The following is a 124,137-nucleotide window of genomic DNA, read 5'->3' on the forward strand; positions in this document are numbered from 1 at the left end:
TTGTAAACCTTTCACTTAAAAATTAAAAGCCTTAAAGTTGAAAAATACTTTTCTGTTTATTAACAAACAATTTTTCGGAAAAACTAAATTTACAGTTTACACAAGTTTTAAATCTTTGAAATACACAGTATTAGACTTTTGATAACATAAAATATATATATTTTTTGGTTATTGATTCTTAGTTATTACAGTAACCTTTTTCGTGTGTAATTGATAACATTGTAAATTCGCTTATTTTTTGCTTAAATTGCGTGATTTTTGCTTAATTTGGCTTTAATTGACAAATTTTGCTTAAAAAACTTTGCTAAAATAAACCTCTTTCGGGCAAGTTGTTCGAAATTTTTTTTCAGTGGTGAACCCTTCAGCTTTCTCTTCCGACCTATAGCTTTTTGAATCCCAAGGATCGTAATAACCGAGAACTGGGAAATAATTCTCTACCAAAAACCGAAGAATTCTTTTGCCAGTTGAAACAAAATTTTTAGTTTTCCGTCTTTAAACGTAATTTATTCCACTGCCTGTTCTTCGGAGGTTGTTTGGAAACAAAGCACTTTTAACCTTTTAGAGAGGCGTTAGCTATTTTGACGGCCTTCACCTTGGCTGAAATGAAAAGTTGAAAAAAAACTTAAGTGGGTCAACCTGAAGTAGTTCTACATCGCATAATCAAAATTAAACAATCTTCAGATGCATTTGCCTGGCTAGGTACATTCCGCGAATCAATATCTCCATACCCATCATTTTTAGCCCCTCGAAAACTGTAATATGGATATTCCTCCCGCTAAGATCGAGATTACTTGTGTAATGACACAAAATACAATCACGGTATCGTAATCTGCACCACACTATTCATGTAACGCTCTAGTCGTGTAAATGTTTTATCGTTTACGGGGAAATCTACATCTAAAGTTTAGTTAAAGCGACCACCAGCCATTTTCCATAGAGCTACTGACATCAGCAGAGAGTAGATTGATTAACTTCAAGTACAAGATTATAATCTGAATTTCTGCTACTCTACGCGAATCTGTTTCTGATGATCACTACACACTGACAAAAAAAAACCTTCTTACAGCCATGCAAGTAGCCACTTAAGATTTTTACAGCCGCAGTTCGGCCTTAACCAAAGCCAGATCCGACCAGCTCCATCTTCAACAAGACATCCTCTTCGTGCCTCTGAAATACACAAATGATTAATTTTAACTGAAGAGAAGAAAGCACAGCACTGTCAATGGTTACTTTAGGAAGATCTAGTAGATAATCAACTACAGGAATGGAAACGTTGCCGAGAGTAACTGTTTCGACACTAGGCTTGGATGTTTACTTTCCATGGTCGTTGCTTTACTTCGTTTTAAAAAATGATCTTTCCCATCAAATACTAATAAGCAAGATTTATAGTCACACTGCCACAAAGATTGCTTATCCCTTTATCGAAGTGAGTCAATAAAAGTTTTTAACTTCTAGACGCCACGTCAACTAGGATTAAGACAGGATTCCCTATGGGGCTTTGTTCCGCAAGGCCATAGAAAGATCCAGAGGATCTCGCCATGGAAGTCCCTACGGCCTAAAAAGGGTTATGGATACAACACATCATACACATTTTTGCAACTGTAAAATGCAAATTCAAAATATTAGTTAATTTTCTCGGATGGAGTACGCATCGAAATAATCAGCACTTTTAGATTGTCTTACTTTGAAGGTTAACATCAACTAGTGTAATCAAGATCGAAGGATTCTTTAAACAAAAATATCATGGGTTAGCCAATCTCGACGAAGAACAACTAACCTAGATTATCGAGTCTTAAGATGAACCCGTTATATAAAGAATACTTTTCACTACTCCTAAGGTGGAACTGAAAGTTTTTTTAGCCACAATAGTACCCTTCCTTACTAGAGACGATTTAATAAATATTGATTGGGTTCATACTCAGCAATAACATTGAATTGGGGTGCGCGCAGTCTCCATTCTTCCCTCAATAGGATGTCATCAACAAAGAAGTTAAGGAACATTTTTAAAATGTGACAGTGTACTCCTTTTTAAGGCTTTGATTCATCTTCTTCTTTCCCCCCAAGAATCATCACGATATTGTACAAAATGGGACAAAAAATCCGAACAGCGATTTTATTTTTAAAAGTTTGTTTTGGTATCAGTTACCATTAAAGGAGTACGTAGAGAAATACATTAACATGGAAAATATTATATTCTTGCCAATAGATGCAGTGAAAATTTATTTGATATGGGTTTAGCGTTTAGGTGATGTTAGAATAGCGGAATTCACCAAGAAATCACGTCGCATCCCCGTCACAAATTGTATTTGGTCAACATATCCATTCCTCGTACCTGCTTATAATTAAAAAATTTTGAGAATACTATTTGGTATAATTTACCAGAATTCGACAGCTATCTATATTTCAATTCTTTTTTAGGCGCCCAACGGAGTATTCCCGGCGGTCAAGCCGGTTGACTGTTCATTCCACCTGACCCAGTCCTTTTGCATGAACATCAAGGTTAGGACTGGGCTATTCGTACAGAAGGGACAGCCAGACGCACAAAGACTGTCGGGAGCTTTTTAGTCTATTCATGCTGACTGTTCAAAAAATCCACAAGAGATTCGGAAGAATTCAGAGCAATTCCACTAGGCTACTTTTGTACATATATAAATAATAACTACATAAATAGCACTGTTTGGCCCCCTTCCAATTGGTTCCTTTTTATGCAGAACGTTCGTACCAACAACAATGTAGAGGGAACGCGCAATCACCTCAAAGCTGCTGCTTGTAAGCTTAATCATCTTTGTTATCGACCTTCTTATAATTTGTATTTCAAATTATGTTGTAGGACCTGATAACATTTTTATTGAAAAGGAAAGAGGAGGCTCAAAAAATTGAATTGAACTTCTGTCACAGAAATAAACCTTGAAAAAATCAAGTCGAAATGCTGAGGGTAAACAACACGCAATTTCTGAGCATTAGGCTTCTTACAATCGGAATGGTAATCCATTTTATCCAAAATATTGCTGGTCTGCCATAACACGTGACTAGCAGACCCATCAAAAAATTCAGTCCACAATAACAAACCAATCAGGCTATGAATCAAGAAAAACTTGTAGCAGCCACCATCCTCCACTACGGTGTGCACAAGTCGACAATTCGCACGACTTTTTGCTCTGCGGACACCCATTTTCATTTTTACAATTAATCGATTTCATTTTAGTCGATACCTCATTACCAAGAAAAACTTTACCTTAATATATCTATAATTCTATCTATTAAAGGTTTTTTTAAGAAATCCCTGTAAAAAAAGAAACTAATTAAAAGGCACAAATCGGGAGTGGGCAGAAATAAAATAATTCAAATGCACAATCCCCTCTCCCATAGGATCTGATTTATTATCAGTTTGGTAATTTTATCGAGTTTTTATTTATGAAAATAAAATATCAGAGTCAATTTGGGCGCGAAAAATTTCAAATTGATCACAAAGATGTAGCATAGGAAGCGCAGGCAGTAACCTAGAATTTCACAATGGTGGAAGTTTTCATTTTTTTAGGTAGTGTTATGATCTGGGTTTTCATGTTCGAAAATGACTGGATACTAGGAGGAAGACTAAATTATGACTCAAGTGACGTAGAGTGAACGACCAGGGATCGTCGTCGTCGTGATGCAAGAGGAAAAAAGGGGATAAAAGGCAATGCAGGCCACGGTGGCGTAGGCAACGGTCCATAACGAAAGCTAAAGTGAGTACGTTAGGTGAAACTGATAGAGATTCTATACGACAGGATGTCGTGCATAACATTTGTTGTCAGAAGTGAATCAAGGGCCTCAGAACAATCAAGGGAAATCTAGACTTCCCATGTTAAACCTTGGCGCTGGGGATTTGTTTAGTATTAATGGCAAGTATGGGTTTGAAAAATAGTAATACAATAGGTTTTCTTGGCAAAAGACAGCCCTTTTATTGACCAAAAAAGATAGGCTACCGTCAAAATACAAATGCACAGAATAGGGGGGGGGGCGGGTCTATCGCAAAGATAGCAACAGTTGGAAATAACGGAACGACGTGAGAAACGGGGTAGGCTACCGTGAAAATGCAAATGTACAGAAGAGGGGGAGGGAAAATCGGATAGATAGCATTTGTTTGGATATTTAACTGAGCGGCATAAAAAATGGAAACTTACACTTATTCAGTTTCACCACCCTCTCGATGAAATTCTATTTTTGCGGGGCAAATTTCAAATTTGTCCCAAAGACTAGAAATAGCATGGGAAGCGGAGGCAGAATCTTCAAATTTCCCGATAGCAGATGTTCTGAATTTTTCAAAAAGTATTAAATGGGTCCATACTTTTCGAAAACCTCCCTCAACATATTTTCTGACATGTCTTTGGCAAGATTCCTTACGTGGATGGACTTCGCCTCTGCTGCCAATTCATTTTCTTCTTTGTGAGATTCCTTTGGATCCCTGAAATAAAAATCTAATTTCATTCAGTCTTATCTAGATTATTTTATTTTTTTTTAATTTATTGTTCTTACCGAGGGAACGTCCACTTAACCGAAATTTCTCTACCATTTCTTCGTTCTGTTTTCTAGCTAGAAGGAGAATTGAAATTACAAGTCAACTATTACATGGTTATTAAAAATAATAATGCTACCGCTGCTAAACTTCTCCTTATTTTTAGAAAATCGCTGGTTTATTTTTCGATTGAGAAGTTGAAGATGGTCGAAGAGGTACCGACGCATCTCTTTCAGTCGGTTCATCCTTTTTTCAGTGGATATGTTCTTAACAGTCTATAAAAATGAAATTGATCAAACAATTAGTCATAGTTTATAAGTATGTAAAATCACATTTGCCTACCAAATCTTGTTCGGCAGTTCAATGTGCCAATGCCAACTTATCTAGTAAGATGTGCATTTTCTTCCCTTAATGAAGTCTCAATGTCCAATGATTTGACGAATTAGCTGTTCACCATTTCGAAGAAGTGATTCAATGGTTTGGGGATTGTAATGGATTGGTGACAGAAAACAAAAATAAAAAATAAAATCAATTTTAAAGAAAAACATAAATTTAAAATAATTCCACCAGCACTGATAAACTAAAGACAGACTTACAGTGAACATGTGTAAATCCAAGTTCCACCTTCATCAATTGATACCTTTTTGAATTTGCGCAATTTGGTCTCTTAATGATTATAAATTTTTACCTTTCTGAAATCTCGACGAGTCGTCGTCGTGATGATGCAAGAGGAAAAAAGAGGATTAATGGCAGTACAGGGTACGGTGGCGGAGGCAATAGTCGAGAAGGAGAGCTGGAGCAGGTACTTGAGGCAACACTGATAGGGATTCGATACGAGAGGATGCAGCGCATAAAATTTTGTGTCAAAAGTTGGATCGAGGGCCTCAGAACGGTCAAGGGAAATCTAGACTGCCTGTGTTGAATCTTGGCGCTGGGGATTTACTTAGTATTGATGGCCAGTATGGGTTTTGAAAAGAGTAGAGACAAGAGATCATAGAACAATAGTGATTTCTATGTAAAAGTGCTGAAATTGATAGTGAATTCGTAATTCAGCTGAGGCATCTCTTGCTGCAGGGAGAGAAAGGGATGGTGGCTGCGTGTGTACCGAGATCGTTAGTCGTGATTTAACGTCAGTGGCATGATGCTGTCCTTTGTTTTAGGGTCTATGATGGAAAAGAATAAGATGATGTGATGATGAGGCATGTATGTGAAGATATGATGAAAACGGGGCGTGAAGAGGTGATGATGGATAGGAACAGGTGATGTGATAAATGAAAAAAGAAATGCGATAATGATGTTACGACGGCGAAAAGATGCGAAACGAGTGAGCTATAAGAACACGTGTGATATTCTGTAAAAGATTTTACGAAATACTGCGGTTATGGGACTGGAAAATGTTTAGGGATATGATCTGGGGTAGAGAATTTTTTTGTCGTTAGTTCGTCAGAGTCGTACTGGTTGGTAAGAGATTTTCTTAGATAGAACCAAGATGGTTCATGAAACTTGGAATTGCGGATCAGCTGACTGTTATTGATTTTCACAATCAAACTAAAATTTTTTTTGCGAAACTAAAAGACCTAGAGATGTTTTCATTTTTTTCAAAAGACGCTCTCATGGTATATCATTCATAAAATATGGGAAATTAAACATTATACGAGTCTATGGAAAAAGGTAAAAATAAAGTATATACCAGGTGAACTTAATTCTTGACATAAAAAAATCCAAACAGTACTTAAAAAATATAGAATAGTTATGAATATTCAAAATATCACAACAAATTCCCAAAATCCAGAGAATTCAAATTATATGAAGCTGGAAAAGCAATCAATGAAAAATGGTGAGACAAGAAAACTACTCAGAAAAACTCCTGAAAAACTCAAAACACTTTTGACAGGAGACGGCTATAAATCGATAGACGAGGAAGAGAGTAAAATGAGAAGAAGATACGAAGGAAAAATTTTTGAAACAAAAAAATCACTATGGAAGAGAATAGATTAAAAAATTTTACTTCTTTAACAAATTGGACTATGAATTTGATTTATCTCTACTTTAAATTAATATGATAAAAAATAAAAAATTTCACATAAACGGGATCAAAACTAAGATTTAACAAACGAATTTTTACATGAAAATAAACCCGACAATTAAACATTACAAGAAACAGAAAAAAAGAATGTTTTAAACCTTCGTAACATATGCAACCCAGTGAATCAGAAATATCTATGGAAACTTCATACCAGTATTCTTCATGGCCCAGATTTAAGTAAGAAAAGGAAAAATGTATTCAAAGCGAAAAACAAAAATATTGCGTTATTAACACATGGTGGAAAGGTGAGAGACGGAAATAAAAGAAAACTTTAAAAATCTTTGTCAGACATATTCAACCTCAAAATCAAAATAGAAAAATTATATTTGAAGATATTAAATTAAATGCCTGGATCAAGTAAAAGCTAAAATTTACAATAGAGAAAACCAAATAGGCAAATATTATTATTTTAAAAACAAATCTACAAAAATTTACAAACATATTGAGCAAATTATAGGAAAATCAAACAACTCAGTTTACAATGAAATCAGTACCGTTGCATGTATTATAAAAGGAACAAATTGTGTTGTAAAAAGAACAATTGATAATTGGGAAGATAATAGTAACAGTAATCCCAGATATTCACGAAGTCATTTACACATTTTACAAAAAACTATACACTCTCAGAACACGTAAAAAAGAGGAGGTTTTAAATAACATAATAAAAAATCTCATCAAAATGATCAATATTGAAATAAAATAAAAAATCTTCCGCAAGTAGGGCAAAAATGGCTTATTCCGGCCAATAACCATGAAGCCACTAACTTAATCATCAAGGTAGATAAAGCCCATCATTTCCAAATGGAGATTAATTATATCAAGAAAGGAAAACCGGTACCAGCAACATCGAAATTGGCATCGCTCAGTCCAACGTTAGACACACACTTAACGTTAGACACATGCAGAGTCATCCGTGTTGGCGGAAGGCTGCAACATTATTCTATTCCCGAATTTGCCAAGCATCCGGTTATCTTGGATCCCACCAGTCAACTCTCCACCATGTTGATACGGGAAGTGCGTGAGCGGCTGGAACATGCGTCAGCTGAATAACTGAATTAACGCTTCACGGCTTGCGACAGTAGTATCATGTTCTACGGCCCCGCCCATCCATCCTGTGCATTATCCGTGATTGCTTCACGTGCAAATTTCGCAACGGCAATCCGGATCGTCCCTTGATGGGTCCTCTACCTGAAAGCCGGCTTCAATCCCATCAACCGGCATTTTCTAATGTGGTTTCTAATGGGACCCTTTTCCAAAACCATCTTTCGTCGAAAGGTGAAGCGCTATGGCGTTATTTTTACGTTCCTCGACTGTCGTGCAGTGTATCTAAACGTCACCCACTCGATGGATTTCGCTTCCTTTATAATGGCATTCACCTGGTTCGTCGATCTGCAAGTCCTTCCCACCGCGATGTCAGATGTCACCGCATTAGTCAATGCCAGACCATTGACGCTTGTAAGCGTTGTTCCGTACGACCCGCAACCCCTCATTCCCAATCCAATACATGTCCATGGTATAGAGTAGCTGTCAGAAGAGTAACAGTAGGCAGACAAAGACAATAGAGAGAACCAACTTCATCCTCATATTCAGCGCCATCTAGATGTAAGGCTGTGCTTACAGGGGGAAGAAGACGACTTGGTGTGGTGAAGAGTAACTTGTATATTAACAGACGTCAAGAGGGAGTACAGCAGAGAGCGAGATAAGGGGCTTATATTCAGAGGGATCGCTGTGTCAGCACGTCTTTCGGTCAGTCCAAGCTGTCTTCACGGTCGGTCTGGGTTGTAACACCGGCTGTTCCGTGCGTGAGTGAGGGCCAGTCTGGCCTGGACGAGTGCTGACTCGGGAGTTGCTGAGCCAGCGTTGTCTGATGCCGTGACGTCATGGCGTGACGTCATAGCGTGACGTCATAGCGTGACGTCCTTGGCGGCGGCCATCTTGAAGGGGGCGGGGCTGCCGTCGGGGCATTACAGAGCCGTCTCCTTTAGAGACGACTCTCGGAGTCGACATTTAATACATTTAATTCAGTACACGACATAATGGGAAACTGGGGAATGTTGGATAGGAAGAAAAAGGGGCGATAGCAAAAAAAATAAAAAATATATATATATCGAGGACAGGTGGATGAGGGGGGGGGGGAGAAAAAAAAATTAATACTTGGTTTTAGGGAGGGGAAAAAATGGGCGCGGGGGAAACTGGGGCGGAAGACGGGTATGCTTGTTGTAAGGTGATATTGATAAACGAGCTTGGGAAAATATTCGGGAAAAACAATCCCAGTAGTGTTCCAATAATCACAAAACAAAGAGAGAAAGAGGGAGAAAAAAATATATAGATTGTAATGTTGATAGTGGCGGATAAGTGTAGGAAGAGAGGGACAAGGGTGAAATACCACGGGGCATAGTGTCATAAGAATGCGATGGTGGGGGAAATTGGGGTGGAAGGCGGATTGAAATGGATAAGGCACGTATGCTATTTGAAGTGAGAAAACAAAGTTGGTACATATGAAGGAATATAAGTTCGGAGTGAAAGGAAAATAAAATGCATTGTTGTTTTTCGACAATGCTAGAATTAGACCAAAAGCGAATATTGCAGGTCAATATAGAGTAAAGGAATTAAGGATTGAAACAAACTTAATACCTAAGATAGACCGGTACAGCCCAAGTTAGGATGTTTGGATAAGTGACCCATGTGGTCAATGCTGGGAGGCTCGGGGAGAAAACATTAGCGGATTGGTCTTTATCCTATGCAAAAATGGGAAAGAACAGTGTCCAATTTGTCGACAATCGAACACGGATTGGACTGTTAGGTGTTCTTTTGTCAATTATATCATTCGTGTAGGCTACATGTCCGGTTATACCGCACATTTCAAGGACGTAAGAAAGAAAATGCGAGGAATGAAACAGTTGGTTGGTTTCCGATACATTATAAAACTTGCAAGTGCGGGAATTTGACCGATATGGCCTATTTTGCCGCTTTGTTTCAATTTCTGATTACCAGATACGATACGGACCTTACGTCTCCTCGTCAGTTCATTGGGGATTTCCATTCTTTTCGTTGTACAATTTCTTTTTTTTTCATTGCTTATTCATTGCGAGGGACCTGACGACATTTTCATCCATTGGTTTATCCCCGTCAACCCCACCACATGCAACCACATGTGTTCCCTCCTTTCCCTTAAAGGGTTTTAACAAAATGTCGCTTTCTGTTCCCGATTCATCCACTTCGGGGTTGGGAGGAGGAGGGGATCACAACAAGAAAATTTATGGGGGTCCGATAGTGAAACAAAAAATTATTTGGAATCGGACTTGGGTATATACGGTCCTGGGAGAAAGAACAAGTTGAGAGGAAAAAAAATGCGATATCGTGGTGTAAAAAAAAAACATCTGGTGGGGAATTGGGTGTGAAAGTGGGGAGCGGTGAGAGAAAAAAAACGAGGGGATCGGAAGTCGAACTTGACTTGATAGTAATATGGGAAGGTTGGGTGGGGTAAAAGGAGGATAAACTCCATTCGAAGTCATCAAAGGGGAAAAGTGCTAAGGAGTCAAGCAAATCTGGGAAGAACCTTTACCACGACAGGAAGAAGAAAAAAAAACGAGACGCAAAAGTAAAGTCAGCTACAACTGTATCAATATAGTTGCCAAAAAATTCATGATTTTGCCGAGGACATTGACCACATTTGCGGTTGAATAGTTTGGCGACACAAAAACGGGGTTGACAAGGGGATATCAAAAGGAAGCCTTGATTCAAGATTGGTTTCGGGTTTTCGGGCCTTTTGTAGGCCTGCGGGTGTCATTTCCGCGAAGCTGGTGGCGGTCGATGACGATTTTGACATGGGGTTTTCCCATAAAGAGAATCGATTAAGGTGATGGGGGACGTCGATATTGAATTTGTTGAGATGGGATAGGAAAAAAAATGCTTTTTCTAAAAAGAACGCGAGGTTAAAACCGACTCGTTGGATAAGTAGAATTAATTTGGTAGATCATGTTGTTTTACTACGGGAAAAGTTGGAAAATTTACTCTTCCATTCGGCAATTTCTTCACCTTGTTTTGTTTTGTAATCAAGAATTCAACTTATTCCGTGCCTCAGGGCAGGATGATCATATTAGTAATACTGCATTCCCTTCCCACTTTTGTTTTCTTAAATTATTTGTCTCACCCTTCCCTGCGAGGTGAAATCTCGCCCCACAGTCAGAGCTGTATATAACGCGGGTTAGTAAATAACCCGGAAAAAATGCAGGGGGAAGAAAACCATTATTTCAGTTTCCCGATTCAACTTTGCGTTTATATGTTGAAGATCTACCAACATCGCCATCCGTTCACCACTAACGCCAATCAGTTGCGTTCGTTCATCATAGTACGTTCATCATTGAACGTCATCATTTCCACCCTCCCTTCATGGCAGCCCGTGGGATAACGTTCCCCCTTTCCCGTAGGCTGAATTTAATATTTTCCCCTTTAATAATAACGCCTTGACACACTATGTCGTGTGTCTTATGACAGCGCCCTAGCTTTGGCGGTGGGTGCCTCAGCTAATTCGCTGTCATAGCGGGCACGCGTCTGACGGTTTCGGCGATGCAACAATTTAATGCAGCATTCTTGAAACACGTTTCAAAAAAAAATTTCTTTTCTGTAAGAAAACGTCTCTTTCCCTTGCGAAAACGTTTCAAAAAGTTTATCAAACGTAATTTTTCTTTTCTTTTTTTTTTCTTCGTCCCGATGGATCATCGGGCAGTAAAAATAATTTCAAACGTAATTTCCATTTTCTTTTTCCGTCCCGATGGATCATCAGGCCTTTCCATGATGGCCGCTCCTGAGGACGCCATACACAGACAAGAGGAGGAAGAACGAGAGAAACACTACAACAATTCTAGTTAAGTTAACCGTTTTTTCTTTTCTAACTTGACATTTTACCCTCACTCCCAATTAGCAAAAGCTACCTAAGTTTGCTTGTTACTATGTCGTTATTTAAGTTGATCTTTCTTACCACTAGGCCTAGAACTTGGGTGAAAACTAAAAAGATAGTAGGATATTTTTTTTTCGGATCATTAACACCTTTTCCCTCTTTTTTTTTTATAGTGCGGCAGGGGTAAAACGAACGGATCCGATTTAATTGGAACCCCCTCCCCCCAAAAAAACAAATGGCCCCGTTGATTGGAGACATTTAATTTTTCTCTTTCCCTCTGGAAAGATGTCTTGATCCCATTGGTTTTTCGAATAAAGAGGTGAGGAAGAACAGTTCTTCTTTTTCAACTCATCGGTTTATCCGTAATCACCCTCTCTCGTTGATTGTAAAAGTTCTTATTTTTAGTCGCTAAGACACACTCTGCCGTGTGGACTATAACAGCGCCCTAGCCTCAGCGGTCGTTGCTTTAGCTAATTCGCTTTTATAGTGCACACGTCCGACGGTCCAGCGATATAACCCTATTTGTCACGTCCCCTATCCCCATTTTTCTTTGTTCATACTGGTCGCTTGGCTGGTGCAACCAGTAGACAGCCGGTGGGTTTTAGTTACAATTCGCAACTGTCAGTTGCTTTATCTTTCGCTCTAATCGTTGTATTACAATTGACTCCCTAGCCGAGTTGGGAGAGAGAGAAAAAAAAATTAAAACTGGTCGTCCGACCAACAAGGTGGCGGAAATAAAAGCTGGCATCTCAGAATTTAGAATTCTGAGACGCTGTTCTTTTAAACGGAAAAAATAATGCTGTCATCATGTTTTTTTTTCTTTGTTTTTTCATTATACTGTTTCACAGCATCTCTGTGAATTACTTTTTTTTCATCAACTGAACGTCGATTTCTCTGTTTTAATCCTTTACAGCCCTAAAGCTTGGGTTCCTTAGCCGACGGCTTTTTCTCTTTTTTCTTTTTACCTTCAAACTAATTATGTTGAATTGATTGAATGAAACAAAACCCGAGGCAAGTCGCTACTTTCTGTCTTGTTTTCCTACGCAGGACGCACACGGTAACACAGTTCTGCATTATGCAGTTTGGACAGTGCGGAAAAGCGGTTGGGATTGCAGCGGATAAAACAGTGTTACGACTGCACCTTCGCAAATAAAAGACCCCCAGTGGACAACTGCAGCTTTCAATTATCGCTAACTTTTGCCTGACAATCGAGTGGCCGAAATAAAGGCCATGTAAAATTGCTTGTAAGCTCGTAACACACTATCAGTTATACGGTAATTATACCGCCGTCAACGAATCGACGTCGTATTTCCGTGTTTTCCTGAATTTTTCTGGTCGCGTCCCTACATTTTATTTTCTTGGCGTGTGTGCGTCAGGTACCAAAAGAAAACGTAAACGCTTGTCGCGATTTTGCGAAAATTTTTTTTTCCGCGGCCAGCGTCGAAATGCGAAAAAAAAAGAAAATCGAAGCAGGTTAAAAACGATTTTTAACGGTGCGGGCGGCTAGGCTTATTTAGCGCAAAAGAAACTTTAAAGCGAATTAAAGAGAAATGAAATAGCAATGTAATGGTGTGGGGGGGAAATGAACTGGGGCTTGTAGGCCTAACGGCTATCGGAAGAAGGACAAAAATGCTTTTGTTGATTTTTTTCCGTTGATTGGAAACTTAAAAAAATGGGCTTGCATAGATAAATTTCTTTAAAGATACTGGACTAAAAACTTACAGAAACATTAGCATTTTTATTCGTTACTTTTTGCTATCAGGAATTTTCAACGTAACGGTTAGCTTACCCTTGGCTTTCAAAGCCTTCACATCAGTAGGTTTATTCAAATTCTCTGTACTGCTTGAAGCTTTCCTTAATACTAGCAAGTGTAATGATACGGCTGGCGGAAGAAAAAAAATGTGTTTACTGGGAGGGAAAAAATAATAATAAAAAAAAATGCCGGGGAGTGGGGCAGCTCGGCCGGCCTTTGTGACTGGCGTCGGCCTTCTCCAAATGCAGTTTACTATTTTTAAATTTAATGCGTATTAAATGATTTTCGGGGCTTCAAATACTTCTTGTGCGAAAACAGACTAAAAATTGTAATTTGCAATCGAGAAGAAAGAGAAAAAACATAGTTAAACCGGGGGGTTATTTCGCGTTAGGCGCTGAGCTAATGTTGGGTGGTGATCCGTTGGAATATTAAGATATAGATTTTTCAAACAAGCATACGTTTGCCCTCGCTGTTAAAGTTAATGTCGAATCCAACTAAATTAAAATCGGTCTTGTCTATTCGTCTGCCGCGATTTCTAGGGGGTCGGTGGTTATGTAAATCGATGGCGAAGTGTCGCCTGCATTGAGATAAAGGGTTAGCCCGGGTGTTTCTAATGGATTAACCGTTTCATATTCTATCGCAATTTCTTCCTCCCCCGGCCTAAAGTAAATCGCTCTAGTCGGCGGGGTTACTTAACGGTTGCTCAATTAAGCTAGCTCTATTGTTCTTATTGTCACGTCCCGTCCTGTTCGCCTTACTTTGTGAGCGCTAGATGACCTTGTGTCGCTTGGCGTCCTAGTTAAACCAGATCGTCTCTCTGTTCTCTATTCTCTTCAGAGTTCGCCTGCTTTTGTCCGGTCCGGTCGCAAGCTAGTTTGCTCTGTTCCTTTCTGTGCGTCTTGTATTCTTTGCGTGTGTGTTACTCGTGTTAGTTTAGACCCACTAGGGGCACCATCGGAGTAGTTAAGTAATTATAATAGTGTAGACCGATGGTGTGATTCACTGTCCCGTACTGTGCCAGTGTCGACGGCCAGCGTCTCAGTGATTTGCATTGTAGTGTCGCATTCAACTAGTGTACTGAATAGATTGCCCGTGACATTATTCTCGCCACCGTACTTTGGTCGTTAAACAGTATGCAATACTGAAACGCATTCATATTGTTGCCGTCTGTCAACGCTAGCAAGTCCGTGTTTACCACAAATTCCCATTTTAAGATTACTAGCGCGGATCCTTGATTTCCTGACATGATGGCCGTCATCAAAGGTGTCCGTTGCTTGTTATCTTGGGCTGTCACCCTAGCTCCCCGAGTACAAATATCAAGGACTATTGCTGTATTACTTGACGCGCACGCAAGGTGCAATGGGGTTTCCCCCGCCAAGTTTTTCGTGTTCCCATCCTATAACATAATGTATTTACAGGCTGCTGCGGTAAAAAACGCTTAAAGACATAGATAAAGAGTATTGAATGACTCTAACTTGTATATTGTCAATTATAATAAATAAACAAATCAAGTTTTTTTAAAACAAAAAGCAGAACTACAAATCGTTATAGGCCCGTTGCCTTAAACTCTATTTTGCAGTGTTTCGGGTCGACCGTATAGCTGGTCTGGAATGCCGTCAACTCGTCAATCATAGTCTGGCTTCCGTCTTTTCTTTTTTTACCATAGCGTTTGATTGTGTTACTGGCCGTTTTTTACAGGAATGGGAAGGGCGAGTTCAATGGATCCTTTTGGTGCTTCACTAAGGTACTCACGAGTGAATTTGAGATCTTCCTTGAGGGCAATAATTTTCGGATGACAATCTGCGAATTCACCCTGCTTGATTTCCTCTGCAAACAAGTTTTCGATTTCAAATACAATAGGAGGCCACAAGTAGTCGATAATGGCCAGCCTCGACCCCGGTCCACTACCGACCAATGTGAAACGAACTTTGGTGGCGCCGATAGGAAGCACACACAAGATGATAAGTATTTCTTGTTGGGTGACGGGCTCTTTGTAAACCGACATGAGAATGGGTTGGTTATGATTGGTAACCCGCGCATCTGGATTCTCGACTGACTAAGCAGCTTCGTCGTCTGCAAGTTGCTTCAGGGCCTTTGTGATGCCTGGGCTGCTAGAGTTGCTATCAACATGTAAACTTTCTTCCTCAGCTCTACGTTTCCGTACTGAATCATGAATGAAAATATATAATATATGAAAACTGAAAGATTTCAAAGGGGAACACTTACATAAGAGGCCACTGGAGCTTTTTAATTCGTTAAACACAGTGCGAAAGACCGACAAAGAGAAAATTTGAAACAATGATTCGATTTAGATTCGTAGATTAATTTGGGTTGCGTAGTGGCCTCAATGCTACCGTCTCGAAACATTTTCTCGAGAATAACGTGAGCTTTGTTACTGGAATCGCAAGCCCAACGCGGAGACATTTTAAGATGCACAGACTGAACCAAAAACGATTTTCACGCGTGAGAAAACCTATGAAGAAAGTACGTCGTCTGCTGGTCTGTTGCCAGACCAGCAGAAAAATTCCAATTTTCGTTTACATTTAAAAATTCAATTTTGCTGAAACTATACACAATTAAGTCTTAATTCATGCACAAGTATGTGTTTTAAGAGTAGACATGCCAATATTAGTAACAAGAGAAAATAATTTTGATGTTTTTTTTGTTAACTTTCCAAAAAATGTTCACATTTTCTCGACACCGAAAACTTTGGGACGCGTAAGTTTGATTAATACATGTGATTATGGAATAATTTTTGCATAACTTTATTCTCCTGCTCGACTTACGCCAGAGAGCCTAAACTTATGCCTTAAAGTTATCTGAAAACAAAAATATCGCTCTTAGAAAAGTGCCGAAACCATGCCGAAACCTCAGTTTCGGCATTTTTTAAAGAGCGTTATTTTTGTTCAGCGGACCTGTTGTTCACTATGAAATTGGGATTTGCATCGCAACGGGGAATATTGTTTGGGCCCACGGCGGATACCTATGCGGCGAATTGCCCGACTTGAGATTAGCTCGTGATGCTTTCATCGATCATCTTGAAATTGACGAAAAGGCTTTGGCTGACAAGGGCTACCGAGATAACAATTACTTTGTAAATCCTTATTGAGATCCACTGAAAAAAAAATCCTAGCTAGACACGAAACAGCAAACAAAAGAGTAAACAATTTTACAGTATGAAAGATGTATTTCGTCATGTTTTAACTTTGCATCCTTCTTTTTTTCGTGCATGTGTCAACTTGACGCAAATAATGATCGTTAATGGCGAATCTTTGTATGAAGTTCAGCCATTAGAACAATAAATGAGGCTTTTAGTTGTCGATTTACATGCTTACAAATTTAAATTTTGGTACATTATTTTAAATCAGGCAATTTTTTATTTCGTCATAAATCGCGGTTTACCGCAGCTCCCAGAATAACAGACCTCCAAAATAAGCCCATTCCCTACTAAGCCTCTCAGCCGCACGTATACTTACGCAACGCGTTAAAAGAACATATCGCGTTATTGAAAAATTCAAAAAACAAATTATATGAAACCACACCCTATTATTTACCTTAGGAAAAAATGTCATTGAATTCCACCAAGAATTCTATTAATAGGAGTGTTTTGAAAACTGGTTTTCCCTACTGATCCTCTCAGCCGTACGGATACTTTCGGTACCCACTGTATATTTTATATTTTTTAGTTTTATAAAATACAATTGTTTCGTCACACAAGTTACTTGGCTATCTTCTTTTTGTCAGAGTTCCGGCAATATTCTACTGGCTTTCTTTCCAAGATAGGTTATACCACACAACAAAATTTAGAAAAGACTTGGCAATTTTGATTACTACTTGATTAGTAAAAAGTAGTTTCTTTTCATTGAAGTATACCTATTCACAAACATAGAGTAGCTTTGTACACTTAACGCCCAGCAAAAATTTTATCTGTTTTCGTTAATTTAAATCCTGCACATCCGAGAAAATCAGAGAAAGGAACAAAAGAACCCAAAATCAATTTTATTATTTTACTATTTTAACGTCTCCTACTTCGCCAAATGGATCTCGTCCGTCATCTTAATCAGCTTTGGTCATCTAAATTTCCCATCACTCTCGCTCGTTTCGTCTCGAAAATGACCAATTTTGATTTCCCAATTTTTTTAAAAATACAATCCAGTTTTGTCTTTATTCTATGAAAATACAAACAGAAGAAAAGTGAAAGGTTTTTTCATCACCTTAATTTGAATTTTTAATGCTATTAAGTAATTGACATCAAGTTCGAGATGACGGTCGATTTTAAACTGATTTTTGATGAAATGCCATGGTAATCTGTGTGGACTCGATTGACTATGTAATCCGTTTCGCAATTGAATATTGCTGGTTCATGGTGCACTGTTTTGTCACTCGGGGTTCTGAAAAATTTAGAACACAAGTTATTGAAATCTACTGGTAGGTGGTTTACTGTTGTTTCCCGAGTGGAATTCGGCGATCGTTAGATTATTTGAATGAAACTGATTAGACAGACGATTCGATTCCTCGAAGTGGGAGAATCTTGTAAGATTTTTTAAAGGCACCGTATATAAACCGGACGTGCAAAGCAAAGGGGATGGATAGGAAGGGATGTGTAGGAGGGATGACAAGATAGAGACTCTGAAAAGAAGAGCAGCAAATAGATAGATACTTGAGGGACGGCGGGGAGCATAAGAAAAAAATTAAAAGTTAATAAACCTTCCAAATAAGTTGAAATTCAAAAGAGGATAAAAAACAATGGAAAGAAGAGAAAAGACAAAAGTTCTTTGTCTAATTTGAAAAAAAAAGAAAATTCGTTACATTAAACATTTTGGTCTCCTTTAAACAATTCGTTAAACATTGAATAAGGGGCCGTCCATAAACGACGTCACACTTTTTTTTATTACTTTCGACCCCCCCTCGTCGCTATTCGTCACAAATTTTGGACCCCCATTAAAAATATAGTAACAACAGCTGATTCCTCCCTCCTTAAACATAAAAAAGAGCTAAAATTAAGTTCATAACAACTTTTTTGTCTTGGTTTTTGTTTTTGTTGAGATGGCGTTAGTGTCGATTGTGTGAAGTCACATTTTTGAAAACCCCCTGCCCCCTCCTGTCACACTTAATCACACTAGGCCTACCCCCCTCACCCCCCCCCCCTTGGCGTGTGACGTCTTTTATGGACGGCCCCTAAAGTTAAAGGAATGAAAACGCAGCACATTCCGTTTTTGCGATTTTTTTGGCACACCACCAATACCGTGGCAATGTATTCTCCGATTGATGCCCCAAATGATACGGGAATAATTCTTGTTGTTTGTTTCCCCGGATGGAAATGTTTATTTTTTCTTCGTCACCCATAAAAAGAATCCCAGACTTCGGGTTATTTTGTAAAGCTTCAAGGATTTTTGTCTTTTGATCAAATTAGATCGAAGGATGTCGTCTTTGCGCCTGTTTCTTCTGCAACTGCCTTTCTAGCACCTGGACTTTCTCTTCTTGCTTTCTTTTCTTTTCCCTTTCTTTGAACTTTTCCGTTTCTTCCGCGATTCTTTCCCAATGTTCTTCTCTTTCCTTAACAATCTCTTGATCCCGATAAATTTGTTGGTACTGTTGAATAATGAATTTCGTATGTAGAACAATTTCATCCATTGAGAGTGTTTTAGAGAGAGATACATCGTCTGTAGAGATCGATCCAGCGGCTACAGAGACTGAAACAGAAGCTATAAAATTTTTCCAAGGCCAGAAGAGGGTGTTGCAGTATATTTAGACGTATCACTGTCAGAAGATTTCAATGAAGATGTGGCAGACTTTAATCCAAAAATAGTGAACGATAAACAGTAGAATAATTTCCAGTATTGGGTTGGATGGGGTTTGATCCGGCACCCGACAGCGTAGAAGTGGCTTTGGTAACGCCGAACGCTGCTATCAAAAGGGCGATAAGCGAAAGACGTTGAAGCGACTACGGTGGATGAATAGTTTCTGGTATTGGGTTGGATGGGGTTTATCCGGCACCGATAGACATGTTGTCTAAAAGATCTCCAAGTAGCTTCTAAAAATTAAAAAATTTTAAATTGTTGTTTTGAAATTATAAGTTATTCTACTTCTTGCCTTATAGTCATCTTTAAGAAATACAAAGTATTCATCTTCGCCAATCATTGTAGTTTCATCATGTCAATTGTAAATCTTATTTTTTCGTCCGTCAATGAATCGACGCACTCAAAATATTTCTGAGATGATTTTTCAAAGTGAGATTCATGTTCTTTGACATTATGGTTATGTAATGTTGCATTGGAATTGAACAATTTCGGATTTGAGCAAAATTCACAAAAAAATTTTGAAAATTAATTTTTTCCAGGGGTTTATTTTGAAATTGGATGATTGACCAAGAAGTCTAATGGTAGTTTAACAGTGTTATCCAATTTTTATATGCCATCTACACAAAAAATAATCAGCTGGAGTTCATAAATAAAAAATAAAACAAAAATAGTAACCTAGATGTTTAGCCATAAGGTTTTCTCTATTAGAGTATTTGCTATTTTATTCCTGCAAAAGTAAGCGTCCATAGCGGAAGCCAAAGACATTCTTTGTACAATGGCTTTCGTTTCATCGTTAATTTGCTGCAATTTAAGAGAAATGTCTAGATAAAGTTTCCGTGCTTAAAAGATAATTTTCTATAATTGCATAAAACAAACCGTGAATATCCTTATTTATTGTGATTTTGTTATCTCCTCAACTCCTCAATCTTGCCCATTCCCCGGTTTTTGAAAAACAACCAATTGGTGTATAAAACGTAACGAATCCATTTTTTATGAGATACATTTCACTCTCAGCTTTCAATTTTTTAATTGCATTGAAATGTTTATTAATCTAAAAATAAAATTTGATTATAAATATTTACTTTATAACATAGCGTGTCATAGTGTATGCTATTCAAGTGAATTTGCAAACACCCTCTCACACGGTTTCTTTGGTTTGGTTTTCTTTTCAAATTGATTTTTCTTTCGTCTGGGCTCCAAAAAAAAAACACAAAGTCTTTCGATTTTGTCTTTGTCCGTGTGCAAATTCTTTCTTCCTTCAGTCGATTCTTCATTAAATGACTCGTCTTAAAGTCTAAAACAATTGGTATAAGTATATAAATAAAAAATGTTCATGAAAGAATATTACTATCTTCGGTGGCTTTCTGTTAAGTCGCTGAATTCAATTGTCTCTTCTTCGTGAGAAATATTACTGCCAATTGCTGGGTATCCATTGGCAACTGCGCTTGAACAAGGTCTCCCGAAAATATGTTGCATAATTACAAGTTGATTGTTCTCATTACTTATAAGTGCATCATCAGTGTCCACTGCTCCCTGTAGTTGAAGTGGGATGTAAAAATAAACTTTTATGCTATAAAAAAATTTTTATACGGGAATAACAGTGGCAGCAACAGATGGATTGTCAAGGCCTAAAATTTGCCCGTAGTATTTGTAGTATAGTGGGGATTAAACCCCATTGCTTTCTAACGGTCTACCTCCTAAGAGAGGGGTGTAAATTAAGAATGTTAAAGTGCGTAATTTCCATCGAACTTCATTACCTGTTTCTGTCAAGCCAGAATTGTAGTTCCTGATAGCTGTCCTAGCTGCCGTTGTGAAGTTCTGCAATTTTTTTTAACTGCGTCAAGAGATTTTTCAGAACACTCTGGGTTTTCCTTCCTAATATTCTGCTTGTCTATTTGGCTTACTTTATTTACGTAACGTATTTACGCAACTCAATAAAACTTTTGCTCAGAATCAAAAAAATTATCCAACTGAAAAACATGGAGCAGTATATTACCTTGTTTATAATTATTTGAACAGCTAGAGTATCTAATTCCTTCTGTAACCGAGGATCCCGTTTTCCTTTCCCAGCAGTAGCAACAGAGGTTTTTCGATTATCCCGTCCGCTCTTTTTATTTTCACAGAAACTATTTGTGATACGTTGTATTGTTGTGTGAGAGCTTCAGTTTTTCAAAGTTTACATTTGACTGTAGAGTTGTCTGTTAGTTTGCTCTATTCTCTTCAGTAAGAGCCTCCCTCATTGGTTCTTATCTTCTAAAGGTTATTCAAAAACCAAAGTAATGATGAGTCAAGTTTCTTTGAGTTAAACAAAATATTCTTAACGTTTTTGTTCGGAATGAGAACTGATAGGTAGTTCAAACTTTTAGTCGCTATAAGTCAAAACTTACAGTTAACTAAACTTACTCTAGGTTAAGTTTTAGACTAATCTAAGTCAATAGTTCGGAATTCTACCCCTTAACATGTGTGATGTTCCTAATTATGCTGTCTATAAAGTCCTAATTTGGTACAAATCAACTTACTTCTGAGCTTCACCGCTTTTCTTCTTTTGCGAAATGATGAGTGTTTTACTGGATGTTATTTTTTCGGATTGTTATGGGGGTAAAGAGTTTTTTACAGACAGCAATAAAAGATTAAAAAAAAAAAAACAATCCAGTCACTTACAATTTGTATTGAAGAAATAAATCAGGTAAAAGTAAACACAATTCAAATGGGGATTCCTCACGAGGATCGAGTAGCTAGTGGAATAACAGGGTTCCCAATTGTATCGTTCCTGGGGTCGATCGTGGCATTGCGTCCGCAATATCCACAAATCCGCAACAATGTCACAAAATAAAAATTCAAAAATTACGACTGTTGGCCATGAAAGGTATCGACAACGATGTAATAAGAGAAAAAACGTTGAATTCACTTCGAATATAACGATCAGTCTAAATGAAGTTAAAGTCGACGGACTTATAAAAGTATCGATGAAGTTTTGAAACGAGGTGAAGACTGAAAAAGGGCGCAAAACAAAAATTAAAATCGTAATTGACGGCCCCATAAAAGTATTTACGAAGCCATAAGTGCGAAACGAAGATGACGGTCCAATAAAGTATCGACTAAAAAATGAAATTTTAAGTTGAAATTCCCTGTTTGGTATCAACGATTGAAAATATACACGATGGTAAAGGAAAAAATTCGAATTGACTACTCTGTATGAAGGAATCGACGATTTAACATAAGAGTATGCAAAACTGACCATGGTGGGACCATTTTCTTTGTGAGAAAACACACAAGCTGATGGGAATTGACCAACCACCATAAGTCGGACAAAATCTACTAAAGTAATTTACGTCTTTTCAAAGAGTTCAAATGAGAAGCCGAGACGAACCAGGGATTACGTGCGATGAGGATGGACGGAAAGTACAATTGCCGATTTGGTCTGCCGTAAAGACGATGAGAATGACGATGAGCCATTTAGGAGGACGCTGAACGATGGCGAAGATGATGAGCGATAACGATACCACACAAACAATTTAAAATTCATGGTGGATGCACCAAAATGTTTTCAAAACTATCAAATGAAGAAAACTAAATTTTTTAACCTTTTTTTAACCGAAGGCACGCGTTTGTTCATACCAATCCTGGGTGTGACGTTGCGCTGTCGGGCCTAATTTCATTTAACACTAACTTCTTCTGGGGCTTACTTTTTAGGAAATTCGGATGTTTGAAAAAAAAGTTGTGGATGATTGCATCAATTAATAACAACGGGTTCACGTATCTTCTAGGGACTAAATTTGATCTTCTATAATCAATACAAAAACGTTGACTCGCATATTTTTTTCTTACCAACATAACTGAAGCTGCCCAAGGGTCTTCCAGTCTAGGTGAAATGTGCACACATGTCGCAACCCTACTGCATGCAGTGATATCAGCTCATGAAGTTAAGACAAACACTAGTTTCACAGAAGAAAAATGTGCTTGGATAGACAACACTTCAAAGAAAGTAATAAAGACATTTGACAGCATCATTATGTCCTTACTTAATTAACATTGTATTTCATATGAATGTTTCAGTAGATTTGGCATATTCGGTACTCAACTAAATCAAATAACGTCACGGTCATCGTTTAAAAATCCAACAGAAGAACACATAGAAAGTGTTCGAAAGATCTTGTTGAAATGAAGAAACCTGCTGCCATAGGTGCTCTTGATCCAGACAATTATAGTGATTACATACACTGATTACATGTTCACCTAGACTGGAAGACAATTTAAGTATTATGTAGACTAATAATATTGTTAAAATAACAAAACGGTTAGATGAAATATTACTCTGCTGGACATGTGCAATGAGCAAATTGAACCATACCGTCCTTGGCCGGTCAGGCTACCCAAGGATAGTATGTTGTACTTAATGTTTGTGACGCTGTAACCTAATGTATAAATGAAATATAAAATGAGATTCACATTACACGAAGAAATAGTTTGATGAATATACCTTGGCTGTCAGCACGACTGTGTTGCTTGTCAGCTCTAACCAGCTAAAGTCCACTCTAACCAGTAAAATTAGTTATCCAGATTCTGCTCCATGGCAACAATAACTTCTTTTTGAACTTGCAGTTGATCTCCAGTATTTAGACTTTTTTCATTTTGGAAATGGTGAATTAGCTTAGGCCACGTTACTGCAGGAACCATTGGAATGACATCACGATAGTTTTTCCAAAGATTATCGTCAATCCAGTTTGGATCATCAATTTTCAACGACAACAACAGCTCTAACAACCGATTCTTTGCTATCGGTTCTAGATTTTTAGAAAATATTGAAAGTTCAGGCATTGTTAACTACACCCATTACAAAAATTGTTCACTTTCATTCGTTTTCCTACCAAAAAATTAAACAAGCCAATGCTTTTTTGTTTGAGGTTGCACCAAACTGGGAAAAAACCCATCCAAGATGGCAACCTCGAACCACTTTATAGCCCTATCCGGCCATTCCCTATCCTTTAAATGAACAAAAACTTTGTATGGTTACGATAAGGTGTTTTGTTGGGGGACTTTGGGTGGAAAGGAACGTGATAGCCATCAAAAGCGCATAATACCCCTGGGAACATCACTTTTCTGCGGAATTGTCTTGAAATAGCTGGGATTTCATTCATGTGTGGCAACTTAATGAAATCTCCTCGTTAAAAAAAATTGCAAAACTGCCCAATAACATTGATTTTCTGCCTAAAACTGTTGTATTGCAATTAAAAATTGGTTCTGGTCAATCTAAAATATCTGAAGAAGTCTGCATCAAAATATAAAAATATGTCATTAAGAAACTTGGGTGACGTTCTATCTCAACTGAAGTAATAAGGACAAACTTTCTGCATCTACGTCTTCGTCAATCGAACTATTTTCTTTCTTCGCAAGAAGAATCAAACAAATTCGCGGAATGATAGGACAGAAATAAAAACAAGACTCTTTCATCAGTAGTCATTGACTCATTGTACCTTTAATTAAATAGACATAAAAAAATATAATTTACTGTATAATTTAAAATATAATCTTACAAGTTGATAACCGTTTTATAAAAGATGACACAAAGTTTTTTTTTCAGTTCTGTTAAACTTCACAATTATTATTCGTCTGCAAAAAGAGGATGGGCGCTGAAAATTTCGCCATCGATAATTTGCATTTTACCGTCAATACTGGTTGAATTTCAAAGTTCAATTACGTAGTACAATTGTCGCAAAAAATCACTCTTTTGTTAATTTTTCAGTTGAAGTTGAACAGAAAAATGAAACCAAAAGTAGACATAAAAAAACGTTTTTAGTTTGCCTTTTGCCATCTGTACTACTGCTGGCGGCTCCATCCACTCTCTCCCTGCGTCAATTTTATTTACTGCTTCCTTTCTGGTAAATTCTCTCGGTATTTTAACCGTAACAAACATCATAAAATCGCTGGAATACTCACTGAATCAATTAATTTAACTGAGAGTCCACCAGAAGAACACTTCGGTGGGGACTCTCCTATTTCATACATCTAAATAAGTTCATCTGACACACTTAAACTTTCTGTGTGTCAGTGTTATAGTCAATCCACACAATTCTTAAAATTTTAGGCTTGTTGGAACATGGAAAGTGAAGGGAATTGTTTTATGAGATTATCTACACATCTACACGATACCATGTATAGGTGTTTCACATTTGACTTTATTTTGTTAATTTTTACAAACTTTTTATTAGGGTGTTTAATATTCTAAGAAAAGCGTATACCAAGTTTGAGCTCTTAAATTTGTTTTCCCTTTTCTTGATAAAAATCCGAAAAAAACTGCCAAAAATAGGCAAACAATTTTTTTTCTCGTGATCCGTTAATAACTCCGTAGCGAACCGAAGACATATGATAAAACATCATTTCTTCTATTTGGTCACCAAGTTTCAGTTCTCTAACCTTATTTTGCTTTGCCTATCTTGCTTTGCTTAGTTCACTTTCAATAGTCTCTCTCTCTCTACATAAAAAGGGACGGATGAAACACTAAATCCATCCCCAAAAAGGAAGAGAATTTGAATCTTTTATAAATGTGTACATCTTTTGTTTATCTCAAGGAAAGCTGAGGCACTGGAACACGACGGCGGCGGCGCAATGCTCCGATTGAAACGTTTTCATTTGCGTTTGCGCAATCCGCACGGACAGATATTGTAGTTGCGCCAATGTGGGTCGCCAAACGATTCGACGAGATATGAGGCCGTTCTGGCGCACTTTTCCTTCTTCTTCTTCTTCTCTGCGCCAAAATGGAATTTATTTTCCATGTTTGTTGTTGTTGTTGTTGTCTCCTTTTTTTCCCGTTTTGGCCAAGACGTTGCGGGTTTGGCCGCTTAAGCCAAAGGCAAAAGTTTTCCTATCGAGGATGAGGGGGGGGGGCTTCGTTGGCTCGTTGCTTCCGGAGGGCCAGTGACATTTTTACGACTGGGGATGGAGTCAAAGAAGATTCTGCAGGAGAGAATTTTGGTTTTTTTAGTGATGTTACGTTATGCGATTTCGACTACGTTTACGTTATCCGTTAAGTTAACGTGACTTTGAAATTGATACGTTAAGTTAGTACGTTAATTACCGCTTCGTTTGAAACAGTACGTTAACGCAAATTCAACGTTATTTTTTACGTTACGTTAAAAAAAATTGTGTTTCTTTGAGTAATAATATCCCTTAAGGCAAAACAAAATAAACGGGTCCGTTAACGCATGTGTTACGTTATCCGTTAAGTTAAACGTAACATCACTACAGTCCTCCTCCTACTCTTCTAAAAAAGAAATAAAAACTCTCGTGTATACGACAGTATAGTGATTGTATAATTTTTGAAACGATTTCTGTTTGACGTTGAGTGACGGTGCTGCATCCGCTGTTCGCCGCTCCTGAGAACGTCAACAATGGACCACACTTGTCCGCTGCACTTGACATGCCGCTGTCAGATGTTGATGGACATTGTGTTTCATTTCTGCAACGATGTAGCACCGTGTGGTGCCAATATTATGATTTCCAGTTTTGTGTCGACGGACTTGCTTCACCGTCATCGGAGATTACTGACCCGTGCGGGTGAGATATTTGAATACCTGACCAAGTGAAGAATGTGGAAACCGACTAAAGTTCAATTGTTTTTTTTTTCTCTATTTCCGTCTGTTACTGTTTCTCTCTCTCTTCCTTTTTTTCAACATATTTCGGCTAATTTAAGGTACCGCAACATTAATCATTGCTGCTACGTAAACTCTACTCTAATGTCTAAGAAACGCTGTGTTCTAAAAGGAAACTAATGTTTTGCTATATCTAAACATGACTTGTTTGTCACCTCCTCCGACACACGATGTTTAGAAATTTTTTTCGAAACAAAAAGGATTCCCCCCAACCAAACACATTTGTTTTCTTTTTGTTTTTAACCAAACGGCACCGAAAGAACCCCAGGGCCCAGGCTATGCTGGAAGCCATGGCCTTGTTATCCCTCCCCTTATTTGCATATTTCTCGAAATTCTTAAAAAAATTTATTTGCATAAATAAATGAATAAACTTTAAAGTTGAATACATTAATTTGCAGCTAATGCATTTATACCTAATTTGGTAAAAATCTTATCCTCTGCATCCTCTTATTCTGTTCCCTAGATTTTGCTATAGATTTATCGTATCTATATGTATCAGATGCTGTTTCTCAGCATTTATATGTATCTATAGCCAAAATGCAATCCGAATCTCTATATATTCATTTTATTAGATAAAAAAAATATTCTATACTTTCAACAGCTATTATATGTCACTTTATTTTAAACAAAAGTACATATACTTCAATTGAAAACAAAGGAACACAAATGTTTCATTTTTTTGGATGGATTCATTGAGGGGACAATTTCAAACATAGTTTCAAGAAATCCATTAACAAATTTTAATTTTGAAGGATAATTGATGTCTAGGATGTGATAGTAGATTAGCAAATAACCCACTGATTGTTCAAAAGATTTAGTTTCAGTAAGAGCTACAGCCGAATTGTCAATCTTGATGTAATATGCCCCATTTATGTCCAAGACACCAGGCAACTCCATGTCGCTAGCACGATTTGCAGCCTCCTCCGGAAGAAGAATTTCCTATAGTTATTAGAAATCGTTAGACTGGGAAACAAACATTAAAAATGTACTTAATGATGTAACTTACATTGAATGACTGGTACAGAAGATTCCATCCGTCAGCAGTTGATCCTTTTTTGTTTTGGGACGGTTGCGTATTTGCTGCTGCATGCAGTGTCAGCTTTAAGACACATTTCATGCGTCCAGGAATATCTAAATGATAAAATAGTTTATTAATTTAAACTGAATTATGACAGGATACATTGAAACACAAACCAAAGTTTTCTTCAGCTTCCTCTGCCTTCCTTAAGATATCTAAGACGGCTAAACTCTTCGTAAATTTTCAAGATCAAATGAATCGAACTCGGTTTTCAGCGCCTCACTAAAGTTATCTACAATTATTTCAAAGAAATCTTTAAATTATTCTAATACGTCAATTGTTACATTGAATGGGACGTTTTCTCTCCCTCTTAAATCTATCACCACGTTTGTTACCACTCCCTGCAAGGCCATTCTTGTTGCAATCATTTTGTCCTTCAATGGGGGCGGTTATTAAGGTCTATTGTCTATGATTTCGTTTTCCGCCTGAACATTGTCATTATCGTGCAAACCAAGGTCATCAATTTCTTCACTTTCAGACATAACAACGACCCCACCCTCTGTATTAAAGGAATGGAATTTTTCGAAGTGCCTACCGTAATTGTAAATGTAGTCGCATGTAGCTTGGCAATATGGTTCACAACAAGGAATGGGAAAGTCTAGTTCTCCATACTGCTTATGATGGCCTAAATGAATCTAAATATCCTTTATGGACTTCACTGCAACACATTTTTTACACGAAGGACAATTAAACATTTTCACTACAGTAAAATAAACAGAATTATCAACGCACAAAATCAAAACACACTGCTTTACTGCAAGAGTGATGTTTCAAACTGTTTCTTGGTGTTAGTTCATATTCCCGCCATTTTTTTATTTGCTGATTATGTACCGTTCCCTTTACATTTTTGAACAAAAATTGATATAATTGACAACGCCTTTCTTCGTTTCATTATTCACAAATATTCTCAGTCTTTGTTCTTTGAATCGAAATTATATTTAGTCATAAGCTAATTGAATCAGCATGTATCCATTTTTTGTGATAGACGATTACATGCACGATTACTCGTGTAAAATCTGGGCTCTTGTGTTTTGGGAACCCGTCCCATTTATATTCCCATTTTATGGGGACACCTTTAATTTTATTGATGTAAATAAAATTTCCGACAAACGTATGTTAACGGACCCTTCTGTAACTGGCGAGATATCAGTGAATCTCTTTTGTATCATGGAGCATGCCATCGCACGAGGGAACTTTATTGCAATAGCAAGTATAGTCGTATATATTAGTAATTCATTCCTGTTTAGGCTATTTTATAGCATGTATATTTTTTTTAGCTGTCCACCGTGAACTGGAAATTCTAGCACAAGAAGAGATCAGAAAAAGAGCGGAACGTTTTATCGGTGATCAAAAGGCATACCAATCCCGGCAAGGCAGTTGAACTGATTGTTTATGCTTTTGCTGTTTCACGTTCTATTAGATTGCTAAATAAAAATTTGGAAGTATGTTATTTGTCGTGTTTTTAGCTCCTTTTTTTGTGCATAGTCTTTGAAACGCGCACAAGATAATTTTTGAAGTTTTCTATTAGTTCAAAGACGGATTCGAACACACTGATGAAAATGACAGTACTGATTTAACTGCCTGATACTCTATCTATGAGCTATTTGTTCTTATATATCAATATTAGTTAAAATAGAAGTTTATTTTGTAATGAGAAAGTTGGGACTTAGTGAAATTTGGAAGAAACAAGCCGTTGATAATTTTCTGCTAGGATGTATACTAAAGATAAGGTTTGCAATAAACTTGATTATCAAACCAATTCACGCGATATATACTTATTTCATTTGTTGATGTTTCAAAATGTTTGTTTTTTACATCCCGCCAAAGAGATGCAAAAAGTGAACATTTTTACCTTTTCTTAACGCAATCTTTAGTTAAATCATGTGTCGTTTAATGAGGGGCGTTTATTAGGTTTAATGTCCAAAGTGGCGCGAAGGTAAAAATGAGAAAAATAAATTTACTCCATTTTTTAAACCTTGTGTTTCCGTTTTGAAAACATAGAATTTAGAATATTTTCAAAGCATGGTCATGTTTCCCCTTTTCAACACAGCGTTTCTTAGAGAGTACAATCTCTGTATTCACTGGAAGACTTTTGTTTCGATCTTGAAACAAGTTTCGTTGACGTACAAGCGCCACTGCCCATTCTATTTGAATTGTTAGTCAAATTGATGCGGGTTAGTGAAGACGACGATGAGGAAGAGTTGGTGGACGATCTTCATTGGTATGTTTTGTTCGTAGTTTAAAGGTCGTGAATGTTGTCGATCAAAATTTTAAACGAATTCCCTCCTCAACTTCAACCGCCAACATTTCTTTCCTCTTATATGTAGTCGGTAAATAAAAAATCTGCATCTTTTGGACGTGACTTTCGGAGAGGTCGGGCAGCGGGACGCCAGTGAATTTTGCGTCATTTTGTCAGTGCCCGCTGTTATTGCAACTGTTCTGCGGACTTACTTTGAAGGCTCCATTCTTCAGACATTGATTTGTCAGGAGTAAGTCATCAATTCTGCTTGATTTATATTAGCTAAGAGTTATACTTGTAGATTTCTGTTATTTATGATTTTAAAGATGTGGTCACTCGTCAGATAGCTATCAGACTTGTTGTTGTTCGCTTGGGATTTGCCCCTTCCGCTGAACAGCTACACTATTGGTGACTGTTTGAAATCTTATATGGCTCAGGAGGAGTGCGAATGGGATTGTTCTGCTTGTGATTGTAAGAAAGCAATCATGGTGAAGTCGATTGAAAAAATCCCGTGGTAAATAAGTTTCAGTTTTTCCGGGTTTTTTTTCCCGTAAGTGGCATTTAATGTGGGTTTTTTTTTGTCCTAGTGTGCTGATGATTTCCTTGAAACGTTTTTTGAATGGCATAAAAAATCAAGCGCTAATTGTTTTTCCAAATGTTTGGTAGCCGTTCAAGATGTCAGGCGGCACCTCCAGCAACTTTTCTCTTCAGTCGCATGTGACTCACCTTGGTGACACTGTCGATTCCGGTAATTTGTTATAAAATGTCATTTATTACTGGAAATTAAAAAAAAAATTGTTTTAGAATAAACTGTTACCAATAGGCTATTGGTAAAAGTTTGTGACCTGTTATTAGTGATTTCGCGTTAACCTTTTGTAATTTTTTTTTCTGGGTTTTCTTAGGGTGGGGAATTTTCCAGGTCATTACGTTTGCCAAAGCAAAGGTAGCGATGGAGTGATACGGCTATTTGACGACGACCGAGTTAACCAGTAACCGTGGGGCGAAGTGCGAACACTCGGAAGCCGCTTATATAATTTTTTATGTTCGAATTTAAATTATCGTCCTTTTTTAAAAAATGCATGTTTCTTGTGGTTTATTCAATTCAGAGATGTAAGATGTAATCTAGATTGTATCAAACGAAGCTTTCTGGTTATTGCGGAAGCCCTCCGTTTTCATCCATCTGATGGTTGTTTGTCGTCGATTGCTTTCTCTTCACGTAAAAAGCCACCAGTTGCCATTGAATTGCTGCATCGGATTTTCCGTTTTACTTCCAGTCCTTGTCGTCACATTTCTGTAAAATTGTATATGCTCCTACGGAATGATTATTATGCCTTCCTCCGCCTCCTTCGTGTAATAAAACAACATTCAAGACAACGCCTAGAGACAATTGTTTGGGGTACATCTCAAAAGAAGCACAACATGCGAGCTTTTCATCGTGTATCTTTGATTGCCCATTGCAGCAGCAGCAGGCCGGCTCTTTGATATTTATTCGCCCGTCACCCCTGTAAGCATCACTAAGAGTAGGATCGCTGTTAGAGTCGTCCTAGTCCGGTATTGTTTTTTTTTGCATAGAAATATTTTCGTCCCTTTTTCTATTCATTATTCCGCAGGATATAAACTTGGGTTTAGGGTAACAGAATAGTCGGATAGAGTTACGGGCTCTCCCGCGTATTTTCGACCGAGAACTCGGAGATTTTTTTCTTTACTGCTCCAGTGCTCCTATTTTCGATGTATTAAGCAAGTAGCACGTGACCAGTTGGGGTATTGGAGTCTCTCTCGAGTAGTCGAATGTATGTCGAGAAAGCGACCAAATTAATGATATTCTTTTGGAGAGAAGATGTTTGATGGATTGACCGCGGCATCAAAAAATAATATACGGAATCATCATCGCTCATGATATAGCCAACACCGCTCATCCAGGCAGCATAATAAGGCAGAACCATGGTCTATGAGGAGGTGGTACCGTCACCATGTTGGAATTGGCCGTAAGTCCTCGTCACAGCTATTTTTAAGGGGGTGTTTAAAAGTGAGATCCCCCGGGTGGGTCGAAGAGGGAGAGGGGGAGGATGGAAAGTGCGGACGTCCAGAGTACAGCATACATATCGTCCTAAGGAATTGCACCTTGTTTTCTTCAGTACGGCCGCAGCAGCGCTTTTGGATGGTCAGCCTCGTTATTTCTCTAGTATTACATTTTTTTTTCGTGATTCGTGCTGCCTCGTGCAGAAATTGATTGAGTGTTTTACGGAATAGTTTATTAGTGTATTTCTCCCTGAAAGTAATTTAGTGCAGCATTTGTTGCATAGTTTGCCAGAAAAACTTGTGTAACACTTTTCTAATCAAAAGTCTGAAATCGAAATAATTTTTATTTTTGTGATTGGAGAGTATGGTTTTGTCTGATTCATTGACGCTGTTTACGGTAGGCATTTGTAGTTGTTTGATGGCTGTTGCACTGGCCGACAATGTGCCATTTGGATGGCTTGTGTGGCACTCCCTGCAGTATTCCACTCCAATTCCTTTGAGGTGAATAATTTTTTGCTCTTATGTATGTTGTGTGTGACAATTTTTTTATGTTCTATAATTGTTTGCATGTTTAATGTGCCAATTTTTGCGTGTGTGTGCGTAACTGGCACGCTGACTAATGGGTTGTTTTTTGGTTGTATCTTTAATGACATGTTATAGGCCGGTCGAGGGTGTTACAACGTTCACGGTTGGACGCAGTTATTTGTGCGACGTGACTGTTCCGCCTGAGATTGCGGTACGGTCCGTTTACAAGCGGATCGCAGAGACAAAGCACTGCAAGCTGACAAGGCTTGAGAATGGGAAAATTGGGCTGACGGGTTACACGATGGCGGGCACGTTTGTCAATGGCGTGAAAGTCATTTCACGGTAAATCATTTCATGGGGCGAGCTTGTCGATATCTCTTTCCCATCCGTCTGCCTGCGCTATACGAATTTAATTTCCCCTCTTTCTAAACACCTAACAGTAAAAAAAAAAACAGAACCCTTTAGTTTTCGACCAAGAATTTAAAATTATTCTACCTTTATAAATGTTTTTTTTTTCCTTTCCGGATATGTTTTTGGACAGTATGCTTCCCCACCCCCCGTCGCTAAAATTTCTTACCTCGTTTATATCCTCGAAATCATTTAAAATAATATATACTCCCTGCCACTGCCGGCATGCATGCTGCTGAACCCTTTTTCTTTTTTTTGTCTGGTTATGTAATCCACTATGTTTCCCGCCCCCGGTCCCTTTTTCCTGCATTTCTGTGTTGGCCCTTCCCCAAATTTCAAAAGAAATTCTTGGCCGTGGTTCCGTGAATATCCTCGATGCAATACTTGATGGATTCCTTCCTTGGAGAGTGCGTGCCATTTAAAAGTTTCTCGTTTCTTTTCAATAGAATTCTAAAATCGGCTCAGCATCTTATCCTTTTTAATAATGAATGACACAACTCTTTTTTTTATAATCTCACTGAACAACGTCTCGACACTCGTAGTTTTAGAAATAATTTGAAACAATTCTTACGCGTTATATTAGTGTAAATCTAAGTGGGACTTAATGGCTCCATTGATATATTTCCAATTTAAAAAAAAACTTATTAACTAATAAATTTCATCAGCTAGACCATTCTTCTTGCCAGGAAGTTGGAGAATCCGACAGTCGTGCCAACGAACTCAAAAACTGGTTCGTTTTTCAAAATTGATCTGAGGACAACCCAGAGAAATGTGAAGTGGCACTGCAACTGCACCACCAGGTTCGCTAAGTAAGGAGGCCTATCGCCCTCCGGAGGTACAGTATGGTCCAAAAAAATCCAAACAACCTAAAAGCCACCTATCAGTCATGCGGGAACTATGTTAGGCTTTTTGGTCCTAATTTTTTTTTTTTTTTTTTTTTGGGGGGGGGGGGGCTAGGAACAAAGCAAAGGTGGGAAGAAAGAAAACGGAGTAATAGGCTCATTTAGCCACTGGTCATGTCTTCCTCCCCCCCCCCCAAAAAAAAAAAAAAATTATGAATGAAACCAGACAGGCTGTCTGGAATTTCCTTTGTGGGTAAAAACGAATAACCGCATTGCAATAGCCTTAGGCTCACTGTCAATCTTTCGACGAGTGACGAAAAAAGAAAAAAACTGTCCAAATCCTTCAACATAAAGCGGGAAAAATTCAAAGGTATCAATGTGTTGCTTTGAATCACTTTTCTTACAAGTCAATTTTTAAAGAATGTCGTGACATAAAAAAAATAATTTCATCGGTGATTATTAATCATTTCATTTCCTATCATTTAATTAATTAAAAAGGAACGAAAAACGACGATTTGATAGGTTTTCGTTGTTTCAGGACGCCAAGATTTGAACTCGGGACATCAGGGACAGTAGAAAACCACCGTTACCACTCGACCACAATATCTATTGACATATTGCCACATATTCATTATTTAAAAAATATATTCCTGTTAGTGTTTCACACGCTTTGTTAATCGTTTCTTTATAAATATAATTACTCTTACTTGGTCTAGTGGTAACGGTGATTTTCTACTCTCTTTGAAGTCGCGAGTTCAAATCTCGGAGTCCGTTGAGCGAAAATGACAGTAACCCTCAAAATAGCGTGTAGAAGAAGTTTTATAAATTTCAAAATTATTTGTGCCCCACAAAAAACTAACTCGTTCTACAAGGCAGAGCTTGGTCATGGCCACATAGCTCGTAACAACTGAAAAACACAATAAGAGGGACGATTTTTCGACAACTTTAACCAGGGAGGACAAAGGAATGGGAAATTGGAGAACGCATAGGAGAATAACGTCAGAAAATTGGAATACATTGGAATGCCCGCGGGCACATTATTTTTTTTTGTCTCCGTCCAGAAGGTAGCAAATAGGAGAAGATGATTCAAGAAAACAACAGTCCAGTTTGCTTCCTTGGTCTCACTAGCGGCGTGTGACGACCAACTCTCCTGGAGGGCTAGGTGGAAGTGGGTGATCCGTCTCCTCGATTAGCACCTTTTTCCTGGAGAGTGGGAGAGTTGGGCTGAGGAACGGGCGATCCATTCCCTTCGCCAGCACCTTCTTCCTGATGAGAACTTGGTTTAAGCTGTTCATCTCCTAGGCCAGCGCCTTCTGCCAGGGAAGTAGTTGGCTGGAGCGGCCCAACCCTACACCATCGTCTTCTACCAGAGGAGAACTTAACTTAAGCGGTTCATTCTATACGACAGCGCCTTTTGCCAGAGAAGCACTTGGTTGGAGGGGTTCATCCCAGACGACAGTGATGTCTTTCCAGGACCACTAGGAGAAATTATAATTTATTCTTGAAATAGATAACTTTACTAGGATTGACGAATAACTCATGGAGTAGTACGTCAGAACATGGGACGGAAAATAAACCACCAATGGATCTTATCTGAACAATACAAAATTCTTAAGTGGACAAAAAAAGAGAAATCCAGTGAACAAAAAAAGAGACGAGAACGAGATGGTTGGCACTTGCCCGTGTCATTAGATAGACGGCAGAATGTCGACGTCCATGGGCTTGATTTTTATTTGTCTACGTCCAGGAGGTAGCATAGGATAGGACGGCAAGCAAGAAAATAAGAGCTCAAGTTTGCATTCTTGGTGAAACTAGCGGCTAGTGCCAACCAATTCTCCCATGGCTAGTCGGAAGACAGGGTAATCCGTCTCGTTCACCAGCGCCTTCTTCCTGGAAAATGGGAGAGCTGGGCCGAAGCGGTACATTCCCTTACCCGGCGCCTTCTGCCAGAGGAGCGGTTGGTTGGATCGGTTCCTTAGATTCATCTGCGATGTCTTCTCGGGCCACCTAGAAGAAACAGCAATTAAAGAACATTAATCAAATAAAATAAAATTTCACATAAATAAGATTTACTACTACTACTCTTTGATTATATCTTCTGCTTCTTCTATGAACACCAACGCGAGTCACCCTCAAATAGGTTCCATAGAAAGGCCTTTCTTCCAATTATTCGATGACCTTGTCGTCATTTTCATCGTAAAAAACAACGCACGGTGGCCTGTCTACCATTGTTTATCAATTTTACATTCGAGATCTCTCCATTGACCTCAAAAGCCTCAATCAATATTTCTCTAGACAAACATGTCAATTCCTTGTGCCCGATAACGCTTATAAAGAACCTATAAAGAGTGAGAATGTTGTAAAAAAAGTAATAAAAATAATAATAAGTTTACAGTTGGCATGGTAACGAAACGGATGTGAGATAATCTTTAAAACATCAGAAGATGTGGGCTTTGTCAAGTTATGGCCACAGTTAAGATGATGCCAACTGATATCCAAGTAATAGTAACACTACATGATTCTTCAATGGGAAATATAAGGTGTGAAACTATAATTATTAATAAAGAAAAATCATTCTACAGAAGTATTCAAAATATAACAGAAAGAGTCAAATCTATTAGACTAAGTCTCATAAACTACACAGAAAACATGCTCAACTTCACAGCCAGACAAAGGGCCTCGGAGCTAGTTACTTTAAACATTGAAAGACACGAATTTTCTTGACATGAAAACTAATCTGACAGGTTTCGAACAGAGAAATTTCATTCGGAATTTTTTACCAATTGTAGTTAGACTAACGCATTATTTCCTTATCAAAAAGTTTTAAGACTTAATTCCTTATGAGGAGTGGCTTCTTGGACCATATCTTCTGGCTTCTGGTTCAGACGGGATCCAAGAAACCATAATGAGTACCCACAAACTAAAACGCATGTAAACCACAAATAAACCTATCAGCTAGTACGATTCCTTTTAGCAGCTGTTGTTACAAACGAGGAATCAAGTGAATCATATTCATATATTGGTGTGAGAATCCTTCTACGAGCACAGTAACACGAACTCCTTAATTCCATCAAAAGACCGAGGGCACAAATACAAAATAAGATCCAATCTTAGTTCAGTCGCCTTCCAAAGAATAATATCTTTTACAGCCCTAGGGGCATCATCTTCCCCTACAGCTCTTTGCCTCCTAGCGAACTCGCTGATGTTATCAAATGGGTGGTAGAAAAACACATTCAAGAGATTCTTATGTGATCCAATACATTTATACACAATCGAAAACACTATATCATGCTCATTCTGAATTGCCAAGGAAAGGAGAGAATTTGATCCAATGGTAAATCTACACAGTGATTTGTTCACCAAATCTTGTAATCTTGACATCTCAACACATTGGGCTACTAGTTTGAAATGTCTATGTTTTATCGAAATCCAAGTTGCTGAATACCTCTTTAATCAGTGAGAGGCAATTTCATTGAATACATGTTTACATCGAAAAACTGGTAAATTACCAGTGGTTATTAATCAAAACTAAATTATGATTAACTTATTACTACAGATCACTTACATCTACGATGCCACAATTAAATGGAGTGAAGTCACTATATGACACATGCATTAGTGTGGGTGTAAACAGCATGCAGCTGTGTGTTGTAGGAAACCAACCAGCGATTATCCAGTCAAACCAATCAACAGTCATTTTGGTCAGTTGCGTAAGTTGGAAACTATTGAACCTACTGTTCTATCCAAAAGTATTGCTATTTTTTTTGTAATAGCTGACTGCTTGAAATCATTAGTGCTCTTCGAACCAAAGGATACTTGAAACGATTCATTGGTTTATTGGCTGTCCCACACTTGGAGACCTTGGATCTCAATTGTTGATGATGAAAAATCAATATTTGACCATTCCATGAGATGTGTAGTAAGAAATAGAATTTTTTTTTCTTTCAAAATCAGAAACTGACACTTGATATATCTAGCTTTCTGGCCATTTTCATGTGACTACGAATTCTTCTCTTCCTTCATTACTGAGCTCGTGAAATTGCAAATACTTGACATCTCATATTCTGAAGCAGAAGACATTGGCATGGAAGTAATTGGCACCTATTGCACATATTGGAGGTACAATAGTTGGTTAAATATCAAATTTCTTGAAGATAATTATTGTTTTTATTTGTAGAAAACTGAATATTACATATGTTGGAGTTAAAGGTTTGTGTGTCGGTTCTGGGCTTCATCTAAGTCGTGAAGGTTTTGGAGTTGGACTGTCCAATTTTCTTCTAGCGTTAAGTGAAATGGTTACGTCCATTACTCATGTAGGAGTGCAAATAATGTTAGATAACGTTCGTAGTCTAAGAGTCTGTGATTTGGCAACAGTACAAAACATTACGAAAATTTACAAAAAAAAATCTGGAATCACAATTGAGACTTGCCCAAAAATTCTCCGATACATATTAAAATCTCTCGTCACATACCCTACGTTCCTTAAGATCTCGTGTTTGTTGTGTATCTGTGCCCCCCAGCTGAAAAAGAACTGCAGTATTTTGCCGAAAACTGCAGTATTTTGCAAAAAAATGTAGTTATTCTACATTTACTTTAGTTTTCCATTACTATATTTATTTTACTGTAGTTTATCCTTGTAAAACTGTAGTTTTACCAAGTCTGTTTTTCCAAAATTAAAACAACTGCAGTTTTTTTTATTAAACTGTAGTATAAATTTTAAAAACTGCAGTTCAGCAAAATGTATTTTAGTTTTTTATTACTTTGTTTAGTTTACTGTAGTATAAATTTTAAAAACTGCAGTTCAGAAAAATTTACTCCAGTTTTTATTACAAAGTATCTGTAACACTGCAGTTTAAACAGTTGTTTGATTTATAAAAATAGTTAAACGAATATGAAATTGTACGTGAACAATACATTTAATAGGAATTGTTCACATACACATATGACTTGGCAGTTATAAAATTGACAGTGAAAAAAAATTATTAAATATTATACAGCAGGAACACATTTAATCCCTTTCAAATCTACAATTATTTGGGACAAATGACTAACTCTTTAAAAATAACCCGTTCCCGAAATGATTCTGGGACAATAATCCTAATAAAATTAACGAGATTAATGTTTCTTGACTTGACAAGTTTAGTTTTTCTCTATATGCAGCAGCGGTACAGAATTATTTAAAGTCTATTTAATAGTTTATAGTATACCACTTTAGGCCTATTTAGTCAAGTAGATCAATTTTCATTTGCACTTAGCCATACATCACATTTTCCAACTTGAAATATTTTTATGTATCTCCCCTTGCTTATAATTTTACCAATTTCTTAAAACGTAAGTAGTCTAACCTATAATGTTAAGTCTAAGTACTATAATTGTATTTGTGAGTGTTTTCGACAAACACGCCCGCTACCTTCTTACTCCGATTGGCGGAGATATAGGACCGGTCGAAATAGGCCCCGACGAAATAGGCCCGGCAAATAGGACCGGACGAAATAGGACCCTACGAAATAGGCCCACTTTTGTAATATTTTTAAAGCGGTCCTATTTCTCCGTCAAAGTGGGCCTATTTCTCCCAATTATTTCTAAGTTCCATAAGGTACTCTGAAGTATTTAAAAAATAAATTCGACCTACTCTACATGAGCGAGAAGGCGGAATAATCTACGAGAGATCCGCCACCGCTTATATTCATTGCCGTAGCTCAAACCACGATGATTGATTTCACACATTGCCGTTTCGTTTTTCACATGTTAGGCAGCTGATTCCCGTCTTTATTTTTTGATGAACGTATTCCCCTTTATCTTAACTGTAAAATTCATTTTTTACAAACGTCGTTTTCACTTATTAACTATCGCTAATTTAAAAAAATGAACAAATTTCCGTGTTTTCTTCGCCATTTATTTGTTCCGTAGCTCGATCCCCCCTTCAGCGGCTCAGCCTTGAACGCGTCTCTCCCCTTTCAGCGGCTCAGCCTTGAACGCGTCTCCCCCCTCTACCTATGCCAGTACTCAGGTGAAGTAGGAAATGAACATGTTTGATGAAATAAATCTTACGGATTGATTTCAAACATATCCATAACAATTTCATGTTTTTTTTTTAAGCAACAAACGCATATCACTTTTAAGTTTCTTGTTTTATGGGGCTGACGCGAGGTGCTGCTCAAGCCGGCCAGAAGGGTGGTCGAGCGGGGGAGGCTGCACGCACTCATGGGAGAGGGGTGAGTGAAGGGGGGTTTACCTGGGCCATACCATACACGCCCATGTTTTCCCTTCTCCGTATCTGTTAAAGGATGTACTAGTGGTTAGCAACTCGGTCTATGAATTTCAAGCGCCGGTGTTCGAAACTCGGCCATGTCGATAAAGATTTTTATTTACAAAATATTTTAGAAAATTAATAGCTCAACAGCATAAAGCGGTGTGGAACTATCCTGGCGAAATTGATGGTTTTTTCTTTTTTTAATTGATTTAATATACAGCACGAAAAGGAAATTTCTATTATAGTTGAATACCAAATGTGGTTTTGAAGATTTCCATCTATCGGTGATAGTAGCGTCACTAGCGTGATTCAATAGCGTCATGAAGATGGCGTCATCTGCTCATCGTCAACTTCAGCGTTTAATTTACAAATAAGAAATAGAAATCTTATAAAAAAATTAAAATAGCTTCAAGATGTGTACATTTTATTTTTAATCATTTTAAAATTTGAATTGCAATTTTCGTTACATTTGATCTGTAAGAATTCGATTCTGAATCATTCTCATTTCAAATCGATTCACACACATAGCAGACGCTAACACATCAAGCGTCATCAATAGCGTGGTCTATGGACTATGGTGCAATGCTATCACTGGAGTAAGGCGTTTATCTTCTATTCGGGTATGTTAGAGAACTCTTATCATGTTATTTTCAATCTTTAGTTTCTAATATTGTAATTATCAACTTGTGTGGATAGGTAGCGTCATGATTGGCCTACCCTGATGGCGTCATGATCGCTGCTGATTGCCTTTCAAATAGGTTTTCAGCGTTCTGCTTACACCTTTGGCATAGTCACATATTTCACAATCCAACATCAATTGGTACCAACAGCAGCCCTTCTCTCCATCATCCAGAAGGGTCTGAGATCAGTGTTGGAGATGTGTGTGACAATTTTAATATGATGAAATTTATCTACCACCAAATTTTTACTCTTATGTTTTTGTTTTTCAGGATGGTTCGGAACAACCCATGGAAAGCTTATCACTCATTGATGCTGTGATGCCTGATGTTGTTGCAAGTCGTCAACAGCAAACACAGAACAAACAGAAACCACAAGTGGTAAAGACAGAACCACCAAATTCCAATGGAGATGAACCCATGCATTCCAATCGTAAGATAGTCACTACTTTTTTTTGATCCCCTGAACTGCTTACTTATTTTCCATTCAACTATTTAATGAAGACTGGGAAGAGGAAACAGGAGTAGAGATACCTCTCAGCAAATCAACTGTACTTTGTGGCCATGAATCTGAAGTTTTCATCTGCGCCTGAACCCATCAACTGATTTATTGGCTTCTGGCTCTGGTGATAGTACTGCCAGAATTTGGAACATGAATGACAACTCGTCTTCACCAACTCAACTTGTTATTATGCATTGCATTCAGAAGGGTGGAATTGAAGTTCCGAGCAACAAAGATGTCACCTCACTTGACTGGTGTGTATGTTTTTTCTTATACCTTAAGCGCCAAATAGTTCGCTGTGTAATAACAGAGTTCTTTTTTTATTTAGTGTGATGGAACTCTTCTTGCAACTGGCTCTTACGATGATTACGCTCGCATTTGGACAATTGATGGAAGATTAGCTAGCACTTTAGGACAGCATAAAGGTCTTATTTCGCACTAAAATGGAATAAAAAGGACAACTATATCCTCAGTGCTGGATTCGACAAAGTAGAACTAAGTTTTTACTTTTTTAAACGAAACTGTTGATATTAATGTATTTCTTTCATTAGACGACCATCATTTGTCACGCTATAACGGGCCAGTGGACGCAGCAGTTTGCTTTTCATAATAAAACACAGGAAGACTGGTAATTAATTTGAATATTTAAAAAATGGAAAGGCAACTCATCAGTTTTTATATACGGTAATTTTTATTAGATTTATTCTCAATGGCTGGGATGGAGCCCAAGCGCTGGAGATGACCCAAATTTATCACGGTCTAATAACATCGCAGGAGATTCAAAGGATAGAAAAAATCGAATACCTTGGCGGGAAAAAATTATTAGATTAACTATTTCATCATTACTGCATTTGCGTGGAATGGAAAGACAGCCGCGATTTAAAATCTAACTTCTTAAACATAAGTTTAAATTGTAAAAAGAAAAAAACAACCGTTCTATTGTAAATTTATTCAAATAAATAGATTAAATGTTGAACTCCACTAACTAACTTACAAACCACTAACCACAACTACGTTTATAGTGCTACGTTTTAATACTCCGTATGTAATGTAATGACCTGAATAGCATTCGTTATAAAGCGCTAGCCGAAATCAGATTCATGTTTGGGTTATTTGTTCCAAGACCGGTAGGACTCCATTTCATGGTGTAGATTTCCTTGTCGTGTGCTTGCGAATCATGAACACAGGTGGCTTGTTTCATGGACCACATCTAGGAAAAGGATCGGACACATTTGATTTGATAGTATTTTGACAAGAATGAACTTGCACTTTACCTTGAGCGTCATATCGTCAGAACAGGAAGCCAAAAGATTACCCTAAGGATCCCACTTAATGGCGTTTACTTCATTCTAGAGAAAAAAAATAATATTTCTCTTTTAATCATTCACAAATTCGCAAGAGAAATCAGATTATTGTTACCGTATGTCCTTGGAAGGATTTGGTTGGCTTGTTACTGCCCAGCTTACAAACATAAATACACTGGTCAGTGGAGCATGATGCAAAACTGACATTCGACTGCCAATCTACGTCGAGTGCTGGGCCGGAATGGAAAGCAAACTGCTGCGTGCACTGACTCGTTGAAGCGTCCCAAATGATGGTCGTCTAATGAAACAAATACATTAATATCAACAGTTTTCATTTTAAAAAATGAAAACTTAGGTCTACTTCAATGTTGAATCCAGCACTGAGGATATAGTTGCCATTTTTGTTCCATTTTAGTGCGAAAGAAGGTCCTTTATGATGTCCCAAAGTGCTGTTGACGACTTGCAACAACATCAGGCATCACATAATCAATGAGTGATAAGCTTTCCATGGGTTGTTCCGAACCATCCTGAAAAACAAAAACATAAGAGTAAAAATTTGGTGGTAGATAAATTTCATCATATTAAAATTGTCACACACATCTCCAACACTGATCTCAGACCCTTCTGGATGATTGAGAGAAGGGCTGCTGTTGGTACCAATTGATGTTGGATTGTGAAATATGTGACTCTATGCCAAAGGTGTAAGCAGAATGCTGAAAACCTATTTGAAAGGCAATCAGCAGCGATCATGACGCCATCAGGGTAGGCCAATCATTACGCTACCTATTCACACAAGTTGATAATAACAATAGTATTAACTAAAGATTGAAAATAACATGATAGAATTCTCTAACATACCCGAATTGAAGGTAAACGCCTTACTCCAGCGATAGCATCCACAGACCACGCTATTGATGACGCTTGATGTGTTAGCGTCTGCTATGTGTGTGAATCGATTTGAAATGAAAATGATTCAGAATCGAATTCTTACAGATCAAATGTAACGAAAATTGCAATTCAAATTTTAAAATGATTAAAAATAAAATGTACACATCTTGAAGCTATTTTAATTTTTTTATAAGGTTTCTATTTCTTATTTGTAAATTAAACGCTGAAGTTGACGATGAGCAGATGACGCCATCTTCATGACGCTATTGAACCACGCTAGTGACGCTACTATCACCGATAGATGGAAATCTTCAAAACCGCATTTGGTATTCAACTATAATAGAAATTTCCTTTTCGTGCTGTATATTAAATCAATTAATGTATATATCATCAATTAAAAAAACAAAAAACGATCAATTTCGCCAGGATAGTTCCACACCGCTTTATGCTGTTGAGCTATTAATTTTTCTAAAATATTTTGTAAATAAAATTCTTTATCGACATGCCCGAGATTCGAACACCGGCGTTTGAAATTCATAGACCGAGTTGCTATCCACTAGACTACCCGTTGACATACACAGAGAAGGAAAACATGGGCGTGTATGGTATGGCCCAGGTAAACCCCCCCTTCACTCACCCCTCTCCCATGAGTGCGTGCAGCCTCCCCAGCTCGACCACCCTTCTGGCCGGCTTGAGCAGCACCTCGCGTCAGCCCCATAAAACAATAAACTTAAAAGTGATATGCGTTTGTTGCTTTAAAAAACATGAAATTGTTATGGATATGTTTGAAATCAATCCGTAAGATTTATTTCATCAAACATGTTCATTTCCTACTTCACCTGAGTACTGGCATAGGTAGAGGGGGGAGACGCGTTCAAGGCTGAGCCGCTGAAGGGGAGAGACGCGTTCAAGGCTGAGCCGCTGAAGGGGGGATCGAGCTACGGAACAAATAAATGGCGAAGAAAACACGGAAATTTGTTCATTTTTTTAAATAAGCGATAGTTAATAAGTGAAAACGACGTTTGTAAAAAATGAATTTTACAGTTAAGATAAAGGGGAATACGTTCATCAAAAAATAAAGACGGGAATCAGCTACCTAACATGTGAAAAACGAAACGGCAATGTGTGAATTCACTCATCGTGGTTTGAGCTACGGCAATGAATATAAGCGGTGGCAGATCCGTCGTTGAATATTCCGCCTTCTTGCTCGTGTAGAGTAGGTCGAATTATTTTTTGAAAATATTTAGAGTACCTCATGGAACTTAGAAATAATTGGGAGAAATAGGCCCACTTTGACGGAGAAATAGGACCGCTTTAAAAATATTACAAAAGTGGGCCTATTTCGTAGGGTCCTATTTCGTCCGGTCCTATTTGCCGGGCCTATTTCGTCGGGGCCTATTTCGACCGGTCCTATTTCTCCGGCTTCCTCTTACTCCTGTTATCTAAACTAACAAAGACTATAAATCTTCCAAGTCCATAGGTTATAGAAAACAAAAATCATAATCTACTTCATAGATGTCTACCAAAATAACAAGTTAATTGGTCTAGTGGTTAGCGAGATGAGGTACCAATTTCAGAATGGAAGGTTCAATCCTGGCCCACGTCGAATCTTTTTTTGTCGAAGTTTTTTAACAATGATAGTAATAAAACTGCATTTTTTATTGAAGAAAAACTACAGTTATTTGAACTAAAAAAACTATAGTTTTGCGGCCAAATTACTCTAGTAATGGAAACTATAGTTAAACTACAGTTAAACTGAAGTTCTTTTTTAGCTGGGCCAATGCGATCAAGGTGGAAATTTATGTTGTCACAGGACTTACAGATAGTGACTTACTAAGTGTCCTATTTCTTGAAACTCTATAACTTCACAATAATGGGAAAGTTTGACCTAAGTGTCGTTTGATGGCGGTATCATTTCAATTTTAAAAGCCTTTGGAAAGTCATCATTTGAGACACTTTACGTAGCCGATATATTTCCGTGATGTCGAACATTCAAGTGGTCTTTAAGCTTTGCCCAAACCTTTAAATAATGACCTCTTTGAGAATTCTTATCATTTCACTGCAAAATTCGATAGAGGATGGGTAGAGACTGCTGAGCCTCAAATATTGATGCATCTGGAGAAGTTTACACTTTCAGGTGACTTTATTCCAAGAGAACATTTGATTTCGTTGTTTTCTTCGCCTTAATTAGATAAAATATACATTAAAGGATGTACTACGCTCAACGACAACATACTACAAATTGTTGCTAGAATTCACAAATTCAATAGTCTTAAACAGTTAAACTTTTGCAACACAGTGTGACCGAGAAAGGAACAGATGTATTCATGAACGCTAATAACTCTCTCTTAAGGAGATATCGATTTATTGGTGTGTTGTGGAAAGTAATTTTAAATGTTGGGAGAAACAAGCTAAAGAGAAAAATTGGCAGTTATCCATTTACTTTTGAGAAAAGGTTTAGATATTTCCCTATTTTTCCCATACTTTATTTTAGTCATGACCTTTGCTGAATTGTGTCACTTTGTCTTTTATTTTTGTCATGAAAAATATATGCCGAAAGGACAATGCTTTCTTTCCGTTTTACAACTAATCTGCTATGTAGTCCGAATAACCAGTAATAAAATCAGAACCTAGATTTATACCGATTATTTGTTTTACTAAAATTTGCAGGAAACCACAGCTTTAGCCTGAATTATTTATCTGGTTGACTATGCGATAATGTTACTTTTTATTTGCATTCGACATCATGTAAAGTATATAAAAATTACCAGTTTTCTCCCAGGTTCATACCCAAGCTCTAGTTTTCCTGATCTAAATGTAAAAAGTATGAAAAAAAGTTTAAACCCAATAAATAATTCATAAGTTGATTGATATTTTTTATTCCAGGCGTCAGTTTTGTCGTGATCATAGAAATAGAACACCTGACATTATCTACACTTGTCTTCCATAAAAAGTGGGAAAATAGCAAATTGTGCTATTTTGTTTTTGTTTGTTTCAAATTGTGCTGCGTGTGTTTCATCAAAATTTAACTTATAAGAAAATTTTTGGTTTGTCACTTTAAAAGGAAGACACACTGAAAATTTCTTCATAATCGTCATTGATGAAAAAATTGTTTTTTGTTGAATTTTTTGAAATTTTGTTGAAAACAAAGACCAGGGGAAAGTTGGTTATCATTTTTAGTTGGAGTAAATTTAATCCAAATTTGTTTTAGTGGAGATGTTAGCAGACCAAGTTCCTCTAGTTGTGCGGCAGCCATTAAATGCATTGTGATTTTTAATATTCAAAAAAATTTGTTGCCGGGAATCACAAGATATTCCTCAGATGGAAATGTAAACAGTTTTGTCTTTACACTGAATGCCGCACCTGCATAAATCAGCAACTTCTTCTTTAAAGGCAAAGAGGAACTAGTTCAAGTCGCCCGGTTTACCTGGTCCATGATAAATGCCGCCAAAATACGTTATACCATCTTAGAGAAAAATAATTAACGTGGATATTTTTTGATACAATTTACATAGAGGTAGTAATATCGATTAAAAATGCTAATTACTACCAAGAATTCTAAAAAAATCGGCCGGAATTCTGATGTGATACTCTTTCTCATTGGAATTCCATCCACGTTGAGTTAAAGCTTCAACTCAAGAGGGATTTGCATTCCTTGCGACTCTAACACTGTAGAGGGCGGCCTCTACACCAAAATGTTAGTATTTTCCTGGTTGAACATCAATAAACAGGAGTTTTCCTCGCTTGGAATGTAGTAGGGTACTCCCACAGAGTGGTAGATCAGTTAATTCAGATTTTCTGTTCAGCAATTTCAGTAAACTTGAAACCTGTGTTAGAGGAATGCGGGAGTCAATTGCCAAATTACGTAAACTGGCTCAAACAATTTCCTGTGAATCTGTCTTTGCTGTTGATCAGCATCTATTACAGTGTTGTTGTTCTCCCAGTATCCGGCACCGTCATTCTTGATTATTATCGTCGGAAATTTTTCCTCTAACAGGATAATTTCTACATGGAATGAAATGGTCCGTTTGGCACTTGCTGCTGCAAGAAACGGGTCGGTAGTTGATATATACTGCACCAATCATCGCAACATGTATTACGTTATTCAACGAGCTATTTTCAAGTATTCAAAGAAATATTCCAAAGTCGAAAAAAACTCCAAGTTCAGCCCGCTCAAGCACCGAACTAAACCGACTCATCTGATTTCAATACCTGTACCACGATCACATCACTTGCTGGCAGTGATTCGTAGAATTCCGTATTTTCCTCTATTGGGTCCACTCAAAACCAAAACGATGAAAACTGCGTACATTCAGATGCACCTTTTTCACTTGTCTACATTAGGTTGGCATCAGTTTTTGTGCGGCAAAGGGGAAAGCGACTGCTACTGACCAAAACATCGACAGCCAACTTCTGTTGCAAGAATTCAAGAAAGAGAACAAAGACGATCCTGCAGGATTCTTTCCAAATGCAATATCTGATGGTAACATACAATTAGTCATTAACATACGCAACAATACTGCGCATCTCGGTCTCAACGCAATTGACCAAACGTCGATGAATGACCTACCATCATTCGTACTTTTGAACCGAAGCGTCAATCAACCTGGTGTAAGAGCAGAAATACAAACAATTATCAACCAAATGATGGCCGGCAATTTTGATGGCCTGGTGAAGTTTACCTTCACTTTTACAACTGCGTTTAGTTTGGAAAAGGCCTTTGGTCTGTCGCAGATTGTATACGGAGTGATACTTGAGTTCCTAGCCGAGCCGATCCGGTACTGAAACTTAATCTGGCCAATATTACCATCGATGTCTTTGCGAACATGATAAATTAAACAGCGTTTTCAATGTCAAGAGATCGCTCATCGTGTTATGATCCAGAATTCTTGTAGAGGCTGGATTCAGGAAAAGTAATTTAAACGAAATGTTGACGTAAGATAACGTCGAGTGGACGACGGAGGGTGGTCAATGAGTGAAAAGAAAAAGGGCAGTGCGGGGCACGACGGCAACAGGAACGGTCGAGGGAAGAGAGCTGAGAGACCTGGTATATGGGCTGTACTGGGCCGAGCGTAACAATCGTTTCAAGTTAACCGCTCAGAACATCTCAAAGAAGACTTGGAAAAAAGGAAGATATGATTTACATATAATATCAGTATTAGTCTGTCTATATGAATTATCTCATAGCCCTATACTGCTTTACATAATCTTAGTATTTCTCAGAATGTTTTTCCTTTCCACAAAAGCTGTTAGAAACCTTCTTATTGGAGAATCTTATGGGAAATGGAGACGACAAATGATTCAACTGGTCTTTCGCGTTTAACTCCCAAACATGGAAACTTTGATTATCTCAGTGCTGAGCACAGCTGAATTGACGAATCATATCATCAGTCAGACAAATTAACTACGACTTCATGCTTATTGCTCAATTCAATCAAGATTTTATTGAAGTATTAAATCTAATTTTCTAATAAATTTGTAATTTTCATTAAGTTTCCTAAAGTTCTATTGAATTTTTTATTATACAATTGTTGTGTAATAATACTGCAATTACTCCGTAATACTTTGTGTGTAATTTATTTTCTATTCTTATATATCCACTTTTTTTCAAATTACAGCTTCCCTTACCTAACCAAACGTCCACCCCCATGTCGGACACATCATCATACGCATCAACTTCCTTGCCATCACGTACCGACACCCCAACCACAATGGACGAACACCCCTAATTCAACCCAAGCGAGAACAAAACGATTGATTTACGCAGCGCATCGCAGAATACAATAGAAATCAGCAGCACTGTTGATGTAAGTTCGAGTAATGAAGAAGGACAAGAAGACGCCAAAATCGTAAAAGAGGAGTCAACAAAAAAAATTAAAACTGTATCGGAAATTCAAATTAATAATAAATAAATATTTAAAAAGATGCGTTACTTCCAAAGTTAATTTTATAATTTTGCCTATTCCGGGTTATTATAGATTATTATTCCATTCAACCATTATAATTTGTTAATAGACGGCTATGCAAAGGAGGGAGCGAGCTTGGAGGGGTCCCAGAGAAAGTGCGAAAAAATTCATCAGAAAAGGTTTTTTCCAAGTTAACCTTAAGTTGTATTTCAAATCGATATTTATTACAAATGGGCCTTATGATTGCATTCAACCTTTCCATAAAAACAAATGTTTAAAAAGTTTTGAAATATAAAAGTTACAAACTATTAACATGGTTCTTCACCGGCTGAATAGTATATGAAGGGTGCCTGTTCTGGATGTAATCAAACTTCTAGTAAATCCGACAAGGTTGCCAGATCTAGGAAATACAGATTTGGGATGATGCGACAACTATGCACGAGGGGAAATGAGGGGAGAAAACCGCTAAAGGATTCGGTTCGATCCTTTTATAATGACAAATCATCTGTAAACATGTCTGTTCTAGAAATAAAAAGGAGTCGTCTGTTACATAGCAATGTGCTGCTGCATGTGTTAATATATGAAACCATGGTTTGCAACTCAACAATTGAGTATATTCTTTATCACATAAGAAAATAGCACATTTTATTGGGTATTATCACATCATATGGAATAAATAAAGAATCCCACCTCTTTTCAGATGCTTCAGGTTGTGAACCTAGAAAAGAAAGGAATGGGACAGTTTTATTAGAATTTGGTGTGATTAAGAATCATGTTACTCATTAGCTACATGGTTTGAAAATTTCCCGTCAACTCTCCGGGTGAGTTTTTTAGATAGCCAAACATGGACGACAGATTAAAGTTGTAAATAAATATCCACTATGTTGGAAGCTGGTAGGTGAAGTCCGTTACCGTCATCACGAACTTGGCTGCTGAAGTCTGGCAAAATGGTAAAATTTAGCCATTTCTTTGATTCCGTGAATTTTAGTCTAATCCAGTTTTTGTTTGTGATTTTTAGTTTTAGTTTTTTTTTAATATGAGATACAATGAGGCCTTACTTGTGGTTCAACGTACGTATATTTTATCATTTAACGTTTATTTTTTTTATTATTTTATTTTTTTTATTTATTGTATTTCATTTGCGTTTATTATCATTATTGTTTCACCCAAGCGCGGCTTTTTCTCTGTTACCAGTTGTAAGGAGCGTCTTATGGAGAATATTTACAGGACAAATAACTTCTGAAGTGAACCCTGTATTAGAACTTCAAGGGCTGAGAAGAGGGAGTACAAGTGAGAAAGAGGACCCATACGTGACAATTTATATACTAGCGTTCATTAGGGAAGGTGGAGTGGTCCCGCAAAACTGCTGTAACTTCCGGGCTGGATTCACTTAGAAGGCTGGTCAGAAACGCGCCATACGTCACTGACAAGTTAATGTTGCGCGACTGCACTTCTGATTTTGTGCTTGAAAACACCAGTCAAGTCTTCTGGTAACAATGATGACAAACAGAAGCTGACGTGTTATACGGAATCGACCACGTTCCAGGCTAATTCGCTTCTTCATCTGTTGCGCCCAAAAACACTATTTTAAAAATAAATCGTCAACATTTTCCTGTATATATACTTAACATACAGCTAATCATGAAAAAATTCACGAGATAATTATCTTGTACTCCTAAGGTCGATCGCACATTGCTGTAGAACTGACCCAAGCTAAATTTTAAGCTAGCTAGACTTGTTGGTATAACTGGACCGAATTTTTCTCAATAAAGCTCAATAAGGCTGGGTCAGTAGGCAAATGAGCCAACTCTTTCAGCAAAATTTTATCATGTTTGGCTGAGACACTGTGAAATACTTCGTTGACTGAACAGTAATCCCATGAACGATGAAAATGACGCGGCAATTTTTCCAGAACATCCTTCATCTACCTATATTTGGAATTCCCGCAAATTTTGGAATTATTTTATGCACCTTATGCTCGTTAGTAATCTGTATTGTGGTTAGTCACCTGGGAGCCACACTGAGATTTAAAAAAAAATATCTTTAAGATTTACTGTCACTGGCAAATCTATTAGAATAATTCTCATCGAAGGTGGAGCGCAAGAATAAAATCTGCAAACCAGGTGGCCACTTCTGTCAACCCGAAGAGGCCTGGTAAAGTCGAAGTACTGGATACAGTTCATTATCCTACGTTGTAAATGTCAAAAGAAACCAGAGAACATTTGGAGGTCCTCCTCTAACCTGGATAGGTCCCCGTCCACCTAAAAGTTACATAGTAAGTTAACCCAATCATTTATTATTTTATTTTTATTATTATCATTATTATTAACGAAACATGAAGGTGAGAGTGACGAACGTCCGAAGTTAGCTATTGAAAGCAGTTCTTCTTTTAATTTTTTTGGCATTTTCTTATGAAATGTCCAAACTCCAGCACAATTTTGATGAGTACGAATCAAATGCTATAAATCTGACTTTCACGTGTGCGATTTTCGGGAGAGAGGTGCAAGACACCGGAGAAATAAGTGTTCTTACTCTTTTGCCTTGGGGGTTAAATTAGGTTTTTTAATAATTGATGTTTTTGATTAACTACAACTCTACAATTGATTGTTATTGTTATTGATATCAAAATGTGTCTGCTAGCATTTTGAATTTTTTTATAACAATAACAATAGGTTTCAATTGTAGAGTTGTAGTCGAGTAAAAGTTGCAGCAGCCCCCTAAAAATGTCACCCTGGCGGGTGTGTTGTAAAAGCAACTTGAATTCTGGGGAATTTGGAAAAACCTAAAAAAGGGTAGTTTTTTTTGTAATGTGAATAACTTTTCTACTGTGCTATATTGTTACGCTCAAATCAGCATATGGCCCAATTAACACTTGAAGTGAGGTCACTATAAGCGAAATCAATCACTCTGCCGACTCCCTTTTACACAAGAGCCGGTACAGAATGATAAACTGTCACTGTTGGTGCCTACGTAACTTTATTACACCAACAGCGTCCACTAACTACACCAGAAAAGAGTACAGCACAACAGAGAAGCAATACAAGATGCTAGGTTCACACTACGGACGTAACTGACCGTCACCAAGAGGGGGAGCAAGCCAGCAAGGTTAAAAAGGAAGAAGGCCAAGAAACAAGGTTAAACAAGGTGACAAACTACATTAGGCCACTTAGGGTTAAGCAATTACACCATTAACCCAACGATCAATAGAGGGCTGGAACGATCGTTACAATATTCATAAGATAAAATTAATACAAAGTAAACTAAGTTATATTGGCTACAAAACTAGACTATTTGGGGATTTTTAGGTTATTTAGTTTTTATGTAGCATCAATTTTAACAAGACGCGTAGCGCCATAAGCACCGTGTTAAACACGGCGAAAAAATTTCAACGCGGAAACCAATTTCAGTAACTTTAAAATTAAAAAAAAATAGTAAATCTACACAAAAAACATTTAAATTAAAAACAACACATACAGTTTGATTATATGTAATAAAAACAAAAAAATATTTAAAATTAGACCCCCATTTCTTATTTTCTAATTTTTAATTGAAAATTTATATGTGATCCTCACGTACGATTTTTGAATTTTTTTACACACTTACTTAAAAAGTAAGTAGAAATAGTGCTCATTAATAAAACTTCTAATTACTAATTGTTTGAGGTACAACAGCTAAAATGACTATACTACGGTCTTGAACCTGCTGTTGGTCTTGAAGAGGCTGCCCATGTTCAAGTTTCTGCTGATGTTGAAGATGCCCCTCGTGATTAGATTGCTGATGTTCTTGAACTTACTGGTGGTGAATCAGCGACTCACGTTGAAATTTTCGTTGACGACGAATCTAAACCCGCTGCTGTTGAAGCAGCCATTGTTAAAGCAGTCACCGTTGTTGAAAACACCCCAGTTTGGCGTGTGAATTTAATGCAGTTCATGGTAAAAAAAAGTTCAACGTCAAAAAGTCAAACGTCTCGACAAAACATTGCCGCGGTCATATTCCCGAATTAATTTTTTTATGATAAATCTTAAGTGAAATCAAATCATCTGCTAATCATTAGACCACCATTGACATATCCATTCCAACCATTGGCTTATGTCATCATGTCATTAAAGTGTTTGATGCTGTTGAGCATTTAATTTTTCAAAATTTCGATTTTTCTGAAAATTCATTGTTGACTTGACGGGGATTTGATCCTCAGTACTCACATGAATGGCAGCCTGGGTTGCTGACCATTATATCACCGTTGACATGGTAGCCGAGTGGGAAAAATGGGAACGTATGGGGGGGCCTAGGTAAACCCCCCTTTCACTGACCCCTCTCCCATGGGTACGCGCCACTCCCCCCCCCGCTCGACCCCTTTTCTGGCCGGCTTGGGCTGCGCGTCAACCCCGTAAAACTCGAAACTTTGAACGCGTTTTACGGGCACTCCCGCTCATTTGCACACCCTAAAACCTATGTTAAAAATGATCAGCGTAACGAGATCTACAACCCTGTACCCTTCGTTTTTCGATATTAGAAAACCTGTCTTGCTAGGGAAGAGCCAAACGCTTATAACTTTAAAAAAAATACCACTCACCCGAATTTTTTATATGTTTTTGAAGACATACTAAGCTATACAATGTGTAATTTTCACGGAAAAAAAAGTGTCAACACCTTTTCTAAGAATTTTCAAAAAAGAGATTTTGACGAGATTTTGATTGTGACACTTTTTGCATTTTATGGAATTTTTTTAATTTTGTCTACTTAAGTTAGGATAACCATCGTTTGTATTTTATAATCGAATAAAAAATGAAAAAAACTTGTGAAGTCATTCCTAGCGCGTAGTTCAAAGTAGGGTGGTTTTAGCGTTCGGAAAGATCGATGGTGCTGCCACCTGGGTCGTCCGATTTCGACGCGATTTTTTTCTAAAATTAAGTTATAATTCCCTTAACACATTCTGATCAATATTTTCCCCTTAATTTTAGTTTAAATTACAAAAAAGTGTAATTAAAATGAATACAGTATCAGCAGGGTACGAAAAATATTAATCAATGCCACGCCCACCCATCCCCTTATTTTTCAAAACCCTTCGACAAAAAGTCTTATTTTGACTTATATTTAAGATTTATCATAAACAAATTAATTCGGGAATACCGAATATGACCTCGGCTTCGGAAAGGTTTTTTAGTTTTGGTGTGGTTTTGGCTTGGAATGTCCCATGGTTTTGTTATTTTTTTATATTTTTTTAAATTGATATTGCCTGTTTTATTATGGCATTGTAGAAGAGGGGATTATGGGTTAAATAAAAAAACTAAAATGCAATACAGTACCTATCAACGAAATTGGGACAGTGCACCAATTTTGGCCGCTTTTAACACGGTGTCTTATGGCGCATTTTTTTCATGTTCCAAGTTTTGTTTGGAACCCCCCCTCCAAAAATCTAAAAAAAAGATTACACTATTACAGCAACTAGGTTGCTAATTAAAAAATAAAAACTAAAGACGCGTAGCGCCATAAGACGCCGTTTTTTTTCTCAATTTGGGACTTATTTCTTGTAAGAATTAGCCTGTAACAGATTTAAAACGGCAATCGGTCGTATTTGAACGAATTAAATTTTATAGTAGACGCGCAGATAATATTCAAACTCGACTGTTTCTTAAACTAGCATATTGGGGTCAGTCTGTTTTAGAAAATCAATGGCAAGACTTGCTGACTTCACTTCTAACCTCGACATGACATTCAAGTGCGACGTGCGCAGTTTTGACGAAATGTTTACAACGCTGGCGAGTGGCGACGGAAGATAAAAGTCATATCAAACCACAGTATCAAAGACTCGTGAGTATCATTTTCGAACATGTATTTATGTTTGGATTTTCCCAGCATTTTAAAATATTTAATAGGAATAGAATAAAATAAAACTGCCACTTTAAATTGGCCATCTCTAACCGACTGAGGAAAAGAGTGGAGAATGCTGTGGGCCGTTTGTTTCAAATAGGCCGGCGAATTGTGCGAAAATATCAAACTGCTATCGAAAATACAGCGCAGGGCGGTTGGTGAGTGTCGGAGTAAAGAACGTTCTGTAAAAAATTGATTTTAATTTAAAATGTGTAAGCGCTCGAGATTAATCTAAAGTTACTGTATGTAATATTTAATACATTTTATATTTGTATATTTTCTTGGTTTGGTTTGTATACTCGGAGTATGTTCTGTTTATAAAACCTTGGCGGGAATATTGGATGTCATTTCTGATTTATCAAAGTCTACACGACGCTGGACTTCGAAATCGGGAACCCGACACACTTGCTTACGCAATGTCGTAAATCTGGAAAAACCCATTAGAATGAATCTGCCTAATTTTGCTGTATGAATACGCAGTTATTCGTGAATTCCCGCTCAGTTTGAAACGTACGTCAAAGTTCCATACAACGAAATTTAACCTGTTCCCCAGCGTCATCTATAAATTAATTCTTTTCAAGTTTCTTTTTCATTCTTGGATGGAAATGGCTACGAAATCGATTGTAAGGTACATTTTCACCATTTTATTTGTTTCGATCATTTGCTGCAACTGCCAATCAAACAAAAACCCCAAAACAAACAACCCCGGCGGTTCTTCTTCTTGGGCGAAACTGCAAATCTCAGCGGACACGTTAAGTTCCATGAATTACGGCAACTTTCTCATTGAAATTTACGAACACGCCAATAATCACAAGCAAACGACAACTGCCAGTCAGAAAAAATATTTCTACTCCCCCATTGCGCTGCTGGACCACAAAAGTGCCGTTAGTTCTTACAACAACGTTACGAAACAGCCAGAGATGAGATTTCGCATTGAAATGTGGAACGACAAAGTCCAGAATGAAGTTGTCAAACATTTGAATGAAATGCAAATGGATGGCCATGAAATCAAATCCAATAAAGTGAGAGTTATTCCCTTGGAGAAGGTCATTCTTGCCACCAAAAGAGCCACAGTTGATTATTCGCTATCGCCAGAGTGGACCAATTATGACAAGAGCAAAACTCTGAGACTTGCTCTGTCGTGTAACGACCAGAAAATCTGCGACGAATTGGCCAGTCAAATGCGATCGAATCCAGAACAATTTGACCATTTGAAACTCCTGTACAGTTTGTCATCGCAGACGTCACAAACCAAACAGACGACCATCAGCATCGACAGCGTCACTTCCGGTCAATTGGTCTCGACTCTTTTACAGAAATTTGGTGACAAAAAAGAAATTTTTTTGACAGCCAATGACGAGAAGAAAATGTTGACGGAAACGGCCACCAACATCCGAATGGACACATTTGACGACTACGAGGTCGGGTCGCCTGATACGGAATCTCAAATTTCAAAAATTTTAAAAGGTTTGCTGGTCACGTCCAAGGCGACCATAACTAAACAAAGTGACAAAATGTGGGACTCTGTTTTCTGGAATGACGATAATTACCGGCCGGATATAACGACGAAAACTTTGAATGAAATCGTAAACAAACTGGACAGGGAAACGCAAAAGAAATTGGCGGACATGTTCCAAAAAGCGCAGAAACAGTCTGAAATAACAGAAAAATTAACTTCGAGTAATGAAGACGAGGAGAAAAGACGTGAGGAACAAGTTCGTCGTGAAAATCAATCGAAAGATGCAAATGAAAATGAAAGGAGAAGATCACAAGCAACGGACCAAGGGCAATCCAGCCGCAATAAATCCCGGGATGACAAATCGAATACAAACAAAGTGGACACGGAAGTCGGTGGCAGTGGTTTGGTCTTTAGTTTTAACGCTAAACTCGGAGTAGAAAATAGCAACACGCATAATGCCGAAAGAGAAAACGAGAAGAGTGAAAACGCCAAGAAAAGTTCGGATGAACACGACAGAAAGTCAGAGAATAAAGAAAAAATCCAACACAATTTCGACTCAAACAGTTGGGCTGACGTGGACAGAATCAGTTCAACAATTTCAGGGAAAATGGCAAAAGATTCCGATCGTTCCCGGCGGGTAGAAATTTCAAAAGAAGAAATCGCAAAATTATTAAAAGAAAGTAAAGACCACGTCCAATGGGACGGAGAGAAATTCGTGCCGAAACCGATGCAACTCAGCAGAATCAATTTGGGCAAATTTCGTGATTCTCAATCGTTTCAAGATCGCAACGTTCGTGTCCGTTACACGACCGCCGAACTGTCGGCGCCGATTAAATTTTTAGAACACACAGAATTGACCGTCACTGACGAATGGAATAATTTAAAGGGCGAACTCAAAGGTTTGAAAAAAGAATGACTAAATATTCGATTAAATTATTAACAAATAATTATAATTGAATTTCAGCCATCACTGAGCTGTTGAGAGCAACTGTGAATAATTTGGTTATAACGAGAACGGAACTGAAAAATGCGAAGAACGATTTAACTAAAACGCGAATTGATTTCACTAATAAATTAGAAGGTATTTTTAATTATTCGAATTATTTAATATCTGACGAAAACTGCATTTAAATTTTGTGTACAGGGACTAAAAAGGAGTTGGAGAAAACGAAGGCCAATGTTAATAGTTTATCTACCCAATTAAATGGTATTATGTAATCGGTTTTGGCCTACTGAAAAAAATTTTATAAGAAATTTTTTGCAAGTCAATTACAATTCAAAATAATTTTAATTATTGTATTTATGAATCATTATTAATTAAATTTATTAATTAAATTATTATTATATTAAATTTTGCTCTTTTTCCCCCCCTTTTCACCCTTTTTCGTGCTGCCTATACCCCCTCTTTTGCCCTTAGGGCCGAAAGGTGAAAGACGAAAAGGGTGAAAAGGGGGGAAATTTATCCCATTTTAAGGACCGCCCACCAAAAATGGCGTGGGGTCCGTTTTAAAATGGGGGGAGCTAATCTCAACTTTTAAGTGAGATTACGGAGGGAAATTATTATTTTAAAAATATTAAAAAAATACCATGAGAATCAGCGTGAAAAACTGATTCTAATGATTTTTTTTTTAAACGAATCCCTTATTCATGCACCAACCCTATTGAATTCCATTTTCAATAGCCCGAACGAGAGATTTAGTCGACATTGGTAAAATGCCAACATCGTGTGCGGATCTGGAGCGGACGGGACATAAACTGAGCGGATTCTTTTCTGTCAAAGGATCGAAGAAGATGGAAATTGTTTACTGTGATTTTTATCCTAATAAAAATGGTACGGCAAGTTTTCGTTTTACTGCCTTTTTTTTATTGTCTAATTCTTTGATTTGTAGATTTACAAAAATGGATCGGATACGCCGACGTCAAATCGGCGCCCGTCCATTTCTACGTCACGAGAAATTCTACATTTTTCGCACAAGGAACTCCGGTCCCGTTCGATTTGGCGCGGGTGAACGAGGAAAATGCCATGGATTTGACAACGGGAATTTTCACGGCACCGCGACCGGGAATTTATTTTTTCTCTTTCACGGGAGTGGCGTATCTTAAATCTTCTTCATTGTTGGCTGCGTTTCGTTCTTATCTTTATTTGAACGGGAATTCAATCGGGTCGAGTAATGTTGACCATAATAACGGCCCCGTTGATCAATGGAGTCCGATGACCCTCCAGTCGACGCTGAACTTGAAAAAAGGCGATCGACTCTGGCTGCAGATTTGGTATTCTGATGTTTCATCCTCGTATTTGTTTGACGACATTGACCACCACACCCATTTCACGGGTTTCCTGTTGGAGGAGGAAATTGCCGCGTCCCTTTGAGGTTCAACTTCATCGGCGACACGAAACATTTTCGTCCCCTTCATCGGCGATCACGAACCGAAAATGCGCACGTCGACACGAATTTTTTGGGGGAAATTCAAGGGGGAAGGGAAGATAATTCATTCGTGTTCCAATTCATTAAGGAGCGGCCATTTCTTTGCGAAAATTGAACTGTGGATGTAATTACTTTTAACTTAATACACAAACCAAGTTTCAAAATTCTATCTGCAAAACTCTAGACGTTATAATTAAAAACCCAATTTCAATTGCCAGATTGACAATAAACGGGAGACCATAAAATGGGAGAAAATTCATTCGCCTCTAATTCGTTTATAGTTTGGAATTTAAAAAAAAAATCTTTTACAGATGATTTAACATTTTAGTTTTGCGCTCGTCCAGAAAAATTCGCTTTTCTAACTCTAAAAATAAAGGCACGGGACGTGAAAAACCAATTTTGATTGCCAAATATAAATTTTTTGTTTATTTTTTATTTTAAAATTTCTCTCGGAATTAACACGAACACGATGCAACTACACATCTCGGTAATATTTAAGGAAGTTTTTATTATTTCAATTTGATTTAAATAAATTTTAATTATTTACTTCTCACGGTCGCAGGATGAGAAAATAAGGGAAGGGGAGAAAATTCGTTCGACTCTTATTCATTAAGGAGTGGGAATATCTTTACGAAAAATTAACTGCTGTATATGCGACTAGACATTTTCAATGCACACGCCAATTTTCTATTTTCTATCTGTAAAAATGTGGACGCGGCAAGTAAAAAAACAATTTTGATTGCCAGATCTACGTACAATATGTAAGTACTAGAAATGGAAGAATATTCATTTGTCTCTAATTCATTTACATTTACGGTTTGGAATTTTTCGAAAACAACTTCAAAATTAAATATAGCTAAACCGCACGTATAGCTGAACACAAATTCGCTTGTTTATCATAAAAATTATTTATAAAAATAAAGGGCGGGGGACGTGAATCCTCAAAAAATTTAAAAATTTCTCAATTTTTTTTCTTGTCGCAGCTCGAAATTAAATAAAATCATCACGAGAACGAAACTCTTTTAGTGTCGTTCTGAGATTATCAGTGGCAATTACTGCTTTAATTTCAATACAAATAATGTTTCTCAATTTAGGTCTTTTCTTGTAGGAATTAGCCCGTATTAATTGAATTCCTTCTAATTAATTCTATGTCCGTCGCTGATATGACTCAAATGTGGAACGAGTCGACTGAATGGCTACGTGCGTCATACAAACATTATAACCTTAATGAATCAATTTTGATAACAGGTTAAATCCCTTGCTTCACCTTGAATACGTAAGCTCCATATTGCAGTAAGATAATTTGGCCTTCAAATACTGTTTTACAGCCTGTCTACCAAGAATTGACGGAGATGTAAGACCACTGCTTATTACCCAATAGACCGAAAGTCAGCTTGTTTGCGTTGGTCTATTTTGCAGGGGTAAGTTGAACAAACAAACTATGGTGGAGACAAATCTTTCGGTCCACATTTTATGATTTATTTCCGGGATTAACGCGTTTGATTAAAACCCATGTCACATTGGGAAAATCCACAGTTGTAAATAAATTTAATTCCTGTTTTTTCACAACAGAATAAAAAAACAAATAAATTGCGTCGCACAATATAAAGATAGTGGTGGCCTATTTAACCATGTCCATTCGGAGACGACCTGGCATACTCTAGAAGCACCGGTTGACATTGTGATTCCAATTAATTCTTATTGCAAGTAATTTCTTCATTTCTAGTCCTACAATGGCGCTTGACAACAGACTAGTCAATTTACTAGTCGTTGTCGTTCTAGTTTTCCTGGTCGTCCCATCGCAACAGCAAGGTAAAAATCAGATCATTTTTGCTGTTTAAATTTAAATTAATTTCTTTGATTCCATTGTTATATAGGATCATGCGGGCAAACGAGTTCAATGACGTCTAGGGTCGTGGGAGGGAGCGTGACGCAGGCCAACCAATTTCCCTGGATGGCCTACCTCCAAATTAAATTCTGGAGTGGAGATACAGCCACTTGCGGTGGCACTCTTATTAATCAAGATTGGATCCTGACGGCAGCCCACTGCCTTTATGGAGGTGTTGAGGTTCGAGTAACTTTGGGCGCCCATGACACCACCAGCAACAGCTTTTCATCCGTTTCGTTCAACTTGCTTCCGCAATCGTTCAAAAGTCATCCGAATTTTATTTATGGCAAAGTCGAGGACGATATTGCCCTTATCCAGCTTCCATACACCATCTCTCTCTCCTTAGTAGCTCCCTTAAAAATTATTGGCTATAAAACTGGTTTAATTAACAAAAATTACTAATTTAAATTGCAGATAAAGTTCAACCAGCATGTCTTCCTTTTGCTAGTGATTCTGATCAAGTGAACGATCCTGTCATCGTCACCGGATGGGGCAATTTCTCCAGTGTTGGTAAAATTCAGACTATTATTTATCTATTCGCTGTGTTTTTAATTTATTTAAATAATAACTTAATTTTTCTTATAAAGTGGACAGCGGGTTGAGCTCTGTTTTACGCCAAATAAATACGAATGTCATTTCTTCTTCCGGAACCAACGGCGTGTGCCAACAGACGGCTGCTGAAGGTTCATTCTCCGGCGATAAAGTCATTTGCAGTGACGGTTCTCAATTTCGCCGCTACTGCTACGTATAATTTTATTCGATCGAATGATAACAAATTTACATTTACATTTTTTTAAATTTTTCGTTGCTTTAATAGGGTGATGACGGAGGTCCCATGAACTTCTTCAACAAGGAATGGAATAGGTGGTTCGTTATCGGTGTTGCCGGAAGAGGCGACGCTTCCGTCAACTGTCAGAATAATAGGCCCAACGTGTTCAGTCGTGTCAGGGGCTATCTAGATTGGATCGGAGGCATTACCGGTTTAAAGCCCATCACGACGACAACAACAACGACTACAACGACGACTACAACAACTACCACGACGAAGCCTCCGACGACAACAGTTTCGTCTTATTTTGATTGCATGGGCAAACCAGATGGCAACTACGCCAACCCGGCATCCAGCTGTTCCATTACCTTTTACATGTGCTCCAACGAATATGCCTATCTCTTTGTAAGTTAACTAGACTCATTATTTTGAAGGCCACTTAAATTTAAATGGATTAAATTTTTTTTAATCGTTCATTTAGGAATGCGCTCAAGCGGGAACATATTACCGAGCTGAAATCGGTAGATGCGACTGGCCCGAAAATGTCGCTGGTTGCAACAGCATTTAATAACGGATGTTTTGATGTTGGGAATCCAATTACATTTCCAATCTACTATGACAACACTCTTCATTATAACTAAAATTTGAATAATTGATCTACTTCGTTTAAGAGAATAAACAAACTGGTAATCAGGAATTTTGGAAATCAACATCGTTTTTCCTTTGTTGCGTCTACATTTTTACAGATGGAAACGTGAAAATTCGTTTGTGCATAATAAATGTTTAGTTAAATGTACAGTTTAATTTTCGTCGAGAAATTCCCACTCCTTAATGAATAAGAGTCGAACGAATTTTCTACCCTACCCTCTTATTTTTTTTCTCTCCTCCCATCCTGCGACCGTGAGAAGGAAATCGCTTAAAATTCAATAAAATCAAATTTAAAAAGTGACAAATTTTCTAATGATAGAAAGAAAATGTGTACACGCATCTTTTTCGTGTCGATTTCAAGCGAAATTTTAAAATAAAAAAATCAAATCAATTTTTATACCTGGCAATCAAAATTAGTTTTTCACGTGCCCTGCCCTTGATTTTAGAGATAGACAGTGATTTTTTCTGGACGAGTGTACAACTGAAATGTTAATTCATCAGTAACAAAATTATTTGCAAATTCCGATCCGTAAATGAATTAGGGGCAAATGAATTTCCTCCCATTTCAAGACCTCCCGTTTATTTTCAATCTGGCAATCAAAATTGGTTTTCTGCTTATAATATCTAGAGTTTTGCAGATAGAATTTTGAAACTTGGTTTGTGTATTCAGTAAGTGTAATTACATCCACAGTTCAATTTTGGTAAAGAAATTCCAATCCCTTAATGAATAAGAGTCGAATGCATTTTCTTCCCCTTCCCCTTAAAATTCCCCTCACCAAAATTTCGTTTCGTCGATGATTTTGCGGATTTTGGATGTTGAACCCGAAACCTCAAAGGGACGCGACAATTTCCTCCTCCAACATGAAACCCGTGAAATGGGTGAAGTGACGACTGTCGTCATCCAAATACGAGGATGAACCATTATAAGAAATCTGCAGCCAAAGTTGATCGCCTGTTTTCAACTTCAGCGTCGACTGTTGGGTCAACGGACTAAATTGATCAACGGGGGGGTTTCTCTCTTGAACATGACTCTGCCCAATTGATTTCCCGTTCAAATAAAGATCAGAATAAAACCAAGAAGATGATGAAGATTCAAGACGCGCCAGTCCCGCGAAAGAGAAAAAATAAATTCCCGGTCTCGGTGCCGTGAATATCCCCGATGTCAAATTCATGGCGTTTCCCTCGTTCACTCACGCCAACTCGAACGGAATCGGAGTTGATGTTTTGTTGAAAAAAATCTGTCTCTGGACGTAGAAATAGACGGGCGCAGATTTGACGTCGGCGAATCCGATCCATTTTTGAAAACCTTTTCAATTAATAATAGAATTAAAAATTAGATAATTCCAACTGAATAATTGGTGAGAATCTGAAACATTTACCCGCATCGCTAGGAAGTTTAGTGAAGTCGCAGTAAACGGATTCCATTTTCGCCAATCCCATGACGGAATAAATTCCGCTCCAAATGTGGCCAATCATTTTGAGATCCCCGCATGAAGACGGCAGTCCCGGGATGGCAACAGCCGATTGATTGTTGCTAATTGGAACAGAGTCGGTTGCTGCTGCTGCTGTGCGTTCATTTTTCTCTCGTAAAAAGGAAGTTAAAAGCGAATCTTGTTGTTCAACTTTGGCCTCCAGTACAGTCACTTTGGCCCGCAGTTCAATCGCTGTCGATTCCAAGACTTGTTTCATTTGAATCTATTGGCATTAAATGGAATAACATTATAATTAGACATAAAAAATAACAAATTGAATCGAACTGTCGACAACAGAAGCATCGCATTAAAAGAAATTTTGAAAAAATTCTCACATAATTTTCCTTCAGTTGTAGGAATTCTTCCTCCAAGGAAAAGGCAGCGCCAGTCGAACTCGTCGTCCAGCAGATGAAAACCAACAGCAAAACAACTTGGGTGAGTGAAACTACAGAAAAATGCGCCATTCTTTACTCTTTAGTTATTCGGAATTGTTAATAATGAGACTGTGTTTTCCAACTGGACGTGCGTTTCAATTAATACAGTTTGACTGGTCAGTGGACCTGTTGTTGTTGCGTCCAACTTAGTTAAATAATAAAATGAGAGAGTGTTTGTGTCTGTAAATAAGAAAATAAGTTTTCGATAAGAATTTTTAAATGTCAGTTTAATGTCATGATGTTATTTGTTTGGCGTGGCTATGTACAATCTTCCCTTTATTGAAGCGGGGGTTACCCTGCGGACTGGTCAAACAGGGAAAAAAACAGAAAAAGAAAACAAACAAATAGATATCAATTATTGACTCGAATGAACTGCAATTAGTTTAGGGTTTGTTAAAAGAAAAATGATAGCTATTCGTTTTAATAAAAATTTCGGGTAATTGCAGCTTGATTACAAATTGTATTATCGAAACACAACTGCAATCCGATCAGCAGCTGATAGATACCCGTTAACAGTAGAGCTAGAAGTAAAAAATAAATGAGATTGATTGAATAAGGCCAAAAGTTAATTTGTGCTGGAAAGAGTATTGCGCAAACTATAATATCAAAATGATTCAAGGTCGTCATCACAGGGAACTGAACCACTTTACTGGCTGGTGGCCTCGTACAAGTCGACTGCGGAATTTCTAAAAGTCCTAGCATAAATACAACAAAATAATTTAGTTTTTCACTAAAAGTAATTTTATTTTTAAAAGTAAAACCTGAAAATTGAGTTCAGGTCCGCGACGTTTCGTCACCTCCACAACTTCTTTGGCGATATTTTCCTGCGACGTGCCTCGAATGTCGATGAATTTCATTTCAGCGCAGCTTTATAGAGAAAAGAGGTATACTATCTTAGAATAAATCCCATCGAGTTCTAAATGCGATTCACTACGTGGTACCTGTAGTGAGTAGAAATAGCTTTGCGGAAGCCTTGAGTCCGATTAGGACCCGAACCGTGGATCAAAATGGGGTGAAAGAAAACCGTATCCCCTAAATCCAGACAAGCAACTCTATTTACTGGCACTATGGTGACAAAAATACCATTCACCAACCTTTTTTCATCGATAATTCGACAATCGGGTGGTCGTCGTAACCCCGTACGCCGCGGTACATCTTGTTTACTCCGTTCTATTTCAGACATGCGATTAGCATAATATGCAAATATTTATCTGTTCATTCAACTCACCTCCCATTGAGGATAGTCGTGCTGAAGCAATTCTCCTGTATGGGATCCAGGAAGGACAATCAAACATCCGTTCTCGGGTGTGATGTCTTCCATAGCCGTCCAAGAACAAACGATTCTATTAGCCGGGCGGAAAGGGAAATAATGAAGATCCTGTAGGCAAAAGGGAAGAGAAAAAAAAAAAGGATAATTTAACTGCACTCAGAAATAATTCCAGTTTAATTGCGTTTATACCGTGTAAGGGATGAAGGGAAGTAAGGCTTCCAGAATCAGGTGGTTTATTGATAAGCTGCCAGAAAATCATATGGCTCAAAAGTCTGAAAGGACTAAGAGTGATGGATTTTGAGGATTTAAATTTACTATTGTATGGATAGCCATAATGTTGGGCCCAGTAAAACATTCAACATAATCCAGGATCTAGAGGAAGAAAAATAATCTCACACTGATGATAATAAGAATAAAAAATTTAGATATTTACAGTTGGATGTCTGCAGTATTCAAACAGAACATCGTCATACACAAATCCTGGACTTTATAGAAGAGATTTTCTACGACAGCACCCTTCTTTATCAAGGAAATGTCCATCATGATAAGTGAACCCCATGGTACATTTTTATCGCACAAGTCCACAAATCTTTGCCTATAAAAGTGACATTAAATCAAATAATAGCAACAGACGATACAATCAAAAGAGAAAACTAACTTGCAGTTATCCAGAAATTTTGCATCAACTAATTCCTTGACAACAAGAAAACCTTAACGGATTTCAAAATTAATAAAAGATATTATGATAACAAGATCATTTCTTAGTCACTATTTTTTTCATAGAATTCTCTTTGTTCAAGGGTCAGCTTTGAATTATCAAGGGTGTAGTTGAAAATTGGTTTCTTAATTACAACTAAATAGTAATGATTACAATGCATTGCAGCAGCTATATATTTTGTTTACCATTGGTTCCATTGTGGATGAGCAGGCCTACGGTTTAGTAAGCTACAATAACGAGTAAAGTAATCCACTGTATTACTATATAAAACTGGATCTAAAACTAAAACTTGTAAACTAATAAGTTCTGAATTCTCGCACGAACGCAAAATTATGTTCGAGGCTTTTGAAAATGTAAACAAACAGACTGACAGATAAAGGGCGACACGGCGACACCTGTTGAGATTTTCTTTTAATCTAATCGGTTTAGACTTTTCAAAAAAAAATTTTATGTAGAATAAAACGTTTGCGATGACTGAAGAATTAAGAATGATCAAATTAATACTGCTACCAATGCGCCGAGTCTCCTTTGAGAGGTTCCCGAAGGGCAGATATTTTCATTCATTGTGGATTTGAAGTAAAATGTCATTTGTAAATATTGTTGTATGGTTGTATTAGTAATTCCGATCTTTTGCTGTGCGCGCGAGTTTCCCGATAGAGGTCGCATAATTTCATCGGGAGTTGGTGTATTGGGTTTTAAAACCTGAAATGTTTAATTGCTGCGGTTCGGAGGAAACCGCTATCACGCTTGATCAGTAAGCCCCGCTCGGCAAGACTTGCGATTCGCCAAAAAAGGCAGCTTTAGTGCAGCCAAACAATCGAAATTGTATTTCCTATAAATTAATGACACAATTTCGGGTGGTTATTTAATTTTAAATAAGCAAATAATTTGAATGAAAGGCTAAGAATTTCAAGGATTCAAAGTCGGTGGAATGAAAAGTGAGCGAAGCTGAGTCTTGACGGGCTTCAAAGCTTCGACGTCTTCGTCCCAGTCAGTGTCGCTGGGAATCGCTGGGAATGGCCAAGATGTCGTCGATGTCGTCTTGGTGATTGGCCAACGACGGGCTAATATCTGTCAGAGTCAGCAGCGTCTCGTACAACTTGGTGGCCGTGATTTTACGAACGCAAGGGAACCGATTCACTAGCAGATTTAACAGGTGAATGATTGATTTATCGAACGTCACTTGATCACCTCTGAGTAGGTGACAGTACAAATCCACCGACGATATCAACAACTGTAAAAAAAGATGATAATCAACAGTCTAAATTAGATTTCTAAATATTTAAATTCGTAATTTAATTTAAATGAATACCTTTAACGGTTTACCGCCATTGGTCATCTCAGTACGAATCAAGGTCAACAGCGACCGTGACATGGATTCGAGGTGTTGCTTAATAAATGCAAATTTATACCAAACTCTCCGTGAGACTGCCGATGCTGGAAACAAGTCCGGTGATGACGGCTTTGCGGTAAGTGTCGAGTCGCATTACCTTCATCCACAATTCGAAACATTCCTTCTCGGTCAAAATGTCCAGCGGAGGCGGTTGAAGGATGGAACGCAATTCTTCCAACTGCTCAATGTGAGGAATGGTGGGATCACTAAAGCAAACATCAATTCGTTATAGGTATCAAAGTTAAGAATTAAGTTGTTTTCTGTAAGTACCAGTAGATGAGAGAAGAAAAGACGTTGGTGGCCAACAACCGGGTACGACGGATTTTTTCCGTCGATTGTTTAGCCACCGCATGCAATACGGAGCGGATCAGGTCAGCTTCAACCCTAGTAGAACAGGATAACTTTTAGGTATCTTTAAGATATCTTGCTGTCTTATTACTGTCTCGTGAAATAAAGATATCTTATAGAAATCTAAAAGAAATATGTTAAAAGATAACTAAAATGAGAAAGAGTGTAGCTATATATAAGACATCTCATAAAAGATATCTTGTAATGGTTGAAATATTTCAATTTTTCTTTATGCTAAATCTTCAACGGGCGAAGACCAATTTTATGTGTAAGCGAAAGAAACGCAAGTGAGCAGGAAATGTAATTGAATTTCTTCACATGTATTTATGTATATTAGAAAAATATACAGTGCGATTGTATTAGAAAATTATTCTGAATTATTTGGAGATCATCTACATACAAAGTCACCCTTCTGGAAACATGCTAAGTGAATTTGTGTTTTAAAGCAGTAATAATAAAAAAATACGTGAATAATAGTTTTGTTATCAATTGCCTATTATCTGAATGCACATCGTGTAATGAATTAGAAGTTGAAAAGGCTCACGTTTGAAACAAAATAATCGCACTTCGCACATAATTCGTGTACAGCAAAGTAACAATAAAGAAAAACAATAAGTCTAATTGAGAGGGGGATATTACATGATGTTATTCGTCGAGCTCGTTGATTTCCAACTCAACGGAGAAGACGGCTTCCCAAGGATATCGTACAGCTTCAATCTATGTTCAAAACATTAGGAAAAACAAAAGGATTAATAATAAGACGGGACAAAACAAAGGAGAGAATATCACCAGTTGATCAACCGCCTCTCTGGTAGCCAAAGAAACAGTCCATTTCTCTTCCATACCCGATGCTTCAGCGAGAAAATAACACCGGATTTGTTCCGGTTTGCTCACAAAGCTTTCCTGGAAAAAAAGATGAAAACAACCAAATGAAATGCAGGTGAAATAGAAAAGAAATTGGCCGTCATTTTACCAAAGAGACGAGATGAACAAGTTGCTGAAGGCTGAGAAGTGATACCCCCCACGTTCGAAACTGAACTTGATGGCTCATCAGCCAACGAGGATCACCACGTACTAATGCCATACGATCACTTGTGACCATCAAGGCTGTGTTGCTATAACTGGCCGTTTGCTGGTGATTTTGTTGCTGCTTACTATTGCCCCATTCGACCCGGCAGTTTACACAAAAGAGGAAGACGCGAGAATTGCTATCCGGCATGAATCGGGTACTCGTCCTCGTAGATCCTACAACACGGTCCGTTTCACCATCATCCGCAGATCCCGTCGAAACACTGTCAGACTGATCTCCTCTGACGAGTCCATCCAATGCCAGTCATTGATCCGCCATGAGATCCGTCCGTAAGGGTGGAACAGTCAATCCGGATTTCTCAATAATATCTAATAAAACCAAAGAATATTAGCCAAATGAAAAAAAAAGACAATAAAAACGATTTACCAGTGAGAAAGTGAGTCACATTCTTGGTTCGTCTTTGATCACGAAGCAAAATGAGGTGAGACCAACTCGTTCCGAACTTGAGCGAACTACACCTTGGTTACCGATGACGATCAACATGTTAACTAGTTGATTAAGCGGGTAACTTGTTTCCAAATTGAGCCACTTTTCTGGCTGCTCACTGTGAACACAAAATGTTAATAAAAGAAAGTGACAAACCCAACAGGAAAAATTTCTTACCTGCTGGGTGATCCTGTAATCCGAAGAAAGTAAACTTTATGACTGGTTACAACCAAAAGGGCAGGAAATGGAGTGAGTTCCTCATCCGCTGGGATTGCATTCATCGTGACCAACTCAACCTTGAATTCAAAATGTTATTAGTTTAAAGGACCTTGAACGAACAATTTGTATTCTCTTCTTCACCTTGATGAGGCCATGAAATTCTTCCGTTTGGTGGCCCAACAAGAACATTTCGCAGTAAAGTCTCAACCGATGATCCACCTAATGAATTAAAACGATGACTTGGATGGAGTCACTCGTAAAATAAAACTTTCGCTTTGGCATTGGTGGACAAAGAAAACTAAAACTACTCTTTGAAGAAGCACAAAATAAGAAATACCGGTAAAAAAACAAACTTACTAATTGATTCCAAAATTATTCCAAGCACGTTTTTCGATCGTTTTCCGTTGACAAAGTAAAACAAAGGCGATAATTTTCGAAATAATCAGTAACAGTTAAATGGCGTCTGTATCTTCGTTGATGACAGAGTGTGGATAACTAATCGATATTTATCCAGTGTTGCATTATTTATTCTTTATGCGTTTATGTGTATAACTCGTACGTTTCTTTAAATTTTGCTTTAAAAATATTACTGTATACCATGTTTATTTTTAAAGATTTTTATACAATAACGAAATTACAGTTTAAAAATTAATTAATTTACCATTTTGAAACAACGGCAACTCAAAGCATGAATTTTGAAACTGCCACCATTTTGGAAGCGTCATGGTGGATTTGGCTGCTCGTTAGTCGTTAGCTGTGAGCATTTTCAGATTTTGGTAACATAGAAATGTCACATTGTATAATAGAAGTACCGTAAGAACCTCCGTTAAAAGGATGCTGGGTTTTTGTTGTTGCCAAGAATTGGATTTACGAAGATGTCTTGTATACACCAGACAATTCTTATTCTCATGCATATAAACTTAGCTTGCTCGTAGATGGAAAGTACCCAGACATTATTGCTTGTGAACGCTTTCATTCTTTCAAAGTGATCCACGAATTTGGTAATCATTCTTTCAGTTATTGTTTTTTTGTTTTGTTTATTGATCAAATTTGTTTTTATTAGACTCATATGAACAAGCCAGAGTGAATTTGCCACGAGCTGAGAAAGGCTTACCAATTTTTACCAGTGAAACTGAAGTTGGAAGAGGTTATCGACAAAGGATTGTAAAAAGTAGGAAGCTGCCTGGGGAACTTTCTACGACTGAGCAGGATGAAAGTGAAAAAGAAGAGGCCAGTCTACCTCCAACAAAAAAGTTAACGCTGAAGAAGAAAAGTACACCTGCTGTGACAAGAAAATCTTCATCTGAAACTACTAAGCTTCCTCTCCCACCTCCTACGCTAAGAAGCAAAAGTAAAAATGGTAAGACTGCTGATGTAGTGTGCATGGATGTCAATGTATTTATCAAGTAATTATGTATTTGGTCAACCATATAGTGACGTCAAACAGCAGTCAACAAATTTCTTAATCCACTACGAAGAAACCATCAGTTACAAATGCCATTGCTGGGCCATCCGGACTATCAGGTAAAAAGAATGCTTTAACAAATACTGCTTGTTGTATCCACACTCTGTTTATAATTGGTGTCCACTGTCCATTAACATAAGTCCCCCATTTTTATTTTCATTAGGAAGCAAAAGAAAGCAATGTGATGCAGTCAACAATGTGAAGAGCTGTTCAACTATTCAGCTGTTCCCGACAAGTAATTCAAGTCAAGAAAAGCTGAATGATGATTCACCTAACTTGAATGATCCGCAGTTCATGTCCACTCCTTACACTCCCCGGCCGACGCCATCACCAAGTCCACATGATGGTCCGTTGTGTATCAGTCGACATTCGGGAACTTCAATGAAGAATGGTAAAAATGTTGTTTTTTTACGTTTATACTTTAAAATCCTTTGTAATTAACTCATACTATTGATGTTCTTTCAGTGGAAAAGGGTGGTGCAGTTGCTAAGGTCGTCCTGATGACTTTAGCCCAAATGAATGAAAAGCTATCTGTTCTCGAAAAGTCCATGCTGGCGAAACGCGAAACCTGTAGCTGAAGTTTCAGAAGACGAAGGCGACGATCTGTCCTTTCTTCCCGTTAAAAGCCTTGCTGATTTCGAGAAATTCGAGAAACATCTGAAACAAAACAAGGACGTTTTACTTAAATTGGTCTGTTTTATTTTATCTATATCATGAACCAATGCCATCATTTACATCTTGTTTCAAACAGGTATCCATGATTACCCGACTAGGAAGAAGAAACATTAAACACTCACAAGGCGATTATGTAAGAAGGGCGTGGGCCAGAAGGATTTACAATTATTTCCATCCAGAAATGAAGAAGAAAAAGTCAGCAAGCAAAGAACCTGCCAACCTGGATTCAATCAAGAAAATGTTAATTTGAGTTTTACGTTTTTTTAACAATATGTACTGTGGTCTTTTGAGAATACGTCAACATTCATGTGCGAGTGCGAGTATTTAATACAGATTTGTTTTTCAATGAAATTTTACTTATTATTTTTGCGAATATTACGGTTAGCGGGTTGTATATTAAAAGAAAATTACTTTGATGAATTGTCTCATACATGTTTTAAAAGATATCTTTATGATAGCCTTAAAGATATCTACCATACATGACATTTAACTACTGGAAAGTCATCTATAAGATAGTTGTATAATAGATGTTTTCCTGTCTGAAAGATATCTTAAAGCTATCGTGTTCTACTAGGGAAGTAGTTCTGGTTGCGAGGTGTTGGTCAATACCTAAACAACCTGTAGAAATATTCAAATATTTTCTTTCGATTTATTTTATTTTAAATAAAAGAATTCTAAACGGAACCTGAATAGAAGACATTGCCGATTCATGGACGATAGCTCCAATATCTCCACGGTTATCCACCGTGTAATCTTCAAGGCCATCGATCAATGTGCGGAATATTACGGCCAGTGTCACTTGATCAACCCCACCTGTGAAATAATAAATACAATTGAGACTAATCTCAAAATAAATGAAAATGAGTCTGTCTGTCATTTTACCTGGGCTGGATGGGGCGATCCCAACGGTTGTGCAGACCAGCGAAAGAGCTGTCAGAGCATTTTTTCGAGATTCGGCACATTGGAGAGTCTTGTCGGTGATGAGAGCGCAGGTGCACAACTGTTGGATGACTTTCGGCAAGGAAACGGTGAGGAGGAAGTGGGAGGAAGTGAGGCATTGAGCCCAGGGCTAGTGCGTTTCCTACTCACGCCTGTTGGTTGTTGCTCGTCACCTCGGGTAGGAAATGGTTCAACAAGGCAGTGAGTTTCTCCACTGGCTGATGCCGGAAGTATTCGCCAATCAAAGCGGTGACGGCGCTGATGGCCGATTGCTGGACATTTGAATCGGCTGAAGCGAGACACTCTCGTAACGCCTTCAACCAACGGTCGACTACAGCGTCCGGCAACGGGAAACCCCCCGAACTAAGATCTTGGATGAAATGGCAAACGGCTATGCGCATTTGATCGCCGCCGAAACTCCGCCAGAAACGCTCCTCCAGGATGTCGATACAAGTTTGGGTAATAAATTCCATCGTGGCATCACCTAAAGGATCGTGAAAACATTGTAGAAATAATTATAGTAGAAGTAATAAATGACCAGCGGTAACTGACCAAGTTCATCTGGCAGACGACGTTGATGGTCTTTTGCCACTTGACAAAGAGCGATGATGACTTTGCCACTGGCCAAAATGCTTCCGTGCCGTAAATAGAGTTCAGGATTTGTACAGCGAGGAAGGATCTGAGTAGAAAGAATCAGTTTCATACTCTCCGGATCGAGGAACGTCATTTGATGCAAGGCCTGAACAAAAATTCTGATTAACAACTGAAGTTAAATGAGCAAAGTTCAATTGCACCACCATGCCATACCTGAGATGTTAGCTGTCGAATAACCGTGTCCCAATGGATGACTTTACGATCCACTAAATGCTGGATGAGATGCGGCCGGCACTCTTCGTATTGCGCCACGAAAAGACTGGAGAGAAAAGGGAATTGTTATCAGAATGAAATGAATTTGAAACAGAATGAAACTCACCTGAGTTGGAAATAGGCATTTTTACAATTTCTAAATCGAATTAAGTCATTCGTGAAACAACATTTTATATTAGAAACACATTGTATTTTTTGTATTTACTTGTAAATTATACAATATCAGTAACAGGCAATGTTGCGAAAGGGGTCATTCCGCTGAAATCGAATTAATTTTGGCGCTCGACATCACCAATTTTTTAAATTTTTTTACAGTGTGTTCATTGTGTTTGTATAAAATTTTCTGTAAAGAGAAAAATTTTTCCTGTTTACCGAATGGGAGATAAAAAATCCCAAAGTTTTGGTTTTTTTAATTTAAAAAATTGATTGTTTTCGTTAAAATTCAATTTGTTCCGATACCGTTTTTGCTACAGATTTAAAAAACAGAGTAAAGATAGAGAATTTTTTTTCTTTTTAATCATCTATTTGGAATTCAAATTAAATTAAAAGAAAGTAAGGATATTGGGGTTTAAACATTAAAAAAAAGGCCTTAGCGAAGATATGCTAACTTCGATTTGAAAATTTTTTTACTCATCAATAGCTCTAATGTGTGCGCATCTCGAGTAAAATTTTCAAGTTTTACCCATGCTTTGTTAATTAGTTATGCATTTTTAAATATTTATTTATTTGCCATATCTTTTGCACAGAGAACACTAGCGCCACTCAACAAGCACGGTGGCATCCTTAGGGACACCCTGCCATGACAGTGAAGGGGTCTGTGCAATTGAAACGGAGAATTGAAAAATATTTAAACATACATAACTAATTAACAAAGCGTGAGTAAAACTTGAAAATTTTACACGAGATGCGCACACATTAGAGCTATTGATGAGTAAAAAAGATTTCAAATCGAAGTTAACATATCTTCACTAAAGCCTTTAAAAAAATGTTTAAACCTCAATATCCTTACTTTCTTATAATTTAATTTGAATTCCAAATAGATGATAAAAAAGAGAAAAAATTCTCTATCTTTACTCTGTTTTTTAAATCTATAGCAAAAACGGTATCGGAAAAAATTGAATTTTAACGAAAAAAATCAATTTTTTAAATGAAAAAAACCAAAACTTTAGGATTTTTTATCTCCCACTCTGTAAACGGGAAACATTTTTTTCCTTTAGAGAAAATTTAAAAAAACACAATGAACACACTGTAAAAAAATAAAAAAAATCGGTGATGTCGAGCGCCAAAATTAATTCGATTTCAGCGGAATGACCCAAAGACGCGATTTAAAAAATGGCTGAATTTTCAAAAATGAATAAAAAAATCTCAGAAACTATTATCTCGATATTCGATAATTTTGGTCCCTACAATTTGGGGATGAATTGATGCTTTGTTTCATTCAGTTTCCTCTTTCATCTACTGCACTACATTTATTCTACTACATAAGAACGCTAAAAAATTAAAACCCGCAATTAATGGCTCTTTAAAAGTATCGAAGAATCAATAAGTGCGAAACGAAAATGAAAAAAATCGCAATCTACGGTCCTATATAAAGTATCGATCAAAAAATGAAATTTCAAGTTGAAATTAACTGTTTGGTATCGACGATTGAAAATACACACGACGGTAACGGAAAAATTCCAATCGACTGCTCTGTATGTGGGCGTTGACGATTGAAAATAAATCAGTATGCAAAATTGATGGGTGTTTTCCAACCATCACAGGTTGGACCATTTGTCAGGTGACAAAATACAAAAGCTGATGGGAATTGAACAGCTACTATAGGTCAAAAACGTGTTCGTTACGTCTTTTCAAAGTATTCCAATGAGGAGCTGTGACGATTCAGGGATGATTTGCCACGAGGATGGGCGGAAAGTCAAAATGCGGATCTGTTCTGCCGTAAGGATAAAGATGATGATTCTGACGGATGATCGACGGTCCTATATAGAGTACCGATCATTAAGTAGCATCATTTTTCATGATGGTTGAGTATGCTGTCTTAGCTCACCTAAGGGGTTTCATTGTGTGGGAAGATTGTGATGTAATATTTGAACCTGGTAGAGTTCTTTTAAAATGTGTTGTTAATTAAGAATCTGTCTGACTAACACGTCAGAGTTATCGGCACAGTAGAAGCATTTTGCGTAGCATTCTTTTGATCAATTTGCACTGCTCCAAAATCCAACCCTCTAATCAAATACAATAAACCAAGATTTTTAACCTACAATCAGCATAATATCCCACACAAATGATCACCTGGGAAAAGGTACTTCCTCTTTACCAGGGGGACCTTCAGTTTTCAAATCAACGGAAACATGTTAATGAGAAACAACCTGTGCAGCATTTGTAAATTTGGGATCAATTTGCACTGGTCTCCGCTTAGTCAATTACAGACAAAACATAGATTACTCACCTGAATTGGATTAACCAAACAACCCAAATATTTACCTGCGCACAAAACTGTTGGAAATTATATGCAAACAGAGAACATAAATCTTACTGAACCCATCTTGAGCTTTCCCAATTATGTTGTATTATAATGACCTCTAGATGGCGCTGAATATGAGGATGAATTATGTTCTCTCTATTGTCTTTGTCTGCCTACTGTTACTCTTCTGACAGCTACTCTGTACCATGGACATGTATTGTATATCGTCGTATAGTCATACACCAGAGGATAAATACAAATTATGCAACAATAATGTTCTTTACTAATCTGCTAATTTCAACAAAAACCCCCACCAAGGCCCAATTCTGCTCTTTTTTCTGGAATAAAGTCAGTCAAATTCTCTATTAACAATGAAAAAAAGACAGGTATTAACAAGATTATAATTAAAAGGCCAAATAATTGGTTAATAATTACTTTTCTGGTAAGACCATATTACTTAATTCTTCGGGATTGTGTCTGAGTTTCATCACTGCATCTATGTTTTCCAGAATTCCACTTTCACCATCTTTTCATATACTGCCTGACCCAGTTTACTTGTTGTCCTAGCAAACTCACTTATTTCGAACTTATCGTTCATTTCTGTGCTATATTTTTCCATAAAAATATGGTTTGAGTTTTGTTACCATCTGCTTGCTGTTGCGGCTGTTGCTTTTTCTTCTTTTTGGCAGTCATGTCATTCTCTTCAAAATACTGAGAACGTGTTTTATGGTGCTGCTTCAGCCCTCGAGCCTCCATCTCTTCAACTGCCTTCTCTATGTCTACCGTTGTAGATTTCTCTCTGGCTCTTGATGAAGCTGCCTGTCTTTTTGAAGATGGCTGATATGGTTGTGGCCAGCCACACATCCAGCGAGTACATTTTATTGTTACAAACTGTTCTCCACAATGTGTGTCTGTATCTCTCTTCTATTAACTCACCTGTTAAAAACTTAAAATTCAGTGTATTGATAACGGAAAGACACAGTTTGTCCCTTTTTCTTCAGTTTGAACACTAGACACTGCTCTTACTGGATTTTAAGCATAACATTAAAATATGGGGACCACTATATCCACCAAGTTCATTTCTGGAAGATGTCTCAAACCTCATTATAAATGGTTGCTCAAATCGCCAATGGTTGCACAGCCCATATTTTTCTGAAAAACATATGAAAAATAAAACTTGGAAGGTTTCTTTGCTAGGTGCCCCTTGTAAGCATTGATGTTTAAGGCTAGTCCATTTTAAGAGACAGATGGTGGCCAATTACCTGGTTTACCGAAACCTAGAAGTTGCAGATCAAACTTATAGAGATATTATAAAAAATTGTGATAACATAAGATAAAGATCAGCTAACCATCGTCTCTCCAAAATTTGTCCAAATAAGGTTGCTCTACCACCTGTTTCTTCATATACATAAACTAAAGTCTCTCTGAAATCGTCTTTGAAGCCTCATAGAAGTTACTTGACTAAAAAACTTTCCGAAGAAGGGCGTCACTATGTTGTTGGGTCCAACATGGCAAACTTGTAGGGTCCCTACAAGTTCGTCATTCGACGTGCAAAAAAGTCACAACTCATTGCAGTCTACGCAAAGCATTTGATTCTGTAGCTCAACATCCCTTTCCAGGTTCTCCCAAAGTTGGCGTCCATTGTATTGCAGCATGTTTAGCTGACAAATGTTTCTTTCGATGTCTGGTCGCTGCCTTGGATGATTCTGCCAATCAACCCATCAACATAGTTTACTTCCTTGACTCCGGATTCGAGTACCAACTCCAGGATAGGTGCCCATTGTAAGCATTGATACTTTATTGTACATTTTTTAAAAGGGGGATCATCCATAAACCCTTGTCAAAACAAACACACTACCACCCAGAATCGCTTCAACGATATAATCTGGGTGCTTCACAATATAATCCAAGACTTTAGCAGCCATCTTTTCTGCTGCTTTGAGGGCAAAAATTTCAAATACATCTTCAATGCCTGCTACCATCACGTTTGAAATCCTTCAAAACAGGGAAATTAGGTTAATTTAAACGGGACTTTCAAATAATGAAGGATAACTTACTTACTCAATTTTTTGTTGTCTTTGCTTCTCTTACGATACTGCCTTTCTTTCCTCCTTGTGCAGATTTCTTGTGTTCTTTTGAAAAGTATTAGATTTCTATTAGTTATCAAATATTTATGTAGATTATTGTTACCTATCAGATATTTGTGTGTGAAGGTCCCCACCATGAATTTATTAACAGACTTGTTGATGCTGTACTTTTGTTCTGCAACATTTCCTATGTTCACAAGTTTGTGAGATAAAGTTTCCTTTATTTTAGTCTTTATGTCAGCAATCAAGATTTTATTAACTTGTATTGGGGATTTGTTTGGGTATAGCTAGATATTGTATAGAAAAATACTAATTAGTTCCTGTTTAATAGAATTTTATAACTTAACATTTTTACTTCTCTCCCTTAAATTTTTTTTCTTCATCCAAACCATCAACAGCCTGATTTTGTTAGAAGTATAATTGTTTAACACACACAACAATAACTCGAGTAACTCCACAGACTAGGCTAAAACTTACATGAAATAAAACTTGAGACACAATAACTTTTTTAGAATTAGTGCAAAGAAACCAAAGATATTTTAGTTATTTGTACTCTAAAGGTAAGACACAATCATTTATTTTTTAAAATTTGTCAATCAAATCATTTTTCACTGCTCTGGAAATTCTTTGACGTAGTACTGGTGCATCAACCTTGCGCTGCGTCCGGTAGTCTACGTCATTGCTGAAGCAAATGATTTCTTCCTCGACATTGCTTTTTCGGCAAATTTTCAGTCGCCAAGGGTTTCTTCTTCCTTTTATTTTGTGGCTTATCAGCAATCATGGCTGAAGTTTGAGCCTCAACATTTTGGTCCCCCAATTTCTAAGACTAATTAGTTAGGAAGAAATTTGATAAAAACACATAACTACTATGAATATACATAATGTAAAACAATAATTAGCAGAATCGCACAAACCATTGCCTTCTTCCAAGCAGCCTCCAAATGCTTCTGTTTTATCAGTGGTTTATTTTAATGTACCTCTTCGATCTTTTTCAATTCAAGTTCACTGATGAAATTCGCGCTCCTGCAATCGTTTGTTTGGTAGTTGGATTCTCGGCCCAGTCTGAGAAACCTTAGGGATTGGTAGAATATCGCCAGGGTGAAAGTGACGCGGTCTTGATTCATCACTGGCTGTGTGCTTTAAAGAATGTGCTGGTGTTCAAAGGGTTGCCCTATGGAGTTGAGCAAGTTAATGCCATATTCGAATACCGCTCGACCAAATACGCCATTGAGACAGCAGTAGTAGGAGAGGGGGTGGGGGTCCAAGAAGTGGAAGATGATGGCTGTTGCTGTTGAAAGAGCTCGCGTGAAGTAGAGGTAGTTTATGCCTCAGTAAAAAACCACTCGAACGCTTGTGGGAAAGCAGTAGTAGGAGAGGGAGTTTGTGTCCCGGAATTGGAAGGATGATGGCTGTTTCTGTTGCAATAAGTCAAGAGGAGTATAGGTAGTTGATGCCACTGTCAAAGACCGCTCGAACGCTTGTGGGAAAGCAGTAATAGGGCAAGGAGATTGAATCGCCAGAAGAGGAAGATGACGGCTGATGTCCAATAAGCGGACTGAAAATGATAGATGCGATTGGAGAGGATCTGCGCGTAGTGTATATTAGAGAATAACGAGTGGCTATTGGATAGAGTAATTGTACCGTCAAGCGAGAAAATCCAGGAATATTATGTTCCTAGATGTTGCTGTTGTGGTTAAAGCAGTTCTGATTTGATGTAGAGTAGAAGCGGATGCTAAAAAAATGTAAATTAATGAATAAATGAATGCTGTAATAAATGAAGGAATGAAAGAAGGACAAAGAGCTCACCAGGTAAGTTAGTAGCCTTTGATAAGGCAAATGTTTTCTCAGGGATTGCCTTACGATCTAATGGAAAGATTCCTGTGGCTGCAAATGCTTAAATGATGTTCGGTTAAATGCTTTCTTTATTGGCTCCTCTGATATTAGTGGAATATGATAGATTGTAATACGAAGCCCTGGATGAATTCACAATCAAAAGTCATGTGCGTATTATAGGAAAAGTTTGAACCGACCATAAACACACCTATCCAAAGGCTGAGATGAATGAGAGGTGTGTGGAGGTAACGTCATAAGGATTATGCCTTGTTCTATAGCGTAAATCACAATCGAATAGCCAATGTGTGATCCATGATTGTCCAAAAATACGAGAACTTTATTTTAGGTAAGCAAACTATCTGCTTCCTAAAGTGCTTTAAAAAGATGAGAAACGACTCTTCGCCCATCCAACCCGAAGGATTTTCTAACGCAAGCCAGCCAAAGGGAACTTTGTCTTAAATTTTGGAGAAACGTTTACCAGGGGGTAACGAAAACACCTGGATAGAATTTACCGGAGGTACTGATAAAGGACACATTGCTTCCTCATTCACCACTTTTGCGACCATAACCCTACACAAAATTAATCGAATTGTGTACAGTTTAATGGCATTCATAAGATTGAAATAGCAAAATACCCAGTGTTTCCTGCTTGAGAGACACCTTTATTTGAATCCAGGACTGTAGGGTCACATTTTTTCATCAACCTCGAAAATTTCATCAGCTGTGAAGTTGTGCTTTTCATAAAGTTCTTGGAGTTTGCCATAGATCTTGTCCATAACTACATGTTCAACGCTGCTGCTATAGCTTGGCTAGTATTTTCAAGTTTTTCATGGATAATCGAGGATTACGTTTCATAAAAATGCCAAACCAAACCCGACCACATAATTCTTCTTCTACACATTTGTAGGCATTTTTAGGCCATTATATTGGCAGTAGGAATAGACAAAGCTTTTTCAACATCTTTGGAGAGAGGCCAAAACCTTTTTCTTGAGTGGCAATTAAAAAGTCAGCAAGTTCTTCTTCCAGCTGCGGTGAACACTTTTTTACCATGGCTTTTTAAGTGGATCGTTAGGTTATGGTAGTGAATCGCACTTGCTGTAGTAATCTTTAAGCATTGTTTTGGGAGTACCAGTTTAAGTGGCAACCTTTCTGAATGACGTTGTAGAAAGATTTTAAATAATGAATTGCATTCTTCAGTGTTTCTTCTGTTGGAGGTGGATTGATTTTATTACTCTTATTCGCTGTATTACCGTATTCGCTTGGCACAAAAAACACATTACAAATTACAAAAGGCAGAAGTGTGGGGCTTAGCGTTTGGGGTACATTCGGAACAACAAATGAAGGAAGAAACTGGATTCACAGAACACCAGGAAACTACTATAACATGGGAAACCGGAATTTCAGAACAAATTCTTGTAAAATATTACAACAACATTGACTTTAATCATGGACCCAAATGTGTTGAAAGTCTGATGTAAATAGTTCTTGGTACCCTGTTATTGAAAATGAAGCTACAGTAAATGGAGTAGTTCAAACAATGGATGAAGTGGTAGGTAAATTTGATATCGCTGGAGGTATAAAGGAAAATGAGAAGGATTTTATCGGAGAAATCCATATTCCTGGGACAGGACGTTGTGTGGATATCACATTCGACCCAGTTTTTTCGTATAACCCACACGCATATGGAGACGAAACAGTAACTTATCATCCTGATCCTGGTCATATTTACTATAACAAATATTGAGAAAATAATGATAGGTGTCAAAATGCACAACGTAATGATAGTAGAGAATTAGACTTAAATTATTGTGAGTATTGAGAATCAAGGTTGAGAAAATGGAAGATAATCCCACAGCTATTCAAAAATGGTTGAAATATAAAAAGAGCAACAAAAAATTGCAGATGTAATTATGGAATTAATGGTATTACGTAATGATACTGGAGAATACGACGTTTACGTTTCATCCAATTTCCCAGAAGAAAAACTTAAACCACATATGCAAAATATAAAAGACATTTTGTTTTCTAGAACATATAATATTACATGACGATTGTCTTCGTTAATGTACTTTCCCATATATATTGACTATCATGATGCGTGTTACCGTTCGTTAAGTACCACACTTTGTTAACGAAATAAATGGTAATGTCAATCCCAATTTTGTCGAATGTATCATTTACAATGTACAAATTAATCATAGCATTAAATGAAATTTTGATGAAAACCACACGGGTGAATGTCCAAAGTGAAGGAAGTTACAGGAAGTGGTCAATCACGATTACATATTTTAGTGCACATTCTAAATATACAACTGGAAGTTAGCAACATACAAAGCCATTTGATTAAGAAATAACATGGGAAACGGGATAAATTCAAGTTTATCATCTTGGAATATCGGGATGGAGACAATGCACTTTCACAGGTTCAATACAGTGAACTGTATGTAATTGATGAATGCTAGTAGCTGTAAAAGGAAATGGATGTTTAAATGTTGATAATGATTATTAACATAAAACCTAGGTTTCTTAGATATGATGAAGAAATAAATTTTCCTAGCGAAGGAAAATCAATTCATTTTGAAAAGAATTGGCCCAAGGACAAATATGATTGGGGCTATATGTACTAGGTGAATCATTACAACAGCTTGATGGTCAAGTATGCACAAATACCGTTGTGTGACCTTGGGCAGACAATGCAAGATTTCAAGTGATTGAAATAGAAATAACTAATGACTGAAGGTTATTGAATCGTCTTTTTCTAATTAGATGAATTGAAAGTCAGAATATTGAACTGGATGCACAGTTTTGGTAGCAATAGTAAATATCGTTTCACCTGGAATAAATTATAATCTAACCATTTCAGAAGCTTGTAAACCGTTCACTTAAAAATTAAAAGCCTTATAGTTGAAAAATACTTTTCTGTTTATTAACAAATAATTTTTCAGAAAAACTAAATTTACAGCAGTTTACACAAGTTTTAAAGCTTTGAAATACACAGTATTAGACTTTTGACAACATAAAAAATAAATATTTTTTTGGTTATTGATTCTTAGTTATTACAGTAACCTTTTTCGTGTGTAATTGATAACATTGTAAATTCGCATATTTTTTGCTTAATTTGCGTGATTTTTGCTTAATTTGGCTTTAATTGGCAAATTTTGTTAAAAAAAATATTTGCTAAAATAAACCTCTTTCGGGCAAGATGTTCGAAAATTTTTTTTTAGTGTTGAACCCTTCAGCTTTCTCTTCTGACCTATAGCTTTTGAATCCCAAGGATCGTAATAACCGAGAACTGGGAAATAATTCTCTACCACAAACAGAAGAATTCTTTTGCCAGTTGAAACAAAATTTTTTAGTTTTCCGTCTTTAAATGTAATTTATTCCACTGTCTGTTCTTCGGAGGTTGTTTGGAAACAAAGCACTTTTCACCTTTTAGAGAGGCGTTAGCTATTTTGACGACCTTCATTATCTTGGCTGAAATGAAAAGGTGCTTGAAAAAAAAAACTGAAGTGGGTCAACCTGAAGTAGTTCTACATTGCATATTCAAAATTAAACAATCTTCAGATTCATTTGCCTGGTTAGGTACATTCCGCGAATCAACATCTCCATACCCATCTTTTTTAGCCCCTCGAAAACTGTTATATGGATATTCCTCCCGTTAAGGTCGAGATAACTTGTGTAATGACACAAAATACAATTACGGTATCGTAATCTGCACCACACTATTCATGTAACGCTCTAGTCGTGTAAATATTTTATCGTTTACTGGGAAATCTACAGCTAAAGTTTAGTTAACGCGACCACCAACCATTTTCCATAGAGCTATACTGACATCAGCAGAGAGGAGATTGATTAACTTCAAGTTCAAGATAAAAATCTGATTTTCTGCTACTCTACGCGAATCTGTTTCTGAAATTACACTGACAAAAAAAAAACTTCTTACAGCCATGCAAGTGGTCACTTAAGATTTTTACAGACGCAGTTCGCCCTTAACCAAAGCCGGCTCCTACCAGCTTCGTCTTCAGCAAGACATCCTCCTCGCGCCTCTGAAATAAACAAATGATTAATTTTAACTGAAGAGAAGAAAGCACAGCAGTGCCAATGGTTACTTTAGGAAGATCTAGTAGATAATCAACTACAGGAATGGAAACGTTGCCGAGAGTAATTGTTTCGACACGAGGCTTGGATGTTTACTTTCCACGGCCGTTGCTTGTACTCCATTTAAAAAAATGGTCTTCCCCATCAAATACTAATAAACAAGATTTATAGTCACACTGCCACAAAGATTGCTTCTGGATACAACACATAATACACATTTTTGCAACTGTAAAATGCAAATTCAAAATATTAGTTAGTTTTCTCGGATGGAGTACGCATCGAAATAATCAATTTTAGATTGTCTTACTTTGAAGGCTAACATCAACTAGTGTAATCAAGATCGAAGGATTCTTTAAAGAAAAATATCATGGGTTAGCCAATCTTGATGAAGAACAACTAACCGAGATTATTGAGTCTTAAGATGAACCCGTTACATAAAGGATACTTTTCACTAATCCTAAGGTGGCACTGAAAGTTTTTTTAGCCACAATATTACCCTTCCTTACTAGAGACGATTTAATAAATATTGATTGGGTTCATACTCAGCAATAACATTGAATTTGGTTGCGGGCAGTCTCCATCCTTCCCTCAATAGGGAGTCATCAACGAAGAAGTTAAGGAACATTTTTAAAATGTGACAGTGTACTCTTTTTTAAGGCTTTGATTCATCTTCTTCTTTCCCCCCAAGAATCATCACGATATTGTACAAAATGGGACCAAAAATCTGAACAGCGATTTTATTTTTTAAGTTTGTTTTTTGTATCAACCACCATTAAAGCAGTACGTAGAGAAATACATTAACATGGAAAATATTATATTATTGCCAATAGATGCAGTAAAAATGTATTTGATATGGGTTTAGGTGATGTTAGAATAGCGGAATTCACCAAGAAATCACGTCGCATCCCCATCACAAATTGTATTTGGTCAACATATCCATTCCTCGTACCTGCTTATCTTTAAAAATTTTGGAGAAAACTATTTGGTATAATTCACCAGAATTTGACAGCTATCTATATTTCAATTATTTTTTAGGCGCCCAACGGAGTATTCTTGGTGGTCAAGCCGGTTGACTGTTCATTCCACCTGACAGTCCTTTTGCATGAATATCAAGGTAAAAGAACTTGGCCTTCATAGAGAAGAGACAGCCAGACGCACAAAGACTGTGGAGAGCTTCTTAGTCTATTCATGCTGACTGCTCAAAAAATCCACGAGAGATTCGGAAGAATTCAGAGCAATTCTACTGGGCTACTTCTGTACATATATAAATAATAACTACATAAATAGCACTGTTTGGCCCCCTTCCCATTGGGTACTTTTTATGCAGAACATTCGTGCCAACAACAATGTAGAGGGAACGCGTAATCACCTCAAAGCTGCTGCTTGTAAGCTTAGTCATCTTTGTTATCGACCTTTTTATAATTTGTATTTTAAATTATGTTGTAGGACCTGATAACATTTTTATTGAAAAGGAAAGAGGAGGCTCAAAAAATCGAATTGAACTTCTGTCCAGAAACAAACCTTGAAAAAATCAAGTCAAAATGCTGAGTGTAAACAACACGCAATTTATGAGCATTGGACTTCTTACAATCGGAATGGTAATCCATTTTATCGAAAATATTGCTGGTCTTCCATAACACGTGACTAGCAGACCAATATAAAAATTAAGTCCACAATAACAAACCAATCAGGCTATGAATCAAGAAAAACTTGTAGCAGCCATCAACCTCCACTACGGTGTGCACAAGTCGACAAGCCGAACGACTTTTTGCTCTGCGGACACCCATTTTCAATTTTACAATTAATCGATTTCATTTTAGTCGATACCTCATTACCAAGAAAAACTTTACCTTAATCTATCTATAAATCTATCTATTAGAGGTTTTTTTTAGAAATTCCCTGTAAAATAAGAAACTTAATAAAATGCAAAAACTGGGAGTGGGCAGAAATAAAATCATTCAAATGCACAATCCCCCCTCCCAAAGTATCTGATTTATTATCAGTTTGGCAATTTTATTGAGTTTGAATTTATGAAAATAAATTGTCAGAGTAAATTTGGGCGTAAAAAAATTTCAAATTGATCACAAAGATCTAGCATAGGAAGCTTAGGCAGCAACCTAGAATTTCACAATGGCGAAGTTTTCATTTTTTAGGTTGTGTTATGATCTGGGTTTTCGTGTTCGAAAAATGACTGGATACTAGGAAAAAGACTAAATTATGACTCAAGCGACGTAGAGTGAACGACCATGGATCGTCTTCCTCGTGATGCAAGAGGAAAAAAGCGAATAAAAGGCAATGCAGGCCACGGTGGCGTAGGCAACGGTCGATAAGGAAAGCTAAAGTGAGTACGTTAGGTGAAACTGATAGAGATTCTATACGACAGGATGTCGTGCATAACATTTGGTGTCAGAAGTGAAATCAAGGGCCTAAGAACAATCAAGGGAAATCTAGACTTCCCGTGTTAAACCTTGGCGCTGGGGATTCGTTTAGTATTGATGACAAGTATGGGTTTGAAAAAGGGTAATACAATAGATTTTCTTGGCAATATACAGCCCTTTTATTGACCAAAAAAGATAGGCTACCGTGAAAATACAAATGAAGAGAATAGGGGGAGGGGGTCTATCGTAAAGATAGCAACAGTTTGGAAATAACTGAACGAAATGAGAAACGGGGTAGGCTACCGTTAAAATGCAAATGTACAGAAGAGGGGGAGGGAAGATCGGAGAGATAGCATTTGTTTGGAATTATTGGAATTTGTTTACACTTATTCAGTTTCACCACCCTCTCGATGAAATTCTATTTTTGCGGGGAGAATTTCAAATTTGTCCCAAATACTGGAATTAGCATGGGAAGCGGAGGCAGAACCTTCTAATTTCCCGATAACAGATGTTCTGAATTTTTCAAGTAGGTAGTAAATGGGTCCATACTTTTCAAAAACCTCCTTCAACATATTGTCTGTCATGTCTTTAGCAAGATTTCTTACGTAAATGGACTTCGCCTCTGCTGCCAATTCATTTTTTTCTTTGTGAAATTCCTTTGCATCCCTGAAATAAAAATAAAATTTCATTCAGTTTTATATAGATTATTTGATTTTTTTTTTATTTATTGTTCTTACCGAGGGAACGTCCACTTAACCGAAATCTCTCTACCGCCATTTCAAAAGTCAACTATGACATGGTTATTAAAAAAAATAATGCTACCGCTGCTAAACTTCTCTTTATCTTCAGAAAATCGCTGATTTATTTTTCGATTGAGAAGTTGAAGATTGTAAAAGAGGTACCGACACATCTCTTTCAGTCGGTTCATGCTTTTTTCAGCGGATATGTTCTGATCAGTCTATAAAAATGAAATTGATCAAACAATTAGTCATAGTTTATAAGTATGAAAAAACACATTTGCTTACCAAATCTTGTTCGGCAGTTCCCTGTGCCCATGCCAACTTATCTAGTAAGATGTGCATTTCCTTCCCTTAATGAAGTCTCAGTGCCCAATGATTTGACGAATTAGATGTTCACCATTTCGAAGAAGTGATCCAATGGTTTGGGGATTGTAATGGATTGGTGACAGAAAACAAAAATAAAAAATAAAATCAATTTTAAAGAAAAACATCAATTTAAAATAATTCCACCAGCACTGTTAAAGTAAAGAGAGACTTACAGTGAAAATGTGTAAATACAAGTTCCATCTTCATCAATTGATAACTTTTTGTATTTGCGCAATTTGCTCTCAAAATGATTAAAAATTTTAACCTTTCTGAAATCTCGACGAGTAGTCGTCGTGATGATGCAAGAGGAAAAAAGGGGATGAATGGCAGTACAGGGTACAGTGGCGGATGCAATAGTCGAGAAGGAGAGCTGGAGCGGGTACTTGAGGCAAAACTGATAGGGATTCGATACGAGAGGATGCAGCGTATAAAATTTGGTGTCAGAAGTTGGATCAAGGGCCTCAGAACGGTCAAAAGAAATCTAGACTGCCCGTGTTGAACCTTGGCGCTGGGGATTCACTTAGTATTGATGGCCAGTATGGGTTTTGAAAAGAGTAGAGACAAAAGGTCATAGAACAATAGTGATTTCTATGTAAAAGTGCTGAAATTGATAGTGAATTCGCAATTCAGCTGAGGCATCTCTTGCTGCAGGGAGAGAGCGGGATGGTGGCTGCGTGCGTACCGAGATCGTTAGTCGTGATTCAACGTCAGTGGCATGATGCTGTCCTTTGTTTTAGGGTCTATGATGGAAAATAATAAGATGATGTGATGATGAGGCATGTATGTGAAGATATGATGAAAACGGGGCGTGAAGAGGTAATGATGGATAGGAACAGGTGATGTGATAAATGAAAAAAAAACAAATGTGATAATGATGTTACGAAGGCGAAAAGATGCGAAACGAGGGAGCTATAAGAACAAGTACGATATTCTGTAAAAGATTCTACGAATTACTACGGTTATGGGACTGGAAAACATTTGGGGATATGATCTAGGGTAGATTTTTTTTTCGTTAGTTCGTCAGAGTCGCACTGGTTGGTAAGAGATTTTCTTAGATAGAACCATAGATGGTTCATGAAACTTGGAATTGCGGATCAGCTGACTGTTATTGATTTTCACAATCAAACTAAATTGTTGTTTCGAAACTAAAAACCTATAGATGTTTTCATTTTTTTTCAAAAAACGCTCTCATGGAATACCATTCATAAAATATGGGAAATTAAACATTATCCGAATCTATGGAAAAAGGTAGAAATATAGTATGCACCAGGTGAACTTAATTCTTGACATAAAAAAATCCAAACAGTACTTGAAAAATATAGAGTAGTTATAAATATTCAAAATATCACAACAAATTCCCAAAATCCAGGGAATTCAAATTATATGGAGCTGGAAAAGCAATCAATGAAAAATGGTGAGACAAGAAAAATACTCAGAAAAACTTCTGACAAACTCAAAACACTTTTGACAGGGGACAGCTATAAATCGAAAGACGAGGAAGAAGCAGAGGAAAATGAGAAGAAGAAGGGAAGGGAAAATTTTTGAAAAAAAAAAAATCACTATGAATTTGATTTATCTTTACTATAAATTAATATGATAAAAAATATAACATTAAACATAAACGGGATCAAAACTAAGATTTAAGAAACGAATTTTTACATGAAAATAAATCCGACAATTAAACATTACAAGAAACAGAAAAAAACAATTTATTAAACCTTCGTAACATATGCAACCCAGTGAATCAAAAATATCTATGGAAACTTCATACCAGTATTCTTCATAACCCAGATTTAAGTAAGAAAAGGAAAAATGTATTCAAAGGGAAAAACAAAAATATTGCGTTATAAACATATGGTGGAAAGGTGAGAGACGGAAATAGGCAAATATTATTATTTTAACAACAAATCTACAAAAATTTACAAACATATTGAGGAATGAAAGCAAATTAGAGGAAAATAAAACAAGTCAGTTTGCAATGAAATCAGTACCGTTGCATGTATTATAAAAGGAACAAATTGTGTTGTAAAAAGAACAATTGATAATTGGGAAGATAATAGTAACAGTAATCCCAGATATTCACGAAGTCATTTACACATTTTACAAAAAACTATACACTCTCAGAACACATGACCGGTGAAAAAAGAGGAGGTTTTAAATAACATCATTAAAAATCTCATCAAAATGATCAATATTGAAATAAAATAAAAAATCTTCCGCAAGTAGGGCAAAAATGGCTTATTCCGGCCAATATCCATGAAGCCACTAACTTAATCATCAAGGTAGATAAAGCCCATCATTTCCCAAAGGAGATTAATTATATCAAGAAAGGAAAACCGGTACCAGCAACATCGAAATTGGCATCGCTCAGTCCAACGTTAGACACACACTTAACGTTAGACACATGCAGAGTCATGCATGTTGGTGGAAGGCTGCAACATTATTCTATTCCCGAATTTGCCAAGCATCCTTTTATCTTGGATCCAACCAGTCAACTCTCCACCATGTTGATACGGGAAGTGCGTGAGCGGCTGGAACATGCGTCAGCTGAATAACTGAATTAACGCTTTACGGCTTGCGACAGCAGTATCATGTTCTACGGCCCCGCCCACGCATCCTGCGCATTATCCGTGATTGCTTCACGTGCAAATTTCGCAACGGCAATCCGGATCGTCCCTTGATGGGTCCTTTTTCTGAAAGCCGGCTTCAATCCCATCAACCGGCATTTTCTAATGTGGTTTCTAATGGGACCTTTTTCCAAAACCATCTTCGTCGAAAGGTGAAGCGCTATGGCGTTATTTTTACTTTCCTCGACTGTCGTGCAGTGTATCTAAAGGTCACCCACTCGATGGATTTCGCTTCCTTTATAATGGCATTCACCTGGTTCGTCGATCTACAAGTCCTTCCCACCGCGATGTCAGATGTCACCGCATTAGTCAATGCCACACCATTGACGATTGTAAGCGTTGTTCCGTACGACTCGCAACCCCTCATTCCCAATCCAATACATGTCCATGGTATAGAGTAGCTGTCAGAAGAGTAACGGTAGGCAGACAAAGACAATAGAGAGAACCAACTTCATCCTCATTTTCAGCGCCATCTAGATGTAAGGCTGTTCTTACAGGGGGAAGAAGACGAAGCGGTGTGGTGAAGAGTAACTTGTATATTAACAGACGTCAAGAGGGAGTACAGCAGAGAGCAAGATAAGGGGAAGAAGCGGTGGCTTATATTCAGCGGGATCGCTTGTCAGCACGTCTTCCGGTCAGTCCGGGCTGTCTTCACGGTCGGTCTGGGTTGTAACGCCGGCTGGTCCGAGCGTGAGTGAGGGCCAGTCCGGCCTGGACGAGTGCTTACTCGGGAGTTGCTGAGCCAGCGTTGTCTGATGCCGTGACGTCCTTTTCGTGACGGCATAGCGTGACGTCATAGCGTGACGTCATAGCGTGACGTCCTTGGCGGCGGGCATCTTGAAGGGGGCGGGGCTGCCGCCGGGGAATTACAGAGCCGTCTCCTTTAGAGACGACTCTCGGAGTCGACATTTAATACATTTAATGCAGTACACAACATAATTGGAAACTGGGAAATGTTGGATAGGAAGAAAAAGGGGCGATAGCAAAAACAAATATATATATCGAGGACAGGTGGATGAGGGGGGGGGGAGAAAAAACAAACAAATTAATACTTGGTTTTAGGGAGGGGAAAAAATTGGGCGCGGGGGAAACTGGGGCAGAAAACGGGTATGCTTGTTGTAAGGTGATATTGATAAACGAGCTTGGGAACATATTCGGGAAAAACAATCCCAGTAGTGTTCCAACAAGCACAAAACAAAGAGAGAAAGAGGGAGAAAAAAAATATAGATTGTAATGTTGATAGTGGCGGGTAAGTGTAGGAAGAGAGGGACAAGGGTGAAATACCACGGGTTAAAGTGTCATAAATATGCGATACTGGGGGAAATCGGGGTGGAAGGAGGATTGAAATGGATAAGGCACGTATGCTATTTGAAGTGAGAAAACAAAGTTGGTACATATGAAGGAATATAAGTTCGGAGTGAAAGGAAAATAAAATGCATTGTTGTTTTTCGACAATACTAGAATTAAACGAAAAGCGAATATTGCAGGTCAATATAGAGTAAAATAATTAAGGATTGAAACAAACTTAATACCTAAGATAGACCGGTGCAGCCCAAGTTAGGATGTTTGGATAAGTGACCAATCTGGTCAATGCTGGGAGGCTCGGGGAGAAAACATTAGCGGATTGGTCTTTATCTTATGCAAAAATGGGAAAGAACAGTGTCTAATTTGTCGACAATCGAACACGGATTGGACTGTTAGGTATTCTTTTGTTAATGATATCATTCGTGTACATGTCCGGTTATACCGCACATTTCTAGGACGTAAGAAAAAAAATGCGAGGAATGAAACAGTTGGTTGGTTTCCGATACGTTGTAAAACTTGCAAGTGCGGGAATTTGACCGATATGGCCTATTTTGCCGCTTTGTTTCAATTTCTGATTACCAGATACGATACGGACCTTACGTGTCCATCTCCTCGTCAGTTCATTGGGGATTTCCATTCTTTTCGTTGTACAATTTCTGATTTTTTTTCATTGCTTATTCTTTGCGAGGGACCTGACGACATTTTCATACATTGGTTTATCCCCGTCAACCCCACCACATGCAACCACATGTGTTCCCTCCTTTCCCTTAAAGGGTTTTAACAAAATGTAGCTTTCTGTTCCCGATTCATCCACTTCGGGGTTGGGAGGAGGAGGGGATCACAACAAAAATTATAGCCGATAGTGAAAAAAAAAATTATTTGGAATCGAAATTGGGTATAAACGGTCCTGGGAGAAAGAACAAGTTGAGAGGAAAAAAAATGCGATATCGTGGTGTAAAAAAAACATCTGGAGGGGAGTTGGGTGTGAAAGTGGGGAGCGGTGAGAGAAAAAAACGAGGGGATCGGAAGTCGAACTAGACTTGATAGTAATATGGGAAGGTTGGGTGGGGTAAAAGGAGGATAAACTCCATTCGAAGTCATCAAAGGGGAAAAGTGCTAAGGAGTCAAGCAAATCTGGGAAAAACCTTTACCACGACGTGAAGAAGAAAAAAAAAACGAGACGCAAAAGTAAAGTCAGCTACAACTGTATCAATATAGTTGCCAAAAAGTTCATGATTTTGCCGAGGACATTGACCACATTTGCGGTTGAATAGTTCGGCGACACAAAAAAAGGGGTTGACAAGGGAGTCTCAAAAAGAAGCCTTGATTCAAGATTGGTTTTGGGTTTTCGGGCCTTTTGTAGGCCTGCGGGTGTCATTTCCGCGAAGCTGGTGGCGGTCAATGACGATTTTGACATGGGGTTTTCCGATACAGAGAATCGCTTAAGGCGATGGGGGACGTCGATATTGAATTTGTTGAGATGGGACAGGAAAAAAAATGCTTTTTCTAAACAGAACTCGAGGTTAAAACCGACTCGCTGGATAAGTAGAATTAATTTGGTAGATCATGTTGTTTTACTACGGGAAAAGTTGGAAAATTTACTCTTCCATTCGGTAATTTCTTCACCTTGTTTTGTTTTGTAATCAAGAATTCAACTTATTCCATGCCTCAGGGCAGGATGAACATATTAGTAATACTGCATTCCCTTCCCACTTTTGTTTTCTTAAATTATTTGTCTCTCCCTTCCCTGCGAGGTGAAATCTCGCCCCACAGTCAGAGCTGTATATTACGCGGGTTAGTAAATAACCCGGAAAAAATGCAGGGGGAAGAAAATTTCTTCCCGGGTGAGTAGAATGAATGAAATAAAATGGTTCCCTGAAATAATGGTTTTCTTCAAGAAAACCATTAAAGAAAATTAAGAAGACCATTAAGAAAACCACCGTCTCTTTCCGTTGCGATAACGTTTCAAAAAGTTAATCAAACGTAATTTTTCTTTTCTTTTTTTTCTTCGTCCCGTTGGATAATCGGGCAGTAAAAATAATTTCAAACGTAATTTCCCCTTTCTTTTCCGTCCCGATGGATCATCAGGCCTTCCCATGATGACCGCTCCTGAGGACGCCATACACAGACAAGAGGAGGAAGAACGAGAGAAACACTACAACAATTCTAGTTTAGTTAACCGTTTTTTCTTTTCTAACTTGACATTTTACCCTCACTCCCAATTAGCAAAAGCTACCTAAGTTTGCTTGTTACTATGTCGTTATTTAAGTTGATCTTTCTTACCACTAGGCCTAGAACTTGGGCGAAAACGAGCATACGTTTGCCCTCGCTGTTAAAATTAATGTCGAATCCAACTAAATTAAAATCGGTCTTGTCTATTCGTCTGCCGCGATTTATAGGGGGTCGGTGGTTATGTAAATCGGTGGCGAAGTGTCGCCTGCATTGAGATAAAGGGTTAGCCCGGGTGTTTCTAATGGATCCACCGTTTCATATTCTATCGCAATTTCTTCCTCCCCCGGCCTAAACTAAATCGTTCTAGTCGGCGGGGTTACTTGACGGTTTCTCAATAAAGCTAGCTCTATTGTTCTTATTCTTGCCGCCGTACTTTGGTCGTTAAACAGTATGCAATACTGCAACGCATTCATATTGTTGTCGTCTGTCAACGCTAGCAAGTCCGTGTTTACCACAAATTCCCATTTTAAGATTACTAGCACGGACCCTTGATTTCCTGACATGATGGCCGTCATCAAAGGTGTCCGTTGCTTGTTATCTTGGGCTGTCACTCTAGCTCCCCGAGTACAAATATCAAGGACTATTGTTGTATTACTTGACGCGCACGCAAGGTGCAATGGGGTTTCCTCCGCCAAGTTTTCCGTGTTCCCACCCTATAACATAATGTAGTTACAGGGTGCTGCGGTAAAAAACGCTTAAAGACATAGATAAAGAATATTGAAGGACTCTAACTTGTATATTGTCAATTATAATAAATAAACGAATCGAGTTTTTTGAAAACAAACAGCAGAACTACAAATCATTATAGGCCCGTTGCCTTAAACTCTATTTTGCAGTGTTTCGGGTCGACCGTATAGCTGGTCTGGAATGCCGTCAACTCGACAATCATAGTCTGGCTTCCGTCTTTTCTTTTTTTACCATAGCGTTTGATTGTGTTACTGGCCGTTTGAACAGGAATGGGAAGGGCGAGTTCAATGGATCCTTTTGGTGCTTCACTGAGGTACTCACGAGTGAATTTGAGATCTTCCTTGAGGGCAATAATTTTCGGATGAAAATCTGCGAATTCACCCTGCTTGATTTCCTCTGCAAACAAGTTTTCGATTTCAAATACAATAGGAGGCCACAAGTAGTCGATAATGGCCAGCCTCGACCCCAGTCCACTACCGACCAATGTGAAACGAACTTCGGTGGCGCCGATAGGAAGCACAAACAAGATGATAAACATTTCTTGTTGGGTGAGGGGCTCTTTTTAAACCGACATGAGAATGGGTTGGTTATGATGGGTAACCTGCGCATCTGGATTCTCGACTGAATAAGCAGCTTTGTCGTCTGCAAGTTGCTTCAGGGCCTTTGTGATGCCTGGGCTGCTAGAGTTGCTATCATCATGTAAACTTTCTTCCTCAGCTCTACGTTTCCGTACTGAATCATAAATGAAAATATATAATATATGAAAAATGAAAGATTTAAAAGGGGAACACTTACATAAGAGGCCACTGGAGCTTTTTAATTCGTTAAACACAGTGCGAAAGACCGACAAAGAGAAAATTTGCAACAATGAATTAGATTCGTAGATTAATTTGGGTTGCGTAGTGGCCTCAATGCTACCGTCTCGAAACATTTTCTCGAGAATAACGTGAGCTTTGTTTCTGGAATCGCGAGCCCAACGCGGAGACATTTTAAGATGCACAGACTGAACCAAAAACGAGTTTCACGGGTGAGAAAACCTATGAAGAAAGTACGTCGTCTGCTGGTCTGTTGCGAGACTTGAAAAATTCAAATTTTTGTTTACATTTAAAAAATCAATTTTGCTAAAACCATACACAAATCTTAATTCATGCATAAGTATGTGTTTTAAGAGTAGACACGCCAATATTAGTAACAAGAGAAAATAATTTTGATGTTTTTTTTGTTAACTTCCGAATAAAATTTAACATTTTCTCGACACCGATAACTTTTGGACGCGTAAGTTTGATTAATACATGTGATTATGGCATAAGTTTTGCATAACTTTATTCTCCTGCCCGACTTACGCCAGAGATCCTAAACTTATGCCTTAAAATTATCTGAAAACAAAAATATCGCTTTTAGAAAAGTTCCGAAACCATGCCGAAACCTCAGTTTCGGCATTTTTTAAAGAGCGTTATTTTTGTTCAGCGGACCTGGCGTTCGCTATGAAATTGGAATTGGCATCGCAACGGGGAATATTGTTTGGGCAAACGGCGGATACCCATGCGGCGAATTGCCCGACTTGAGATTAGCTCGTGATGCTTTCATCGATCATCTTGAAATTGACGAAAAGGCTTTGGCTGACAAGGGCTACCGAGATAACAATTACTTTGTAAATCCTAATGGAGATCCACTGAAAAAAAATCCTAGCTAGACCAGAAACAACAAACAAAAGAGTAAACAATTTTACAGTATGAAAGATGTATTTCGTCATGTTTTAACTTTGCATCCTTCTTTTTTTCGTGCATGTGTCAACTTGACGCAAATAATGATCGTTAATGGCGAACCTTTGTATGATGTTGAGACATTAGAACAATAAATGAGGCTTTTAGAAGTCGATTTACATGCTTACAAATTTAAATTTTGGAACATATTATTTTAAATGAGGCAATTTTTTTATTTCGTCATCAATCGCGTTTTACCGCAGCTCCCAGAATAACAGGCCTCCAAAGTAAGCCCATTCCCTACTAAGCCTCTCGGCCGCACGTATACTTACGCAACGCGATAAAAAGAACATATCGCGTTATTGAAAAATTCAAAAAACAAATTATATGAAACCACAACCCTTTATTTATTTTAGGAAAAAATTTCATTGAATTCCACCAAGAATTCTATTAATGGGAGCGTTTTGAAAAACTGGTTTTCCCTACTGATCCTCTCAGCCGTACGGATACTTTCGGTTCCCACTGTATATTTTATATTTTTTAGTTTTATAAAATACAATTGTTTCGTCACACAAGTTACTTGGCTATCTTCTTTTTGTCAGAGTTCCGGCAATATTCTACTGGCTTTCTTTCCAAGATAGGATATACCACACAAAAAAAATTAGAAAAGACTTGGCAATTGTGATTACTACTTGATTAGTAAAAAGTAGTTTCTTTTCATTAAAGTATACCTATTCACCAACATAGAGTAGCTTTGTACACTTAACGCTCAGCAAAAATCTTATCTGTTTCCGTTAATTTAAATCCTGCACATCCGAGAAAATCAGAGAAAGGAACTAAAGAACCCAAAATCAATTTTATTATTTTACTATTTTAACGTCTCCTACTTCACCAAATAGATCTCGTCCGTCATCTTAATCGGCTTTGGTCATCTAAATTTCCCATCACTCTCGCTCGTTTCGTCTCGAAAATGACCAATTTTGATTTCCTTTTTTTTAAAATTCAACCCAGTTTTGTCTTTATCCTATGAAAATACAAAACAGAAGAAAAGTGAAAGGTTTTTTCATCACCTTAATTTGAATTTTTAATGCTATTAAGTAATTGACATCAAGTTCGAGATGACGGTCGATTTTAAACTGATTTTTGATAAAAGGCCATGGTAATCTGTGTGGACTCGATCGACTATGTAATCCGTTTCGCAATTGAATATTGCTGGTTCATGGTGCACTGTTTTGTCACTCGGGGTTCTGAAAAATTTAGAACACAATTTATTGAAATCTACTGGTAGGTGGTTTACTGTTGTTTCCCGAGTTGAATTCGGTGATCGTTAGATTATTTGAATGAAACTGATTAGACAGCGATTCGATTCCTCGAAGTGGGAGACTCTTGTAGGATTTTTTAAAGGCACCGTATATAAACCGGACGTGCAAAGCAAAGGGGATGGATAGGAAGGGATGTGTTGGAGGGATGGCAAGATAGAGACTCTGAAAAGAAGAGCAGCAAATAGAATAATAGATATAGACTTGAGGGACTGCGGAGAGGATAAGAAAAAAATTAAAAGCTAATAAACCTTCCAAATAAGTTGAAATTCAAAAAGGATAAAAAACAATTGAAACAAGAGAAAAGACAAAAGTTCTTTCTCTAATTTGAAAAAAAAAAGAAAATTTGTTACATTACACATTTTGGTCTCCTTTAAACAATTCGCTAAACATTGAATAAGGGGCCGTCCATAAACGACGTCACACTTTTTTTTACTACTTTCGACCCCCCTCGTCGCTATTTGTCACAAATTTCTGACCCCCCTTAAAAATATATTATTAACAGCTGATTCCTCCCCCCTTAAAAATTAAAACAAAAAGAGCTAAAATTAAGTTTAAAACGACTTTTTTGTCTTGGTTTTTGTTTTTGGCGATGGGGTGGCGTGGATGGCGTGGATGGCGTTAGTGTCCATTGTGTGACGTCACATTTTTGAAAACCCCCTGCCCCCCCCCCCCCTTCGTCCCACTTCTTCACAATAGGCTTACCCCCCTTCCCTCCCCTCTCCTTGGCGTGTGACGTCTTTTATGGACGACCCCTAAAGTTAAAGGAATAAAAACGAGGCACTTTCCGTTAGTGCGATTTTTTTTTGCACACCACCAATATCGTGGCAATGTATTCTCCCATTGATGCCCCAAATGATACGTGAATAACTCTTGTTGTTTGTTCCTCGGATGGAAATGTTGATTTTTTCTTCGTCACCCATAAAAAGAATCCCAGACTACGGGTTATTTTGTAAAGCTTCAAGGATTTTTGTCTTTTGATCAAATTTAATCGGAGGATGTCGTCTTTGCGCCTGTTTCTTCTGCAACTGCATTTCTATCACCTGGACTTTCTCTTCTTGTTTCTTTTCTTTTCCCTTTCTTCGAACTTTTCCGTTTCTTACGCGATTCTTTCCCAATGCTCTTTTCTTTCTTTAAAAATCTGTTGATCCCGAAAAAGTTGTTGGTACTGCTGAATGATGAATTTCTTATGTAAAACAATTTCATCCATTGAGAGTGTTTTAGAGAGAGATTCATCGTCTGTAGAGATCGATCCAGCGGCTACAGAGACTGAAACAGATGCTATAGAATTTTTTCCAAAGCCAGAAGAGGGTGTTGCAGTATATTTAGACGTTTCACTGTCAGAAGATTTCAATGTAGATGTGGCAGACTTTAATCCAAAAATAGATGAACGATAAACAGTGGAGTAATTTCCAGTATTGGGTTGGATGGGGTTTGATCGGGCACCCCACAGCGAAGAAGTGGCTTTGGTAACACCGGAGCTGCTATCAAAAGGGCGTTAAGCGAAAGACGTTGAAGCGACTACGGTGGATGAATAATTTTTGGTATTTGGTTGGATCGGATTTATCCTGCACCGTTAGACATGTTGTCTAAAAGATCTCCAAGTAGCTTCTAAAAATAACAAAATTTTGAATTGTTGTTTTGAAATTATAAGTTATTCTACTTCTTGCCTTATAGTCATCTTTCTTCGCCAATCATTGTAGTTTCATCATGTCAATTGCAAATCTTATTTTTTCGTCCGTCAATGAATTGACGTTCTCAAAACATTTCTGAATTGATTTTGCAAAGTGAGATTCATGTTCTTTGACATTATGGTTATGTAATGTTGCATTGGAATTGAACAATTTCAGATTTGAGCAAAATTCACAAAATTTTTTTGAAAATTGATTAGTTTTTCCAGGGGTAGATTTCGTAATTGGATGATTGATCAAGAAGTATAATGGTAGTTTAACAGTGTTATCCAATTTGTATATGCCATCTAAACAAAAAATAATCAGCTAGAGTTCATAAATGAAAAATAAATCCAAAATAGTAACCTAGATGTTAAGCCATAAGGTTCTTTTTGTCTATTAGAGTATTTATTATTGCTATTTTATTCCTGTGAAAGTAAGCGTCCATAGCGGAAGCCAAAGACATTCTTTGTATAATGGATTTCGTTTCATCGTTAATTTGCTGCAATTAAAGAGAAATGTCTAGATAAAGTTTCCGGGCTTAAAAGATAATTTTCTATAATTGCATAAAACAAACCACGAATATCCTTATTTATTGTAATTTGGTTATCTCCTCAACTCCTCAATCTTGCCCATTCTCCAGGTTTTGTAAAACAACCAATTGGTATATAAAACGTAACGAATCCATTTTTATGACATACATTTTACTCTCAGCTTTAAATTTTTTAATTGCATTGAATGTTTATTAATCTAAAAATAAAATTTGATTAGAAATATGTAATATATAACATAGCGTGTCATAGTCAATTATTTTATTGCATATTCATATGAAATTAAATGTAGGATAGATAAATTAAAACTAAAGGATAGCAAAGTAAAAAATCTTCTCTAATCTCTAGGCAAGGTTCAAATGATTTTGTCACATGTTTTCTAGTTTAAAAAATTTATAGATACACAAATGCGGTGTCTCTACATAACACACAACATATATGTATCCGTTAAGGATAGGTGAGTCGGAGCGGGAGAAGGGAAGAATCGAAATGAAGAAGAAGAAAAAGGAAGCGTTTTATTCAGACAATTTATTTTTTATTTTTGAAGGCGGGGCTTATTGCAACAAAGGCTAAACTATCCTTCGGACCTACCCGAAATCAGTCGCATACATGAAAGAGATGGTAAAATCGAAGATTCCAACTAGGAGTTTGATTTGGTCCGCGATTTCTTAAGAAACGCTTCTTACATTGCGGCCAAAATATAATTAATTCCAAATTCCTGCATTGAAACGAATCCCATCCGTGTTTCTTTAGTAGCAGACTGCGGCGCCTGGCTGTCATGAACCATGTTGTGTCGCATGTTGTTGTCTCTGTTGACGTCAATTTGTCCGTCAACGTTCTGGACCGAGTAGGCCCGCTCGTTGTACGGATTGTAGTGTTGCTGCCGCAGATGCGGAGTGGTGTTGAACTCGGTTGAACTGTACATCGGCATTGGTAGTCTCTTGGCAGAGATGGGTGAGTACTCGACTACACCTAATGTATAAACTGAAAAACGAAAAAAAAAATCATGACACAATCAAGTGAAACCTTTACAAAGGAGAAATGCAATAGAAAAAATTTTCCTTACGGGGTTTCGTGATGACTTCTGCTAGAGTTTTCGGTTTGAACACAAGTTTCCGTTGACGACAGTTGGGGCAGTAAACACGTCGCGAAGGGAGGCAAAGGTGATCCACTAACCAAAGGGGCCAAAGAATGAACGCTTGACGAGAATGGCACGAACACTATGACGCTAGCTCTCTGATGAACTGCAACATCAAAATAAAATATATTATGTTAAGTAAAACATGTAACATTAACTACATATATCACATGATATGACAAATATATTGTTACTGTATAACGTAAAATAAGTGTAATACCATCCGGTGGTTGAAGGTCCATTGTAGCTGATGTTGCAGACTCGATTTGATTGATCGTTTGAGTAGCCGTTGTGTTAAGATTTGAATCTGGAGGATGTGATGCCATCGTTGGGATTGTGAACCTTGTTGAGCTGCCGTTATTACTTGTCGGCGTCGTCGTGACGGTAGGCAAAGGCGTTACGATCCAAATACACGATATACACGATCCAAATAATGATGAGGCCGTAAAAGGAACTGGGGTTGCTGCTGTTTGGGGCCCAATCAGTAATGGAACATCCTTCGTCATTATGTTTTCCATGGGTACACCTGTTTTGATAAAGTTATGGATGACAAAGTCATTAAAAATGGATGAATATAACATTCTAGCTAGGTCCTAAGCACACTAGAACCACAGTAAAGCAATTCATACCTAATGCTATTTCATTTTGTCGAGGCAATTTGATTTTAGTTTAACCAGGTTTTCCTGGTTTTGGTTTTCTCCTAATTGGAGCTTTTTGGGATTTGCTAGCTTTACCGAGGTAGAAAACACATATCGGGTAAACATATAGGTAAACACATAACACGTCCTCGCCTGCATTGCTGGCAGAGGAAACCACGTTAGCTAAGCTACCATGAATGAAGATGACGACGGAATTTTTAAAAAAATTTTGTATTTACTTAAGTGAACTAAACTTACAGTCGGCCAAGGTTTAAAGCGCAATTAACAAATTTCAATTAAAAATGTATTATTGTGGGTTGTTTTTAGTGGCGTATGATTTCAATTTGGGATGTCAAGTCGAAGGTCACTACTTTACGTACATAATTTAATAGTGGGTCTTTTGTTTTGGTGCTGTGCTGAACATTTAATTTAGAGGGGATGTTATGTTTGGGTAATTATTACGGCTTTGCGAAATATTTCTTGAGGTGGATATGTTATGTCAGGGACGAAATTTCGACCTCCCCCAGATATGATATGTCGGGATGCCGTGCATCTCACCGCAATTCTATATTTAATATTTTCAGGGACGTTCCCCGATAAATAAAAGCGTCATAATACTCACCAATAAGATCAAGGATACCTTTCCCGACAACCCCGAAAGGAAAATGTCGTGGCTTTTGGAAACCATTTACAACTGCGAGTTTTTGAGCTTCGTCGTTAGAAAAGCCACTTGTTGTCTTGAGGCGTTTTGCGCATTCCTTATTTGCTTGATATATCTTGGAGCCAGATTGTTTCTTCGTGTTTGGTCCAACACCTTCATTGTGATCCTCATAGACTTCTTCCAGCGGATCTTTTTTCTCCTTAGCCGTTTTGAATACCGATTTGGTGGTTCTGTAGAACAGTTTTTTTTTTTGTGGTCTTTTTGCGTTTCCGTGGGCATGTTGGGGGTTTATTACATTTTTCGTCATCTTCGTAAACGACTGTTTTTGAAATTTTTTAGCCAATCTTTCTTCTCCTTTAGAATTTACGTTAAATTGCTTTGTTATTTGGCTTCAACGGACAACCTAATCAAATATTAATTAAAAAACACCCACAAGAGATAAGTCTGGTGCCCATCGGCAAATTTCATGTCATGTTACAGATATTTTTGGCCTTTAAATTCTTTTTATTGGACATTTCAAAGTATTCATAATCAATTATAAACGTTTCTCTTATTTTCCATCTATCAATTTTGAGAGTGGGTAGGGAAAGAATACTAATTGTTTTTAAAAAAATCGTGACTCACGGGTGCCATAGAAGAAACGCAGATCTTTTTTAAGACCGTTTGCGTTTCTCTAGCATTTCCCAATGAGTCACAATTTGAACCTAAAGTAGGCCCATTTACATTTGGACCCTTCTACTGTCCACACACTTTTACCTCGGACAAAAATCTACCCTTCTCATTATTTTAAAATTCAACAAAAAATTTGGGTTGTCCAGGCACTCGAGAGAACCTACGAAAAAACTTTCATTCAAATCGAATGAAAATTTGACCACTTTTTCGCCTTGCGAAAACAGCGGTTTCCCATAAGGTTCTCTCGGGTGTCCGGACACTTTGCTGCCTACTGTAGCTTACTATTTCCTCTTCACTTGTTCTTGCATTCACTGTTCATTAATAAACCGTGGCCGTCTGGCAGAGGAAACGACTGCTTTTTACATTGAGAGAAAATTTCAACCTGAATCATAACAATAGTCTGTCCATCCAATCCAAAAATGGAAAGACATTGGGAGAGTGAAAAAAGGTGGACCGAACCATTTCTTCCCCACTCTATTCTTTCCTTCATTGACTTTCCTTCATTTCGTACCCTTTTCTTATGGACAATGTCAATGCTTTCTTGTTTGAGGCTGCACCAACCTGGGATTAATAACTATCCAAGATGGAAATTTCGAACCACCTCTCACGCAAACAACAAGTGGAAAAGGATGGGGAAAAGTACTGAAAAAGAGGGAGGTGAGGTGACTTATAAATTATTCACACGTGCACTTGTTCTGCTCCATCATCCCAGTGATCTAAAATGATCCAACTCTATTTATTAAAGAGAAAATTCTGTTGAACATGGAATATTTTCTACTGGCGGACAGGAGTTACGTGGTCTTGCTTGACTGATTTCGCCGGTGAGTGTCAAATTAATTAAGTTCCCTTCTTTTGCTTGAGTTTGAGGAAGTAGTTCCGGCTTAGTCAGATTTATCGGAAAATTTATTGTTATTAATTATGTAGAACAGGAAGAGCAAACGTTATCAGGTCTTCTGATGTGCGTGTCTGAGGGACAACTCTTGCAGTGGTTTTTGTACCGTCTCGCGATCTAATGCGAATCGTCGCTGAATCACGAAAAAATGTTTTTCTTTGTTGGATTCAGTCCATTGGCTACTCTTTAGACACATTGGTATTTGTAGTGATCATATATAGGGGGCGCCAGTGATGCAGAAAAGTCGTTTCATTCTAACGATTGGATGTACTTTTCATGCTTTGGATTGACCTGTTGGTGGCCTGTTGATTTGATCGAGATTCTATAAGCAGTTATCCTCTGTTACGCCAGTCCTGCTGTTGGGTTGAATGGGAGCTTAACTTGACCGCGCATCTTTATTTCGAAGAATTTTAGTTCCTCTTCCCTCGATTTGTTTTCTGAAACAGCGATAACAGTGCCCAAAGGACGCAGCAATTTGTTTGTACTCGTGGGGTTCACGAACCTGTCGTTGACGTTATCTATATCCCGCTTAGCTGGCTGATTGACGCGCCATCGTTTTTTTGAATCTGACCAGCGCGTGTGCGTCTGGCGCATATTGTTGTCTTATTCAATTACATATATGCTAGAATCTAGTGAATGGTCGTCCATATCGTCTTCTCGTCGAGTAAGAAGCTTATAAATAGTGACTCCGACCAAATGAAGTTGGAAGGGTCACCCACTAGCACAAGATGTATAGCACCATATTGTTTTGAGTTGCATTTAAGCTTCTCAAATCGTCTTTTAAGAAAGTCGAACAAATCCGGTTGGATCATGTTGAATTCGTCCAGTATAAACAAGCCAATTTCAGGCTAAGCTATGATTTGTTCGCTGCTGCCTGGTTCGGAATCGACCAATCTCGCAGACATTTCAAGCGCCGAATGAAGAGTGCACCCTCCAATCAATACGGTTGCCTTGCCTGACAACACACATACCACTACAGAGGCCGTAGAAAGCCACTTGCGATTAAAATCCACAAATGCTTGAATGACTCCTGATTTTCCAGATTCACTAAGAAAAAGCATGAGCTGGGGTGTTGGCATTATTTTATTCACCAGAACTTGGATATTTGAAGTTCGAAGGGCCATGCGGGTCGATGGATTGCCAGTGCTACTACTTTTGGCTAATGCAACGTGTTGCAATAGAGCGGCACTAATTAATATAAACGCCAAGTGTTACTTTTCGTTCAAACCCCAATGTTCAGAATGCTGTGTGGTCAACGGTTGTCCAAGATATTTAATCCGTTATAGGAAACGAAACTAATCCATAGGTATCTACAAATCGGTTAATTGTGAATTAATATCAAATGCTGACCTGATTTGTACTACAACTTCACTTTCAATAACTTACCTACGACGTCTCATTTTGGGATGCTTAGCATTGATTCAGAATCAATCAGGTTAAAATCCGGTAATCCAAAGTTCTGTGAAGAAGTCACAATTTGTATGCAATCGATGGAAAAAGTACAAAATTTACTGAAAAAGATATACCATACAATCGTTTTCATGTCTATAAATCGTCCTGAATCGTTTGTAGACGTTGTTCGACGATTTTCCTTTCCCATTCCCCTTAAAACTCACATCAAGGCTATAACAACGATAAGCTGACGACTAGCTTTTCCCAAAGAATATTGAAATACGCGGTGTACTCAGTACAGGTTGCAGCGCAGTTTCCGTGATTATTAGCTATTTTATTATTTATTTCCAACAATATTTAAACCATGAGTGGAGTCAAAAGCTCGTTGACAGACATGGAACAACAAACATCTGGGGACATCCGGGGTGGAATTCCGAACCAGAGGATTTAGACTAAACTTAGACTAACATAAGGCGTTTTTCGGACTAAACTTTCCGCAAAGCCCAATTCTGAACGCAAAATCATAAATTTAGTTTTGAAGTTGGACTTAAAATGTAAGCAAAGTCTTGTACATAAGTAAGATAAAGTTCTGACTAATAAAAGAACCTTTTTAGGTAATTTTTTAGTCTGTTTCCAGAATTGAGTAACATGACACTAGAATGATACTAAACAGTGGTAATATTTATCAGTTTGTTTACAAAATGGAGACTGACATCGACGAAATTGATTTTTTTTTAGATTTGGGAAATATAACAAACTCGAGTGTTATGTTATTCTCCGATAGTGACAGTGATGTAAAAAGGGAACAAAGCCGAGTTTGAAGAAGATGTCTCCTTATATTTTACAGTACTAGGAAAGATGTGTTTTCATATTTTTGTGAAGAGAAATTGATAACAACCTTTCGTTTCGATCGACCTTCTATCGAATATATTACAGGTATTATTACTTTATTCAATATTCAATTACACTGAAAATACAGTAAAATATTCTTGGTAAACATCTCTGGTATAGAGTTTGATTGCTCATCTTTTACCGAAAATAAGGAAAACTAAAGCAAAGAGGAACCTTTGTCCTCTTGACATGGTTCTCATAGCTTTGCAATTATATGCTACTAGAACTTTGAAGCCAGTTGTCAGTAATGTTCTTTGTAACAGTCAGTCTTCGGTTTCACGATCAATAAATGCAGTATATCTTGCTTTGTCTTTGATATCCAGCAAACACATTTATTTTCCTGACAACTTGACTAAGATTAATTAAACAGCAATTTCATATATAATTTATTAGCCCACTGAACGCATTGGTTTTATAGGTGAAGAACGATTTTTCGGATATTTCTCGCATACCCGGTATAATAGGTTGTGTTGAAGGAACGCATGTTAGACTCCAACGGCCTGTGTTGATTGAGAAAGCATACGAAAATCGCAAGAAAAACCATTCAATTAACGTGCAGGTAAATTTTTCTGTACTGCAATAGATGCCAATAGGGTATTTCTGACAATAACAGATTTCTAAACATCTGTGCCACTAAACCCGGGTCCTGTCACGACTCTTCAATTTTAAAAGAAAGTTCAATTGGTAGAAAATTTGAGGCTGGCCATTTTTGTTCAGGATTTCTTCTATGTGACAGTTGCTATGCCAACACGCCTTATTTATTTGTACCTTACACGGACCCAGTAGAAAACTACAAGGTTTTATTGGAACATGATTTTATATAAGAAATGTTTTCCCTGAAAGCCAAGTTTTTGTTGCAGATTCGATTCAACTTCACCCACAAAACAACACGTTGCGCAATTGAAAGAAGCGTTGGAATATTAAAGAAGAGATTTAACGTATTACACTCTGAGGTAAGGATGACCCCCCACTAGAGTTTTTTGGTATACTTTGTATACTGCTTTATCTTTTATTAACCAAAAGAAATGGTTTTCCCATTTAGTATAACAGTAGCTTGCTGTGTACTTCATAATCTTGCTCTTAGTTTGAAAATGCCACTGTATGACGATTGGGGAATTGATGACGACGTGGACATTGAGGTTGAAGAAGACCTAGCAGCGGAATAACTTAGACCAACTGGGACAACGAGCCAAATAAACACTCAGACTAGTGGAATTTTTCACAAAACTGAAACGTTTTCTTCCACATTGTAAAGTACATCCAAAAGATTTTGTGGAATTAAATTTTTTGATAGGGTTTCGTCTAACATTTCTCTTACTGTCATTACAAAAGTTATGACACGAAGACGGGCCTCTTTCAGTCTGATTTTGGCCGGTGAGACCGCTGAATTACACACAGAAAATTTAGCTTTTTTCATTGTTTGTCTCAGTGTCAACGAATCTCTCTTCTTTTTTAAAATTAAGGATTGCCGAGGTTGCCGAGGGTGGTATAAATTCGACAAAAGAATCAGTCGAGTTAGATCTTGTAACACTTTTAGGTATTTCGACAGAAGTAGAAGAACTCGGGACTGGCGTGGAATGAGATCGTTTCGCAGCAACAGAAATTTTCTTGATATAGGATTTTAACTTATTGATAACTTGACTAGTTTTAGCTTACGAAAAGTCTTCAGTACCCCAGCCATCTCCAATAGCTAACTGCCCACGTACAGCCGTCGTTTGAAGAGGTGTTCCTTCAATCGATTCTTCACTATATATGACTCGTCTTAAAGTCTAAAACAATTGGTATAAGTATATCAATAAAAAATGTTCATGAAAGAATATTACTCTCTTCGGTGGCTTTTTGTTAAGTCGTTGAATTAAATTGTCTAAGTTGTCTAAGTTGATTGTTCTCATTACTTATAAGTGCATCATCAGTGCCCACTGCTCCCTGTAGTTGAAGTTGGATGTAAAAATTAGCTTTAATACAATAAAGAAAAAAATTTACGGGAATAACAGTAGCAGCAACAGATGGATTGTCAAGGCCTAAAATTTGCTTGTAGTATTTGTAGTATAGTGGGGATTAAACCCCATTGCTTTCTAACGGTCTTCCTCCTAAGAGGGGGGAGTAAATTAAGAATGTTAAAGTGCGTAATTTCCATCGAACTTCATTACCTGTTTCTCTCAAGCCAGAATTGTAGTTCCTGATAGCTGTCCTAGCTGCCGTTGTGAAGTTCTGCAATTTTTTTTAACTGCGTCAAGAGATTTTTCAGAACACTCTGGGTGTCCCTTCCAAATATTCTGCTTGTCTATTTGGCTTACATTATTAACGTAACTACATAACGTATTTATGCAACTCAATAAATCTTTTGCTCAGAATCAAAAAAATTATCCAACTGAAAAACATGGAGCAGTATATTACCTTGTTTATAATTATTTGAACAGAGTCTCTAATTCCTTCTGTAACCGAGGATCCCGTTTTCCTTTCCTAGCAGCAGCAACAGAGGTTTTTCGCTTATCCCGTCCGCTCATTTTATTTTCACAGAAACTATTTGTGATACGTTGTATTGCTGTGTGAGACCAGTTTTTCAAAGTTTACATTTTACTATAGAGTTGTCTTCAGTAAGAGCCTCCCGCATTGGTTCTTATCTTCTAAAGGTTAGTTAAAAACCAAAGTAATGATGAGTCAAGTTTCTTTGAGTTAAAAAAAATATTCTTAACTTTTTTGTTCGGAATCGAACTGATAAGTAGTTCAAACTTTTAGTCGCTTAAAGTCAAAACTTTACAGTTAACTAAACTAACTCTAGGTTAATTTTTAGACTAATTTAAGTCAATAGTTCGGAATTCTACCCCTTAACATGTGTGATGTTCCTAATTATGCTGTCTATAAAGCCCTAATTTGGTACAAATCAACTTACTTCTGAGCTTCACCGCTTTCCTTCTTTCGCGAAATGATGAGTGTTTTACTGAATGTTTTTTTTTATTATTATGGGGGTTAAGAGTTTTTTGCAGACAGCAATAAAAGATTCACTCAAGAAAAAACAATCCAGTAACTTACCATTTGTATTGAAGAAATAAATCAGGTAAAAGTAAACACAATTCAAATGGGGATTCCTCGCGAGGAGTAGCTAGTGGAATAACAGGGCTCTCTCTTGTACCTTTCGTGACGGTCGATCCTGGCATTGCGTGATGCCAATCCGCAACAATGTCGCAAAATAAAAATTCAAAAATTAAGACTGTTGGCCATGAAAGGTATCGACAACGATGTAAGAGAAAAAACACAGTGGAATTCACTTCGAATATAACGATCGGTCTAAATGAAGTTAAAGTCGACGGACTTATAAAAGTATCGATGAATTTCGAAACGAACGCATAGAAAATTCCAATCGACTGTCCTGTGTTGGGTATCGTGAAGGTAAAGATAGGTGAAAACTGAAAAAGGGCGCAAAAAAAAATTTAAATCGTAATTGACGACCCCATAAAAGTATTGGCGAAGCAATAAGTGCGAAACGAAGAAGACGGTCCAATAAAGTATCGACTAAAAAATGAAATTTTAAGTTGAAATTCCCTGTTTGGTATCTACGATTGAAAATATGCACGACGGTAAAGGGAAAAATTCAAATTGACTGCTTTATATGAAGGAATCGACGATTTAACATAACAGTATGCAAAACTGACCATGGTGGGATCATTTTCTTTGTGAGAAAATACAAAGGCTGATGGGAATTGACCAACCACCATAAGTCGGACAAAATCTACTAAAGTAATTTACGTCTTTTCAAAGAGTTCAAATGAGAAGCCGGGACGAACCAGGGATTACGTGCCATGAGGATGGATGGAAAGTCCAATTGCCGATTTGGTCTGCCGTAAGGATGACGATGAGCCATTTAGGAGGACGCTGAACGATGGCGAAGATGATGAGCGATAACGATACCACGCAAACAATTTCAAATTCATGGTGGATGCACCACAATGTTTTCAAAACTATCAAATGAAGAAAAGTAAATTTTTTAACCTAAATGGTCGAAGGCACGCTGTTTGTTCATACCAATCCTGGGTGTGACGTTGCGCTGTCTGGCCGAATTTGATTAAACAATAACTTCTTCTGGGGCTTACTTTTAAGGAAATTCGCCTTTTTAAAAAAAAAAGTTGTGGATGATTGCATCAATTAATAACAACGGGTTCACGTTTCTTCTAGGGACTAAATTTGATCTCTAAAATGAATACAAAAACGATGACTCACATATTTTTTTTTCTTACCAACAGAACTGAAGCTGCCCAAGGGTCTTCCAGTCTAGGTGAAATGTGCACACATGTCGCAACCCTACTGCATGCAGTGATATCAGCTCATGAAGTTCAGACAAACACTACAGAAGAAAAATGTGCTTGGATAGACAACACTTCAAAGCAAGTAATAAAGACATTTGACAGCATCATTATGTCCTTACTTAATAAACATTAAATTTCATATGAATGTTTCAGTAGAGTTGGCATATTCGGTACTCATCTAAATCCAATAACGTCATGGTCATCGTTTAAAAATCCAACAGAAGAACACTTAGAAAGTGTTCGAAAGATCTTGTTGAAATGAAGAAACCTGCTGCCATAGGTGCTCTCGATCCAGACAATTATAGTGATTACATACAATGATTACATGTTCACCTAGACTGGAAGACAATTTAAGTATTATGTAGACTAATAATATTGTTAAAATAACAAAACGGTTAGATGGAATATTACTCTGCTGGACATGTGCAATGAGAAAATTGAACCATACCGTCCTTGGCACAGGCTACCCAAGATAGTATGTTGTACTTAATGTTTGTGACGCTGTAACCTAATGTATAAATGAAATATAAAATGTAATTCACATTACACGAAGAAATAGTTTGATGAATATACCTTGGCTTTCAGCACGACTGTGTTGCTTGCCAGCTCTAACCCACTAAAGTTCCTAAACCATTGGTTATCCAGATTCTGCTCCATGGCAACACGATCTCTTCTTTTGAACTTGCAGTGGATCTCCAGTATTTCGACTTTTTTCATTTTCGAAATAGTCAATTAGCTTAGGCCACGTTACTGCAGGAACCATTGGAATGACATAACGATATTTTTCCAAAGATCAACGACGATATTTTTTCAACGACGACAACAGCTCTATCAACCGATTCTTTGCTATCGGTTCAAGATTTTTAGAAAATATTGAAAGTTCAGGCATTTTAAACTACACTCATTACAAAAATTGTTCACTTTAATTTTTTTTCCACCAAAAATATTAAGCAAGCCAATGCTTTTATGTTTGAGGTTGCACCAAACTGGGAAAACCCATCCAAGATGGCAACCTCGAACCACTTTATAGCCCTATCCGGCCATTCCCTATCCTTCAAATGAACAAAAACTTTGTATGATTACGATAAGGTTTTTTGTTGGGGGACTTTGGGTGGAAAGGAACGTGATAGCCATCTAAAGCGCATAATACCCCTGGGAACATCACTTTTCTGCGGAATTGTCTTGAAATAGCTGGGATTTCATTCCTGTGTGGCAACTTAATGAAATCTCCTTATATTAAAAAAATAAAATTGCAAAACTGCCCAATAACATTGATTTTCTGCCTAAAACTGTTGTATTGCAATTGAAAATTTGTTCTGGTCAATCTAAAATATCTAAAGAAGTCTGGATCAAAATATAAAAATATGACATTAAGAAACTTGGGTGACGTTCTATCTCAACTGAAGTAATAAAGGACAAACTGTCTGCATCTACGTCTTCGTCAATCGAACTTTTTTCTTCTTCGCACGAAGAATCAAACAAATTCGCAGAATGATCGGACAGAAATAAAAACAAGACTCTTTCATCAGTAGTCATTGACTCATTGTACCTTTTATTAAATAGACATAAAAAGAAATAATTTACTGTATAATTTAAAATATAATCTTACAAGTTGATAACCGTTTTATAAAAGATGACACAAAGTTTTGTTTTCAGTTCTGTAAAACTTCACAATTATTATTCGTCTGCAAAAAGAGGATGGGCGCTGAAAATTTCGCCATCGATAATTTGCATTTTACCGTCAATACTGGTTGAATTTCAAAGTTCAATTACGTAGTACAATTGTCGCAAAAAATCACTCTTTTGTTAATTTTTCAGTTGAAGTTGAACAGAAAAATGAAACCAAAAGAAGACATAAAAAAACGTTTTTAGTTTCCTTTGGCCATCTGTACTACTTCTGGCGGCTCCATCCACTCTCTCCCTGCGTCAATTTTATTAACTGCTTCCTTTCTGTTAAATTCTCTCGGTATTTTAACCGTAACAAACATCATCAAATCACCTGGAATACTCACTGAATCAATTAATTTAACTTAGAGTCCACCAGGAGAACACTTCGGTGGGGACTCTCCTATTTCATACATCTCAATAAGTTCATCTGACACACTTAAACTTTCTGTGTGTCAGTGTTATAGTCAATCAACACAATTCTTAACATTTGAGGCTTGTTGGAACATGGAATGTGAAGGCCATTGTTGTGTAAGATTATCTACACATCTACACGATACCATGTACCTTAGGTGTTTCATATTTGACTTTATTTTTTAAATTTTTACAAACTTTTGTATTAGGGTGTTTAATATTCTAAGAAAAGCGTATACCAAGTTTGAGCTCTTAAATTTGTTTTCTCTTTTCTTGATAAAAATCCGAAAAACTGCCAAAAAATCAAAAATAGGCAAACCATTTTTTTCTCGTGATCTGTTAATAACTCCGTAGCGAACTGAAGACATATGATAAAACATCATTTCTTTTATTTGGTCACCAAGTTTCAGTTCTCTAACCTTATTTTGCTTTGCCTATCTTGCTTTGCCTATTAGTTCCCTTTCAATAGTCTCTCTCTCTCTCTACCTAAAAAGGGCCGGATGAAACACTAAATCCATCCCCAAAAAGGAGGAGAATTTGAATCTGTTATAAATGTGTACATCTTTTGTTTATCTCAAGGAAAGCTGAGGCACTGGAACACGACGGCGGCGGCGAAATGCTCCGATGGAAACGTTTTCATTTGCGTTGGCGCAATCCGCACGGACAGATATTGTAGTTGCCCCAATGTGAGTCGCCAAACAATTCGACGAGACATGAGGCCGTTCTGACGCCCTTTTCCTTCTTCTTCTTCTTCTCTGCGCCAAAATGGAATTTATTTTCCACGTTTGTTGTTGTGGTTTTTGTCTCCTTTTTTTCCATTTTGGCCGAGACGTTGCGAGTTTGGCCGCTTAAGCCAAAGGCGAAAGTTTTCCTATCGAGGATGAGGGGGGAGCTTCGTTGGCTTGTTGCTTCCGGACGCCTGGTGACATTTTTACGACTGGGGATGGAGTCAAAGAAGATTCTGCAGGAGAGAATTTTGGTTTTTATTAGTGATGTTACGTTATAGGATTTCGACTACGTTTACGTTATCCGTTAAGTTAACGTGGCTCTGAAATTGATAAGTTAAGTTAGTACGATAATTACTGCGTCGTTTTAAACAGTACGTTAACGCATTTTTTACGTTATCCGTTAAGTTAAACGTAACATCACTACAGTCCTCCTCCTACTCCTCTAAACAAGAAAAAAAAACTCTCGTGTATACGACAGTATAGTGATTGTATAATTTTTGAAACGATTTCTGTTTGACGTTTAGTGACGGTGCTGCATCCGCTGTTCGCCGCTCCTGAAAACGTCAACAATGGACCACACTTGTCCGTTGCACTCGACGTGCCGCTTTCAGATGGCGATGGACATTGTGTTACCTGCATTTCTGCCAAGATGTAGCACCGTGTGGTGCCAATATTATGATTTCCAGTTTTGTGTCGACGGACTTGCTTCAACGGCATCGGAGATTACTGACACGTGCGGGTGAGTTATTTGAATACCTGACCAAGTGAAGAATGTGGAAACCGACTAAAGTTCAATTGTTTTTTTTCTCTCTATTTCCGTCTGTTACTGTTTCTCTCTCTCTTCCTTTTTTTGAACATATTTCGGATAATTTAAGGTACCGCAACATTAATAATTGCTGCTACGTGAACTCTACTCTACGATCTCTGTATTCACTGGAAGACTTTTGTTTCGATCTTGAAACAAGTCTCGTTGACGTACAAGCGCCACTGCCCATTCTATTTGACTTGTTCGTCAAATTGATGCGGGTTAGTGAAGACGACGATGAGGAAGAGTTGGTGGACGACCTTCATTGGTACGTGTTGTTTGTAGTTTAAAGGTCGTGAATGTTGTCGATCAAAATTTTAAACGAATTCCCTCCTCAACTTCACCACCAACATTTCTTTCCTCTTATTTGTAGTCGGTTCATAGAAAATCTGCATCTTTTGGACGTGACTTTCGGAGAGGGCGGGCAGTAGGACGCCAGTGAATTTTTCGCCAAACTTTTAAATCATTTTTCAGAAACGGTGCCCGCAGATATTGCAACTGTTCTGCGCACTTACTTTGAAGGCTCCATACTTCATACATTGATTTGTCAGGAGTAAGTCATCAATTCTGCTTTATTTATATTAGCTAAGAGTTATACTAGTAGATTTCTGCTATTTTTGCTTTTATAGATGTGGTCACTCGTCAGATAGCTATCAGACTTGGGCTCTTCCCTACCAAGACAAGTTTTTTGCTATCGAAAAACGATTAATACAGGGTTGTAGATCTTTTTATGCTGATCATTTTTCATACATGGTTTAGGGTGTGCAAATGAGCGGGAGTGCCCGTAAAACGTGTTCAAAGTTTCGAGTTTTACGGGGCTGACGCGCAGCCCACGCCGGCCAGAATGGGGGTCGAGCGGGGGGGTGGCGCGTACCCATGGGAGAGGGGTGAGTGAAGGGGGGTATACCTGGGCCATACTATACGAACCCATGTTTCCCCATCTGCTCCTATGTCACCGGTGGGCGAATGGTCAGCATCCCGGGCTGATATGTCGAAGGACCGAGGTTCGAATCTTGGCCCAATCGAAAAGAGAAATTAAAAAACAATTGAATTTTTAAAATGGCAAACAAAAAAAATGGCAAACAAAAATTTTAAAATGGGAATAGCATCAGTCTTATCGAAATCGCTCATTTGCACACCCTAAACCATATATGAAAAATGATCAGCATAAAAAGATCTACAACCCTGTATTAATCGTTTTTCGATAGCAAAAAACTTGTCTTGGTAGGAAAGAGCCCAGACTTGTTGTTGTTCGCTTGGGATTTGCCCCTTCCGCTGAACAGCTACACTATTGGTGACTGTTTGAAAGCTTATATGGCTCAGGAGGAGTGCGAATGGGATTGTTCCGCTTTTGAATGTAAGAAAGCAATCATGGTGAAGTCGATTGAAAAAATCCCGCGGTAAAATAAGTTTCGGTTTTTTCCGGTTTTTTTCCCCGTAAGTGGCATTTAATGTGGTTTTTTTTTTGGTCCTAGTGTGCTGATGATTTCCCTGAAACGTTTTTTGAATGGCATAAAAAATCAAACGCTAATTGTTTTTCCAAATGTTTGGCAACCGTTCAAGATGTCAGGCGGCACCTCCTGCAACTTTTCTCTTCAGTCGCATGTGACTCACCTTAGTGAAACTGTCGATTCCGGTAATTTGTTATAAAATGTCATTCATTACTGGAAATTAAAAAAATTTGGTTTTAGAATAAACTTTTACCAATAGGCCATTGGTAAAAGTTTGTGACCTGTTATAAGTGATTTCGCGTTAACCTTTTGTGATTTGTTTTTTTCTGGGTTTTCTTGGGGTGGGGAATTTTCCAGGTCATTACGTTTGCCAAAGCAAAGTTAGCGATGGAGAGATACGGCTATTCGACGACTACCGAGTTAACCAGCAACCAAGGGGCGAACACTCTGCAGCCGCTTATATCATTTTTTATGTTCGAATTTAAATTATCGTCCTTTTTTTCAAATTCCTTTTTCTTGTGGTTTATTCAATTTAAAGATGTAAGATGTAATCTAGATTGTATCAAACGAAGCCTTCTGGTTATTGCGGAAGCCCTCCGTTTTCATCCATCTGATGGTTGATTGTCGTCGATTGCTTTCCCTTCATGTTAAAATCCACCAGTTGCCATTGAATTGCTGGATCGGATTTTCCGTTTTACTTCCAGTCCTTGTCGTCACATTTCTGTAAAATTGTATAGGCTCCTCCGGAATGATTATTATGCCTTCCTCCGCCTCTTTCGTATCATAAAACAACATTCAATACAACGCCTAGAGACAATTGTTTTGGGTACATCTCAAAAGAGGCACAACATGCGAGCTTTTCATCGTGTATCTTGTATTGCCCATTGCAGCAGCAGCAGGCCGGCTCTTTGATATTTATTCTCCCGTCATCCTTGTAAGCATCACTAAGAGTAGGATCGCTGTAAGAGTCGTCCTAGTCCGGTATTGTTTTTTTGCATGGAAATGTTTTCGTCCCTTTATCTATTCATTATTCCACAAGATATAAACTTGGGTTTAGGGTAACAGAAAAGTCGGATAGAGTTACGGGCTCTCCCGCGTATTTTCGACCGAGAAATCGGAGATTTTCTTTCTTTACTGCTCGAGTGCTCCTATTTTCGATGTATTAAGCAAGTAGCACGTTACCAGTTGGGGTATGGGAGTCTCTCTCGAGTAGTCGAACGTATGTCGAGAAAGCGACCAAATTAATGATATTCTTTAGGAGAGAAGATGTTTGATGGATTAACCGCGGCATCAAAAAATAATATACGGAATCATCATCGCTCATGATATAGCCAACGCCGCTCATCCAGGCAGCATAATAAGGCAGCACAATGGTCTATGAGGAGGTGGTACCGTCACCATGTTGGAATTGGCCGTAAGGCCTCGTCACAGCTTTTTGAGGGGGTGTTTCAAAGTGAGATCCCCCGGGTGGGTTGAAGAGGGAGAAGGGTAGAGGGGGAGGAGGGAAAGTGCGGACGTCCAGAGTACAGCATACATATCGTCCTAAGGAATTGCACCTTGTTTTCTTCAGTCCGGCGTTTTTGGATGGTCAGCCTCGTTGTTTCTCTAGTATTCAATTTTTGTTCGTGATTCGTGCTGCCTCGTGCAGAAATTGATTAAGTGTTTTACGGAATCGTTTATCCGGAGACATCGATTGTAACTGGTTGTGAGTAGTGTATTTCTCCGTGAAAGTAATTAAGTGCAGCATTTGTTGCATAGTTTGCCAGAAAAAGTTGCGTAACACTTTTCTAATCAACAGTCTGAAATCGAAATAATTTTTATTTTTGTGATTGGAGAGTGTGGTTTTTTCTGATTTATCGACGCCGTTTACGGTAGGCATTTTTAGTTGTTTAATGGCTGTTGCACTGGCCGACGATGTGCCATTTGGATGGCTGGTGTGGCACTCCCCGCAGTATTCCACTCCAATTCCTTTGAGGTGAATTATTTTTTGCTCTTATGTATTTTGTGTGTGACAATTTTTTGATGTTGTAGAATTGTTTGCATGTTTAATGTGCCAATTTTTGCGTGTGTGTGTGCGTAACTGGCACGCTGACTAACGTGTTGTTTTTTGGTTGTATCTTTAATAACATGTTATAGGCCGGTCGAAGGTGTTACAACGTTCACGGTTGGACGCAGTTATTTGTGCGACGTGACTGTTCCGCCTGAGATTGCGGTACGGTCCGTTTACAAGCGGATCGCAGAGACAAAGCACTGCAAGCTGACAAGGCTTGAGAATGGGAAAATTGGGCTGACGGGTTACACGATGGCTGGCACGTTTGTCAATGGCGTGAAAGTCAAGTTTCTATACACGGCAATTCTTAAAGACGGCGATGTGGTATCGTTTATATCTGTCGAGAGAGGGCCATCGTCTACCTTTCACACTGGCGTCTCTACCATTTCTTCAAACAATGTCGGTGATGTTGTTAATTGGTAAGACTGGTTTTTTTTCGATTGTCTTTTCTATATTTGTTTATATGTTTGCCAATTTTTGCCTAGCTTTCAATTTCACGATTTTTTTTATGTATGTGTGTGCGTATTTTTTTTTTTGTTATTTATTTTAAGTGTTGACGATGGAGAGCGACTGGTTGGTGTTTGGCAGTCGCAAAGCAAGCCACGTCACAAAGACCTGTTGAAGCAAATTTCAGTAACGAAAAGTTTGAAACGTCAGCGCCATCTACCTTACAAAATAATAGGCTTGTTTCAGTGGTTGGCAGCAGACATTTACGACAGAAAACCCCGCCACTCATACTTGAAACTTCTTAGTCAACAATGGGTGTGATCGCTTCCACTACTTTAAACTTTCTCTTCATCATTTATTAGTGATTTTCAGTATAATACAACATGCCTTCGGTAAGTTTCATTGTCATAACAACATTATTATAACAAGTGTTTTAAAGACGTGGTACATCATTTGATGAAGAAAGGTGAAGGGTGAATATACATGTTATGTCATATCTCATATGATTTGTTGATCTAAACAATTTAAAAACAAAACAAATTCACTATTATTGGGGGATAATTCAAGAATAGTTTCAAGCCAGTTTGATGTAACTCGGGTTGTTTATCGAACTTTTCTCTAACGAAATTACGCACGAATATCTCGTCAATGGTGTTTTTTCGTGTACACAAAACAAAGTGGGGCAGAAATATCAGGAAGTGACGTTGGAAATAACGAAGGGCGTTGTGTTTTTATTAGGACACGAACGAGAGAAAGTCGTGTGGCGATATCCGATAACTTTTTCGCGTAATCGTATGTAAGGTCGTCTATGCACACACCGTTTCTGCTTCTGGTTGCATATTTCGTTCCTTCTTTACGTTTCGATATGTGACCAAGTTTGATCTTCAGAGTTGAGAGTTTTCGGGGGATTTGATAAAAAAGGGATTTTTTTCCAGCTGTGTGATGACGCACTAAACTTGATTTCCGGAGAAATCTAATACTGAAATCCATTCATTTCAACGCTCTTGATTGAATTTTTAATCAAACCTAACCATCAGCAGTTGCCGACAGTTTCACGTTTTCACCTTTTGCTTTTTTCAATTCATCACCGACTGGGGAAATTGTAATGGCCCTCCGGAAAACACTCGAGAAATTACTATACTTTGATCTGAAATCGTTATATTGATTCAACTGGAGATAATGCGATGACTTATAAACATCAGCAAACAAGAAAAAAGACGAATAGTGTATCAAGTATGCGCATTATTATACCAGAAAAACGAATGGGTGTGATCCAATCCATCATCAATGTTGAAACCGTTGAGTGCGCTGTTGCAAAAATTTTTTTCACTTATTGTTTCAACTTGGCTTTTGGCAACTTTTCGTTTCGTTGATTCTCGTGAAATATTTGAGAATCGATTTTCTCTTTTCTGTCTTTACCGCAGTAAAAGTTCTCGTTACGTTTTTTGGTAGAGTCTGACGTAATTATGCGTTTCCTACAACGAATGTTGCCTTTCGGCTTTAAATTTCAAAATTAAAATTAATCTTTTGATCCTTTGCTCTAGCACATTGCTGCTAAATCATCTGCTGCAGAACCGAAAGCCACGATTCGTGAACTGCTGTATAGAAGGATGAAACTGACCAAATACACGGCGTTTGGCACTTTTCACAAATGCCGCTCCAGTGACTTCCAATTGGCTTTCAAGGATTGCAGAGTTATGGACTACAACTTTTCATCAATAGAGGACAAATGGAAGGAAGTGTAAACAATTACTCTGCCGTCTCTTAGACTCTTGCAAAGTCTTCCTCAACACCATGCCATTTCTTGTTTTTGTTTTGTTCCTATTTTGAAAAATGGAAACCAATGTATACTTTTTTGCAGTGTTCGGAAGATCAATGGCGATTTCAATCAAAAATTATTTAAATCGCAATTTCAATAAACTTGTCTGTGATTTTGATTTTGATCTAAATCATTGTTCTTTCGTTGATTTTTTTGGTTAATTTTTTCGATTTTAAATCACTTTTTAAAAAATCAAAATCACAAAGCAAAATTTTAAGACAACAGTGTTCAATAAGTAACATTTTTTATCTTGATTCAAATTTCCGACCCGAGAATCCTTTTTCCGAATTTTTTTATATTAAAGCCAGTCCAAGAAAGTGTATTTCTTCTTTTGATTTATGCTAATAATTTTTAATTTAATCAGATTCGTAAGAAGAAGTACGAAAATGAATTTCTTTAGAAATATTAAGATTTTTTTAAATTTTAATCGCGATTTTTATCAAAAATTCAAATTATGATTGATTGATTGCTTTTTCAACTTTTTCCACTGATGGATTGATTTTTATTTCAAAATTTTTTAAAAATAAGTGATTGATTGATTTCGATTTAAGTAAAATTTTTAATGGATCATCCGAACAACTGCTTTTTTGGCAACATCCAACAGCAAAGAAGAAAAACAACCGTACTATGACGTAACGGAAATGACCAACGCACTGGTAGATGAAAAGAAAAAGGCTATTGATTTGGAAATTATCAGTCTTCGTCCCGGAAAGCGCCAATATAGCGGTTATAAGATCTCCCGCAGAATTCCACAGATAGCCAAGCACGCCATCGACAAACGGGCATTTAATCCGGTTTTTTGGTAAAGTATCGTTCAGACTGAGCTCTTTTCTACGGGTGTGCGACATACGGGCCCCGCCATTTTATCGTTTTTCCACATTTATCTTTTTATACGTTATATCATCATATAATATCATATAATTTGTATTTGTTCCAAAGTTTTAATTAATTCTGTCCCCTTATAAATACCCTTTCTAACTTGGTTCAGACATCTGTCCAAGAAAACCCCGGTAAGGTAAAAAAAACACGAAAAATTGAAATCTGGATACCTTTTCTATTTTGCAGCTACATCTACGTAAAAATTCAAGGGGGTGAGGGAAAAATTTTTTCTTTTCTTTATTCTAAATTTCGGGTAGGGGGAATGGAATAAATGAGGGGAAAACAGGATCTGTCCAAGATGGGTTTAGTCTCCCCTATTTAAATTGGAATGTCCACCTTGAAATCTATATATATTTTTAATGGGGAAAAAAAAGGATTCCATCCCATTTGGAGTTACTGTATTGGCCACAAGGTCCACTACTAGATGGATTTTTCCTATATAATTTATTCATATGAAAGGCTTGGGCTAAGCATAACCTTAGATCAGTTAATGCCTTCTGGTTTTGAGATTTTCAGCACAAAAAAGGATTGACGACAATGGGGACAGTTTTTGATTGCTTCCCAATTTAATGCAGCAGAACTTAAGTCCAAAAAGATAAAATTCCCGGTCGTTTAATGTATGGACACCGCACCCAATATTTGACATCTGCTGGTAAAAAAATGTCGAGTTGATTTGTATCCCACCAAATACCACGTGGATTTCACAGCCTTTGTATTTCCTCTCACTTTAAGCCATTGAAAGAATTGACTGGCAGAAAAGGGTGAATGAGTGGGCAAAACAGAAACCCAACAATCAAAAGTCAATGTAAAAAATGTTGCTCACCAAATGTATAATGTATGACGGAAATTGCATTTGAAGTATAACCAAATGGTTTTAGGGCTTGTATTTTTGCCCTTGGAACCCTGAGGCTATAAAGTAGCCTTACTTCGTATGAGTTAAAATATCTGTTTTAAAAGAAGATTATCAGTAGAATTACTAAGTGTGTTGCGGACGTTCAAGAGGTTGAGAGCACTAATGGCAACAGTATATTGAAACTGTCAAAATTATAAAGTCTGATAAAATTAGTGAGTTGTCTGGGAAGTGTGTGGTACGATTTGGGAATTCTCTCTTATGATGAAGCCAAGGATATGGTTTTATCACCTTCACGACAGTCAAAGCAGCTCAAGAAACCGTCAAAATTGCAATGTTTTAATGATTTGGCTTGAATTTCGTCACAATTTATGTATTAGGTTTAGTAATTTTGTTTTAAATCTTAAATTTTAATTGTTTTAATTATGTTTTGTGATGACTGCTGACTTGATGGTCTCAACTGGTTGTTTTTTTACCTTCGTCGGACAATCTTGTTTGAAAATTAAGATTCTTTTAATTTCTTGTTAGTTTTTTTTTTCTTTGAAGGCAGAAGAGAGGAAACGAGATTTAACTGTTTAGTTATTCCATAAATTCTATTCAATGAGAAGATTAAAGGCGGTGATTGTGTTACTTTTACCAACACGGGTTAACAATTTGTAAATGAAAGACGAGCGTATCTTGAAGTTTAACGTTAGTGTCCCTAACCTCCAACTGTTCTTGGGCAATATTCCTACGTCAAAGAATAACATAGAAATAATGCAGGAATGCAAATAAAATACAGGTAACACAACGTGACACAACCCCCCATTTTATCTTTCCTTAAGAAATCGTTTCCTTAAAAAACGTGTTTTAGTCCCCTTCTTACTTTTATAATTTTGATTTATTAAAAAAAATTTTCGTCTTACGCTGACCTTCCCCAACTTTTCTAGTTTTCTCGAGACTTGAAGAGAGTGAACCCCACTCGTTTTCCCTTCAATAAAATTTTCACACATGTTCCTTTACTTCATTGTATACCTTATATTTCTTTTTCTTTTATAAGCTGGTCTAATGGGAGTAATCCTTTACCGATTTCCAGGCGATCCATGGAATAAACCGCAGGTTCTGTTTCCTGTAGTATGATTCGTCAGTCGACTTAGTTAGCCAAAAGACCACTAAGCACAATTGTTGGCTCCAATGCCGTCGTCCAGTTGGTCCGGTGCACAAGAGGAACACCCACAAGAGGGAAACGCACAGGCGAGGAACGCACAGGACGGAAACCCGCAAGACTTAGTTTCACAGACGGACACCTTGCGTGAATTAAGTTGATTTCGTTAGGGATGAACTCAGATGGTTTAGCTTCTTTCGTTTCGATGTATTGAATTGATAATTTCCCACCATCCAACACCATTTTTTCCATCTCATGTAACGTTAAGTAGCCTAGACCTATCTGTGATGCTTCTTCTATACCCTTTAGGCTTCATCTACCATACCTTCAACCTTTTTATCTTCAACTTGCTGTTTCCTGTATAAATAAACGATAATTACCTGTGAAACTATGATTTTCCATCCTGTCATGCTCTATTTCCTCCAATTTTTCTCGATGAAAGCGTTTCCCTTTTTTAATCAGTCAATATCTTGTGGTATTAACATATAGTTTCTACTGCGGCCATTGTCACGAAAAACACGGAATCTTTTTGTAGCCACGAAAAGATTCAAAGACAAAATGATTTTGGGACTCTTTGTGATCTCTGTGGATTCGTGGTTGAAGATTTCTAGACAGTAGTGTAAGTAGTTATTATTAATTACTAAATTGATTAATTTTATTAATAAATTTTATTATTTATTTTAGTTTGCCTGAGCAGATCGGAATTCCCAAGATTCTGAATCGAGAAATTCCAACCTACAAAACTATTCACCCCCTTCTCGAGGCAGATTTGAAATAGGTGGCCACTTCAGTCAACCCGAAGATGCCTGGTAAAGTCGAAGTACTGGATACAGAACATTCCTACGTTGTAAATGTCAAAAGAAACCAGAGAACATTTGGTGGTCCTCCTCTTACCTGGATAGATCCCCGTCCACCTAAAAGTTACAAAGTAAGTTGGCCCAATCATTTATTATTTTATTATTATTATTATCATTATTATCAACAAAAGATGAAGGTGAGAGTGATGAACGTCTGACTGGGTGCTATTGAAAGAATGCAGTTCTTTTTTTAATTTTTTTGACATTTTCTTATGAAATGTCCAAACTCTAGCACAATTTTGATGAGTACGAACCAAATTCTATACATCTGACTTTCACGTGTGCGATTTTCGGGAGAGAGGTGCAAGACACCGGAGAGTAAGTGTTCTTACTCTTTTGCCTTGAGGGTAAAATTATATTTTTTAATAATTGATGTTTTTGATTAATTGTATTTTTTAATAGGATGGTTTATCGTAAAAACCAAATTTAAAAACTGGGTTGTCGTGGGAACTTCTACGTCTTAGTTGACCCAACTGACCATATTGAAGTAAGTTTGAAATACACAACAATAACAAAATAATTTTCATCATTTTCAGTTTTAAATTTTTGCACCTTACAGAATAATGTTCCAGCTGAGCTCAGCATTGAAGTTGCTATATTGGAAATGAAGTCGTTCTTGATGTTGCTGTCGAAGCTGCTGATGATGTTGAATAAGCTGACCATCCTGATGAATTTTCT

General features: G+C 37.6%; 5 protein-coding genes, 5 long non-coding RNA genes and 1 pseudogene across 11 annotated transcripts; 4 read left to right on the forward strand and 7 right to left on the reverse strand.

Annotated features, from left to right (window-relative positions):
* The first annotated feature begins 37,879 nt into the window (after nt 1–37,879).
* Nucleotides 37,880–42,176, forward strand: LOC124336746 (annotated as a pseudogene).
* A 75-nt stretch (nt 42,177–42,251) lies between these two features.
* On the reverse strand, nt 42,252–43,590 carry LOC124338000. The gene is made up of 6 exons (XR_006917612.1): nt 43,390–43,590; nt 43,130–43,314; nt 42,893–43,058; nt 42,647–42,829; nt 42,502–42,576; nt 42,252–42,437 (listed from the first exon to the last, which is right to left on the reverse strand). It is a non-coding gene; the product is annotated as an uncharacterized LOC124338000 (long non-coding RNA).
* A 6,864-nt stretch (nt 43,591–50,454) lies between these two features.
* LOC124338001 lies at nt 50,455–51,923 on the reverse strand. 2 transcript variants are annotated; one of them, XR_006917613.1, is made up of 4 exons: nt 51,656–51,923; nt 51,334–51,586; nt 50,959–51,253; nt 50,455–50,889 (listed from the first exon to the last, which is right to left on the reverse strand). It is a non-coding gene; the product is annotated as an uncharacterized LOC124338001 (long non-coding RNA). The 2 variants fall into 2 exon arrangements; XR_006917614.1 differs by having other exon boundaries at nt 50,455–50,907.
* Nucleotides 51,924–55,687: 3,764 nt separating this feature from the next.
* LOC124337953 lies at nt 55,688–59,236 on the forward strand. The gene is made up of 5 exons (XM_046791981.1): nt 55,688–57,554; nt 57,620–57,736; nt 57,800–57,862; nt 58,337–58,486; nt 58,545–59,236. The coding sequence occupies exons 1-5, from the start codon at nt 55,796–55,798 to the stop codon at nt 59,024–59,026; spliced, it is 2,571 nt and encodes an 856-aa protein (XP_046647937.1). The 5' UTR covers nt 55,688–55,795; the 3' UTR covers nt 59,027–59,236.
* A 1,578-nt stretch (nt 59,237–60,814) lies between these two features.
* On the forward strand, nt 60,815–62,568 carry LOC124336747 (chymotrypsin BI-like). Its single transcript, XM_046790535.1, has 6 exons — nt 60,815–60,893; nt 60,959–61,336; nt 61,384–61,479; nt 61,557–61,714; nt 61,787–62,143; nt 62,220–62,568. Exons 1-6 carry the CDS (start codon nt 60,815–60,817, stop codon nt 62,304–62,306), a joined length of 1,155 nt encoding a protein of 384 aa, XP_046646491.1. The 3' UTR covers nt 62,307–62,568.
* Nucleotides 62,569–63,027: 459 nt separating this feature from the next.
* On the reverse strand, nt 63,028–66,648 carry LOC124337977 (phytanoyl-CoA dioxygenase, peroxisomal-like). Its single transcript, XM_046792007.1, has 13 exons — nt 66,466–66,648; nt 66,332–66,404; nt 66,221–66,272; nt 65,996–66,157; nt 65,878–65,934; nt 65,752–65,806; nt 65,521–65,670; nt 65,387–65,462; nt 65,234–65,324; nt 65,054–65,159; nt 64,194–64,987; nt 63,766–64,081; nt 63,028–63,692 (listed from the first exon to the last, which is right to left on the reverse strand). Exons 1-11 carry the CDS (start codon nt 66,475–66,477, stop codon nt 64,979–64,981), a joined length of 843 nt encoding a protein of 280 aa, XP_046647963.1. The 5' UTR covers nt 66,478–66,648; the 3' UTR covers nt 63,028–63,692; nt 63,766–64,081; nt 64,194–64,978.
* LOC124336748 lies at nt 63,713–64,322 on the reverse strand. Its single transcript, XM_046790536.1, has 2 exons — nt 64,194–64,322; nt 63,713–64,081 (listed from the first exon to the last, which is right to left on the reverse strand). Exons 1-2 carry the CDS (start codon nt 64,320–64,322, stop codon nt 63,713–63,715), a joined length of 498 nt encoding a protein of 165 aa, XP_046646492.1.
* Nucleotides 66,649–67,686: 1,038 nt separating the features above from the next.
* On the reverse strand, nt 67,687–68,210 carry LOC124336749. Its single transcript, XM_046790537.1, has 4 exons — nt 68,204–68,210; nt 68,102–68,144; nt 67,944–68,057; nt 67,687–67,879 (listed from the first exon to the last, which is right to left on the reverse strand). Exons 1-4 carry the CDS (start codon nt 68,208–68,210, stop codon nt 67,687–67,689), a joined length of 357 nt encoding a protein of 118 aa, XP_046646493.1.
* A 115-nt stretch (nt 68,211–68,325) lies between these two features.
* On the reverse strand, nt 68,326–70,263 carry LOC124337994. Its single transcript, XR_006917603.1, has 7 exons — nt 70,114–70,263; nt 69,898–69,975; nt 69,715–69,833; nt 69,478–69,655; nt 68,995–69,419; nt 68,811–68,924; nt 68,326–68,738 (listed from the first exon to the last, which is right to left on the reverse strand). It is a non-coding gene; the product is annotated as an uncharacterized LOC124337994 (long non-coding RNA).
* A 169-nt stretch (nt 70,264–70,432) lies between these two features.
* On the forward strand, nt 70,433–72,241 carry LOC124337996. The gene is made up of 6 exons (XR_006917606.1): nt 70,433–70,757; nt 70,820–71,116; nt 71,191–71,280; nt 71,385–71,612; nt 71,687–71,911; nt 71,973–72,241. It is a non-coding gene; the product is annotated as an uncharacterized LOC124337996 (long non-coding RNA).
* Nucleotides 72,242–73,301: 1,060 nt separating this feature from the next.
* Nucleotides 73,302–73,825, reverse strand: LOC124337995. The gene is made up of 4 exons (XR_006917605.1): nt 73,809–73,825; nt 73,643–73,748; nt 73,388–73,574; nt 73,302–73,319 (listed from the first exon to the last, which is right to left on the reverse strand). It is a non-coding gene; the product is annotated as an uncharacterized LOC124337995 (long non-coding RNA).
* Between the last annotated feature and the right edge of the window lie 50,312 nt (nt 73,826–124,137).

Source organism: Daphnia pulicaria, chromosome 4 (assembly GCF_021234035.1).
Source record: "Daphnia pulicaria isolate SC F1-1A chromosome 4, SC_F0-13Bv2, whole genome shotgun sequence".
In the NCBI taxonomy this organism is placed as follows: domain Eukaryota; kingdom Metazoa; phylum Arthropoda; class Branchiopoda; order Diplostraca; family Daphniidae; genus Daphnia; species Daphnia pulicaria.

Bases quoted from the DNA above. Each gene is read 5' to 3' on its own strand.
- LOC124337953 (XM_046791981.1), top strand. From the start codon at position 55,796: ATGGAAATGGCTACGAAATCGATTGTAAGGTACATTTTCACCATTTTA. The intron at 57,555-57,619 runs GTTTGAAAAAAG...ATTGAATTTCAG, and splicing joins TTTAAAGGGCGAACTCAAAG to CCATCACTGAGCTGTTGAGA. The intron at 57,863-58,336 runs GTATTATGTAAT...CATTTTCAATAG, and splicing joins TTTATCTACCCAATTAAATG to CCCGAACGAGAGATTTAGTC.
- LOC124336747 (XM_046790535.1), top strand. From the start codon at position 60,815: ATGGCGCTTGACAACAGACTAGTCAATTTACTAGTCGTTGTCGTTCTA. The intron at 61,337-61,383 runs GCTATAAAACTG...TTTAAATTGCAG, and splicing joins AGCTCCCTTAAAAATTATTG to ATAAAGTTCAACCAGCATGT. The intron at 61,715-61,786 runs GTATAATTTTAT...TTGCTTTAATAG, and splicing joins AATTTCGCCGCTACTGCTAC to GGTGATGACGGAGGTCCCAT.
- LOC124336748 (XM_046790536.1), bottom strand. From the start codon at position 64,322: ATGGCGCATTTTTCTGTAGTTTCACTCACCCAAGTTGTTTTGCTGTTG. The intron at 64,082-64,193 runs GTGAGAATTTTT...TAATGCCAATAG, and splicing joins TACAACTGAAGGAAAATTAT to ATTCAAATGAAACAAGTCTT.
- LOC124337977 (XM_046792007.1), bottom strand. The intron at 65,935-65,995 runs GTAAATATCTAA...TTCTTCCTCTAG, and splicing joins AATACTGCAGACATCCAACT to ATCCTGGATTATGTTGAATG. The intron at 65,160-65,233 runs GTACCACGTAGT...TTCTCTATAAAG, and splicing joins GCTATTTCTACTCACTACAG to CTGCGCTGAAATGAAATTCA.
- LOC124336749 (XM_046790537.1), bottom strand. The intron at 68,058-68,101 runs GCAAGATATCTT...CTGTTCTACTAG, and splicing joins CACGAGACAGTAATAAGACA to GGTTGAAGCTGACCTGATCC. The intron at 67,880-67,943 runs GTACTTACAGAA...TGTTTGCTTTAG, and splicing joins TTTTCTTCTCTCATCTACTG to TGATCCCACCATTCCTCACA.